The 144,179-nt window shown below is 39.2% G+C and overlaps 1 non-coding gene across 1 annotated transcript; it reads right to left on the bottom strand.

The window, feature by feature from the left end:
- Positions 1-33,299: 33,299 nt before the first annotated feature.
- TRNAS-CGA (transfer RNA serine (anticodon CGA)) lies at positions 33,300-33,381 on the bottom strand. Its single transcript has one exon. It is a non-coding gene; the product is annotated as a tRNA-Ser (tRNA).
- Between the last annotated feature and the right edge of the window lie 110,798 nt (positions 33,382-144,179).

The following is a 144,179-nucleotide window of genomic DNA, read 5'->3' as shown; positions in this document are numbered from 1 at the left end:
TTGTTTTGATGATGTTTTGTTGATTATTTTCATTTTTATCTGACTTTTCTTGATCCTATTTGGAGTTTTTCCTTTCCCTTTCCTTTGCCTTTCCCTTCTCCAGCTCATTTTACAGTTGAAGAAGCTGAAATAAACAGGATGAAGTAACTTTCCCAGAGTCACGCAGCTAGTTAACTGTCTGAAGCTAATTTGAACTCAAGAAGATGAGTCTTAACTGATTCCAACCCCTGTTCTATGCAGTATACTACCTAATTGCCTGTTTTGATGTTTCCTTATCTAATTCATGTATCCATTTGGCGTTTATCTTGTTAGATAGTAAGACATGTTAGTCTAAACCTAATTTTTATCTGACTATTTTCCAGCTTTCCCAACAATTTTTGTCAAATAATGAGTCTTTCCTCCAAGTGTTTTGAGTTTATGAGACATTGAGCTAGTAGATGTGTTTGAATAAATAAACCAGTTTAGTATTATCAGTCTCCTACTTTCACATGGGGCCATTGGATCTGCAGATCAATACTACGGCTATAATCTCCACTGTTTATGTAACAGATATCCCATTTCCACAAAGGCTCACCAATAGCGATTACAGCCACAGATGAAGATAGATCAAGGTTCTTCCACATCACTCACTTGTATGACTTTAGCTCCCCAGTAGCTACTAGACCACTAAGTCAACCATCCAGATGCACAGCTTTGGCTGCTAGCCCCCAGTCCTCAAGTCAAAGCCCTTTGGAGGCCCTTGGAGGCCCTGAAACTGGAATTCTCACTCTGAATAAAAGTACCTAAGGAGCAAGAGCTATTCCTAGAAGTCTTTGCCCCCAAGTCAACACCCCTATAGCTCCAGGTCTGCCCCATTTGCAATAGGCACAACTGAATGGATATAGAGAATCACAAAGTCAAAGAATGATTTTTACCATTTAAGAACTCCAATGGGTAAAATTACTTCAGAAATTCAAGTTGCAACAGTATTAGTCATGATAGTAGTTATATAAAAAGATAAAATAACAAACAAATTAATCAAAAAATATTAAATGAGGATTGTCATTCAGCTAAACACAAAGATAGATACGAAAGAGGTCAAGGGCCAATTAGACAAAATACAAAGTTGAGTTAAGAGCTTAGAACTGTGATTTCCCAATGAGAAAACCCTCTGCTAATGCAGCTTGGCAACTTCTCACAACCTTTAGTTCCAGAGAGTTGCCTAGACACCGATGGGTTCAGTCACATGTTCCAGTCTACACAGTCAATACATTCCTGAGACAAATCTTACTGAACTTAGGTCTTCCCACTAAAGAGAATCCTCTATCTGCCATGTCATGCTAAAAAGTTACATCCATGCAGTATTAATCCCACCAGAAATCATGACCAGCAAAATAAGGCAGAAAGGAACATTTTTTTTTAATTGAAGGTGTAGGCCAAATATATAATTAAACTTAGAAAAATGTGTGTGTGAATAGTCATATCAGAATAGCATGTTTGGAAAGTAGAGCCAGATATTTAAGCCTTGAATTAATCAGAATTCTTTCCCTCCTCAAAACTTGCATGAAAAGTACCACAAAAAGAGTACTAGAGCTAAGGTTGAACCCTACCACCATATATTAGTACATATATTGTCTTATATATTTTGGGCTTCACTTTGCTCCTCTGCAAGATGAGAAGATTGAAGTAAATGGTCCAAAAGGCATGTAGGTAGCATGGTGGATAAATCACTAGGCCTGAAGTCAGGAAGAAATGGGGTCAAATCTAGGCTGAAACACCCACTAGCTGTGTCACCCAGAGCAATCCACTTCTGTCTTCTTCAGTTTCCTCAGTTGTAAAATTAATTGCACCTATCTCCCAGATCTGAGGATCATATGAGATAATATTTTAAAGTGCTTAGGACAAGTGCCTGGCACATGATAGGTATTCAATAAGTGTGTTTCCTTTCTTCCTTCTAAGATGCCCTCCAATACTTGATTTAATTCCATGATATATTAGAATATATCTAAGTTAATTGAAAACTTTTCAATGTGAACACAAGACAATCAAAAGGAGCAAATATATAGTTTCCTTTCATGTCCTTTCTAGCACATATGATCCAATGATCCCTCTCCAAAATTATTTTAAAATTTATTTTCTATGCATTATTATGATATCTCTATAAAACATAAGTTCCTTGAGAGCTGAAATTAGTACTTCTGTCTTTGAATTTTTAGTTTCTAGTCTTAACTTATATAATTTTACAATTATATAGTTGAAGGAAAATGTGTCCAGGCACTGAGAATGATAAAATAATGTATATATAGGGAGAATTGGATTCAGAAGGTATAAATAACCCAGGAAGAAAAACAAAAATGCAGATAGTTCACATTCATTTCCCAGTGTTCTTTCTTTGAGTGTAGCTGCTTCTGTCCATCATTTATCAATTGAAACTCAGTTAGGTCTCTTTGTCAAAGAAATCCACTTCCATCAGAATATGTCCTCATACAATATCGTTGTCGAAGTGTATAATGATCTCCTGGTTCTGCTCATTTCACTTAGCATCAGTTCAGGTAAGTCTCGCCAGTCCTCTCTGTATTCATCCTGCTGATCGTTTCTTACAGAACAATAATATTCCATAACATTCATATACCACAATTTACCCAGCCATTCTCCAATTGATGGGCATCCATTCATTTTCCAGTTTCTAGCCACTACAAATAGGGCTGCTACAAACATTTTGGCACATACAGGTCCCTTTCCCTTCTTTAGTATTTCTTTGGGATATAAGCCCAATAGAAACACAAGCAGTTTATATTCTTCTAGTGTACTCTATTGTATATATATGTAAATAGATACATGCAAAGTAATTTCAAGGAGTGGAGAGCTGTAATAATTTAGAGAATTAGAAAAGGGATCACTTGAAGAAGACAACAACTGGCTTTGAAGAAAACAGTTCTTTTTTTTTGTCTGTGAATTATCATTTTTAAATTTTTAATAGTATTTTATTTTTCCAATTCCATGTAAATTTTAAATTTGTTGAGTTCGAAATTATTTTCCTCACCACCATCTCCCTAAGTTGGTGAGCAATTTGATATAGGTTATATATGTTCAGCATTGTAAAACATATTTCCATAATAGTCCTGTTGTGAGAGAGGAAATAAACAAGCGAAAAAGATGAACTGTTAAAAAAAATAAAGTGAAAATAGTATGCTTTTATCAGACTCTTGTCCGTCCTCCATTTGGATGTGGACAACATTTTACAGCATGAGTCTCCTATACTTGTCTTGGATTATTGCATTGTTGAGAACATCTAAGTCATTCACGCTTGATTATCACACAATGATGTTGTTGGTGTGTACAATGTTCTCGTGCTTCAGTTCATTTCATTTTGCATCAGTTCATGTAGTTCTTTCCAGGTTTTTATGAAACCTGACTGCTGATCATTTCTTATCACACAGAAGTTTTCTATTACATTCATACATCACAACTTGTTCAGCCATCCCCCAGTTGATAGTCATTCCCTTAATTTCCAATTTTTAGCCACTACTAAAACAACTGTTGTAAATATTTTTCTACATGTAGGTCTTTCCCTTTTTTATGATCTCTTTGGAATACAGATCAAAGGGTCTGCTTGGTCTGCTTGTCCTTTGGGAATAGTTCCAAATTGTTCTCCAGAAAGGTTGAATCAGAATGGTTAAATACAAGTTTACCAACAGTTCATTAGTTTCCCAATATTCTCACATTATCTCCAATATTTATCATATTTCTTTTCTGACATTTTAGCCAATCTGATAGGCATGAGGTTGTTTTCATTTGAATTGTTTTAGAAACATCAGAATTGTTTTAATTTGCATTTTAATCAATAGTGACTTGAGTATTTATTCATATGACTAGAGGTAGTTTTATTTCTTCACCTGTAAACTGCCTGTTCATATCCTTTGACCTTTTATCAATTGATAAATGGCTTGGATTCTCATAAATCTGGCTGAATTTCCTATATATTTGAGAAATTCAGGCTTTATCAGAGACATTTGTTGTAAAGATTGTTTCCCAGCTTTGTTTTTTTTCTACTCTTGATTGTACTAGTTTCATTTGTATAAAGCATCATAAATTTAATAAAATTATCTATTCTATTTTGTAATATCCTATATCTCTTATTTGGAATAAATTCTTCACTTTTTCATAGATCTGACATGTATACTATTCCTGATATCCTGATTTGATTATGTGATCACTCTTTATGCCTAATTAGCATGCCCGTTTTGACTTTGTTTTGGTATATGGAATAAGATATTGGTCTATACCCAGTTTCTATTGGATTGTTTTCCAGTTTTCCTTGCATTTTTGTCGATGAGTTCTTCTCCTAGAAGGTGGGGTCATATCATCTGCAAAGAGTGATACACTGTCACACAATACCTTCATCCATTGGATTTGTTCAAATGATTTCCCTTGTTCAAATGTCCTCCTAAGGACCATGATGTGAAAACAAAAGGTAAAAATCATACTTTGCAAAAACCAAAAAAGCAGGCTGATGTGAGAGATTGGAGAAACTACTGGCTTTGGAATCAGATGATATGAGTTCAAGTCCAACAATGTGACAATTCTTGTGTGACGTTAGGTCAGCCAGTCATTGAGTATTCCTAAATATGTTTAACTATCTGCAAAATGGGTTGGACTAAATGGTCTCTCGGGTTTCTTCCAGTTCTAGATCTGTGCTCCTAATCCAAAGTTAGAATCTTGGCTCATCCACTTACTATTTGTGGGACCTTTGGGAATTTATTCCATATTTCTTCTCGATTTCCTCACCTGTAAAACAAGAGAATGAATTCTCTAAATTCTCTGGAGTCAATGGTGCTATAATAATAAAGTTTCCAAGCCGTTGAGTGCTGAGAAAAAGCAATGGAATCTTTAACATCTTAATCCTGTGATCTGTGATGTACAAGAACAGTAAAAAGTATCGTTTTATAAACATTTGTAAACAGAATATGGCTTTGTATTTTTTCTCTTCTTAACCCAGACAGTTCTTTCAGTTCCTAAACATGACATACGATTTGAGGTAGACAGGGAGCCAGCGTATCTGTTCTGATTTTACAGCTGAAGCATAGAAAGATTAAACAATTTGTCCAGGACTATCTGAAAGAATTGGTCATGCTGGCAACCTAACCCTGAGCTAACCAGTAAAATGTGTTCTTTCCTCGATTCAGAGGCTGGGAAGAAGATGAGCCCAAATGTTCATATGCAAAGTTTCTCTCTAAGGACCTCGCCCCCTCTTCTATCCTGTTATTTAGAGAATTGAGTGAAGTCCAACGGGATATAGATTTGGGATGGATTCTGATGGCTTGAACGTGGGTCAAAAATCTTGTCTGTGACGTGAGAACTGGGTTTGGGGGAAGCTAAGAAGCACATGTATAGCAAGGCCCATTTATAAATTCTGCTGGATGCCTGAGGGAAATGATGCCTCTTTCTACCCCAGTCCTTCTTCTCTTCTCCTGAAACACCGACCTGGAAAGCATCAACATTGTTCACACATGAAGAATTGAGGTGGGGAGAGGGAGAAGGGGGGGGAGGATGACATGCAAAGCTCTGATGTAGAAATTGAAATTTCACACTGTGGGGAACTCAAATGTTTTCTAGGTCAACAGGCCTCTGGTTGGGTCCACCCTTCGATGAGTCAGGCGGCAAGATGCCTCTCAGAATTAAAATGAACACATTCTTGTATACCACCACTTGGGTTTTTTTTCATTTAAATTTCTGTTTGACTTTGATGAAACACCCCCTCTCTCCTTTGGAGAAGGATGGGGGGAAAGGGGAGGGGGAGGGCATTGTCCCATTCATCTGGCAAATGCATCATCTAAACACAATCTGCTTTCCAAAACCAAGGACCCCAGGGAGGGAGAGAAAACCACTTTAAAAACTTGTTGGAAGTTGCCTGCAGGCTCTTTATGTCATTCCTGGGAGAGGGGGGTTTAGAGGAGTGACAAGACGGAGTAGTTATTATTTTGATTAAAATACAAAATTATAACTCCTCGGGCTGGTGTCAAAAGGTGGCTCGTAGGTTCCCTCCCAAGCCGGAGCTTCTGTCCTCAAACACACCCAAGTGGAGTGTCTACTTCCTTCCTGACAAAGACTAGCAAGGGCTAGAGAAGCTGCACTGGACTCCTGTAGACCTTGGTCATGGCCTCCAGTAAGGGTCCCAACTGCCAACTCTCAAAGGCCTCTGAGCATATTGCATTTCCAAAAAGATGGATGGCACCATTTTTCCCATTGTGAACCCAGGAGACCAAGACCTGGAGCTCTACTTAAATGTCGATCTGTCCATCTCTGTTTAGTCATCTCACATCTATCAATCAACAAGTGTGTGGCCTTCTGTTAGGGCCTGAGGATAAAAAGCAAAATAAAAGAAATGATTCTTCTGTATTAAGAACTTACAGTATAAGGAGGAATGAAGAAGAAAGGACAAAAGAAGAGAGGGAAAGAAGAGGAAAGGAGAAAAGAGGAGAGGAAAGGGGAGGAAAGGAGAAGAGAGGAGAGGAGAAGAGAAAAGAGAAGAGGAGAAGAGAGGAGAGGAGAGGACAGGAAAGAAAAGGAGAGGAGAGGAGAGGAAGGAAAGAAGAGGAGAGGAGAGGAGAGGAGAAGACAGGAGAGAGGAGTGGGAAACTTAGGCAATGGTTACATATGAAAGGAGGAGAAGGAAGATGTTGAGGATGACTTTGAGGTTGTGAACTTGAGTGAATGGAAAGGATTCAATCTTCAACAGAAGTAGGGAAGTTTTGAATGGGGAGAGGGAGAGAGGGAAGAAGAGAGAGAGGGAGGAGAAGGGAAGGAGGGAGGGAGAGGGATGGAGGAAGGAATGAAGGAAGGAAGGAAAGAAGGAAGGAAGAAAGGGAGGGAGGAAGGAAGGAAGGAGAAGACAAAAAGAAAAAGAGAGAGATGAGAGATTGAGACAGAGAGACTAAGAAAGAGAATTTTGAGATCAGAGCCATGTCAGAGCCATGGGAGACACTCACACAGAGGACATGGATAATGATTTTTAAAGGAGGCTAAAATGGAGTTGAAAAAAATTCAGAGGAAGAATCAGGAAAGAATAATTTTATAAAAAGAATCAGAGAGGAGACTATCTAGGAGGAGAAGGATGGTTATCAGTTTTAATGACTAAAGAAAAATCTAGAAGGAAAAAGAATGATAAAAGATTATTGAATTTGGCATTAAGGAACATTGCAGAAATTAGGTGATGAGGAATTCAAGGAACTTGACACCAAAGTTTGACAATTCAATAACAAGAGAGGAAGCAGGAGCTAAGAGTATGAATAACTTTTTTTTCAAACATTTTTGCTTTAAAAATAAAGAAAAAAAAGATAAAGGGTGATAAATTGAGGGGACAGAAAGATTGAAGATTTTTTTTTCCTAAGGATTAAGGAAACTTGGAAGTATTTGTAGCGAAGAGATTAAAAACTACTAGAAAAAGAGAAATTAAAATTTCTCCCTATCTCTTTCTGTCTCTGTTTTCTCCCTGTCTCTATCCTGTGATCTCTGATTCTGTCTCCCTCTCATGCATCTAGCCCTTTATCTATCTTCATCCACAACAGCAAAATGGCAAGAAAGGCAGTGAGCGAGAAAGATGAAACAAGAGCCTGCAGGAAGGCAGAAAAGAAGATGGCCGGGAGTCCAACTGCCAACATCTGCTCTCTGCCAAATCCAGCTAATGGGGATCTGGATGGTCTCTTTTTATTACTCACATTCTTCCTCTGTTAGCAACTTTTTCCCCTTTTCATTTGAACTTCAGATGTCCCAGAGGAATGTTTAAATCATTACAGAATCCCAAAGGAGTTTGTCATTTCCCTTTTTAATTTACTCTGTGATGGGTTCTCTGTGTGTGTGTGTTTAAAGCTATTAAATTCTCTCAAAAAGGGACTCCCTCCCAGAGTTTAAAGACTGAAACTGAAGGATAAGGCAGAAGAAAAGTAAAGTACAGCATAACAAGGGTTGAGAAAGTTCCCAATAGCAAGGTGCCACAATGTAGAAGCAGTACACCATGACTTAGACTAGACCCTTGTCCACTGTGAGACTTGATTTCCTCACTTGTCAAATGATGAGGATGCACTGATTGGGCTCTAAGGTCCCTTCCATTTCCAAAGAGATGATCCTATAAATGTAGAGTCTCCAGTAATGCTGACGAAGAATAGCACAAGGAACTCATAATGGGAGACAATCATTTCTACTCTACTGATACTTCTTTGAGGGGGACTCTAGCTCAGAAAGATTGAGAATTTCCTCCAGTTTCCCTTTCTACTTCCTTCAACCAAGGGTGCTCAGTGTCACCTTCACACTGGGAGTCGACAGCATCCCCTGTCAGAGTGAGACAAAGCAACAGCTTAAGGAAAGTTGCCCTTGCCTTCTCAAAGGTCCACGTTAAATCAAAATATCTGTCTGATTTATACAGATTTGTGGTGTCTCGTTTAAGTTCCCATTAGGATGTAGATTGAAAGTGGGAATAGGAGTACATTGGTGGCAAAAATGTCAACTGAGGAAATGAATAGAACAAGTGGGAAGATATTCCAAAGCAGATTCCAGCAAGACAGGAAGGACAGAAGGTATGAAGCAGAAGTTTGGAGACACAAAGCCCAGCCCTAAAGTTTAAGGTGATCAAGGCAAGAGTCAGGAAACCCCTTCTCCTCCTACTGGCCAGAGATTCAGAAGAAGCTGTGCATGAGAAGCCAAGATGTAGTAAAGAACATACATTATAAATATGATACATGCAAAAGAGAACTAGATTGGGTTCTTGGGACTTGGATTCAAATTCTACCTGTGCTATTTATTTCCTGTGTGACCTTAGGCAAGTCTGGGTTTCATTTTTTTTTATCTGCCAAAATAGAAACTTTGATTCCATGGCTTCCCTTTCCAGCTCTAATCAATGGCTATGTGATCCCATGACTCTGTAGCTTCTAAGGTTTAGCACTAAATCTGTATCTGAGACAACATCCAATCAATGACTGAGGACTAGGTAAGAACTGAGATGAAAGATGGCCTAAGTTGCCATCACAAAAACATCCACCTGAGAAGAAAAGACGCTCAAAGTCTCTTTAAGAATGAAAGACGGACAGAAAAGACAACAATCTATGATCCTATGAACTCGCACGCTGGCAGGTATCAAGAAGGAGACAGAGAAAGCAATGAGCTCAGAGTCCAGAGAGTCTGCCAAGACTTGACAGAACAAGGTGACAAGAGATCAGAGTGGGTCCTCGAATTAATAAATATAGTCCAACACATAAGAATTGGAACTCAAGAAAAGAAACTGAGTCACAGGGAATCAAAATCTAGATAAGAAAAAATATCTAAAAGATAGGCTCCAGAGCAGTAAAAGGGAGTTGATAGAGCCAGGGTTCCTTCTATATGGCTTGCTAAGATAGGAATTGGTTAAAGAGAATAGGCAGGTCTAAGCCTGCAGATGTGAGCGGGGGAAGTGACTGCAGCTGTATGAGGAAATGAGCTGTGTTGCACTTAGATCCAGAAATTCCCACATTTAAAGAAAAATTTAGAATCTACTGTAAAAATATTTACTAATCTATAAATCATGTTTCTTTCATTTAATGGCTAGTTGGACACTCCAGAAGACATTAGAAACACTTTTCTATGGAGTTGACATTCTCTTAAAGCTGAGTATATGGACGCTCTATTCCCATTGGTGAAGGAGGAAGAAGATGGTGAGAAAGCAGAAAAGGAAGAAAAAGGTTGACATTGATGATGCTTTCATTTGGATCCCCAGATTACTTAAAACAGAAATATGTGGAATTTTAAAATCTCTGTCTCTTATGAATATCTTTTTTTCCTAAATTTTTGTCTTAGGTACTTAATTTCTGACTGAGCCAGAAGATAATGGATGTAAATGTTGGCTCCATTAGTTAGTGCATGTAGAACCTTGGCAAAGCATTTTCCTACTCTCCATTTCTTCATATGCAGACTCAAGGGGTTGAACCAGATACTTTCAGAGGTTCATGTCATCTGTCAGAACTCTGATCCCAGACACCCATGGCAGACTTCCACCTACACAGGACTTATTTATTTAACTTGGATACACTTTATTTCATGATGATGATCCACTAGATTTTCTATTACATCTACAAAATATTTTTGCATTCATTAGAATTTAGTTCCAGAGTGAAATTCATTTTACAAAGGAGGAAACTGATATCTTGGAAAAGTGAAATGACATATCTAAGGGTACACAGCTGGTAAGTGGTAGAGCCAGGATCACATTCCAGATCTCCTTGTTTTTCAGCTTCAATTGCCAAGAAGATCTGTTTAAATTGTCTGTGTGGCAAAAATACATTGGTGGTGAAGGAGGAGAAGAAAGAGAAAAAGGAGGGGAAGGAAAAAGAGGAGGAGAAGGAGGAGGAAAGGGGGAGGAGGAGCAAAAAAAGAACAAGAATGAGGAGGAGAAGATGATGATGAAGAAGATGGTGATGAAGATTAAGAAGCTGATGACGATGAAGAAAAAGATGATAATGAAAAAGAAGATGAAGGAGGAGGAGGAGGAGGAACCAAGAGAACATTGTGTACAATAGCAACAATATTGTTTTAAGATTTACTTTGAACGGATAAGTTATTCTTGTCTATTACAAATACCCAAATTAGCTACAAAAGACAGATGAAGAAAGATGCCATTTAAATCCAGACAAAGAACAGATAAAACAAACTAATGTTATGTGTATGTTTCATGGTTAGACATCTTGGGGAATAGTTGGAGGGGAGAAGGAAGGGAAAAAAGAAATTTACCTAATAATTTTGTTGGCTACTTAAAAGAAATAGCAAGTTGTGCATAGTTGGTTTCTAGCTTCATATACAGTCATATTTTTATTTTTTATTTCGTTGTGTGAAAAGCTTATTTTATTGCATAAACTAAAAATAAATAGAAGGATTTATAAGGGTGATTCGGGACTAACTCATTTTGACCAGAAAGTATAGCTGGGCTTTTCTTATTTTCGGCTTATTGATCAATGCAGATTATATAAGGAAACATTATAAACTGTGCAATATATTACGTAGTCCAAAAAAAGATATAGCTCTTACTTTATACCTAGAAAGATATCACCTGGGGCTACAAAGAATAAATCAGAAGCTCCCTGGCAGATGATAAATCTTTTTACTGCAAGTACTAAATTCAAAATATTCTTGAGTCTTTCCTCCACTTTTCCTTTTCCTCCAGTTATATCCCTTCTTCGTAATATTCATTGCATCCCAACATATAGACACCGTTCCGATACGCAGAAAAACTCGCCCACGGTAAGAACGAAAGTTGGAGAAAAAACGACAGTGTCTCTGTAAATCTGATTTCACTTTCATCTTCTCAGCCCAGGGTTAAGGCATTGATAGCTCATCTTTCTGGGATGTACCTTGGTCCTGACCTTTGTGCTGGAGCAGGGACTTGGGTTCAGAGGTTGGGGTAAGCGCTTACTAAATGTTGAATTGAAATGAATTCTGGGGAGTCCATTCTAAATCCCATTCTCCCACTCCGGGCTCTTCTTCCCTTTTACCTTCTGTTGGCTTCGGGAAGATCAAGGTCTCTTTTTGTCTGGGATCCAAGTCCCAAACTTTGCCTCAACTTGACTATCATCCTGGAAGTGTTGCTTTAAACACAACAGCAAGAACTTGCCACGCCCCGTCTCTCTAGAACCATACCTAGTACTTTTGGAAACCGGTCCATCTGATGGAATGGTAAATGGGAGGAGGAGCCCAGAGACCTTAAAACACCATGAAGTCACTTTCAACAAGTCACCTACTTGTTAGGGGCTGGTGGAGAGTAGGTGGAGGAGGGGCTCCCCTGGGGCACCGGAGACAGAGGAAAGGGCCCTAGCTGGTAGTCTCCTCTTTTGAATAATTGCTCCTGTTCACCAGTTTACTGAAGTTCAATAACTGTCAGCAGTCCCTGACATTTTAATGCTCTGAGGCAAAGCTCCAGTCACCTCACCCTACGTAAGATTTTTTATTTTTTCTTCAGTTTGTTCCTGAGCATCCCATACTTGAGAGGAGCACATGCATTCCCAATCTAGACCGCTCTGCTCTGGGTTTCTGGGGATTCTCAGGCTCTGTCCCTAAGCCTCAGCATTTCAACTGAGATACACACACCCATACACATAAGCCACATGTGTGCACACACTCATACAAACATATACATATACATAAGCCACATGTATGCACACACTCATACAAACATATACACATACCACATACACACAAATACACATAAGCCACATGTATGCACACACTCATACAAACACATACATATAAGCCACATGTATGCACACACTCTTACAAACATATACACATACCACACACACCTACACACAAGCCACATGTATGCACACACTCATACAAACATATGCACAAATCACATACACATACCTACACACAAGCCACATGCATGCACACACTCATACAAACATATACCTACATGTAAGCCACATGCATGTACACGCTCATACAAATATATACACATACCACATACACACAAATACACATAAGCCACATGTATGCACACACTCATACAAACATATACCTACACATAAGCCACATGTATGTACACGCTCATACAAACACATACACAAATCACATACACATACCTACACACAAGCCACATGTATGCACACACTCATACAAACCTATACCTACACATAAGCCACATGTATGTACACGCTCATACAAACATATACACAAATCACATACACATACCTACACACAAGCCACATGTATGCACACACTCATACAAACCTATACCTACACATAAGCCACATGTATGTACACGCTCATACAAACATATACACATACCACATACACACAAATACACATAAGCCACATGTATGTACACATTCATACAAACATATACACAAATCACATACACATACCCGCACACAAGCCACACGTATGCACACACTCATACAAACATATACCTACACATAAGCCACATGTATGTACATGCTCATAAAAACACATACACATACCACATACACATAAACCACATATATACATACATATACACACACACCACATCCACATCCACACACACACTTGAAAGTGTGGATGAAATACTGGGCTCAATTCTGAAAGACCTGAGTCCAAATCAGAGACATATTAACTATCTAGTCTTGGGCCAGCCCTTAGCCAGCTTTTCTTGAGCCCTCATTTCCTCATCTTTAAAATGAGAATAAAAATACTTGTAGAGTCTATCTCCTGCAGTTGTTGTGAGGCTCAGACATGTGAATGTACATCAAATAGCTCACAAACTATTGATGTTAGAGAGATGTCACTTATGGTTTATTTCTCATTCACAACAGACCTGTTTCTCTTTTTTATTACTATGATTTTAACCTTGATTAATAAAAACAAATACTTTGATATACAAAATAGAAGAAATAATGTGTGAAACTGGATGAAAATATGCATGAAACTGGCAGTTTCTCTTGGGTGAATGAGAAAGTAACAAAAGCACCCTATCTGTCTTTTACTTCTGAATTTCTTTTTTTAAATATGTTTTAAAAATTTTATCGGATGTTTTGTTTTTTAATTTTTTTTGTATTTTTCTTACTATGCATTTATTCACCTCCTCCCCTTATAACACACATATAGAGCTTAATAACAACTCCTTTTCCAGATGAGGAAAGAAACTCAGAATTTCGCTGATTGTCGTGTAGTTGTGAATAATAGGCGGGACTCATGTCTCCAATTCCATGACTTTTTAACAAATGAACAAGCATAGGAGGAAATCCTGAGACCCTTTGCCAAGCTCCCTCTCTTTGCTCTCTGATTCTCAAGTACTAGAGACTGGAAGAGTCTCATAGGACTTTGAAAAGAATGGAAATCAGAGCAGCCATCCCCTTTCTTTTGTCCTGACAACTGTCATTTGGACATGGAACAGCCCCATTTGCTTTTAAATGAATGTGATGTTGGCCAGCTCCTGATTGACAGGCTCAACCATCTCCAGCTGGCACTGGCTCTTTTTCTTGCCTTTGATATTTCTCATCCTTCAGATCTATGACCTCCCCAGAAAGTGGTGTGGCTCAGAGAAGTGCTCAGGGTGATGAAGCTATGCATAGTTGGACAACAACCTTTCAAATAAAATGTAACCTAAAAATGGTACTGTCTTCCTTTGGGGTAGCTGCCATCTGGGTACATTTGAATGTCATTTATTCCAGTGATTTAGGAAGCGGAGAGAGAGAGGAGAGAGAGAGAGAGAGAGAGAGAGAGAGAGAGAGAGAGAGAGAGAGAGAGAGAGAGAGACAGACAGACACAGAGACATACAGAAAGACAGAGATAGACACACAGAGAGAAAGACAGAGACAGAGACAGAAAAAGACTGAGAGAGAGAGAGAGAGACTGAGACAGAGAGACACACAGAGAGACACACAGAGACAAAGACAAACAGAGACAGAGGGACACAGAGAGACAGACACAGAGAGAGAGAGACAGAGACACAGAGACACAGAGAGACAGACAGAGATAAATCCAGAGAGACAGACACAGACACAGACACAGAGACACACAGAGAGAAAGATAGACACAGAGAGACAGACACACAGAGAGAGACAGAGACAGAAAAAGACAAACTGATACAGAGAGACAAACAAAGGAACACACACGAACACACACACACACATACACAGAGAGACAGAGAGACAGAGAGATGCAGAGACTTAGATTATTTAAGGCATTCCTAACTCAGTAGAAACAATGATGTGCCCCAAGCTCAACTTTATATACAGATGAGTCTCCCGTGTTTATCTTTTTCCTCTCTATGGGTTTCTCTTTTATATATGAGCTTTTCTTAACAGTCTGTATGAACTGCAGATGTGGGAAGAATCGAAAGGGAGCAAAAAGGATTAAGGCATCAAGTCCAGAACAGTTCAGAGGGCCGATTTCTCTTTTACCTAAGTTGCAGAGGCATAAATCAATACGACAAAATCCAGGGAGTAACTGGGGGTGGGGGTTGGAGTCCTGCACTGTAGTTCTAGCTCTTAACATATGAGGTATGTGAGCCTCAGAAGTCATATAGCCCCCCTTGTTTCACAAATGAGGAAACCGAAATCTAGAGAAGCCAAATCCCTTGGCAAATGTTACACAGTTAGGAAGAGATGGAAGTGGGAGATGAACCCAACATTCTCGCTCTGAAGCAAGTGTTCCTACCAATAACTGTGGATCTGCAAGAGTGACGGTCTTTGGGTTTGGCCAAAGAACCAAGATGGGGTCGAATCATGGATGGCATGTGCTACTGGTAACTCCACCCAGGGACTGTAATGGAGGGAGTCTATGTCCAGGGGACAGGTACTTGATTTCTATGAGTGCTAGTATGTGTCTTGGCTATTTTCACTAATGTGAACTATGTGTTTGCTAAGAGATAATGTAATAACCTACTAGATAGTGGGGTACATCAGAAGCTTCCAGATTGTTTATATGGCAACAACCAAGCAAAATGAGAAATCCCCTAAAGAATGCCCTGGTGGCCTGATGTCTTGTGAATATCTAACAAAAAGGCTACATTCAGGAGGATCTAGATTCAAATCCCACCCCTAAGATACATGACTCCCTAAGCATGAGCAAGCCATTAAAACAGCCTCTCCTGAGCCCCAATTTTCTCATCTATAAAATGAGAATGAAATATCTAGATAACCAACCCTTCAGATTTGTTGTGAAGTTCAAGCATGATGATGTACATCAGATAGCTTGCAGACTTCAAATGTGCCATAGAAACCTCACTAGTGATTTATTTTTTATTCACAATAGACTCTTGAAAATTCTTTGAATCTGAGATATAATTAGATGGCTAAGAATTTGGGAAGATACTGTCCAAGTCAGCTGCAGAATACTTAGCTGCTCAAATGCATTATAAACCGGTTGCTAATTTAATTAAAACAACTTCAACAAACACCTGTGTCCATTAGTGATGGTTTATTTGATCCCAATGGTCAATCCAATGTGTCTGTTTAGTCTCTATTGTGCTAGAAGCAGGTCATAGAAGCGTTCTGGCATGGTTGCAAAGGTGCTGGACTTGGGGGAGTCAGGAAGACCAAGTTTCAATCCAGAAGTCAAATGTCAGACCCTTCCTAGCTAGGGGACCATGAACAAGGCACCTAAACTTTTGGAGCCTTATTTCCTTCTCAAAAACTGGGGATTTTGACTAAGATCATCTCTAAGCCTCCTTCTACTTGGGACTGCAAAATCCCATTACTTGGGTCTGGACCAAAATCTGCATGCCAGTTGAACAGAGACCACTGTTTGTCATTGAGGATTCTCTTGAAGAGGACATGAATGGAATCACATTTGCAATGTCTGGTTTTACTTGCCTCAAAATTTCTGCAAATTTTCCCTTTGAGGTTTGATTTTTTTCCTATTTGGTCTCAGCCCAAAGATGAATTTCCTTTAGTTCTCTGGAAAGTTTGAATAAACTATACCCAGCTGCTATTGAGTTATATGAAAATAAAAATGAAACACTCTTTTCTTTTGAATGTAATTGCTGAAGATATCTTTGTGGATGCACTGTTCTCCATCAGCTTCACCTCTGAGTACTGAATTCCCCCAGGGTTTGGTCCTCATCAAAGTAGAGGTAACTCTTTGAGGGGGGAAAAAGGGGGGCAGTCATGATAAATGTCTTCAATTATTGAAGGGGGCTGTCATATGGAAGATGGATTCGGCTTCTCCTTCATCAGAGTGTACTGAGCTCGGCGTAATTGATAGAAGTCAAAAAGTGGTCAATGTCAGCTTCAGTTAAGGTGTGTGCCTTTGTGGGGGTGTTGAGGGAGCCCTAACAAATCAGACTCAAGCCAGGGTGGAGTGGAGTGAGCTCCCCTTTAATGGAGGTATTCCGGCAATACCAAGTTGATTTTTCATTGGGGGTATCATGAGCAGGATTCCAACTCAGTTTGAAGAGAGGATCTTTCTTTAAAGGACAAATGGCATTTCTATCGCACTGTCCCTTCAGTCTTACAAAAGTGAAAGACCTGGTCAATCTCCATGATCATTGCTACCTGCCATGGACACGATGAGAGTTCAGAGGAAAGTTCTCTTCCCAACCACAACATTACAAAGTCGTAGGAGTGCAGACCCTGAGACAGAAATAAAGTAGTTTTGTTGTTTTTGCTGCTTCTGCTGTTGTTTTTAATGGATGACTTCACTTGAATAGGCTTTTGTAAATATTTCCTAATAATTACAGCTATCCCAAATTGAAACCCCCCACTAGAGACCTTCAAGAAAAGGATGTTATAATCAGATTTTTGTAAAAAAACATGGTTGTGACTTAGACTAGCTGGCTGATGAGCTTCTGGGATCTGCGTTCCTATGCTGTCCATTCAGTCAGTAATAGGACGCTGCTAGGAAGGGGCCTGGAAGGAGTAGGAGCAGTCCTTCCAACTAGTTCCAGAGAGTTCACCGATTATGTCTAATGATTCAACCAAAATTCCCATGACCACCCCTTAACAAACATCGGGCATTTTAAATGGCAGACATCTATCAAAAGATTGTGGGAAGCTCGATGATGCAGTGGATAGAGCACCAGCCCCAAAGTCAGGAGGATCCGAGTTCAAAATCTGGACTTAGACACAACACTTACTAGCTATACGATCCTTGGAAAGTCACGTAACCCCAATTGTCTTATCAGAAAAAAAAGATTGTGGGATCCTGGATTGAGCTTTGGAAGGAACCCCAAGATCATCTAATTCACTTCTCCTATGCACATGTGAACCCTGAAACCAAGAAAATTTAAATGATTTTTCTAGGGTCATGCATCTAGTAATCCATGATTTATTCCCAGCTCCTCTGACTCTAAATTCAACACTCTTTCCTTTCCATATCCAAAGATACCAAAAACCACAAAGAAGAATGGAACAATATTCCATCTATACAGATGGAATAAATGGGTATATTGGAAGTCTTAACCAGTAAGAAATGGTTGATTATAAATGAAATGTAGAAACCAACACCTCACATAATACACCAAGATAAGCTCCAAATGAATATGTTTTAGAAACAAAGGGGGACATCATAAACAAATTACAGAAGCAAGAGAAAAATTTTCTCCCAAAACTATGGACAGGAATAGAGTCCATAAGTAAACATGAGATGGAAAAATCCATAGGCGTAAAATGGATAATTTTAAATACACAAAATTAAAAAGTTTATGAGCAAACAAAATTAATGCAGCTAAAACTAAAAATGAATGTAAATAGGAAAACATCTTTGCTTCAAGTTTCTCTGATAAAATTCTCATTTGTAAAATTTATATAAGGAACTGATTGAAAGCTACAAAAAATAAGAACCATTCCCCAACTGCTAAATTGTCAAACATATGAACAAGCAGTTTTCAGAGAATTTCATCCAAACTACCATTAGCCATGTTAAAAAGTGCTCTAAATCACCAATAATTAGAGAATTACAAATTAAAACAACCATAATATTTTACTTCCTACTCTTCAAATTGGCAAAGTTGACAAAAATGGAACATGATAAGTAAGAGCAGGGAAACAGATTAATAAATTCCTTTTTGATGGGATTGTTACCTAGCACTAGACATTCTGGAAAATAATTGGAACTGTGTTTCAAATTCTATTAACCTGTACATACTCTTTGGACCAGGAAAAGGACTTATGTGCACAGAATTATTTTTAGCAGTTATTTAGAGAATAGAATTGAAAACTGAAGGAGTTCTCCCTTCAGGGAATGACTGAACAAGTTGGAGTATGAATGTGTTAGAATATTATTGTGTTTTAAGAAATGACAATAGGAATAATTTTGGAAAAACATGGAAATATCTCTATGAATTTGTACACACTAAAGTGAGCAGAACTAGAAGAACAATTTATACAATAACAACAATATTGTAAAGACCACCAGTTTTAATCTTAGGAACACTGATTACCAGAACAATCAACCACAATTTCAGAGGATTACGGATAAAATATATTACTCACATCCTAAAATGGAAATGATGGACTCAGAATACTGATTGAGGCTAGGAAACATGACAAATGAGGAAATTTGTTTTATTTGTTTCTACATGTTTGTAAGGGAAATTTTGTTTTGTTTTTGCTTTTTCAGTGTGTGGTAGAGGAAGTCGGGAGGAAGATGGATGTTCTTCTGAAGAAAATAAAATTTAACTTAAAAATAGATCATTGGAAGGATCTTAGAGATCTTAGTCCAACACCCTGAATCCCAGAAGAAAAATATAAGGACCAAACAATTGAGGTCACATAGGTGTAAGCATTGTAGAAAGAATTCAAACTCTTTTTTAATGGCCAATTCAGTGCTCTTGCCAGAATCATTCATTATCTCTATGCCTCCTTCCCCCCTTCTCTGTAATTATAACATTTCTGTTCAGAGTGGATTACATCACCTTTTGTATCATGCTGTGTCTCATACTGCAGGAATGGCCTTGTGTAAGATATGTCTCTCCAAGCCTCAGTTTCCTATTTTGTCTAAGATTAGACTTTGTGATTGCTAAGGTCTCTGATAGCTCAAAAAATTCTTTCTATCCCATCAGTACATTTAATAATTCCCAGACAAGAAGGAAAGTACACATGACCTCTTTCATTAAATGGTCCCTACTTCCATATCCAAAGATACCAAAAGCCACAAAGAAGAATGGAACAATATTCCATCTATGCAGATGGAATAAATGGGCATATTGGAAGTCTTAACCAGTAAGAGACAATTTGGGGGCAAATGTTTTAATAAAGCATATTCAGCTGTTGTTGAATTATGCATGGATAAAGAAAGTCCAAGTTTCCGTGACTGCTGAAGCCATCTTGATGATCTGTTTGTTGTTAATGAGCGCTGCATATGGTCATACTCAAAAGCTTTATTTTTCCTAAAGCGAACATTGGAAGGCCAAACATTGCTTGTCTTGCCATTTCCGGGGCTTATGCTGGGATATTTCAAATAGGATTCATGATCAGGATATTCTGAGTCTACAGATCACTCTCCTTGTCATCCTGAGCAGCTCTTGCCTAGCCCTTCTGCAAATCCTCCATGAAGGAGCAGTCAACAGGCAAGGGATCTTCCTTTGGACATCTCGTCAATCTGTGGATCCCAGTGGAGCCCAAGGGCTGCCTCCCTCATCCCTTGATCTTCGGATATGTGTTGTCTACCCCCTTTTCTGGCCCCACAAATTTGAATGGTATCTTTTATCCCCATTGTCACAAGGATGGCCTAAGAAGAAGGATAATATAATGGACCTAGATTTAGGCTATAAATTGTTAGCTGTGGGAACCTGGGCAAGGTACTTTTTAACTCATCTCCAGTTTCCTCTTCTGTAAAATGGGGATAATAATAACATCTTTCCTCCCAGGATTGTTATTAAGACTGCACTGCAAACTTGAAAGCATTGAATGGTAGTTATAATAATAATAATTATTATTATTATCCCACATAGTTTTTCATGCTTCACGAGGAACTCAAGAGTCATCTTTCCAGCTCACAGATTTCTTTTGTCTTCTGGTATAATTTATAACAAAAATGACCAGACTTCTATGACTTTGTTCCTTGTGGTGTGCCATATGGCAAAGATCCTCCTGATGCTCTAATTCCCTGGGTTCCCTGCATGTCTATCACAAAGACCATGTGCCATTTTCTGTGTCTGACTAAGTCCTAGCCACCAAAGTACAAGGTTCAAATCTGCTTCACTGGCTACCAGGTAAAGATCTTGAACTTGAATCCAATGCCACCAGAGGATCTAGGCACTGTACATGACTCATTATCTTCACATCTCCCTTCTCCGCAACCTTCCTATGACTGTTGATGGACCCATCATCCTCCCCGGCACTCAGGCTTTGATCTTCTCAGTGCCTCATTTTCTTCCCCTCCCATAAATCCAAACTGTGTCAAAGTCCAACTCTTATACCTTTCTAACAACTCTTTCACAATCTCTTAAGACACTACTGGTCCCCTGCTGCAGGTCCTCACCACCCACTTGGGGATTATTGCAATGCCATTTCCTAAAGTGCAGATCTGACCATGTCAGCCCCTATTCAATAAATTTCTATGACCCCTATTGCTTCCAGGATTCAACTAAAATTTTTTGTTTAGCTCTTCAAGCCTTCCATAATCCAATTTCTTCTTAGCAACCCTTCCATGCAATCTACAATTCAGTGTTACTAGCCTCTTGAAGCTCCTGGTACAAAAATGGAGTATTCCATCTCCAGACCCTGGTTGTGCTCCCCTATCAGGGATGCTCTTTTTCTCCCTTTTCTTACTCACTTCCTGGCTTCCCTGGCTTGTTTCATGCCCCAACTAAAATCCCATCTACTACTGGAAGACTTTCCCAATTCTGCTTTATAATGGTGTGGCCTCCTGGGGTAGTTTGTTTGGACAGACCAATTTGTTTGCTGTCTGTCTCTTTAGACTGGAGTCTTCCAGAGCAGAGACCTGGATTTTGTTATTGTTGCTTTTTGCTCCCCCCTTTTGTATCTTCAGAGCTTTGCACACTGGCTACAATGATGCTGGCTAACTTGATTCCCTCTTTCATAGACAAAGGAGTTAGGCTGGAGATGTTACTTCTCTTCAGGGCTTTCCACCTGCCTCGTGGCCAGGAGGGGCACAGAAGGAAGGGTAGTGGGTGCCAAGCTTCTCCCACTTTTTTCCCCTTCGTTTTTAAGTCTGACAGGGTCTTCTTCAGGGAAGACAAGAATTCTACCCCACAGTCACCAATGCCAGCCCTAAGTCTCTCTTCTATTACTCACCTCAAACTTTCCTTCCCAGTAAAGAGCGATAGAAAAGGGGGAAAGGGAAAAGGCATTTATAAAGCACCTACTATGTGCCAGGCACTGGGCTAAGCCTTTACAAATATGATCTCATTTGATAACAAGATTTAGAAAAGCCAGTCCTGGTCATTTTCTCATTCATCATTCCAGAGCCTCCACCCCGCCAGCCCAACACCCCAAAGCTCTCTCCTTTCCCACCCAGCCCACCCCGACCCCCCCCACTCCAGCTTCTGTTCTTCCTAGAGTCCTTCGTCCCCACCTGGCAAAAGTGAGCTCTCACTCCTCAACCTAGAGAACACCAACTCCTGGGACCCTAGGCTGATTCTGCCGCTCCTCCCTTAGGCCTTCCCCCTCACCCTCGGGACTTGGAGATCTTGGGGGTAGTTGGGATGCCCGAAGGCTAGACTTGACGTTCAGAATGGTTTTCACTCAGGATCAGATCCTGAGATTGTTTACTTTCCCTGATTACATTTTGTTACTCTTACCCTGAAATTTAGAAATATCGTGCTTTCAACTATGGGAGTTAGAGCAATTACACATTAACTTATCAAGGAAAGGGAAGAGGACGTGATCACGTGGGTGGGTCTAAAGGATCCTCCATCCAGCCTGCGAGTATTTATTAAGCATATCTGTGCAAGGTCCAGAGCCTCTAAATGCTGGGCATACCAACACCAGCTAAATAAGCCCTTCCATTCTGTCCCAGGGAACATTATCTATTTCCGTAAAGTGTGTGTGTGCGTGTGCGTGTGTGTGTGTGTGTGAGAGAGAGAGAGAGAGAGAGACAGACAGACAGACAGACAGAGACACATACAGAGAGAGAGAGAGAGAGAGAGAGAGAGAGAGAGAGAGAGAGAAAGCACATGTCCCTGAAAAGCAAATTTCTCAATACACATCTCTAGTTAATCGAAATAAATTTTCTTCTGAGTCATTAAGGTTATATTAGAAAACGTATAGCTCCTGCATTTTAAGATCTTTACCTTTGAGTCTGGAGGTGATGGCCTGTTCCATTATCATTCTTTTGGATTCGTGATTTATCAATGCAATAATCAGAGTTCTAAAGTATTTTATTTTTTAATATGATGTTTTCTTTGTATAAATTGTTCCCCACGTTTTTTCTCATTTCACTCTGCCTCGGTTCATAAAGATCTATAATTGCCTATTCAGATCCCACCATGTGTATCAATTTCTTGATAAGAGAGCACCCCCTTAGTTCCAATGTTTAATTTAAAATGAAAAGAGCTGTTTTAAGTATTACCGCACATATAGATCTTTCCCTCTTTGTTGAATTTCTTCGTGGTACAGCCTAGTAATGATCTTGCTGGGCCAAAGAGCGTGCCCGGTTTGGTAACTTTGAACAGGCACAGTTCCAAACTGCTTTCCAGAGACCTGCTAATTGACATCCCCAGTACGGGATTGGAACATCTTCTCACAGCTCCTCCAACATATGTCCCTTTTCCTTTTGTCATCTTGGCACAAATAAGTCTCAAATTCTAAGTCTCGGTTTATTTTTTCTGTAAAATCTCAGGGCCTTTGCACAAACTTCCAATGCTTAGAAAACATGCCCTTCTCATCTCCCACACCCTTAGAATCCTTATTTTCCTTCATGGCTCATCTCAAGTACTACTGCCTGTAAGAAGCCTAGCCAATTTCCCCACTTGTTAGTGACTCCCTGTCCCTTCTCCAAAGGACCTGGTTTCATTTAATGGTTATTTTCTCCCTTACTTCTCTGGATGGTTGTTGTTATTGTTCAGTTGTATCCAACCTCTGGTGACCTCCTTTGGAGTGATTTGTCATTTCCTTCTTCAGCTCATTTTACAATTGAGGAAACTGAGTCAAATAGTAGTAAAAATGTTAGGATAACACAGTAAGTATCTGAGGTCAGATTTGAACTCGAGAAGATGAGTCTCACTGATTTCTACAAGTACTCTATCCATTGTGCCTCCATACTTTTTCCAATTTACATTATTTCATCATAGTCTTTTCAGATTTCTTTGCATTTCTCATATTTGTTGGTCTTAATTGCATTATAGCATATCTCTGGTTACAAGTGTTTTTGTTTGTCTGTTGTTTTTTTTTCCCCCAGTAGAATTTAAATTTCATGAGAGCAGAGACTATTTTAATTTTTGCCGTTGTTACACTATTGCTTAAAACAGATCCTGACATAGAGTAAGTCTTTAATAAAAACTTGCTGAATGAATGCTTAAATTACATGAGAACAATTAGACTTCTTCCTACCTCACCTTAGAGGAGATATATAACAAGGTTAGGGAAATGGCTTTACAAATCATCAGATTAAATTTAGAGGACATCCCTCAGTCTGTTACTTATTTTATTCTCATATTTAATTTGATTATCCTGAGCTGTAATTCAGAACTACATTTGGATATTTTCTCACTAATCAATAAAGTTTAGTCGAGTCAAGAAGCATCTAACAAGTGCTTACTATTTGCGGGGCATTGTGCTAAATATGGAAAAATACAAATGCAAATGCAAATGAAAAAGCCTTTAAGGAGCTTATGTTCTAATGAGAGAAAACTAGAATATAAAAGGGAGCTAAAAGAGAGTGTGGAGAGTGAAGTACCAAGGGCAGAGACATAGGAGAAAAAGTCTTCAAAGTCAATAGTGCAGTCAGGATAAAATTGAAGACATAGCTGGCCAGAGTTTCCCCCTTTAAATAGAAGTTATGGAGGAATCAACCAATCAGGAAGGAAAGACAAAAGGGAAGTGAATATTTCTGATGTGAGAAGTAGTGAGCTTCCAAAGTGAAGCCATTTTTGTCAAGTGGAAGAAAAAGTCCTATGAAAATGAAACAGCAGTGCAGCCTAGGGAGGAAGAAAATCACAGCTTTTTTCATGACTTACTTCAGAAAATGTATATTATTATCCACTTACTGCTAACCCAGAATATGGAACTTAGGGAAGCTGGTTTCTGGAATGATTGAAAGAGAGGCTATGAGTGAATATAAATACAAAACAGATTCCGGTTGGTTGAGAAGCCCAAACGATTAATGATGGTAAATCCTGAGCTGCAATTGAATGTTCACAAAAAAGATTGACTATCTTTTCATCTCTTTGGTGGTGGAAGAAGAAATGATCTCCATGTGATTGTGACCATGTGGTTACTCTGTTCCTTTTGATTTGTTCTTTCTTGATCTTAGTGAATAAGTACCTGAGAAGGGAGCAGTCTGGTGACATGAAATCTAAGAGATTCAGCAGAGCTCTCCCCTATCCTACCCATGCCCTTTAGAGTCCTAAAGCCAGTGGCAGCAACGGTTGAGTGCAGTGAGGAGTCAGGGAAGCCAGGGAATGATGTATATGGTCTATCCTAGCTGGGGACTTATCTCAGAAGGTGAGGTTGATTCCACATTCCCTGGCTGGACATGGGGGATCTTTCTATGAGTACTTTAGCACCTTGGAATTCCAAGTTTGAGTCCTCTTTACCTAGTACTGAATGTACCCCTGTATGTGGGGATGGGTGGGAGGGATGGAAGGGGAGTGAACCACTGCTCTGGGGGAAATTTTTACAACTATCCCAGTGTAAAGCTGATTCCTATTTATTAGGTGGTTAATACTGGGGAGATGTTGACGAGATAATCTATATTTCATGTAAGTCTCTCAGTGGGAGTTCATGAGCAATTAAAAAAAAAATCCTGAAGTTTCTAAAACCCTGAAGGGAGACATGGTTACATGGTTCAATCCTCTGTGAATACCCAGACTAACAGTTTAGCAGGAGTGGGGGATGATATATACATAATGTATTAGTTTCATAAATTTAGAACTAGAATCGATTATAAAATCTCAGAGGTTATATGTTCCAACCTCTGCATCTAATAGATAATGTACTGAGACCCAGAAACTGAGTGCAAATTAGTGTGTGCGCTCTCTCTCTCTCTCTTTTTCTCTCTTTCTTTCTCTCTCTCTCTCTCTTCTTCTCCTCCTCTTCTCCTCCTCCTCCTCCTCCTCCTCCTCCTCCTCCTCCTTCTCCTCCTCCTCCTCCTCTTCCTTCTTCTCCTCCTCCTTCTCTTCTTCCTTCTTTTTCTTCTTCTCTCTCTTCTCTCTCTCTTCTCTCTCTTTTTCTTCTTCTTCTTCTTCTTCTTCTTCTTCTTCTTCTTCTTCTTCTTTTCTCTCTCTCTCTCTCTCTCTCTCTCTCTCTCTCTCTCTCTCTCTCTCTGTATATATATATATATGAATAATGGCATTTCAGCTCAGTTTCTCTGACTCCAAATCCTGTAATATTTCCAGTGAGAATTGTCTTCATTTGCTCCCTCTTTGTCTTTTTATATTTATTTGTTGCTCCCCATATGATGATAATTAGTGTGTACCCCATTCTTTTTGGTCTGCTTTTTCCAATTTACATTATTTCATAGGAGTCTTTCCAGATTTCTTTGCATTCCTCATACTTGTTGGTCTTAATTGCATTATAGTATTCTATTTCATTGACATACCACAATTTATCTAACCATTCCCCTACTGTTGGGCTTTCAGATTACTTCCAGTTTTTGTTTTGTTTTGTTTTGATGCAGTTACATAGATTCTGCCTTGAAAGACTTTGAACAGATAGTCCTTTATTGGTGTTTATTTATTTTTTTAAATAACATTTTCAGGGCATATTTCCACCCATGAAAGTATTGGGTCAAACAGTATGATTATTTTTGTTGTCTTTTCTGTGTCCCACCAGATTGCTCTCCAAAAAGACTGGACAAGATACAATTCCATTGGCAATGAAAGAGGGTACTTGTTTCTCTGCAAGTCCACTAACTTTGATTTTCATTGCTTTTATTTTTTCCACTTAATAGTATTTTATTTACAATTACATGAAAAGATGATTTTTATACTCACTTTTATAATTGTTTTCTCCCTCCCTCTCCTACCTCCTCCCTTAGATGGTAAACAATCTGATATAGATTATGTCTATACAATCATATTAAACATATTTTGACATTAGTCATTTCATTGCTTTTAAACAGTTGATACATGTAAAATAGTACCTAAGACTTGCTTAAATTTGTACTTTTTTGATCATTAGGTCGACACTTTTCAAGTGACCATTAACAATTCATTTTCTTTTTGGAAAATTGTCTATTTATACACTTCTGTTGTTAAGATTTTATATCTCATACTTTCTGTATTGTTCTCTTGATTATAATTAATTCTGTTGTTCATATTTTTGCTGTGGTTAGGCGCATTTGTTATGTCCCCAATAATTAATTTCATTCATGATATTTTTAAAAATCCTCTCTCCAGTTGCAATATATGCTTGATGGCATTTTCTTCCATCTTTTCTAAAATTCTTCTTTGTTTACTACTTTGTTTTTGTTAAATCCTCTCACCTCCCCTGGAATCCACTGAAATGTATGTTGTGATTTATATGTTCAAAATCCTTTTACATCAAATTGTTGTTCAAACATAATGAATTCTTTCTTTTCTCTGTTTTTTTGCTTTCTAGATGTTCAAAACAAAATTAAGCTTTTATAGATATTTGATTGAATGTCTGGAATATTCAGTTCTTTTCTATTAATATATCTCTCTTTCTTTCTCTCTTTCTCTGTCTATATATGTCTGTGTCTGTCTCTCAGAACAAATTAATTTGATTTTTTTTAAATTAAAGCTTTTTATTTACAAAACATATGTGTGGGTAATTTTTTAACACTGACCCTTGCAAAACCTTTTGTTCCAAATATCCCCTCCTTCCCCTCACTCCCTCCCCTAGATGGCAGGTAGTCCAATACATATATTAAAATATATGTTGAAACTAATACACACACACATATTTATACAGTTATCTTACTGCACAAGAAAGATCAAGAAGGAAAAAACTGAGAAAGAAAACAAAATGCAAGTAAATAACAACAGAAGAGCAAGAATGCTGTGTTGTGGTCCACAATCAGTTCCCATAGCCCTCTCCCTGGATATAGCTGGCTCTCTTCATCACTGAACAATTGGAACTGAGAACCAGTTAATTTGGATGATAGATGCTTTGTCATAAGCTTTAACATCCTAAGATAAAAGAATACCTCTTCTGAGTATCCCTTCATAGTCTTTCCCACTTGTTCTTTCATATAAATTTAATTATGATAGTGTCTAGATCTAGAAAGTTTCCATTTAGTCTTCAATATGTATTAATATTGAATTAAATATCTATGTATACATAAACTAATTAATTTGGTGAATCATAAGCATTGCTTTAGTTCAACCCATGCATGAACATTGGATATTTCTCTAGTTGCAGGGCTCCTTTTTATTTACAACACTAAGGTTTGATAATTTTCCTTATAAAGGTCCTGGATATTCCTGGATATTCTGGATCCCAAAACTTATCAAGAGTTTTGATTGTAGAAGTTTTCTTTTTATTATTATTAAAATATTTTATTGATCTTTAGACACAGATAGGGACTGAACCTGAGATTTCATTTCCCAGTTAGATAAATTGTCTATATCAATGCAGACCAGTACTTTAGATAGTATTCGAGAGTGGACTAGAGTACTGTGAAGTTATGTGACACCCAGAGTCACACAATTGGGATTTGTCAGGGCGCTGGATTCAAAATCAGGTCTTTTATGCATATTTGTTAAAAAGCTTTCTTTTTCTTTTTTCTAGTGGGAGGAGGAAGTGGGTGAGGAATTGAGAGAGAGAGAGAGAGAGAGAGAGAGAGAGAGAGCAAGACAGAGAGAGAGAGAGAGAGAGAGAGATACCAAAAAAAAATGAAGAAAAGAGATCATTAAAGTGGTATTTGTTATGTATATGTACACATATATGTATTTATATATACATGCATATGTATATATACAAATGCATGTGTGTATATATACACACATAATGCTTAGGAAAATACAGAAAAAAGGCCAGAAAGAAAAGACATAAATAACAAAGAAGGGAGAGAAAGGGAGGCAAGAGCAAGAAGGCAAGAAAAGGAGAAGGGATGGGAAAGGGAAAGGAGGGAAGGAGAGGATGTGAATAGAATAAACTTTTATTAAGTGCCTACTACATTCCAGACTTAGTGCTAAGTACTTTACAAACATGGCATTTCAACTTTGAAAGTTACATGCTGAATTGATTATATATTTAAAAGAAAAGTGGGCCATACATGAGAGATCCTGTGGTTTTGTGTATAATCTTTTTCTTCCTGTTATATTACATATGTGCAAATACAAATATGCATACATATATGTATACCTATTGCATCAGTGTTTCTTAAGTTCACAATTTTTTTAAAAAATCAATCTTTATTTTCATGGCCCCTGAGTGCAATGCTCTAACCCTTTATGGTAGTAAGCTACACTACACCTACTACCACAGACCCAACTAAAGCTCAATCATTGAACATTTCCTATATCTGTGTCTAAACTTGTGTCATCGGGACTGTGGGATTGGAATTAGTTCTGGAAGATACAATAGAGATCATCTGTTCCTATTATGCCATTTTAGAAAGGATATGACTGACTTTCAGAAGGGAATATCATACAATGGGAAAAATCAGACCAAGATCCAGAAGAGACCCCCATTCATAGCTTGACACAAGCACTTAATAAACATTAGTGAAACTAAGAAATCCTAGTGAGGAATCCCAGTGAGTCATGGGCATGCCTCACGTAAATTTGTTTGCTGAGAATATTGGAACGTGCTCCTAGTTATCTGATAAAATCTCAGGAAGCACAAGAAGGGTCAGCCATTCTTCTGATGCCTTAATTAAATGTATTCTTTATGGCAGTTCTGTATTTGTCCCAGAAACCTGGTCAATTCCTGGAGTAAACATAATCCCCCTAAAGGAATGAATAAATAGTCTCCTTGATGGGCCTCTTGTGAAGGAGCATCCTTTCCCTGGGAGGCTACTTCATCTCAAGAGTCACTATCAAATGAGAACACTTTGCATAGTGCCTTCTTTGTTCTCATCCTATAAAAACCTCTTAGTGGAAAGGGACTTTGAGGTTTGGGAAACCTTGTACAAACTTAACTAGCAATGGCTCCCACTGGAGATTCTGAATAGATGTGACTATGAGTCTTCCCAGCCAAGGAATTCAGATGTTGGTGGTTCCTTAGAGTAGTGATGAAGTATGTTGTATGTCGTTTGTTTGTTATAGTGGCCACTATGCTTGCTACGCATACTTTTGTGCTATGAGTTTCCTCTTCTCTTATATCTTATTTAAATCAAGGTTTTGAGCAGTAATAAATTTGTACTCACCCTCTTTAGGACTTTGCCTGCTGAAATGCAAATTCAGAACCTGGATTAATCTTACAGACTCTCAGCAAATCACTTCATCCTTTAGACGTATAGTCTGTTACAAAGCAGAGTACCATCTTTTACAAAGCACTGTGAGAATCTAGGGAGAGTCCAGAGAAAGGCAATCCTAATAGTCAAGAGTTTTGAAATCATGAATCATGTGGAGGATCTGGGACTATTGCCCTAGAGAAGAGAACACTTGGGGGAAAGCATGCATAATAGCTGTCTTTGGACAACTGTTATCTGGACTGAGGATCAGGTACAGTTGGCTTGACCCATGGGATCAAAGGCTCAAAACTACAGGCAAGGGTACAAGAGGAAATTAATCAGTGATGAGAACTGTCCAAAGTACTGATGGGGAGGTTTCAGGAAGTAGATACCTCTTTACTGGATATTTTGTAGGGAGAAAACAGGGCTTACATATAAAATATATTCATTGTGTCCAAGAGGACTCTTCCAGTTCTGTCATAATATGATTCCAATAATAAATTCCAATATTCACTAATGAGTAATGATGATTTTACATATATAATTTGCCACCACTACTCCATCCACTTTTCCAATTATTCACTGATGGGTAGGTTAGGTCCCCAGAAAATCCAAACTATTTTATTATTCAGTGTTCTAAGGTTGGATTTCTAGTCTATTGTTCCTATTATCCCCAACAGTGAGTTCCTCATTAATTGTCAGTAGACATGAATTAGCTTTTAAAAAAGGGAATTTACTTAGAAGGTACAATATGAACAACTGATAAGAAACATCCAATCCTGAGCTATTCCCTCCTTTTGAACATGTAAGTTTCCTTGGGAGAATGAGTTCAAACTTAAAATCTGATAGTAATGAGACATTTCATCTCCATGTGTGGGCAAGGGGTCTCTCTCCTTCTCTTGAAGACAAAAGCTCTTTTTTTTACTTCATAAAACCCTTAGAAAGTTCACCTTCTGAGAATCCACTTGGACTCAGGCCATTTCACTGTTATAAATGCTTTTCTATTTTCTCTCTTGTTCTAGTGCAAATGGAGAAAAAGATGTCAGCTGCTACCCAGTTCTTATGCTGACTCTTTGCCATGCTCAGCTGCTGGTTGTGTGGGTCACTGGGCAGTCTTTTGTCAGACTTTGCAGTAGTCACAAGGCTGACACATGGGTAAGTACATCTCAGGTTTTTACCTGCTTTCCTCCTGATATATTGCTCCCAGCTACAATGGCCTCTGAGATTGCCAGGTTTCTAGTGAGACTATGATGGAAGCTCTGACTTTCTCCAATTCTGGCCTGCACTGTGACCAATGAAACTAAGGGATTTCAAGAGTCTACCTGACTTGTGTGAGGTCACAGGACTAGTAAATTGGGTAGGATTCAAACGAAAGTCTTCTGGCCCCAGTCTTTAACCAAAACAAAAGCCTAACCAAGGAAGAGCACACAGCTGGGAAACCCCTTTAAATTCTTCACTTCATCCTGTTCCTAAAAGCAAGGGGGTAGCTTACTATGAAATCTCTCCATCTCACATTGCCATCTTCCCAGTCATTCCATCCTTTCTTCTCTTCCCCTCCCCAAATTATCTAGTCCCTAAAGATGTGGCCTTGGGGTCAGGAAGACTTGAATTCGAGTCCCAGCTCTGGCACATCAAAGTTGTGTAACCTTGGGAAAGTCAATTCTCCCTTAGCTATATCAGGCAAATCTCCCAAACTGAAAGTGGTGGAGAAAGTGGTACTCTGTGTTTGTAAAAGGAGTTTCCTCACCTGGGAGTTCCCTCAACCAATTACATCACAGATCTAGTCTAGGGAATAAGGGCATATCTTAGGACTTGAAACTTCCCAGCTAGAGGTAAGAAATCCTTTGTTTCAAGGTCCTGTGAACAGGAAAATCAGATCTTTAGGTTACCAGCTAAAAATCGAAGGTACCATTGATTCCCGAGGCCAGGAGAGGCCCAAAGGGGGATTTGAACAGACCAACAACAGACCAACAACCCAGGGAAGATTTTCCTTCTATGGAGCCCTCCTCCCAGAAGCAGCCTCATAGCTCCAGGGGGACTGCCTAGCCTGGAGAGCCCAGGTGTGGGTCTAGGAGGCTGGGGGTGGGGATGGGAGACAGCCGGATCTGCAGGACCCTGGCTCTCTCCAGGGTTCAGCTACTACAGTGACCTTCTCCAGTCGGCATCCTGCTTATCCCCAAGCCCCTAGATGTTTCTTTGGGAGCTGGGATCCTTCGAGACTCCAGCCTTGGAGCCTTTGCTGAGCCGCAGCCATTAGGACCTCTCCCCATCCCTACACCCCGAAATTACCTTATCGAAATTTGGCAAACATAAGGGCATTTTGTTCCCTTCTTTGAGGGCTGGAGCCTCCGACAGCGCTTTCTTAGGATCCCCTATCACAAAAAGCCAGGCATTTAACCGGTGCCTACCTTAAATTCAGCTGTAGGGGGAAAGGTCTCTCCCTTCCCTTACCCCCGTTCCCTCCTTTCTTTTCTCTCCCCTCCCTTCTCCATTTCGCCCCTTTCCTCCGCTCCCCTTTCTCTCCCTCACCTCCTCTAACCTTCCTTCTCTTCCTCTTCCTTTTTTCCACTCTTCTCTCATCCCTCCTGTCTCCTCCTCTCCCCTCCCCTCTCTTCTCCTCTCGCTTTCCCCATTTGTCCCTTTCTCTCTCTCTCTCTCTCTCTCTCTCTCTCTCTCTCTCTCTCTCTCTCTCTCTCTCTTCTCTCTCTCTCTCTCTCTCTCTCTCTCTCTCCTCCCTCCCTCCCCTCGAAAAGATAACACCTGGCCTCCATTTAAAGGACCACATTGAGGCTCATCCAGATAGCTTCCCCTTCTCCTCCGCCGCAATTGCCAGAGCTCCCATTTCCATAGCCACCTCCCAGTTTGAAAGCGTTCCCTTCCCTACGGGATTAGAACCGGCCCACAGATTGCTTCCCCTTTACAGTCAGGAAAACTAAGGCCGAGAGCCACAAAGTGACTTCCAGAGCTTGAGCGCAGCGGAGTGTAAAGGTTAGGGTTAGGAAATGCGCACCCACTGTCTCACGCATCTCGGTGAATACCGGGCCAGACTAGACAGAACTTTGAGTCTTTGGGATCTTAAGCACTTCAGCCCCAAGCCTAGTTCTCATAATTCCGGTTTCCCCAATCCAAGACTCTGTATTTGCCTGGCAACCTTCTCCCGGGCACATCTCCGTCCTTCCCTTCCCACCCCAGACACCCTCACCGCGTCTGCCATTCGGGAAGGCTGGCTCACCGAAGCTTCATTTCGGCACCCACAATTCCCACGTAACCGGCCCAATTGCAGTTTCGTAGGGTGGTGAGCGGACGAATTGTTTCTGAGTTTTCCGATAATGAGCTACAAGGGTTTTCTAATTAATTACCATCTCGTTTAAGATGCTACAAAGTAAAAACTCCGTCGCTGTGAGCAGGATTCGAACCTGCGCAGGGAGCCCCCATTAGATTTCGAGTCCAACGCCTTAACCACTCGGCCATCACAGCTCCTGAACCTGCAGTCGCCGAGCAAGAGAAACGGTGGCCTTGGGATGCTTAAAAAATCGGCCACCGGGATATAGAGCTGGAGGGCGTCTGGTCTGCAGCCGATGCGGGCGACGGTCTATATCACGTAACGCCCTCCCAAGAGCCCGGGCTGCCCAGTGGAAGCGATGGTGGGATGCACTGCGATTGTCTAAAGCGGGGTCCGCAGCGGCTGCTGGAGGGAGGGAGCGAGCACGGGCCGGTGGCGAGGGAGAAGTGCCCGGGGGAACACGGGAGGTCCAAAGCTTCCATTCACACAAGAAGAAAATAATGATGCTGATGCTGATGGTGTCTCTATATTTAAAGATTTACAGCAAGAGAAATAAAACGACGGAGCATTTCTCTAGTGCTTTAAGGTTTGCAAAGCACTTTACAAATAGCTTGTTTGATCCTCGCAATGACTCTATAGGGCAGGGGCTACCCCTCCTTTTACTGATGAGGAAATGGAAACAGATAATTACGGGACTCGCTCAGGGTCCCACAGCTTCTAGCAATTGTCTGAGGCTGGACTTGAAATCCACCTTCCTGACTCCAGGTTCAGTGCTCGATCCACTGCTCCCGAGCTGTCAATTATTCTTAACTCCATTTTATTATAAAAAAAAAAAAGGATTCAAGAAGACTGAACTGAATAACTTTTGTCTTTGTACACTCAGCATTGAGAAGTGTCTGACCCGTCAGCCGCTTTAATACATGGTCATTGATTGACTTAGGGACTTGCCTGAGATCTCAGAGTCAGCCAGGATCCAAGCCTAGATCCCAAATCAGCTTGGATTGTCCAGGTTTGGAGAGAATTGGACCACGGGCTTGTCTAAGGAAGCATCGATGGCATTGGGACTAGAAGCAAACATGTATTAGTGCCCGGAGAATTGGGTTTCCATCCTGACTCGCTGAACTCGGGGACTTTTCTGGTTGATTAATGAATTTTCTCCTTCACTAAGTCAAGGAAAGCCTGGCGTTGCTTTGCCCCTAGGCCTACACAGGGATGGTCCTAGTCTCCAGTCTGTCATCAGCCACAAGGATCCAGCCTTTTGAATCCAATACTCTGAAATTCCTCAGATACTAATCTCCTATCCTTCAATCTTCCCTTCAATTTAAACCTTCTCAGTTTCCAGGTTAATATCAAGCCCCTGGACTCTCATATTTTCTCAAACTATCAACCCCAGGCTAGAATGGAGTAGACCGCTCTCAGGAACATCAAGTTGTTCAAATAATCTGGCAAAAAGTGATGGAAGTTCAAACCGAAGTGGTAGGAACTGATGGACTAAGGAAGGAATAAGGAGCTGATCCCTTGGGTACATGGGATAAGAAGGGGGTAGGCAATGCTAGATTTAGAAAAAGAGGACTTGTATACAAATCTGGACCCTTCCATATTCTAATAAACACACAAGTCCTTTTGAAATTGGGAGGCACTCCCTAATTGGATTTCATTTCAGAATGCATCAGGCAGTTATGTTGGCTTTCTGTTTCTGTGCCTCTTCCCCAATGGAAACTTAACCTTTACCAATAACATCTCAGGGTTCTGATAGGTGAGTTCTTACCTGGCCTTGCTTCCAGCCAGGTCTTCCCTTCACTTCTTAGCCCTGGACCATCCTCCCCCGCTTTCTTTCCCAGTAAATACTCTATCTCCCTATTTACGTAACACCTTTCCCCTTGGACTGGAAGAGATTCCATCTCCCAGAACCTCCTTTCCTGGTCTGGGTCGCACATATCTATAGAATCTTGAGATTTGGAGCTAGAAGTCACCTTAAAGCTTATTTTACCCAACCTCCAGTTGACAGATGAAAAAAAAAAAAAACTTGATACCCAAAGTGGTGTGATTTGTCCACTGTCAGTAAACATCAGTGGAAGAATAGGATTCCAGGTCCTCTTATTTACAAAAAGCATGCATTTTACACTCTAAGCCCAGAGTCTTCTGCTCCTGTCTCAACACCCCTTAGTTTCTAGGTGCTTAATAAAAGCATTACTTGTCTTGCTTTCAAACTTTAATCAATGCCTTGGTCTGAAGCCAACTGACAAGGCTGGGCTTTACCTGCTGCACCTCTCATCTCCCCTTCAGATCTGTTGCTACTCCTTAAATATACACTAGTGGGCTTTTTTTAAAGGCAGATTTAAGGGAGGAGTTAATGTAGCAAAGGGCAGCCAGGCTATAAACCTCAGTGAGAATGTCTTTCTCAGATTTTTTCAAATGCTCCTTAAAAGATAAGATTTTGAGAGACAATGGGGAGAGATTAAGCATCTGTGGCTCTCAGATATGAAAATCTGAAGCAAATGGCCCTTCTCCCTGTTATTGTCAAAGATCTGTCTCTGAACCCATCCTCCCTTTAGCTGAGGTTCCTTGGGGTCCTGGTGGGTACCCTTTCTCATTAAAGGAAACAACTCTTCTCTAGCCTAAAGGTCTTGGGGGTTGCAAAAGTAAGGGCTGAAGGGACTTGATTTTAGCTGGAAACTACTGGGATAGATTTTTCCCCCAGCAGGATGTTTCTATTTTGCTCTCTAAAAGCATGCAAATTTCTTGCAAGGGAAGCAAGATTTATTTCTCATTAAAATATTTGTTCAAGGACCCAATTCAAGCAGCAGTGCCAGGCTCCTCTTCCCCTCACTCTTTGCTTCACATCAGAAAGAATGAGTCACCACTCTGGGCTTGGTGAGAGTTAAGGGAGAGAAAATAAACAGATGCCTCCAAGGGTATTGTTTTAATCAATTCATGAAGATACAGGGGGGAGGGGAAAGGAGGAGGCAGATCTGGAGTCTCCCAAGAGTTAGAGAAAATAGCAAGTTCAAAAATTGTATTTTATTATTACTTCCCTCTTCCCCAGTGTAGCCAGAGACCTATTTTCTAAGGGTTACTTAAGGAAAGGGGCAAGAAAAAGTATTTTCATTTGATTGTCAGCTTCTTGAGCACAGGGCTAGTCTCCATTTCCTCACCTTGTCCAACTTCATAGAGTTATGGCCATAATGGTGGACTCCGTATTCCACCGAGGGGTGCTGGAATGGCCAAATGACTAATTTAGAAAGGATCTTCTAGGCCATCTTTTCCCATTCTCTCATTATCTGAGCACAAGGTTCAAAAGGTAACAGAACCTTAGGAAGCTAATAAGGTTGCTGACTATAAAATGAGATTAAGGGTCATTGGAGAAGTACCTCCTTAAAAAAAAAGTCTTCCAGTGTCTCTGTTACTGTGGTAACTGTATCATGATCCTTTGATACCCTCATTCTTCTCTTTACCAAGATAACCATTCTGAATTCCTTCTCCACATGGCAGAATCTGACTAGACATTGATAAATTGTGGGATAAAACTGAAGGGGATTAAATGAAGTGAATAAAAAGGTAATTTATTAAACATTCACAATGCATTGCCATGCTAGGATTAAGCCCTGGGCATGCAAAGTCACAAAGCAAGACCGTCCTTGCCCTCCAAGAGCTTACACTGTGAGGGGAAGACGACATCCATGTTGAGGGGCCACATTTTAAGAAAGATGTTGTTCAACTGAACCCCCAAAAGGAGAGAGGACAATGCAGAAAAGGAAGGACTTTTAGTTCATGCTCTATGAGGATGTACTGAATAAATCAAACTCAGAGAAGAGAAAGCTTTGGGTACTATAAAAACGGACTTGGATTTTTTAAAAGGATTGACATAGGAAAAAGAATTTAGACTTGTTCAGTTTCATCCCAGTGGGCAAGAGGGTAAAGGGGCAAATATTCCTCAGGACCTGGGCAAATTTGGAACATACACACTCTCACACACCGACACCTCCCTCCACACACAAATATATACACACACTCAAATACACACATATTCACACCCCAACTCTTTCTTTCTTGAACAGTATACTAGAACATGTAGCTTGCTGATATAGATTTGAGAACCCCAGAACACACACCCACAAAGGGACTTTAATGGGGGTTCATCGAGGATCAGTTTTGCAATTGAAAAGAAGTATGGTGAAATTGACACAGAAGAGTCCAAGGATTCAAGACATTTGGGCTTTAATTCCAGTTGCATGATCTTGGGCAGATCACATGATCTCTTTCTGCCTCCGTTTTCTGATAAGAAAAACAAAAGGATTAAGCCAAATGACTCCTAATATCCTGTCCAGATCTTACTTTCTATATATCTATGACCAATTGTTCTGTGATTACCTTGTGAACAAATGAACCAGTCAGCCTCTTGACAGTAGTAGAATCTGTTTTCCTTTCCCTGCTAATTTGAGACCCAATTTCATCCTAAGATTGTATCCATTTTTAAAAAAAGGTAATCGATGCACTATGCAGTCAGAGATCTGCTGCAAGCTTTTATTTTATATGCATGTAATCTAATAATTAGTCAGCTAACTGCTCTCCATCTGCTTCTCTTGGTCTATGTGGTTCTAACAGTAAAAACGTCACCTGAAGAGTTCAATATCTTATATCCTAGAGAAAAATAATTCCATGTTTTTTAAGTTTATTAGAAAGTTTGAACTCCATTTTCTAGGATGAACTAATTCTTAATATTTTTGGTAAATCTTAATATTGAAATCATGCTCTCACCCTGTTTCAAATATAACTAATGCTACCTAAACAAAAACAAAGCCTGAGCTCATTATGCTCTGAGAAAGCTTAATTTGGGTCCTAGTGGCACCTTGCTACTGGGGGCCTGTAGTACAACTGTAACCTTAGCCACTTTTGTTGTAAAAACATATTCTTGCTTCCTCATAACTTCCTTCAAAATACTTCCCTGGGGAAGAACATGGTCATACTTCAAGAAAAGCTCGATATTTCAGAGCACCCCCCACTCCTCCTTTCTCCCCATCTTGTTTGTTAGTGACTTGCCTTGCATTTCGATAGAAGAAGCAAAGAGCACTTTTTCCCTGTGTCTAGCACGCTGTAAATGCCATGTCTGTTTAACAAATACAGATGGTTAGTTAGAGTATTTCTTCGGCTTAAACATTTTACCAAATGTGCTCATGAAGGCGCTGCATTTTATGCCTCTAGACTGCTCCCTGTTACCTTCGGCATTTTGTCTGAAATGATCTCTGGTTCTAGAGCTCTCATGACTGGCCTCATCTTACCTAGTACCTGTTGTGCTAGATAATCTTTGCTGTTCCTTGCCCAGGATCCTTCATCTGGCATCTCCAGCTTTCCCTCTGGCTCTTCCTTAAGTTGGAAATTCTCTTCACCTCTGAGCTTCCTTGGCTCCCTTCAAGTTTCAGTTAAAGTCCCACTTTCCCCAAGAAGCTCTTCTAGGTTCCTGGCAATTGCTTGCACTTTGTGCAAGTTTATCTCCAGTTTTCCCTGCCTACGTATTGTTTGTATGTAGTTGTTAGCAACTTCTATTCCCTATTAGACTGGGAGCTTCTTGATAACAAAAGCTGTTTTTAGCTCTTAGTACATAGGAGATACTTGATAAATGCTCACTGACTAGACTTTAAATCACCCGTCTGCCATTTTGCAAATGCATTCCTGTCACCAGAGTGGGGAATCAAGCAGGAGAAGGGATGAGGTTCAGGACAAAGCAAGTACCCCTAACTGGGCAAAATGTCAAAAGTGGGAGCTCTGGCAAAAGTGGGACAAGAAGTTGCTCTTAAGGACCAGTCTGGAAAATCATAGGAATGGAACATGAGAGCTGGAAAGGATGTTAGCTCCAAATGGTTTTTTGATACATGAAGAAACTGGGACCTGGAGAAATGAGATGACAGGAATTAAGTAGAAGAGCTGGGATTTGGACTCAGTTTCTATGACTTTTTGTTCTATGAAGCCTTACACATGTGTGTGAGTGCACCAGAGAGGGGACACATGAGGATGTGAGTGTTGTGAGCTAGGAGGGGTCTCCTGGGCTTGGAGCTTGTTTTAGTCTGGCTCCAGAGGGGAAGATGCGCATGAAGCCAACTGACTTGAGACTATTACCACATCAAAAAGCCCTTTCCCAAAAAGCAAGGCATTTCATTTTCCAAAAATTGTGGTGGTCAAGGTTCAGTTGATTCAGAATGGTTTGCCATTACCTACTTCAGCTCATCTTGCACATGAGGAAACTGAGGCAAACAGAATTAGGGTCATCCAGCTAAGAAGTACCTGGGTCCAGATTTAAACTCATGAAGAGGAGTCTCCCTAACTTCAGGCCCAGCATTCTATTTACTCTGTCACCCACCTGCCTTTGAATTGGAATTTTGCTGGTTATTTTTAAAGAAATGGTTTTGTGGTAAGTTTTTCCTTTCTTTAAGAAATGTGAGGATGAAGAAGTATGGAAGGCTAGTGCTGCATTGATATGAAATCATGGTTGCACCCAATTACCAAAGCATAAACCTTGCTCAAAAGAAAATTTATTATCATGGCTATTATCATAATCATCATCATGATATTTGCCGAAGTAATTTTAGAATATGCTGATAGCATTCCACCAAGGATAATAAAAGTTGACAATAGGTATCCAGAACTGGTGAATGTAACTACAGCTGATTTATATGGAGGAACCTATGAAATGGAAAAGGACAATGAGAGAGTGCCAATCCTGGAGTCAGAACAAGTCATCTTCCTAAATTCAAATATAGCCTCAGACACTTACTGTCTGTGTGACCCTGTCACTTCACTCTGTTTGCCTTAGTTTCCTCATATGCAAAAATGATTTGGAGAGGGAAATGGAAAATCATTCCAATGTCTATCCCAAGAAAACCCCAAAAGAGGTCACAAAGAGTTGGATATGGCCAAATAGCTACAAAAAATAAATGGTAATTATGCAAGAGTGGAATCCAAAACTCTACCCACTCCTGAATGATATACATATTGAGTCAACCAATAACATATAACCAAAGAAGCACTGGACCAACAACCAAGACATGTAAGTTTATTTCTAGAATTTTTAAAAATGATTTATGATAACAATTCAGGACCAATAGTAATTCAAGATCATAATTATGGAAGAGTTATCAGGAAGGAACCTGAACTCAATACACAATGAAAATTATGCAAGGAAAAAATAGAGACTGTATAATGCATCACTTTCGGTTGAAAAAAGTTAATACCAACTGAATAACTTTGAAACATGATCTAGAAGCTAGGATTATATATCAGAGGATAATTAGTTTTCATAAGCAAAACATATCACCAATCTTTTGACTGCAAATAAAGATGATAAAATATCCTAAAAGTAAATAAATAGTCAGAATTGTTCATAATTAAATATAATATTGATGCATAAAATTTTAAGGATAGTTTTTTTTAGCCATGTAGCCATGACAATTGCTTTTATTCTGCAAGATACATGAAATGAAAGGATCTCAAAATATAGAGACCTCACCAAAGAAATAAAAACTGTGATGGAATGGGATGACATAAATGTTGGTCATATTGACCTGTTACCTGAGATGTTCCCAGAATGCTTTTGGTGATTCTACAAAAAGTGACTTTATTTCCTAATACTTTTATACAATTGCAAAAAAAAAAATCATGTTATTGACCTATGCAGTAGTATCCATCTGCATATATGTGTGTGTGTGTGTATAATATATATATATATATATACACACATATATATATTTAATATAAAAAATAAGACGATCACTTGTCATAGTTAAATCACTTTTCTTTTAACTCTGTCTCTGAAAAGGATAATTCAGAAGATGGTGAAAAGGGCTGCTAGAGGCAGGTAACATTATTATCCTCACTTTGCAGATGATTAGCCTCAGAGACATGCTCTGTGAGAATATAGCTAAGAGATCTGAGGTGGAATCTGAAAGCAGGATCTTCCTGACTCCAAGACCAGCCCCTTCCTCATAGATCACCAGCTTAAAGGCTGTTAAATGGAGTCAGAAGTGGTGCAGTGAGCAGTGATGGGTTAGGAGGCAGAAAAACCTGTGTTAAATTACATGCTCAATCTTGCTTTTCGTATTCCTTACTATGAGACTTCACTTCACTTCTCTGAGTGTCAATCTCTTCATTCACAAAATGGGGAAATAATATTTCTAGTCTCTACTTCTCGGAGCTGTTGTTGTGGGGCCCAAAGGAGAAAATATCTGTAAAGTTTGTCATATACACTGAAGTGTTCTGTGCTGGTGAAAGGGATAGAAGACTGAGCCTGGAAGACTCATCTTCCTGACTTCAAATCTGGCCTCAGATATGTACTAGCTGTATGACTCTGGGCAAGTCATTCAACCCTGTCTGTCTCAGTTTTCTCATCTATAAAATAAGCAGGAAAACCAAATGGCAAACCACTCCAGTGTCTTTACCAAGAAAACCCCAACTGGATCATGAAAAGTTGGACATGATTGCAATGATTGAACAATAGCAACATCCAACGTGCTTGACAGATGATATTAATTTAGTACAGCAGGGTCATTTTTCTTGGGACCTAGCTGATGTTCAAGTTGTAATTAGAGAGAGGTTATCGTCCTGAATTTTGGAGTGAGAGCCCCATGACAGAGGTTATAACAACAAAAAAACAACAAAAACTAGTAACTAGTATTTCTATGGAGCTTTAGATTTGGAAAATGCTTTGCATATCTCACCTTATTTGAACCCTGTGAAATATGCACTATTATAATTTCCATTTTATAGAAAAGGAAACTGAGGCTGAGAATAGTTAAGTGACTTTGTCCAAGGTCACTCAAATGGTACATGTCTGGATCAGAATTTGAATTCGGGTCTTTCAGATTCCAGGTCCAATGCTCTATGCACTTTGACTGCCACTGTTAAGAGCTCAGATTTGTCCTGGCTGTACTTGAGGAGCCTTAGGTAAGATCACTTGGAACCTCGGGTTCTTTACTCATAAAAGAAAGGCTCTCCCCATTAAATGTTCAAGGTCCCTCCTCAGTTTCTTCATCTGCAACATGAGGGGCTTAGACCATATGACAACCCTCCCCACCCCAGCTCAGATCTAAAAGCTTTTAAGGTGGTTTCCTGCCTTTCAGGCAGCATGAGGTGAGAACTGCTCAGGGCCCTCACATTCATTTTAGGCCAATTGACCCTTGCATGTGGCTGGGTGGTGCCCCTTTTACTTCCATTGTTCCACAACAAGAGGCATTCTTGATAGGAACCAGACCCCTGAGCTGCTAGAGTACTTAGGGCTCTAAATATTTGCTTGTGAGTTTGGCCTATCAGCCAAGTGAAAAACCAGGTCACTTGTTTGGTCCTTTTGGGGGGGTACCCCCCTTCACACACATCCTTTCAAGTCTTGCCAGGGATTTTACAAGTGAGGCCCAAAAGGAGGGGGAGGAGAGAGGCAGCCTGAAGAGACAATTCTTGGCTTCGGTCATGGAGATCGGAAAGCTTTTTAAAACACATTATGCTTGTCCTTGGGTCCTCTTGGCAATGGCTTTCTCGTCCAAAACCGCCTGTGCCAAAGTTTGGGACCACTTGACCTCTGTTAGTTTATGTACTCTTAGCAATGAGGGTTCAGACTGACTCAGCGGGACACTGAAAACCACCTTGGCGTGGGAGAGTGGAAATATGCACCATGAATGAACCAATTAAAGGAAGAGAAAACCTTCTAACACTCAGAAGTGCCCCCAAATAGTGAGGTAACTTTGGAAGATCAAAGCTTCCCCCTCCTTGGAGGTATTCCATCGAAGTCTTCGGGGAGCGCTTTGTCAGGTTATTGTGTTGGGGACATTGTTGAAGTCCTGGTTGGACTGCATGCTTCTGAGATCCCCTCCAATTCAGTGATTCTATGATTCAAGTATCGAGGATGTGAAATTTCCTGACGGCCTAAGAGGTCTAACGCTTGCCTCCCTGTTTTTTTTTTCTAACCACCAGGCCATTAAAATTTACAGCTGCCTCCGGGAATGGGAGAAGCAGAGTGGTCATGAATTCATTTACTTCATCCAAGCAATATTAGGCAGGAAAGGAAGGAGGGGGAGGAGAAGGAGGAGGTAGTGAGGGGAGAAAGATAAGTGGGAAGGGGGTGCCGCTGGCAGGCCCGGGTCATGGCGAGACCTAGACTATTTACACTATTTGTGTGCAATTTATGGAAGTTGTCTCTCTCCTGAAGAAAGTGAGCTTTAGAAGAGGAACCATGTTTATGGTTTTCTTTGTGTCCCCACTGCTTGTCTGAGCAATAGGAAGCCCTTGCTGACCAGCAGACAGTACCTGCCATGACACACAGGACTCACAGAAGACAAAATTGGTATCTGGCTTAAGGTTGTGATACATTTTCTTTGAGGTCTACAGCTCTCCCTCTACCTTCTTATGGAGAAGAGAGATGGGGAACAAAAATGATAGTGGGAGCTTTTACTGGGTCCTGTTCAGCTTTCAGACTCTCTGACTGCCCTAAAGCTTCCTGCAGGCAGCAGAACTGATTATTCTGATTTTGAGTTTGGTATAATAACTTGCTCACACCTCTCCAAAGCACTTCAAAGTACACAAAGTTTTGGTTGTTGTAGTTTCATCACAACTATCCTGTGAGAATACCAAGAAAAGTCCATGATCCTCACTTTCCAAATGAGGAAATTGTGACCCACACAGGTAGAGATATTTCCTTGTAGCTACACAGCTATAACCACTGCCATCGGCCTTTGGACATACTATCTTTATATCCTCAGAGAAATAACTGCCTTCCTGTCTTCCTGCCCATCTGCCCAATGGAGAATAAGGCACAGGTGATCTCAATGGAGACCACTTTCTCTTCATATCTCCATATTGTTTCCATGCTAGGTTCAGATCAGGGTGGGACTAGGAAATTCATTTCTCACTAATTCAATCTCCTGGATTTGAGCTCCCATCATCCTTTCCCTCTCTTTCCCATCTCCCCTGGAAGAGCTCCTGATTAAAGAGATTGCACCAGCTTTGGTCCTCACATCTAATCAGTACCCTCAGATTCTTCTATCCCTCTGATCAGAGGCCTGGAGGCTGGAGCAAAATTCTCTTCCCAGAGCCTCCCTTTGTAGAGATCTGAGGCCCAAGCAAAAGTCATATTTCTCACCAGCTGCTCTTCCATCATCAAGGAAACTAATCATCAGGAAAAAAAGCAAAAAAAGAGAGGAAAGAAAAAAAAAAAGAAGAGGAGCTTAAAGGAGAATAAATAAAAAAGGGTGAAGGAAAAGAAACTAAAGAACCCCCCAAATCATTGCACCACATGCTATCAAGCACAAGGAAAGACACCCACCAGCAAAAAAAATGGCAGAAAGGAATGACAGTGAAGACTTGCCTTTGCAACTTTCTTGTTTGGGGACCAGGGTAGGGATGGGGTGAAAGAGAAGGCAACTGGATTAAGGATTAGTCTCAACCACAGAAAAGTTCAGAATTGGGTCATCGAGAGCCTCAGTTTTGCCAGATTGTCACGGCCGACAGGAAGCAAATTAGCAAGTAAACAGTTTGTGTGTGTGAGCTGAGCACCATCTCCACGTCCAAATATTTCCTGGAAGGGCAGGCCAGGGAACTAATCAATGCATACATCCAGAAAGCATGACGGGGGCTAAGGTTCACAGCTTCCACTTTATACTGCAGATTCATGGCCAAGATCATCCTAGACAACTCCAGAGTGATAGAGGGACTCAGAACAGATTACCCATTATTCCCATTCTCTTCTTTTGCAAACAAAAAAATCCGCCTCCCTCTGAAAGCCCCTTCTCTCCTTGTCAATGAATTTAAGGCCATCAGAAAGCAAATTCTAATGTACCTTTCAAACCTTATCTCAAAACATCCCCCTCCATAATTTGAATATCCCTGTCAAGCAGAGCTATTTCTTCCTGAATTAGAGATTCCATCTTCTGCCTCCACACAATTGTCCAAACTGTCCATTGCCCTTGGAAATTATTCAGATCCTCTATTCCTTGGAAAACTGGCTTCCTCCAAAGTTCAGTTCAGGACTGAGGAAGTAAATCAAGAAAAGAAAATAGAGGGGCCCAGGAAAATACCTCAGGGGTGTTTCTACACTTTGTGGGCATGAATGATGATCCCCCAAAGGAGACTGACCAAGAGTAGCTGGGCCTGTAGGTGGAACCAGGTGGGTGGGAGTCCATAAGCACTCCTTCTATAGGAAAAAAGGGCTTCTCTATGGCTTTCTCAGTATCATGGAATAATGGCAATAGAAGAGACTCGATCTGCTCTTCAACTCATTCAGATCAATCAAGATTTATTGAATCTCCAAATGTGCCAGGCACTGTGTTTAGTGGGCACATTAAGGTAAAGACAAAGGTATTTCTATCCATCTGATACTGGCCCTATCTCTAAGTATTTTTTCAATTTCATGGGCACTTATCTAGCAACTAGGTTGTTTATCTCGGTGCCCCCACTCTCACCATAAGACTCATCCTGTGACCTTTCTACTTACATATTTATGTTCTGACGTGACTTTTTTAAAAAAAATTTCATTTCTTCAAGAGGTAGAGCTAAGATGGAGCATTATGGGCAGCCACCTAGCTGACCAACATTCATATGTCACCCTCTCCCTTCCAAAAAATTTAAAAATAATGCTTCAAATCAAATTTTAGAAGAGCAGAAGCAACAAAAAATAGGGGAAAGATTTTTTTCTGGCTTAAGAAAACTTCAGCAGGAAGCAGGAAAAAACTGATGCCAGAAGGGAGGTCCAGAAGAGGTCTGTCCAGAGTCTACAGAACTGGGGCCAATGGCAGTCACAATAGCAGCAGTTTCAGGAGCTCTTAGCCGAGAGATGCTGAGAGGGTGAGAATGGCCAGAGATAACTGGGAACTCTTTTCTGGCACCGGGTAGAAGATGACACTGATTGGCAATTTTCTTGCCCATATTCTGTTCTGGGGTCACAGTTCCAAGGTAGAGAGGAGTGCTGCTGGTTAGTGACAAGAGAGTAGAGGCCCTGGTCACAGCAAGCAAAGCAGAGAGTCTTTGGGTTCACTCATTGTGTTGGACTATAAACACAAAAGCTACTTGACCTTTAAATCTAAATGGCCCTGGCTTTCAATGAATGGCCAATAATAGTCCTCATCCCGACCTCTGTGGCTCATAGTTTGTTTTAATGGCTACGAATGAGCGTTATCTCTGAAAACAGCAGCACACACACATACACAACACACACAACCCTGAAGCTCAGGACAATAGAGCCCCAATTTAGCATAGAATTAAAAATAAAAAGAAAATAGACTTAAAAATGAGCAAACATCAGAAAAAAAAAAATCCTGACTACTGTGGTGACAGGGAAGATCAAAACAAACTCAGTAGAAGACAGCAAAATCAAAGCTCCCACATTCAAAACTTCAGAGAAAAATATAAAGTGACCCCAGGTAATGGAAGAGCTCAACAAGGATTTTAAAAATCAATAAGAGAGGTAGAAGAAAAATTGGGAAAAGAAATGAGAGTGATGTAAGAAAATCGTGAAAAAGTGTCAACAGCTTGTTAAATGAGGTACAAGAAATATATTGAAGAAAACAACTTTAAAAGAATAATAGACCAAATGGTAAAAGAGGCACAAAAGTCCAATGGAGAGAGGAATACTTTGAAAAATGGAATTGGCCAAATGGAAAATAGAGGTACAAAAATCTACTGAAAAAAAGAATTCTTTAAAAAGCAGAATTGGCCAAATGGGAGGAAAGCTACAAAAGCTTGCTGACAAAAATAATTCCTTAAAAATTAAAATTGATAGAACTATGCTCAAAGGACTATCAAATTGTGCATATCCTTTGATCCAGCAGTGTCTTTACTGGGTCTGTATCCTAAAGAGATCATAAAAAAAGGAAAAAAAATTACATGTGCAAAAATGTTTGTAGCAGTCCTTTTTGTAGTCTCAAGGACCTAGAAGTGGATTCCCTTCAGGTGGGTAATGTCTGAAAAAGTTATGGTACATGAATGTAATGGAATATAATTATTATATAACAAATAATCAGCAGGATGATTTCAAAAAAACCTGAAGAGACTTACATGAACTGTTGTTAAATGAAGTGAATAGAATCAAGAGAATATTGTACACAGTGGGAACGAAATTATATGATGATCAACTCTGATGGATTTGACTCTTTTCAACAACAAGGTGATTCAGGCCAGTTCCAATAAACTTGTGATGGAGAGAGCTATCTCCATCCCAGAAAAAAGGGACTGAATGTGAATCATGACATACTATTTACACCATTTTTGTTGTTGTTTGCTTGCTTGCTTCTTTCTTTCCCATTTTTTTCCTTTTTGAACTGTCTTTTTTCCCCTCATCTTATCAGCATGATAAATGTGGAAATATGTATAGAAGGATTGCATATGTTTAACATAGTTTGGATTGCTTGCTATCTAGGGAAAAGGGTAGGGAGAAAGGAGAAAGAAAAACTTGGAAGACAGGGTTTTGTAAGTGTGAATGCTGAAAACTACATTTACATATATTAAAAAATAAAACTATTATAAAAAATTAAAATTGAGCAAGTGGAAGCTAATGGCTTTGTGAGGTATCAAGAAAGAATAAAACAAAATCAAAAGAATGAAAAATAAAAGAAAATAAGAAGTATTTCATTGGGAAAAATATTTCAACTCACATGTAAAACAATGGATATGAAAAAATTAAGAATTATTGGATTATCTGAAATTCATGATCAAAGAAAAGAGCTTATCTTTCTAGAAATTATTAAAGAAAACTACATTGATATTCTAGAACCATTAGGTAAAATAAAAATTGAACAAATCCCCCAAATACCTCCAAAAAGATATTCCAAAATGAAAACTTCAAGAAATATTATAGCCTCATTACAGTATCAAGGAGAAAAATACTGTAAGCAGTCAGAAATATCATGGATCTATAATCAGGATAATATAAGATTTGGCAGTTTCTACATTAACGCTTTGGAGGGGTTGGAACATAACATTCTTGAGGACAAAAGAGCTAAGATTGCAACCAACAATCACCTACTCAGAAGTTTAATGTAATAGATTATGTAACATGTATAATCATATTATGTATAATACATAAAAATGTATATATGCTACCTATTATACATCTGTATATATATTTAAAAATAAAATAATACTCAGAATATAATATAATCATTCAAGAAGGGAAAATGAACACAACAAAATAGAGGACTTTCAAATATTCCTGATCAAAAATCCTGAATTGAATAGAAAATTTGACCTTCAAGTACAAGACTCTAGGGAAACATAAAAAGGTAAATAAGAAAGAGAAATCATAACTAATTCAATAAACAATTTATTCTTCTACATAGGGAAATGGTACTTGTGACTCCTAAAACCTTTCTCATTATTAGGGTAGTTAGAAGGCATATATTTTTTTTAATAGCTTTTTATTGATAGAACCCATACCAGGGTAATTTTTTACAGCATTATCCCTTGCACTCACTTCTGTTCCGATTTTTCCCCTTCCTCCCTCCACCCCCTCCCCCAGATGGCAAGCAGTCCTTTACATGTTGAATAGGTTACAGTATATCCTAGATACAATATATGTGTGCAGAACTGAACAGTTTTCTTGTTGCACAGGGAGAATTGAGTTCAGAAGATATAAATAACCCGGGAAGAAAAACAAAAATGCAAGCAATTTATATTCATTTCCCAGTGTTCTTTCTTTGGGTGTAGCTGCTTCTGTCCATCTTTGATCTATTGAAACTGAATTAGCTCTCTTTATCGAAGAGATCCACTTCCATCAGAATACAGTATCATTGTTGAGGTATATAATGATCTCCTGGTTCTGCTCATTTCACTCAGCATCAGTTCCTGTAAGTCTCGCCAGTCCTCTCTGTATTCATCCTGCTGGTCATTCCTTACAGAACAATAATATTCCGTAACGTTCATATACCACAATTTACTCAACCATTCTCCAATTGATGGGCATCCATTCATTTTCCAGCTTCTAGCCACTACAGACAGGGCTGCCACAAACATTTTGGCACATACAGGTCCCTTTCCCTTCTTTAGTATCTCTTTGGGAAATAAGCCCAGTAGAAACACTGCTGGATCAAAGGGGATGCACAGTTTGATAACTTTCTGAGCCTAGTTCCAAATTGCTCTCCAGAATGACTGGATGTGTTCACAATTCCACCAACAATGTATCAGTGTCCCTGTTTTCTCACATCCCCTCCAACATTCCACATTATTTTTCCCTGTCACTCTAGCCAATCTGACAGGTGTGTAGTGATATCTCAGAGTTGTCTTAATTTGCATTTCTCTGATTAATAATGATTTGGAGCATATTTTCATATGTCTATAAATAGTTTCAATTTCTTCATCTGAGAATTGTCTGTTCACATCCTTTGACCATTTATCAATTGGAGAATGGCTTGATTTCTTATAAATTAGAGTCAATTCTCTATATATTTTGGAAATGAGGCTTTTATCAGAATCTTTGATTGTAAAAATGCTTTCCCAGTTTATTGTTTCAGAAGGCATATACTTAAGAAAGTATGTGTGTGAGTTGAATATGATGGGGTGATAACTACAAAAATAAAATTAAGGGGTAAGAAAGAAGAATGCACTGGGAAAAGGGGAAAGGAAGAGGAAGAATGAGAGAAATTTTCTGACATAAAAGAGGTACAAAAGAGATTTTATAGTGGAGGATAAGATGGCAGAAGTGGAGAGGGGAGCACATGTATTTTACTTTCACTGGCAGTGACTTCTCAAGTGAATGACATCTATACTCAGTTGGGTATAGAAGTTTGTCTTACTCTATAGGAAAGTGGAGTGCAAGGGGAACTGATCAAAGGGAAGGCAGATTGAGGATGATAAACATCAAAAGCAAAAGACTTTTGAGAATGGACAGAATAAAAGGAGAAAGAAAATAAATAGGAGGAAATTAGGACAGAGAGAAATATATAGTTAGTCATCATTATTGTAAAAAATATATACTGTTTTACCAATAAATTAATTCCTCATTTCTCAAATATATAAAAGAGTCAAATTTATATTTGTCCAATTTACATTTTTTCTTTGAAGCTTTGTTTGTAACTATTCTCACATTGTTGTCATCTTCCAAGTTTGTGTCTTGGTCTTTCTCAGAATAAAAGCAGATTTTATCAAGTTCTTCTTTTGCAGCTTACTCATTTTTCCAATCTCTTTCTTGACTTTGAACTCTATGTTAAAATTTGGCTCTGTTCACCTGGGGTTGGAGAAGCACTGTCTCTAGCTTTGGACTTTTTCATGCTGCTATTTCACTGCTAATTCTGAGAGTGAATGTTTTTGGTCCTTCTAAGAGGATGTGTTCCAGGGAGAAGTGTGGTCATTGCTCTCTTACTCTGTGCTCTGGCCTTTATCCAGAAAAGATCCCTGATCCCTTGCAGCTGCAACAACTAATACTCATCTCTGCCCTGGAATTTTGCCTTCGTGACCAATTGGAAGCACTTGTTTTTGTCCTGGAACTATGACCAAAAACTGCAACAGGATTTTGAACCCATGTCAACTCCAGGTTCACTATAATCTGAGCAGTTGTTTGACCCCCTTCCCATCTCTGGGTTGAGAGCTTCCAAAGCTCAACTGCTATCTAGCCTTCATCACTGAATGGGTGCAGATTTGGGCAAAAAGGAACCTCTTGAAGACTTTAGTTAAAAAAGGCCAAAATCTCCCCTTTCAGCCAGGGTCATCTCCAGTCATCTTGATCTATATTTTTCCACTGGATTCGGCTGGCTCCGTAGGGGAAAGTGAGGTAGGTAACCTTGCACAACCCTCCCTCACTTAAGTACAATTTACTTACCTATCATGGCATCACTTCCCTGATGTCATGGTCCCCTTACAGAACAAAGAACAAACAAACTCCAGGAATAAAAAAAAGCTTAACTTCTTGTTTTGGCTTTTTAATCTCTTCACAAGCTGGCCCTGCCTGTTCTATTTTTCTTTTTTTTTTAAATTTACTTCCATATATTCTATGGTCTGGCCACATTGTCCTACTGGTTGTTCCTTGTAATCTGTACAATATTTTATCACCTATCTCTGTCCCATTGCAAAAACTACAATTCCCCAAAACCTGGAAGTCAATGGCTCCATCTCTTAGAATTCCTGGATTCCTCCACAACTCATCTCAAGGGCAGGAGGAAAGGTCTTTCCTGGGCTTCCCAACCACTACAGAACTGGTTTTCCATCTTCTTTCTATGTATCAAATATAGGCATAGTACTGCTGTCTCCTCTGCTAGAATTCGATCTGCAGGGCAGAGTCTGTCTTTGTTTTTGCAATTTTTTTGTGATGAGATCATCACTTAACATAGAGCCTGAAACATTATAAAGGTATTTATTGATATAAGGTGAATGAATGTAGGCTCCTGGAAAGCATTGTGAGCCAGTAGAAAGTTCCAGGGTAAGAAAGAGAATGTTGGTTGTCCTTCTAAGTATATTACAGAAGGAATTCTTGTTCAGGCATGAAGTTGAACCAGTAGGAACATCAGGATGTCCTTTACAACACAGATATATCATGTTATTCTATCTGAAGATATTAGAGAAACAGATAATGTTTTCATTCCTATGGCATGGTGTTCCCAAATGCTACCATCCTCTTATATTGAACTGGAAGGCAGTTGAATTATGGGCCTTCATGGCCCCAAGTCTGGAGCCGTTGCCGCTAGATAATGCTGTACCACAAAGTCATATGAGTATCAGCCGAAATACTTAGAGGACTTTAGTTTGAAGAAGGGAAGTCTCAAGTCAGGGTGGTGAGAAGTGGAGTCCAGAAGTTTGCCAGCTATCTTCAAGCATTTGAAGGATTATCTTATGGAAGAGAGACTACCCTTGTTCTCCTTGGCTCTAGAAAGCAAATCTAGGATAAATAAATACCAGCTGCAAAGAAACATATTTCAGTTTTAGAGTTAGGGTTAATTCCAAGTTCATGGGGCCATCTTGGAAGTTAGTGACCTGTCCATTTGAAGAATTTAAAACAAAAGCTTGTCACAGGGGGTATTCCCATCTGGGCTCAGGTTTGAATAGATGGCCACCTAATTCTCTTGTTTGGTATCAGACATTACCCATAAAATGATGATTTTCCAAGATTCCTTTTGGCAATTTTTTGCTACATGTGGAGAAAATCCCATAAAGCAAGGGAAGAATTGAAACAAAATCATAATGTTTCAATCTCTTCTCCCCCTACCCCAAGAAGCTGCTGCCTATCTGACTCTGTCAGGGTCAGTTTGGGCTTATAAAATACAGGCACAGATGTCTATCCAGTTCTGCTATAGTCTGAAAGGGGTATCTTCAGGGCCATCCTTCAGACCCCTGAAGAGCTGGCAGGTGGTAATCACAAACCTTTATTTTATTTCCTTTATTCCCTCACAAAGGACTGAGGAGAAAGAATGAATGAGATGATTAGAATATGGAGTGAAAGATATTTAAAGAGGACTGAAATGAATTCTTCTTCCTTCCTTTTGCATGACTAAACACAACTTGTAACTAAAATCTTTATTTTTCCCACCCCCATTTTCTTCCTTTTTTTTCTTTTTTTCTTTTTTTTTTGGTGGGGGGGGTCTCTAATAATTAAATTTTACTTGATGCGACATAGGGTCAGCAAAAGAGAAAACTCCAAACTTGGTTGTGACCTTTTAATAAAATAAACTTGAGTACTGTTCAGGGTCTGATTAGAAATGGCATTTTTTTAGTTTAAAAATATATAATGTAACCAGAAGTTGAATAGATCCACTCAAAGCTATCCTTCCTGCTTCTTATTATCTATGTGCAAATGACTCAGGGACTAGGGGGTTTGGAACTTTTGAGAGTAATCCTTTATTGGTCACTGGTCAAAGTGGTCAATAATTGAATTGTCACTCTATAAATCTTTGCCAAGGGACTATACCCATTAATCTCCTTTTCCTTGGAATCTCTATGTAACAAGTTGTTTTTCCATGACAGATATTTCAAGGGGCTTCCCTTCTCTCTACTTCCACAAAAAATAAATACATGTACTGTAACATCTGGGTTCTCTGCCTCTGCTAGCTTGGGTCCAAGGTTGCCCCTTCTGGTTTCACTTTTTAATTGAACTTAGGCAAATGAATACCAATATTTAGGTGGACACATTTAGGCTTAGTTAATACCTAGAACTTCCAGAGATTTGACATTCTGGGGTCTTTGAGGGGAAGGGTAGACTGTTGGCAAGGAAAGGAGTCCTCAACACCTAGTTCATCTTTCTAGGACAAAATGGTCACTGCTATGAGAATAAACCCAATCCAAGGCCTGGAAAGTCAAAAGACTTCTGCTGTAAGAGAAAGCGTACAAAGCCCAAGTCAAATGCAGAAATCCAACAAATTGCTTTATAGTTTGTTGAAATTTAAGTATTTCAGTTGATTTTTCTACTTGCTTAAATTTAATTCTGTCAAATGTGTTCTGAGGATTCTGCATTTAGCATTTCTTTTGGGTAGGAAACAAGTAGCTGTCCCCTACATGATTTATATTGCTTACTGAGTGTCTTTCAATTCTTCCAATTTGGAAGGGTCCAAGACATGAGCCAAAATCTAAAGTAAAATTAAATTTCCCTCACATTTTTGAGTTGATGAAGTACTGAATTTGAAGATGTGAGGCAAGGGACCTTTACCTCTTCCATTAGACACTAGGCACCCCACTTCACTCTTTACTGAGTAAGATCCCACAACAATGGATCCATTGCAGAAGGCTTCCTAAGCGGACAAGAGAGAGGGGCAAGTACCCAGGCTCCCTGAAACTAACAGCAGTTATTTTTGTCAAATTAACATTGTGCATCGATGTAAACAACTCATCTTGACCAATAAGGACCATTTATTTCCTTTTCTCACTCCTGACTCCCTTGGATCTGTGCAGGGGAGTCAGGAGTGAGAAAAGGAGTACCGAAATATACCTATGTTTGGTGTTCAGGTGCTGTGCCAGGACCAGGAAGCAGATTACCTGCAGTCCTGGTCAAAGGGGACTTCATTGTTTGCATGTTTCCAATTAGAATTCCTTTCCTAATGGAAGTTGGCATTTTCCCAGTGTCTTTGTCTGTGAGCTCTATTTATTTGAAGAGCAGCTTATTTCTAGGCACTACTCCTCTTCTCAAGAGACAGGACAAGACTGTCTTTTCCATCAGTCCAGTTAACTGGCTGATTTTTTTTCAAGTAAAAACACTGGAATTGGGTGGATTAAATTCCACTAATTAACAGGAATGACTGTAAAGAAAAGTATGCTCTCTGTACTTGGCAATATTCATGACAGCCCACAGGAAAAGGAGACCTCCCTCTAAGTTCTGCCATTCTGTCAGCATGCAAATGAACACACACACACACACACACACACACACACACACACACACAGACACCACTCATTCTCTGTCTCTTCTTTTAATAAAGTAAGAACATTTTAAACATTTATTTAACTGTTTGGGTCTGGGTTCAGAATGGACCCAAAACATAAATTTCCAGAAACTTGATTTTTTAAAAATAGTGCCCCTTTGATCATGATTCAACACTTTTGGTGAATTTAAAATCTCCTTTGTATTTTAAAAGTATCCCCTAAATTATTCTTTCTTAATATTGAAGATCCATACTATTTCTTTATTTCCACTTTCTTGTTCTAACTAATATGTCATATGTAAAAATGCCTAAAAGAATGAGAATTTTCTACACACAATGTGCCTTCATTGAAGGACTCTACTTCAATAAAATAGTGATTAAAAAGCCCAAAGAGTTCATCCCCAAATCCTAGGCCAATAGTCAAAGACTTCAGCAGTCATAAAACAGTTATTCAATCACTGACATCAACCAACTTGAACAATGTTCACAGGTCTGAAAAGAATTGACAGCAATTGTGGCTAAGCTACTACCAGGATATTTTGAAAGATTGTTCAGAAAGGGAGTGTTGGCAAGGAATTAGAAAAGGAAAAATGTCAGCCCACCATTGGAAATGGCTAAGAAAATGGAATCTGGAAACTATAAGTCAGTGACTTTGACTGTAGTTCCTCACAGTATTCTAAAGTACATTGTTAAAAGTTTTTTAAGCTTTTTTTTTAAGTTCAGGTTTTTATTATTGAATTCTTAATGATTTTATGAGGAAATAAGCACTAATGTTTGTGAAGATTGAGAAAGAAAAGCAAGAAAAACAAAGAGCCATCATGGACACATCAAGAAGACAATAAGCTATACAAATCTTATATCTTTTCTCAGCAGAGTTACTAAGTGGGCATGTTAGCAGAATACTGCAGATAGAATTTACCTAGATATTAGCATGGCATTTTTGAATATCATGTCATTCGTGAAGAAAAGAGCAAAACATCTGGGTTAATGATTGAAGTTAGTCACAAGATTTTCCTTAGCATCTAAATTTATTCTGGGCATTTTATAGAGCATTCTGGGAATTCTGCAGAGAGAGCCCTGCAAAGGGCTAAAAATGAAGCCAGACTCAAAAAGACAGTCTCTATTCTTGAGTTCAGAGTCTAAGAAAAGAGATAAGATGTAAACAATTGTGCACAAACAAGTTATAGATGGTAAATTGGTGATTATCTCAGAGGGAAGGCACTAAGATTCTTATAGAAGGTAAAGTTTTAGCTGGGACTTGAAGGAAACCAGGGAATGTGGGAATGGCAGAGGAAGGAGAGTATTCCAGCATGGGGGAGCCCAGTACAAATGTCCCAAGTTTGAAGATGGAGTGTCTTTTGTGAAGTCACTTTTATAGATCACAGAATATATGGAGGTAAAGGAGCTGTAAGAATACTAGAAAGAGGCAGGCAAAGCAAGTGGATCAGAACTGCTTGACTGACTACACTTCTCCCTTTCCCCCAAACAAATTGTTTTTCTTTTTTTTTAATCAGGTTTTATCATGTGTAACATTTTAAATCTGCATCCTATCTCTTTATCCAAGTCATTGAGAAAAATGTCAGGAGAGCCAAAGGCCAAGCACATGTTTCTAGGATACCCATTGTTTATTTCCTTCCAAATTGTCCTAGTCTTTAAAAGCAGCTCTAGGAGTTGGAGTTTCACAAAAGAAGAAAACAAATAGACATAAGACAATAAAACAATAGGTCTTTATTAGCATGAGGTTGAACTCACAAAGGAAAAAATTAATACTTAAATGAAATTCCCTAATGAAGGAGCAAGACAGCTATTATCGGGGAAGGTACAATTGGGATTATGGTTGAGTATTACTTGGACTTTTCTTTGGGACCACAATCAGATGAAAAGGTGGAGTGGGGGAGTTAGCTTTTGACCTTCTGACATAATAGTTTAGGGAGAAGGAAAATCAGGCAAGAAAATGGGGTTTGCCTTGTGTCCAGAGCAATCCCAGTATCCAAAGAGTGATCTTTCCAGGTCTCTCAAAAGAGATTCCTTGAAGAAACTTACATGAACTGATGCTGAGTGAAATGAGCAGGACCAGGAGATCATTATATACTTCAACAACAATACTACATGATGATCAATTCTGATAAACATGGCTCTCTTCAACAATGAGATCAACCAAACCAGTTCCATTTGTTCAATAATGAATAGAACCTGCTACACCCAGTGAAAGAACTCTGGGAAATGAGTGTGAACCACTACATAGCACTTCTACTCCCTCTGTTTTTATCTGCTTGCATTTTTGATTTCCTTCTCAGGTTAATTTTACCTTATTTCAAAGTCCGATTCTTCTTGTGCAGCAAAATAACTGTGTGGATATGTATACATATATGGTATTTAATATATACTTTAATATATTTAACATGTATTGGTCTACCTGCCATTTGGGGGAAGAGGTAGGGGGAAGGAGAGAAAAAGTTGGAACAGAAGGTTTTGTAAGGGTCAATGCTAAAAAATTACCCATGCATATATCTTGTAAATAAAAAGCTATAATAAAAAAGTATATAGATAGATAGATAGATAGATTCCTTGAGACTATCAAACAGGCTAATCAATACATCAAGTCATAAATTTAGAGCTAGAAGTGATATAAGATGCCATCAAGTCCAGCTTCTTCATTTAACTGATGAAGAAACAGAAGTATCAAAAAGCAAAATGATTTGACCATAGCCCTACAGCTAGACTAAGTGCAAGGGATGATTTATGTCCAGGTCTTCCTGACTCTAAGTCTAGTATCTAACAACTAGTGATAATCAGTAACCAACTTATCTTTTGATACAGTCACATTTGACTAGCTATGGTTCATTGGTCAGTAAAATCCATATTTTTATTTACTATTTAATCATAGAAAAGTTCAAATTACCTCATGAACAATCTTTTGCTAGACCTCTGAATAGGGTCTGATTGGGACCAAGAAACCATTTAGCTTATTGAACATGATTTGAAATTTCTTGATCATGTATACTTTCCATTCTGTATTTTTTGCAAGTCATCTTCCCCATTAGATTGTGCTTTCTTCAAAGGCAAAAATTGTCTTTGGCCTCTTTTTTGTATCCCCAGAACTTAACCCAATGCTCTGCACATAGTAGGTGAATAATAAATGTTTATTGATTGACTTATATTGGTAGTGTCACAATTTATCAAGTATGAACAACTATGGAAAACTGTGGAATAATAATGGCTAGCATTTATATAAGACTTTAAGGTTTGCAAAACATTTTCCATATACTATCTCCTCATAGTTCTTTGCCTTATATCCTATTAGTATTCCTATTTTACAGATAAAGAAACTGAAATTGAGAGAAGTTAAGTTGCTCATGATTATAGGGCTTTTAAGTGTCTGAGGAAAGATTCAAATGTCTTTTGTTTCTGACTCCAAATTCCACACTGCATCGGCTGGCTGCTTCTAACAAGATAATAGGATTGAAGAATCAGTCTCACCAAAGAAATCACACATGCGTTCATTCAAAAAGCATTATTAAGTGTGTCCTATGTTCCAACCACTACACTAAGCACAGTTCCAATTATAAGAGCAGCCTTTCTAAATGGCCCTGGAGCAATGGAGGAGAGGTTGGAGAAGGGAGAAAAGCCAACCATTGTCCTTTTAAAAAATCCTTTTTAATCACACTCACTGCATGCTATTAGTGCATAGCATATGGGATTATAAAACTCATAAGATATTCTTAGAAGTATATGGCATGTGTAGGAGTGCTCTGTAGAAATGAAATAATGGTTTTATCATTGATGTTTTATAGAGGAGGGAAAATATCAAGGCAGATCACTCCCCCTTGGGCTTGCTCTGCATTTAGTTTGCAGCTCCAAGTCTGGGGGTTCTAACCACTTGCTTCTCCCATCAAACATGTTTCACACATGAAGAAACTTCAGAAAGAAGCCTGTTCCAAAGTGTCCCATGATTTAATACTTCATTAGAAATGGCATTTCAATACACCGCATGCCTGTGCTCTGGTAACTAGCCAACACTCAGGCAACAAAGACAATATTTAAGGCTTTATTGATGAATAGTTTTATTTTTAGCTTAAAAGTTGGACCAAATGAAAATCCACATGGAGGAAATTAGGATCTGCCAGAAACAATCATACTGGGCTGGGGCTGGGGGAACGGGGACAGGAAACACTCATTAGTGCTAATGGGAGTCATGGGCCTGCCTCCCAATGGTGGGAATCTCCCCGGAAGCCTTGTACTGATTCAGAAAGAACTCTGGCATCGCATTGAAGTTAAATCTGTATTTAAAAAGAATTCCATAGTCTTGACATCACAGAACCGACAGAAGGAGGGAATCTTCATGGTCATCTACACCAAATTCTTTTCTTGACACATGCTCGCTTATCAGATGTGACTTGTCCAAGATCATACAAATGGTACCAGCAAGAACCAGAAACCCGTTTGACCCTAAATGTCCAGATGCCAAACTCACCATTCTTGCCAACTTTCTCTTTATCTTCCCAACTGCAGGTGACTGGACTTGAGTCTCACGAAAAACCTTTTGCTAGACCTCTGAATAGGATCTGATTGGGACCAAGGTCATTTAGCTCATTGAACATGACTTGAAATTTCTTGATCACGTATACTTTCCACTCTGTATATTGATCTATGCTTTGCTTCAGAAAGAAAATGTTCCCAAGGTGAGAAGAATTCTGCTAATCAGCAATATGACTTGGCCGAGTGGGTGACCATAGGTGGTTTTTAGAAAGCTAAGTAGGACTAGCCAAAGGAGCCTGAAAGGAAATCTCGAGGACAACAGGAAAATATATCTGAAGGAGGTGACTTTTGGCTGTGTATTACAGAAGGTAATTTGGGGAATGGCTAGAGAGGGGGCTTTGTTTAGTGCACAGGACTCTTTGGAGGAAATGGGATTAAATGTAAGGATAAGATATGGGAATGGATTGAAGACAACTTTGTGATTTTTTAATATGCTTTTACCTCTGATTTCACTGGGATAGGGACTCTCCACAAGGATACTCTATGAATGCAGATTAGCAATGCTTTTGCAATTTATGGTCTTAGTTGCTTGGAACATAGAGAATCAACATGATTTTTCAAAGGCTGAACAGTAAAAACTTGGAAGAAGTAATACTTGGATGCAAGTCTTCTTGACTTCAGGATCAGCTTTCTATCCACAATGTCACAGTGTCTTTTTATGGATTTAAGCCAAGTACTCTTAACTCTTAATGAGCATCCTCATTCACTAAACTGAGCTTTTACATTGCCTTTGTTGATATTTCAAAACTAATCTATCCTTTTTTTCTGAAACTGAACAATATTTCATAGCTTTCTAAGGCTTTCAATTACTATGTATTATAGATACCTGTGCATGCACCTCCATCCCACCTCCCTGCATCAGACCGCAAGCTCCCTAAGGACTGATGCTCAAAACACAGTTGTGATAGTAAGACATTAGAAAAAATAGGATTATTGTCAGCTTTGGGTGCTTCTCTCGTACATTGTCCAAATCATAGGTCTGATAAAGGAATATGATAGAGCATTCACATCATGCATCTCCTGCTTTCTATTTGTGTAACATTGGGCATGTGATTTGGTCTTTGTAGTCTTTGTTTGATGAAGGGATTGTGATGGATTGTGTCTGAGGTTCTTTCTAAATTTAGATCTAAGATCTATGAAGTATGCAATCTAAAAACAGCATCTCTTGCTACTTTCAGCACCTAGGACAGTGGCTTCATAGAGAAGGGGCTTAATAAAGATTTATTTGATGGAATCCAGTTGACCTCATCCGTCTTTTGATCTCTTTCAGGACTTTCGTGATATTATACACATGGAAGGATCAGTGTTTGGTCTGTTTAATTGAATTGAACGTGTACTTCCAAATGGAACAAAGCACCTTTGCTGTGGTAGGCATGGAATCTGCTGCCAGCAGAGGTTATTTTAGATAAATTCCATTGTTTCTCCTTCTAGTTATGAAGTGTAGCCAAGTCTCATCCCTCACTTGGCTTCAGGTTCTCATCTGTGAAGTGGAGACAATAATCCTTTTGCTGATTCCTTCATAGGATGGTTGTAATGAAAGAATTTTAGCAAATATTCTGTGATTTATTTATGAACATATTTCTCTCCTTTAGAATATAGGCTCCTTGAGAACAAGTCACTCTCGTGAATGGTTGGCACATGGTAGGTGATTTTAAAATTCTTGCTCATTGACTTATCCCTGGAGTTTCAAACTTCTGTTGTCATAGTAACTATATGTCAATACACCAGTAAGTCAATGGATGTGTGATCCCATACATGTCTATATTCTCTCCATCTATATAGAATGAAATTCATCCATGACTGTGCTATCATGTTCATATTTTGCCCCTGGACTTCCATAAATTTCATCACAAGAGACCTCTGCACTTTTAGTGGATGTTCTCCTGATATTACTTGATCTTAAAAGAGGAATGGACTTCATGAGTTCATTATGGTTTCTTGATATATTTATTTGCTAGCTTATTTTTATTTGTCATAGATTTCATTAATTATATTTGATTGATTCTTAATCTGATTGTTTTAATGTTCTGAGATGATCAATTGTAAACGACTTTGCTATTCTCAGTTGTACTACTATGAAAGACTTAGGATGAAAAATTCTATTCATACCCAGAGAATAAACTAATTGTGTATGAATACAGATTGAAGCATTTCAATATAGATCAAAGCTATCTCTCTCTTTCTTTTTAACTTACTTTAATTTAAAATTAAACCAACAAAGAAACATTTAATTTAACTTAATTTTTCTTGAGAGTTTTTATTTTCATTAGAGTGGGAGATCTATGTATTTTTTCACAACTTGACTTTTATGGAAATATTTTACATAACTTTGCATGTGGTTTCTTAATTATGGATGGAGATAAGGGAGAAAACCTAGAACTCAAAAATCTTGAAAACAAATATAAAAAATTGTTCTGAATGTAACTGTGAGAAATTCTTTAATTAATTGATTAATTAAGCTGATTGCTTTAATTATTGCATGGTTTTCCATTTTACCACATGTTCCAGACTTCTCCCATTCACTATGTACCTCTTCACTGACCATGGAATGATTCTCAACTTTATTTTTTGGAGACTATGATATCCCATGCCTCATGGTTACATAACACCATCAGAAAAAGACTGGGACTGAAAAGGAGAAAGCTCTCTATCAGAAAGAAATACAAAAGTAGCACAGTGTACACATTAGCCATATGGTCACATCTTGGGAAGGTTAGTAGAGAAATTAATCTATAGGCATGTGCTAGCAATTCATGAGGAATGAAGTAGAGAGCAGACACTATGTATTAAGACAGCATGTCCATTTTTATCTTGGGGATAACTGGCTCTTGCTTACTCTACTTGCTACAGCCAAATACTGCCTTAGCTTTTTATTTCCATATCTCCCCCTCTCCCCCTGCCGCCCGGAACATTTACTCCCCAAAACAATGGTTTCCATTTGTGTTTATTTCCATCTCTTATGGTTCACATCACCATTTCTCCTATCCACCAATAGAGAGAAAATTTACAATAGGTTCAGACAGAATCTCAACCTACTCTAGAGGTTACAGATTAATCACTGAAACCAAAACCAAGTCCCTGGCAAAGTTCTGCTGGTTAGCCATTGGGTTTGACATATGACCAGAAATTTCCATTTCTTTTGTCTTCCTGAAAACAGGAAGGTCTTTTCTAATAGTATAAACAGGAAATGTTATAGTATGATGGTTAAAAGCTATCGATACCATGAAGATACATCGAATTTTCTGCTACTTTTTTTTTGTTTTGTTTTGTTTTGTTTTGTTTTACTCAGGAAGCTCACAGAGATTTTGTTATTCATCCTCCATTTTTTTACAACATCCTCCAGAGTTGAAGAACAAGAGAAGATTATGAATGAAGACATTCTTGATACCTGACATCATCAAGGACAAGGAAACCTTGAGCAAATAGGAGCTTAATGCACAGTTCTTAGAGACAGGATTGGTTTGAACTCAAATCCCCTATAGAATGGGAGCGCTATATACCTGAGAATCCTATTCTGGAGTCCAAGAGAAAGTTTTATGCTACAGATGCTACAGTCAAAAGCTACCCTGTAGAATCAGATATGGTGTGTAGACCCTTCTACTTCCAGGTGCAAAAATTATCAAAGAACTATGGAAAGATGCATGACAGATGAGGCTTAAACAGTCCCCAAGAAGAGTGTGCAGCTGCGGAGATACAGACCACATAAGCTAGTCATCAGTATCAAAACCAGAACCTATATCCTGAACATTTTTGTAAGTTATTGCCCTCTATTTGATGTCTCTTCCAATTTGAGCTTCTGTTTTCTGAACTTTGCATACAATGTTTTCTGACTTGTTGATATTTCTGATTTCCGCAACTGACTTCCCTTCTGCTGCCTCTTGTTGGCATTTGTTCTACAAAGTTTATCTTCACCTTCCTTATTACTTTATCCTCCCTAAGACAGACCTCCTAAGATGTTAAGACCCCTTAGAAAACTTTTATTTTGTCTGAATCATCCCATGCAGGATGAGAATAGCTGCCACTTTCATTATTGATATTCAACGAAATAAGAACATTTGTCTCCTTTGACCAATTGATCAACGTTCAATAAAATGCGGTTTCAATTTCAGTTGTGCATTCTAATGGGCAAACATGCTTTAATATTGAATAGATAATAAAATTCTAGAGAAAGGAAACTTCAGTTATCTTCAGTTGCATCACCTTATTTTTGAGAAAAGGATGACAGGGCTAAAGAGGTAAAATACCTGACCAAGACCACCTCAAATGGCCAAGAGACCTACCTAGTCTTAGCCTATAGTCACATTTTATGTTTATAGCTACAAATCTCATAATTTCCATCATTCCTGAGAGATCAACAACTCTTCATTTCTCAGACCCCTTTGTTTCCCAAGTCTCCTGACTGTGACATGGTAATGGCTTTGACCAATAATCCAGAGGCCCAAAGGCTGATATAGCAGCAGAAAAAAAGTTTAAGAAAAACTAAAGTGCTTTATAGAAGGAATGAATACTTCATCTCTGGAGGTGTTCAGAAAAATAATGAATAGTTCAAAGTGATATGGATTTTGAATTATTTTTTTTTCACTCATGGGATTGAGGAAGTGGATTAGATAACATCAGTTTTCAGAACCCTGAATCTAAGATTCTCTAATGTTATTAATCATGTACATAAAGACTGACCTTAGTTTATTAATGCAGAACACCTGTGAAATGTGGAACAGTTAATTCTTAGGGCTGTGATGAGGATCAAATGAGATAGCATATGCAAGTACTATGCAGACCCTAGAGTACTTCATGATGCTATCTTCTTTTTAAATTTTATTTGTTTATATTTAACATTCATTAATTTTTATTCCAAAATTTCTTCCTTTTTTCCACCTTCTCCTCGTCCATTAAGGCAAGCAATATTATATCAATTATACAAGTGAAGTTATACAAATATATTTTCATATTAGAAATTAGCAGAGAAAACATACACACACACAAAGAAACATAAAGTGAAAAGCATGCTTTAATTTGCCCTTAAATCTCTCTCTAGAAGTCAATAGTATTTTTCGTCATCTGGGATCATTTTCTTCATCAGAATATCTAAGTCTTTCACAGTTGATCATTGTTGCAACAATAACTGTATACAGTGCTTTCCTGGTTCTGTTCACTTCACTTGGCATCAATTCATATAAGTCTTTCCTGTTTTTTCTCCTTGAAACCATCCTGTTTTTTCATTTCTTTTAGCACAGTAGTATTCCATCACAATTTGCTCAACCATTCCCCAATTGATGAACATTTTTTTTCAATATCCAATTCTTTGCTACCACAAAAATAAGTATTTTTGTACATATAGGTCCTTTTTCCTCTTCTTGGATCTCTTTGGGGTACAGATCTAGCAAGAGTATTGCTAATATAGCAGTAGTATTGCATACACAAAGCATATACACAGTTTATAGCCCTTTAGGCATAGTCCCAAACTGTTCTACAGAATGATTGGACCAGCTTATGATTTGACCAACAGTGCTTTAGCATCCCTATTTCAATAGATCCACTCTAGTATTTATTACTGTTGTCTTTTCTGTCATGTTAACCTATCTAGTAGGTGTAAGATGGAGCTTTACAACTGTCCAATTTGCATTTCTCTAATAAATAGTGATTTAAAACATTTTTCCACATGAATACAGATAACAATTTATTTTTTTCTGAAAACTAGTTATTTATTCTGGCCACTTATTATTTGAGGAACTGTTCTTATTTACATAAATTTGGCTCAATCCCCTACATATTTGATAAATAAGGTCTTTATCAGAGTAATTTGCTGCAATCTCCCACTAATTTCCAACTTTTTAATATAATTTTGGCTGCATTGTTGTTGTTTGTGAAACTCTTTTTTATTTCATATAATCAAAATTGTACATTTTACTTTCTAGAGCCTTTTCTATATTTTATTTGGCCACAAACTCTTTCCTTACCCATAGATATAGTAGGTAAAATTTTCCATGTTCCCCTAATTTATCCACGATATAACCCTATATTTCTAAATTGTTTACCTATTTCAACCTTATGTTGGTATTTGGTGTGAAATGTTGACCTGTGCCTAGTTTCTGCCAAATTGCTTTCCAGTTTTTTTCAGAAATTTTTGTCAAATGGTCAATTCTTTTCCCCCGAAGTTTGAATCTTTGAATTTATTAAATACTAAATACTTATGGTCATTAACTACTGTGTATTGTATACCTAATCTATTCCATTAGCCCACCACAATTTATTTGTTGTTATTCAGTCATTTTTCAGTTGTATCTGACTTGTTGTCCCTCTCATTTGGGCTTTTCTTGGAAAAATAGTTTACCATTTTATTCTCTATGTCATTTTATAGATGGGGAAACTGAACCAAACAGGGTTAAGTGACTTGCCCAGGGTTGCACATGTAGTAAATGTTTGAGGCTGGATTTTAAACTCAGGAAAATTACTCTTCCTTACTTCAGAGCTGACAGTCTATCCTCTGCACTATCAACTGCTCTCTCTCTCTCTCTCTCTCTCAGTCTGTACCAGATTATTTTTATGATTACCAGTTTGTAATATAGTGTGAGATTTTGTACTATTAGCTGCCTTCCTTCACACTTTTCCTTCGATTGCTTTCCTTGATATTCTTGATCTTTTGTTCCTCCAGATGAATTTTATTATTTTTTTAGTTGTATAAAATAGTTATATGGTAGTTTAATATAAAACAAAATTTGTTCTTCTTAATATACTGGTCTAGTCTACTCATAAGAAATTAATACTTCCCCATTGTTTAAATCTGTCTTTATTTTTTAAATTGCTTTTTGTAATTGTGTTCATATAGTATCCGTGTTTGTTTTGAAAGATCATCTCCCAAGTACTTTATAATGTCTGCAATTATTTTAATTGGATTTTCCCTTTCTATCTCTTCTGCATTTTGTTGGCAACATATAGAAATACTCATAATTAATTTGGGTTTATTTTATGTTCTGCAACTTGGCTAAAATTGCTAGTTGTTTCAATTAGGTTTTAATTGATTCTCAGAGTTTCCTTAAATCATCTTCAAAGAATAATAGTTTGTTTCTTCATTGCCTACTTCTATTTCTTCAATTTCTTTTTTGGTCTTATTGCTATAGCTAACATTTTTAATACCATATTGAATAATAATGATGATATTGGACATTCTTGCTTCAACCCTGATATTATTGGGAAGGCTTCTAGTTTAACCCCATCACAAACAATTCTTACTTTGGTTTTAGATAAATATTATTTATTATTGTGTTTTGTTAAGAACCATTTATCCCTATGCTTTCTTGATGAGTTTTTAATAGAAAAAATGTTTTATTTTGTCAATTTTTTCTGCATCTGTATTATGTGTATGTGTATGTGTGGTTGTTTTCATTGATATGATCAATGATACATACAGTTTTTCTAATATCAAATCCACTTTTTTTACTTCTTTTAAAATTTACTTTATTTTTAGATTTTTTTGTAGCTCTGAGAGGGGAAAGTTGAAGAGTTGAATAGAGTTTTACTGTCTATTTCCTCTAATAACTTTTTTTTAAAAAAGAATTTGGATGCTATGCCATCAGGTACATATATATATAAAGTATTGCTATTACTTCATTGTCTATAGTATCTTTTAGCACCATTTGGTTTCTCTGATTATTTCTTTTAATTAGGTTTAGTTTTTCTCTTGCTATGTGTAGATCATTATTGCTACTCTTGCCTTTTTTATTTCAGCAGAAGCATAACAGATTCTGCTTTAGTCCTGTGTGCATCTTTCTTTTATTCTTTCTGTGTTACTGTTTCACGTGTCTTTTGTGAAAAACATATTGTTGGATTTTGGTTTTTATTCCATTCTGCTATTCATTTCTATTTTATGGGGAAATTCATCCTCTTTATATTCAATTATGATTAGTATGTATTTCTCTCCATCCTATTTTTTGGTTTAATTTTATCTCTTATTATTCTCTCTCTCCTCAAGTTTGTGTTGCTTATAACCACCATGTCCCTTAATCGGCCCTTTCTTTTATCATCCCTCCTTTTCTTTGCTCTTACTCCTCCTACTTTCCTGTAAGGTAAAATAAAATTTTTTATACCCAACTCAGTGTCAATAGATTCTTTACTCTGAACCAATCAATTCAAATAAGAATGAGATTCAAGTACTGAATTACCATGCCACTTCCTTTGCCATTATAAGAGCTCTTCCTTTCACAATTCTTTTATGTAAGATGATTTCCCCCAATTTTTCCTTTCCTTTCATCTTTCTTTCTTTTACCTATCCATTTTTAAGATCATCCCAATATAATCTACTTACTCTCATGACTTTTGTCTATGTAAAGCCCTTCTAATTACTCTAATAATGATAGCATTCTTAGGGTTTACATGTACATTTTTTCCCACATAGACACATAAAAACTACTTCAGTTGCCTCTAAAGTCCATCACTGATGTTGCTGCCATTTGGGTTCTGGACCAGCCCTCAATCCAGTGTCAACCGTCTCTTTCCAACCATCTAAGTTATCTTGGGCTGGGGAAAAAATGTCTTACCCAGACCTTCCATTGGCTCTGTTGCTCCCGATTTCAATATCAGGAATTATCTTAAAACTGTTTGGAGGAGAATGTTGGGAGAATTCATTTGAGGTGCTTCTTAGCCCACATACTTATTCTAGTACTACTACTATTAATAATAATAATAACAACAAAGTAGTTCTTTGGTGAAAATGTAAGAACTGGAGCTAGAAGGGACTTGAGGGGTCAACTAGTCTAAACATTACATTGTATAGATGAAGTCCTAAAGTCCAGAGAAGACAAGTAATCTTCCCAATGTCACACAATAGTAAGACTCAAAGGTAAGATTTGAACCCAGATCTTCTAATTTCAAAGTTAGTGTTCTTTCAACATTCTTATTATCACCAGCTTCAAATGTCACCAACTTCTGCTGTCTTATTACCACCAGAAATTAAACAAATTCTACTCATAATAAGGGCCTACAGTAATGGTCTGAGCATGCAACTGTAGGTTTCCTGGATGCAGATCCATAGCACAAAGCAAAGAGAACATTTGGCAATCATGTGGATGTATGCCCTTCTACCCAATCTCATCCATACTGTTTTGTAATACTGGGTTTTGCTTTAGCTTTCCCCTAACAATAGCTCATATTTAGGTATTATCAGCTCTGCAGCTATTTCCTTAGTTCCAGAGTGAATTACTTCAGAATGTCTGAGCAGGAAAGATTTGAGGGAATCATTTGTTCAAATTCTTTGATCTTCCAACCTGTGTTTTTAAAACATCTCAGAGATGATCTAGTCTAATTCCCTGATTATTGCAAATGAGGAAACTGAGTCTCACAGATGCAAAGTGGTTTGCTTATGGTTCCATACCTAGCCAGTGTCAGAGGTCTTCCCAACTTTAGATCCAGTTCTCTATCCACTAGATGTCCTTGGGACAGAGATCATAGGTTAAGAGATGCAGTGCTAGAAGGAACCATAGAAACCATTGAGCCCAGTGCTTCATTTGATATTTGAGAAAACTGGACTATTTAGAAATAAGTCATTGCAAGAACTAAAGATGCTCTTCTTTCACACTCATTTCTGACATACTTTTCCTAACGTAGACAACGAAATTCAGAATAATTGGAAACTGAGTTACTCTCTGCCTTTTCTTCTTTTGACTTACACAAAACCTAGGATTTGGTTGAAGAAAAGACTCTATAGAATACAGACCTGGGAACCAGACTTCCTGAAAGCTGAAATTACCAAGAACAGCTTAATTAAGAGACAGAATGCAAATGCCTTAAAAAAAATGCCAAATTGAGTCAACTAGGCATCTTCTATGTAAAGGAAACAATTAAGAAAAAGCTACAAAACAGATTTCCTTGTATGGTTTTCCCTCCAGACTTCCAACTCTGCAATAAATGCAGGCTTAAAGATCCAGAGAGGTTGCTTCTGGCTTTATTTTCCCAGAACCACTTCCCTCATTGCCTAGTATTTCACATCTTCACATGTCTCTCAGATCCTGTGTGGGTTTATGGTGGTTGTTTTTAAAATCTATGATTAGTAGGTTCTTAGATCCCAATGGCTTTCAGACCCCCCCCCATTTCCCTTTGCCCCCTCCACAAGACATGGTTTCCATTTGCTGATATCTAAGGGGTCCCCAGTGGAGAAACCAGGTGTCCTATCTGAACAAGCACACCTGGAAAAAGCCAACACACTTTTAAAGTGAAATATAAAATCAATTCACCTACAACAGCAATTCCTTAGGTGTCAGATATCTCATCACTTCAGGAAAATAGATTCAACATATGGGTCATATCCATCAACATATGAAGAAGGTAGTACAGTGAAGAGTACTGGCTTAGGAGTCAGAAAACAGGATCTGCTCCTGCCTCTGGCACATTCAAATACTGTCACTTGAGGTAAGTCATTCAAAGCTTTTGAGACCAAGTTTTCTCATCTTTAAAAAAGGAAACATAAGGCTTCCTTGGCCTCTTATATTTAGGTTATCCAAACTGATCACTTCCTTCCACAGATGAGGAAATTAAATTCTAGAGAGGTAGAATGTATTGACTAAAGTAACATGGCATTTCATAATCATCAGTCCCTCTCCTTCTGTGGCCTCATTCAGCAATGGTCAAGGATCCTGTGCCTCATGGGGTCCAGGCTGGGAGAGGTCATGGGAATCACTTTTGGTGTGTATTCATCTCCAGTCTTCTCACATACAACTTCCTCCCTTCATTGTTTCTGGCTCTGTTCTCTGAGCCCAGAAGAATAAGTCTACTCCCCCTTTCCTGACAACCTTACAGAAATTCCAAGACATTAACCACTTGTTTTCTAATTGTCCTCTTAGGTAAACAACCAGAGTTCCTTCCACAAATCCTAAAAGAAAGTAATCCAGTGCAAAAGAAAAATTAAGTGGATCTAGATTCAAATTGTGCTTCTTTCACTTACTATCAATATTCTAGACTCTAGAATATTGATAGTAAGTGTTCCCTCATCAATAAAATTCTAGGCCCTAGAATATTGATAGTAAGTATTACAACATCAATAAAATTAGAATATTGGATTAGATGCCTTCCCTCCTTTTCTTTCTCTTCCTTTAATCCTTTCCCTTTCTTTTCCCTTCCCTCCTCTCTTTTCTCCTTCCTTTCCTTCACTTCCCTTAAACTACCTTTCTCTCTGAAATGGTTTCATTCATTCACTCTGACTTTGACTCAATTTTCTTCTAATAAGAAAAAACTAATTAGGATTAAGGCTGAGCCACATGTAACCTCTTCACAAAATTGTCACTGATCACAGAAAAGTACCTGCATGCCTCTCCACTTCCCTTAAACTGTTAGCTCAATGAGAGCAGAATGCTACTGGTGGCCCCCGCGAGATCTTGGGGTTTTCATCCTTGTACCTGTGATTTTAAGATATTGTTCACCAATGGATCTCATACATGCTTTTCTTTTTATATGTATGGAACTGAAATTAGTTTTTAAAAGAGAATGAAGCACAAATAGTCTTTATTTTCAATTTACAAGTGCTCAAGTTTGTGTATATTAAGGGCTGCCATAATGATTTAATATAACCTTTGGGTAATTCCCACCCCCATTCCTTGATTATTTCCTCTTCAAAAGTTGGAACTTGATTCCATTTTTTTTTGCCATAGTTTCCTCTCACTCTAAAGCAATCTGACGCATTAGTTAACATCAGGTCATAATAAATTTTTCTAGGAAAAAAAAATCAAGACTTGAAGGTGTCCACAAGTGAAGAAGGTTGAATTGTACCACCAAAGTATGAGGAATTTGTACCCTATCAAAGTCTTTTTAAGAGAAAGAAGGAAAAACCAAATATCCCTATATAAATGTAAGCTCCTAACATCTTGCTTATCGGTACCTAGTTATTAAGTGCCTTTGGTCAGTTTTTATCTGGCACTCGAGAAGTCAGGAAATATAATTGAGTAGCATGCTAGGGAATTGAAGAATGACAACTGAAGGCATCTGTGTATACCTGGTAGTTGATTTTTTTCATGGACTATTAGAAGCACTTTCCACCAGGAATCTTACAAGTGGAATAGAAAACTAGAAAGAGTACAAACACAAGACTCATTAAGATCTCTCTCACTGACTCACATGAACTGATGCTAAGTGAAATGAGCAGAACCAGGAGAACATTATACACTTCGACAACGATATTGTATGAGAATGTATTCTGATGGAAGTGGATTTCTTTGACGAAGAGACCTAACTGAGTTTCAATTGATAAATGATGGACAGAAGCAGCTACACCCAAAGAAAGAACACTGGGAAACGAATGTGAACTATTTGCATTTTTGTTTTTCTTCCCGGGTTATTTTTACCTTCTGAATCCAATTCTCCCTGTGCAACAAGAGAACTGTTCTGTTCTGCAAACATATATTGTATCTAGGATATACTGCAACATATCTAACATATATAGGACTGCTTGCCATCTAAGGGAGGGGGTGGAGAGAGGGAGGGGAAAAATCGGAACAGAAACAAGTGCAAGGGATAATGTTGTAAAAAAAAATTAATCCTGGCATGGATTCTGTCAATATAAAGTAATTATTAAATAAAAATTAAAAAAAAATAAAATAAAATAAAATAAAAAAATAAAAAATTACCCTGGCATGGATTCTGTCAATATAAAGTTATTATTAAATAAAATAAAATAAAATATTAAAAAGAAAAAGATCTCTCTCACTGAGACAGAAGAGAAGATGGACTTGATGATCCTTCCTTTGTTCTCAAAGAGGACTAAAATGACATCACTATGTCAGAGTCAAGTTACAATGTGTTTCCCTGTAGCTGATCAGATCAAAACAGACCCGGAATGCTCTGCCACAAATCAAACACAAATAGTTCATACAAACATTTGAAGTGACTTCTCTAACTTTGAGCATCTCAAATTTCTCTTGAGCTACTGCAGTTCTGCTTTGTGCAAAGAGCACAGTACCTTCTATGATGAGGGCACATCATGCATGGTAGTTCTGTGCCAGTGTCTCCCAAGTCACGCAATCAACTATATAGTTCTTAAGAGAGACCTTGAGAGCGTCCTTGCATTGCTTTTTATGACCACCTTGTGAGCACTTGCCCTGTGTGATTTGTTCATAAAATAAAATCTTTTTGCCAGGTACACCTTTGACCCTAGATAGAATACTTTCCCCAAAGTAATCACCTAAATCACCATCTCATTAACATTGGAGAGGTTCTTAACTTTTTTTTTTTCTTATCAGTAGAGAAGTCCTAGGGCAGCAGTAAGGCATCAAACACTTGAGAGCAAGCATCAGTGGGAACCTAGGTGAAGGGTAAAGGTCTTAGGAGTTTCGGTCCTTTAATGATATGTCCAGGGATTGCAATCCTGGTTCATCCATATCTTGGTTCCTTCGATTTAAAACAGATTTTCCAGAAAATCAAGACCAATAAAATCCCATCTTGGACACAAACTTAAAGGGGCCAGCAGTGTATGCTGTCAAAATCATTGAGCTTTGCTTCACTTCCCACAAAAGTCAAGTGAAGTCAACAAGCACTGAAGATAGGGGGAGAATGGGGCATTTAGAAACTTGGAATTCTAATTGTGGTCTGCTACCTGTATGCCCCTGAATGACCATGACCAAACTCCATAAGGTATCTTATCTTGACAACCACGGGATTTCCAGGATAGATTTATAAATTTGCATGGAGAAAAAGTTACATCTGTCTTTCACTCACCTCTAACTAAAATGAATATTTTCTTTAATTACTTAAAAACATGATTTGGAGGAGTCTCTCCATGGACTTCACCAGATTGTCTGCCCAAAGGGATCTGTGACATGGAGAAAGCATCTAGTCCTGGTCTAATAGAATGATCAATGGATTTGGAATCTGACCAAAAAGGAGTAGAATCCACATTCCTGCCTATAGAATAGAACAGTGGGAAAAGAACCTCTTTTCCTCCTTTGGCACATTGATGATGAGTGTCTCCAGGTCCTTCAAAGTTTTTCTTGACTTTATCAGGGTTACCATGGTAGGAGCACAGGCACTAATAATGGCAGTGTGATGCTTCTCTGTACATAGCAATGGCATTGTCATGAGCCTGACATTGACTCCTTTTGGTAAGCAGACAAGCTTGTTGACTTACTTTTGCTTGAGAAACACATGCCATGTTCACAGTATTCCCCATCCCTGCAGCCACTCTAGAAAAAAAAATGTGTATCCAGCTCCAAGGTTAGTAAGCTGGCCTTCATTTGCCAGCTTTGTTTCAGTCAGGGCTGCTATTTGGATGAGAGATATCTTGAGTTCTTTCACAAGAGCTGCTCGTATTTTAGGTCTACTAGATTTCCTGCTCTCCAAAAGGGTGTACATATTCCATGAAATAAAGGTAAGTGAAATTATCTTTAGTCATCATTTTTTTTTTCTTTTTGGTGTTTCAATTGCAAGATGAGATCCTTGCCAACTATAGCAAGTAAGCCAGGGTTGGATGAAGCAGATAAACTTTAGATCAGCTTTTTTTATCCCCGTATTCATCCCAAAAAATGTGATCCTTAGAAAAAGCTTGCTCCAGTAATTGTAAACTGAGTAGATGCCCATCAGTTAGAGAATGGCTGAATAAGTTATGGTGTATGGATGTTATGGAATATTGTTCTGTAAGAAACGATCAGCAGGAGGATTTCAGAGAGGCCTGGAGAGACTTGGATTAACTAAGTGCTGAGTGAAGTGAGCAGAACTAGGAGATCATTATACACAGCAACAATAAGATTATATGATGATCAATTCTGATGGTGTGGCTCTTCTCAATAATGAGATTATTCAGGCTAATTCCAGAGGAAGAAATGTAAAAAAAAAGAAGAAAAAGGAAAACAAGTTCAGAACAATGAGATTAAAGAAAGTTTCCTTGCAGTATATATATAACTATTATTCATCATTTTAAAAAAAAAAATAAGGCTGGTCTCCCACATGAAGAGGAGGAAATCAACTTGATTAAAAAGCAGTCAAAACAAGAAGTTGATGAGAGATCGTCATGTGGCACATAAATGGTTTAATTTAAATTCATAGGCCAACATAAAGTCTATCAGATATAAATAGTGAATTTATAAAGGTTCTTGTGCTCTTTAGGATGAATCGAGTGAATATTGAATGATGAGAGTGGAACAAATGTTCTGATCTTTAAAATGATGAAGGAAATTCATTTAGAAGAATACGTATTAGCTAACAATGTTGACATCTGGCCAGATTTTTCAATGGATTGCAAATATGCTAAACCAATGTCTTGAGAAATCACAAAAAACATAAGATACATTGGCCATAGGTCATAATGGTTCCTAGTTTTAATAATTAGAAAATAGTCAATGATCTCATGATTTTGATTCTCAACAACCTGCCATAATCTATCATTAAAGTGATGCTCTGTAAAAATTTAGAAATAGGAGAGGCCATAATTTAATGTTTTGAGAGACTTGATCATTTACAGGTCATATCAGTTGTATTTTCCCATATCCCCAATCCTTTTTAGGGAAGGATTACTAGTCTGAATCTCTCAGAGGAATATCATAGGTCTAGTTCACCTGTATTCAGCAAAGCATTGACCCCCAATTCATGACTTTGTGAATCTTTGTGATTCTTTGTGAATAAGATGCAGAACTGTGGTCTGAAATGCTAGGACACTTAAGTAACTCAGTGAATTGAGAGAATTCACAATTGCTGAAATGACCAGATCTTCTCCTCAAATAGTCATTAGTGAATCGATATGAACTTGGAAGAAGATCTTTCTTTTGGAAGCTACTTAGGACATTCTCTTGACCTTGTTTTGTTCAATCGTTTTCTCAAAAATGTGGAAATATGTATGGAAGTATTTAACATATGTTGGATTACTTGTTGTCTAGGAGAAGAGGGGAAGGGAAGGGATGGAGAAAAATGTGGAACACAAGATTTGCAAAGATGAATGTTGAAAAATATTTTTGCACATATTTTGAAAATAAAAGCAATTATTAAAAATAATTTTTATCAATAACTTGGATCAAGTTATCTATGACATGATTATCAAATCTATAGATTATATGAAGCTGGGAGGCACAGCCAACAGGTTGATAACCAACAGGATAAAATCATAAGCCAGATATGACAGAATTTATTACAAATAAATGTAAATAAAATCTTATGATTTAGCTAAAAACAATCAATTACACAAATAGAGATTGATGAAGCCATGATTAGACAACAGTTCTTGTTTTTAAAAAATGATTGGAAGTTTTAGTGGATTGTAAATGAATCAATAACATTAATTATCACCAAAAGAGACAATGCTACCTATATGGAATGGCCAAGTGATCATGATAAAGCTCAAATATTCTGTTCTGCTTGGGCCACATCTGGAAAATATGGTGGTCAATTCAAGGTAGTGCCCAGAGAAGAATGTCCAGTATGGCGTATGTGAGGATGATTATGGTGAAGGTTGGGAGAAAGAATAACAACATTACCCTTACTTCCCTTCACTGTTCAGGAGGAGGGGACCAAGGCCAGCACTACTGGAGAGAGAAATCTCCTATGTGATACCGTAAGTGACACAGAGGATTCATAAGCATCTTTTGTGGTTCTTTCAAGAATTTCACTTTTGTTTTCCCTTCTTTTTCATCAAAAAGGTTTCTAAATCACTCTCAAGTTGGAGAGATCTTGGAGGCCAATTCCTCATTTTATAGATGAGCAAACAGGGACACAAAGTAGTTAAGTGATGGTTACAGAGTTATCTTATCTGAGGTAGATTCAAAATCAGTTCTTCTTGAGTCCACGTGCAGCACTGTATCCACTGTATCACCTAGTTATCCTCTACAATATGATAAATTGTGTAGTTTAAAACAATCATTTGATCTCAGTGATGTTTCCCTTCCCTCCAAGGCATTGGAAAGTTCTCTGCATCTATTTTCCAGATTTTCTGGGAATAGGGACAAAGGACCCAGGAAACTCTGAGGGTCCACCCACTTGTACAGATTCTGGAATGGAGCTGATGACTCATCTGTCTGTTTATACTTATTTTCTAATTCTCTAAATTTGCAAATACATTCCACCTACATGCAAATAACTCTCATTTCTATTCAGACAAGCTGTGGATCAACCAAGCTCATTACCAGGTTTGTAATTTGTCCTTTATTCATATGACTAATGACCTCAAATCAAAGCAGGAAAATATTTCACAAGGTGTATGGGGGTGGAAGTATCAATTAAAGTTATGAAATACCAGCATCTATAGTCACCCATGAGCAAGGTACCTGAGTTTAGAAAGGCGATTTTATTTGTTTCCTAGTTAACCTTCAAGTATCACCATCAGCAGCAGCAGCATCATTATCATCACTCGAACAGTTGTTGTTGTTATCCTTAGTGTTATTGTTATTTTGGTCCAGATGTGATTTCATTATTGTAGGGAACTATCAAGTGTGGAAAGTCCCTCGCATCAATATAAATTGGCCCCTACTCCGAAATGTGTATCTTAAAAGGTTGCCTGGGGTTAATTGACCATTTCCTGGTCTGTCTCTGTCAGAGGCAAGAACTCTGTCAGAGATCTTTCTCACTTTAAAATTATTTCCCTCTCCATTCTGCAGACTGAGTTTCTCCCCAACAAAATGTCAAGCACTTCGGCATGGGCGTGAATGTTGAATTGCAGAAAGTCAAAATCAAACCTTGCTTCTGGTGCTGATGATGATCCCTTCCCATAGCCAAGATAACTAATCTGAAGGTCTAACATGGTGAAGAAAGTCACATCAGTGGAGAAACATGACAGCTTCGCCTTTGGATCCTATGTTAGAAGGAAAGCTGTCTCTAAGACTTTAGTTCTTCAAATATATATCAAATCAAAAACATCCTTTAATAATTGATTACAACTCAATTGCTATTGGGTGATGCTCAGATCCCTCCAGCTCCTCAGTGGCTGAGCTGGGACTGAAATTCAGCGTCTTTAACTCTAGATGTAGCTCTCTTTCTACTGAGTTGCCCTCCCTGTAGGCTACTTTGAGAGCTAGTATTCTTATGCCCATTTGATAGATAAGTTAAGAATCATAGAGCTGAGCTGATATGACAAATGTCTGAGGTAAGATGTGAATGCAGGTTCTCTTGATTCTCAAGACTAACCTTCAAGGCCTTATACCACATGGCCAGTTTGACATCAGCTTGTAGAAAGAACGCCACTAGTTTATACAGAAAACCAGTTTCTTCTTGCCAATGGTGTGAGTTACATTCTGGCTCCCAAGAGAGATTTTTTTTTCCCTGAAGGAATTCCCTCCATCCTTCATCCCATATTACAATATCACCCCAATAACTTTAGAGAGTTTTTTTTCATGAACCCTAGTTTCTTTCTAAGGATGTGCAGGTAGCTCTTTCCCTATTCATATCATGAAAGATCCCACTGGGTTTGTTTGCTTCTAGGCACATATCCTCAAGCTCTGAGATCAAAGAGCAATAAAATAAATGGTTAGCAATGAGGCTAGGATTCTGATTCAGGGACACTGATTCTTTGGGGGGAAAGAACCCAGGAGGCATTTTTTTCCCAGGAGGAAAAAGTACATTGCCCCTAATAAAGAAAAAAAACAAACATATTGTGAGCCATAGGCAACCCTTATTTGCACCCAATTTTCACCTCCAAAATAGAAAAATCATTATAGGCAGAATGCTCATTTACTATGAACACAAACTAAGTCCTTCAAAAATCTAATCTTTTTGTAAATTTCCATGAAACCAAATTTATCAGTAAAGGTGCCTTTTTGGCCATTTGCTTTGGCGTTGAGGAGAAAGAGCTCCAGATGATATTTCTGCAGATGTGGGAGGCGTAATGGTTGAGTCAAGAGACCCAATTTTAAACTCAGATTGCCGGCCAGTTCTGCTTCTCTCTGAGAGAGAAGGGCCCCGGCCCTTCATCCCTTTAAGCCTCCATTGCCTGATGTGTGAAAGGAGGGAGCGGGACTAGCCGGCTTCTGACCTGGCATGATGATATATTGATGGTGTTGTAACACAAGGCACCAGCCATCATGTGCTTTCTCGTGTATCTCAAATAGCATCATTTTGACATCATTTGTCTGGAGATCCAGAGTCAGTGATAATATCAATGATGAGAGAATGCTTTTAACCAAGGAGAGAATTTCAACATGCCTACCAATAGAAACAAAGATGTTTCATGAGGACAATTGGAAACAGAAAGCCTAGCAAAGAATTCAGGATTCTGGGATATTGACTTTGAAACATATAAAATAGTTAAGACAATCAGAGAGAGTCAGAGGCACAGGGGTCAAGAGATAATTTAGCCCATGGATAATTTACTTGCCGGGGCCTATGCCTTTGCTTTTCTTTTTGCAGCCTGAAGTTAACCTACCACAAGGAACAGAGGAAAGCCCTTCCAGGGGTCCTCAAACTTTTTAAATAGGGGGCCAGGTCATGGTCCCTCAGACTATAGTGAAAACAAAAACTTTGTTTTGTGGGCCTATAAATAAAGAAACTTCATAGCCCTGGGTGAGGGGGATAATCATCCTCAGCTGCCGCATCTGGCCCGCGGGCCGTAGTTTGAGGACCTCTGCTTTAAGCCATGCTGGGAACTACTTGGAAGAATGACAAGATTAACCATTAGAAATCAAGCTGGATTAGGAGGCAAAAATCCTGAATCTGCTGTTTGCTAACTAGGTGAACTTGCACAAGTCACTGTATCTCTGTGTTTCAACTTTCTCTTCTGTAAAATGAGGAGATGGGACTTAATAACTGTCCAAGGCCTCTTCCAGCTGCAGAGCTGGGCTTCTTTAGTGGGGGATGAGCCTGGACTTTCTGAAAGGGTAGCTTGTGGTTTCCATCTCCGGGTGTCAATATGGTCAGCACATTCACTTTCAGGAAACTTAGAAACAGAGTAAATATCATTAATGTTTTTCATTATTTATTTTTACATGAAAAGAAGAGAAATTCCATTAACTCATGAAAACTGGACAAACAAGGCCATTACAACACAATATTGGGGGCAGATGTTTCCCTGGCTGTCCAAGGTGGGATGCTGTTTCCAACTAACTGGAAGCCAGACACTCTGACAGCCTTTCCCAATTAGCGGAGTTTCCCCCAACGGATGGCTGACTTTTATTTTAATAGATTTTTGGCTTTTCGAGCAGGCTAGTTCAGGCTACAGAACTAGACCTCAGTATGAAAGCAAAGTCTGGGTCTCTATATAGCAGACAGGACAATGCATTAAGGCAAAAAAGGGAAATTCCAGGTCACCTTGTGACAGGAAATTGAAGAAGGCAAAAGTTATGGTAAAGGGGAAAAGAGCCCTTCTGTGAAATCTGCAAAAGCCCCATGATTCTAATAAGACGAGGGATAGGGGCTAAACCTGTGATTTCATTGATATCGGGAACTTCCAGATCAGGACATCCTTCCCTAGAGCATCAAGAGATCAAGTGACTTGCTCAGAGTCACATAACCAGTATGTGGTTCCAAAGCCAGGACGTGAATCGTACAATCTATTCATTTGGAGAACCCTCTACCAGCTGATGGTGTAGAGGGAAGAGCCCTGGGAGTCAGGTTCCAGACCTGAGTCTGCAGGGTGACTTGCCAGGTGTTTTATCTTCTCTCATTCTGCAAAGGAGATAATGGGAGTGGAAAATCTCCAAGGTCACCTTTAGCTCTAAAATTCTATGCCTGTTAACAATTATGGAACTCAAAGAAATTGGGGAGGCAGCAGCTGGGGCAATACTGAGCCTGGCTACTTGTGCTGGCCTGAGGTCTTTGGAGGAAAGGCCATGTGGATGGTGGGAAGAACTAGGTTTAAAATCAGAGGAGCTGAATTCCAATCCTACCTCTGTTTCTTACTAACCACAACACTGAGCACGTGATTTCACCTTTCTCAGCTTCCTTACTGAGGAGCCACTAGGTGTCGCTAGAGAGGACGGAGCCTGAGCCTGGAATCGGCAAGACTTCCTGAGTTCAAAGCCAGCCTCTGACACTTACTAACTGGTGAGCCTGGGCAAGTCACTTAACTCTGTAGACCTCAGTTCCCTCATCTGTTAAATGAGCTAAAGAAGGAAATGGCCAAATCCTGACATCTTTGCCAAGAAAACCTCAAATGAGATCACAGAGCTGGACACAACTGTAACAATATAACCCAACACAGCTGTTTCCTTACCTGGGAAACGAGTGGCTTGTGGACAGTGCCATCTGAATGCCTTTGTAGCTCTAAATCTGTGGTTGTTGCTTCCAAGATCCATTGTAAAGATTACTTGTTAAATGCCTATAGCTGACATATGTAAGGCACAGGGCTGGAGAGACTCAGAATGTAAAGCCATTTCTGGCCTCAAAGACTCCCAGATTTGTTTGCTGTCTCCACCTGAACTCCTAGGACTTTCACCCCTGCCCTGGACCTGAAGCTGGTCATTATTTATGGGTTATCTCCCTTAAGAGCAGAAGTTGCTTGACACAGGAGCCATCTTGCTTTATCAACTTGTCTTCTCAATACTTAAACACAATCCTGGGCACATGGGAAATCCTTAATTAATGTCTAATCATTCATTCCATTTTACCAGGGCACTGCCACACATACCTAGTTAAGCATCCTACAAAGTCATTTGAAGAAGGAGGGAGCTCGAGGCTGGGAGTTCACTGGCAAAGGCGGTCAAGAGAGATTTGAGGCAGGACAAGAGGGTTTGCTTCACAGACTGCTGAGGGCCAGCTCTTAGATCCTAAGCTAGTGATGCAGCCTCAGTTATGCTGGAGGACAAAGTGAGGAGTCTGTGGGGTTCAGCCCGCTGAGGCATGTGGGCTGAACAAAAAAGACAGAGACAGGAGGGGGCAACCAGGGGAAGTCGGAGGCCTGGTCTCCAGTTGGGAAGATCCTGTTCTTGTTTTAACTGACTCCTCACTCAACCCTGAACTGCCACTATTTGAGGATGAGTGATGGAAGGGGAACATTTCTGGAGTTTGTAGGGGCAGCGCTGCCCTTTCCACCTAATCTACAGTCGCCCAATGGTTGGTGGAAGCAAGCATCGGGCCATGACAAACTTTTACATATCTGCAAAGCTCTTCTGCTAAAAGTATATAAATTGTGGGGGAAAAAAGAACAATTCCGTCTTCTTGTGACCTGCTCCTCACGAACTCCCAAGGTAATCAAATGAATGAAATGAATAAGGAGGAATAACGAAATAAAATGAAGATGGAAGAAAGGGAAGAAAAATGAGAAAGAGGATGACTACAATGACAAGAATGGTGAGGAAGAAGAGAAAATGTTTATTTAAAGCACTTTCCAGACATGGATTCATTTAATCTGGACAACAATTCTATGAGAGAGGTACTATTATTATCCCTATTCTACAGAGAAAGAAACTGGAAATGGCAGAGATCGAGTACCTTCTGAGATGGGATTTTGAGTTTATATCTTCCTGACTCTCCATCCAGCATGCCAGCCAGAACATTTTAGCTGCTTCACACAGAGATGTATACATCATTTATATTAAAGAAATATATATGGTCATTTTTTCTGGGCATGGGAGAAGCAGCAACAGCTTAGGGCAGTGGGGACCACATGTAGGAAGGGACATATTGGACTCCTATAGAGTCCCCAAATGTCCTCGAGGTTTTCAGCATGATCCATCCTAGTACTATAGCAAAAGAGGAAAGTTGATCCAAAAAGATGGCACAATTCACTAATCTCCTGTCTCTCCCCCTTCTTCCTGTCTAGCTACTTCTCAGAATTTTTCCTAAATCTTCATTTGATTCCAACCCCATAAGAGCTGGTTTCTCCCAACCCTCTGTTCAGAGCACTCTTCCTTTTTTTTCCTTGATGACCTCATCTCCTCCTATGAGTTTATTGATCATCTCTGTGCAAAAGGCCCTCAGATTTGTGTATCTTGCCCTAATCTCTCCAAGCAATTTCAATCATGAATCTCCAGTTTTGGGGGGAATCTCTCTCGCCTTTAAATCACATCAGACTCTCAAACTCAACATGTCTAAAAAACTCATCATCTTTGCCTGAAAAAAATGAGTAGAACACTTTGTCTAAATGCTCCCCTTACTGTTGAGGTCATCACCATCCTGTAAGTATTTAAGATTCTCCACCTTGGGATCGTCCTAGTATTGTCTCTTCCCTTTTTCTCCGTAATCAAATGGCATCAACTCATGTGGATTATCCTTCTACGAAGGCTCTCATATCCAAACTCAAATAACCAAATCTCTAACTCAAGTCCTCATTATCTTCTGAACTTATATAAGCTTCTAGTTGGTATTCCAAATACTGGTTCTCTTTTTCCCAACCCTGCTCTCACAGAACTGCTCTATTTCTTTTCCTAAGGTATGGTCCTGTTTCAATAAAATTTTAACAAAGGGGTAAAATGAGGCAGATCTCTGAGTAAGATAACACCTATTAGCAAGGGCATGCTACCAGCCTAGAAATGGGTCCAGCTTGCCCCCATTTATGTCAATGACCCTGAGCAAGACAGTTTTCTTTACATAGATTTTGGGGAGCATAGAACGAAGAACAGAAATTAGATGACATTATGGGATTGTGGATAACATGATTGGTTACAGAGCTGAGGGGCAGTGAGCAACATGATTGGTTGAAAGTTTGGTAATGGGGGCTAGCAACAACCCCCCTTCATTTCTCATGAGACTAACAAGTGCTCTTTCTTTGAGTGCAAGATAGCAACCCAGACTTGGACAGCAAACCAGACATCCTTAAAGGATGGCTTGGTGGTGTAAAGATATCAGGCCCCAACTTCCCTGCTTTCTTATACATTCCCCAAGGGTAACAAAAATTCCTTGAGCGGGAAAGCTGAAATTTAAAAATTAACCTATTACTAGCTATCTGAACTAAGTTTGGAGATCAAAAATCATGATTTAAGCAATTACAGGACAAAAGCAATGATGGGGCAAAATCAATAATTTGTAAATAGGGTCAATAAGAAAACAAACCAGGAATACTTTGAATTTTCTCAGTCTTATTCAGTCACTTTCCTGCTCAAAAATCTTTAGTGACTTCCTCTGCTTTTATTATAAAACATGAACTCTTTACACTGGCATTTAATTTCCTTTATAATCCATTTCCTACTTTTTTTCTCAAATGAATCCCTTCATGAACTCTTTGTTTTAGTCCAAAATGACCAACTAACTTTGCAGCTCATACAATATTTTCTTTAAAAATGATCCTGAGATATGAATACAAGTATTATTACCCCCATTTCACAGATAAGAAATGAAGACTCAGAAAAAGCACTTTTCTTATGGAAAATACCAGGGTTCAGATTAGTTTGAAAGTACTAGGGAAAGATGCTTAAATATTTGAAGACTTGTTCAGTGCTCTCTAGGCTTCTATTTCTAAACACTGACTTTAGGTTTGCTATTCATTATGCTTATCTAATTTTTCTCTGGGATGATGGAAGCACTTGAAATTCTATCCCAACTGACCAATCTGTTATCTCCACTTAAAATGTCTGTTCCATTTCCCTCCTCCAAGTCTGGTTTCAAACAGAGAAATTCTCTCTCCTACATTTTACCTAATATATCCTCAAGCTTCCTTCAGAGCTCAGCTCAAATGCCAAATCAGAAGTGAATTCTTTCCATGGCAGTATGCAGATCTGATTTCTTCTCAGTAGAATGGAGTCTCCTTGTGGGCAGAAACTTGATGCTGGCACAAGGTCTGCCATATACTTGTTGAATGGAATGGAATTATGTAGTGTAAAATCAAATTAACTTCTTTATGCTTTCAGCTAATTTTTCTTTTCCAGGAGAAAACCTTTGGTGTCTTTCTGAGACCATCATAGTATCTGCTGATATTTCTTTGCAGAGCTTTGGCTGGGGCTTACAAAAAGTGAATTCTATGAGTATAAAAACATTCGCTGCAATGCTGTGGGTTCTCTCCATGGAAATCTTCAATAAAAATAAATAAGAGGCAAAAGAGAAAGCATGACCACTTCTGTATATAAATCAATGAAATGTTTCATTAAAGAACAATTTCCTTTGGGGGAAGGCTCATTTAAGCCCTGAGAACTGAGGACAGGAACATGTCATGAGCTCCCGCCAGCACTGTGAATATTTAATAAATAGTGAGCGATTACTGGTAATTAGGCTATGGTTTACAGACATAAAACTGTCAAGCTTTTATATGGTCCTGTTCTCCTAAGGGAGGTTGAGTGTTTTACAGAAAAGGAGAACCATGGAATATTATATGGAAAATCCCATTAGAACAAGTCATGATATAATGAGGCTTCTGGAGGGCAGCAATATTTATGCACCCATCTTAACGGCTGTCCCAGGGTAATAGGATTCCATCTCGATAAAATCAATGTGATAAATCCTGGCTACCAAAGGCTTTCTTTAGTTCTTATTCATGGCACAATCCACCTCCAAGAACTAAGGCTTCCTGCTTAGGTGGGTCATCAGGGAAAGAAAAGACAGTGGAAACCAAGATATTGAGGATTTTTTTTTGTTCTGATAATTGAGAAGTATGGGTCAATGAAACACCACCAACAACAGTAATAACTCTGGAAGGAATTCATTCTAGCCTCACATTGGCCACTTACTAGTTCAGGGATCATTTAACTTCTTTGAACCTCAGTTTCTACATCTCTGAAATGAAGATAATAATCCCTCTCTTTGAAATCTATAGAGCTATTAACATGAGAAACATATGAAGTCAAGTATACATAACTTGAATCTCTAAAGTCCTAGTTTTACAGAGCCCCCTGGTTTAACCTGTGGGACTTTTCAATAGTTTTTGTGCAGCGTTCCCACCAAGAACTCCCAGCTTTAAAATTAGAATTTGGCTTGTTGTGACCCTTGTGGGTTTCAATCAATAAGCATTTATTAAACATCTTTTGGAAGCTAGGAACTGTGCTGGGCGCTGAGAATGTCCAAATAAAAATGAAACATCATTTAGCTTTAAGGACATCATATCCACTAAGGAGACAATATGCATCGATCCATTAACCAGTGTTCATTTATTCATCACCTACTATGTGTTTGAGATAGGATAGATGCTAAAAATATGACAAAGGAAATAGTTCCTGCCCTCAAGTTGCATTCATTTTATGAGAAAATAAAATGTCCTTAAAAGAGAAGAGGGACAGGAATTGTGTCAAGTCCTGGTGACTTCATAGGTATAAGAAAGTCCCAGATGAAGAAATCCCCACCTTCTCTGAAACTTAGTCTTAAAGAGATACCTATAGACTACAACTTTAAGATGAGACTCTCTATCTCCTGGTGGCACAGTGATAGACTGCTGAAGTGAGAGACAGGAAAATCTGAGTTCAAATTCAGCCCATGGCCCTTTTTGTAGTGGTAAGAAACTGGAAACTGAGTGGATGTCCATCAGCTGGGGAATGACTGAATAAGTTATGGTATATTAATGTTATGGAAGATTATTATTCTATAAGCAAAGACCAACAGGATGATCTTAGAGAAGCTTGGAGAGACTTGGAGAGACTTGGAGAGACTGATGCCGAGGGAAGTGAGTAGAACCAAGAAATCATTGTACATGGCAACATCAATATTATAGGATGATCAATTCTGATGAACGTCTGTTCCAATGGGATGATTGATGCCAGTTCCAGTCTCCCAAACTCTTAGGTCAATTCTCCATCCACTAACTCATCTTGATATTTCCATGTTTCCATGAAAATGAAACACTACCTTGAGCATCCTTTTCTTTAGTGTGGGGTTCCTGGCATGCTGAGCTATAAAGTTTCAAGCACGGCTTAATTCCAGAAACCCTTTTAGTCGGAGCCTCTTCATTGTCTAAGTCTGGCCCAGAGGTGCAGCCAGAAAAGCTTTGGGAAGGAAGCCTTCACCTCTGGGGCCCCGTGATTGATGAAGGTTGATTAAAAGGAGAACATAAAGTGAGTGACATCCCAACACATATATGGAGAAGCAATACTATTGAATTCATAGATCTATCTGCAAGATTGGAGAAAGACCAGTGCAATAGGAGTGGAATTCTGCTACATCCAGGAAATAATGGACTAACAGTCCATATACTGGGATTGGTTAGGTCAGAGGAAGAAGAAATCCTTCTCCAAATCTGAGTAGTCAAAAGATATTTTTAAATGTTCTTTCATTAGTTGAAACATAAGCCCATAAATCTAAACTAATGCTTTCATAACCTGCCATGTTGGATGGGAGCCCCAGCTTCACTTCCTGCCCAGGCCTGGAGCCTGTCACCACTGCCACCACTGCCACCACCATCTGGGGGCCATAATATAGGACATGCATCTTGCAGAAGGAGAATTCTGATGTAATGGAGTCAGATTCCAGGAGCTCCTGCTATCAATATGGGGAGCAGGTTTCCTACAAACTGGCACACACCCAGAGGAGAGGAGCAGAGTGATGGAGCTCCAAGACAATGTCATATGAAAACCAGTTAAAAGGGCCAGGGATGCTCCTCTCATAAAAAGAATATTAAAGAGGCTCATGTTGGATGTTTGAGCAAATGAAGAATTTGGTGATTATGAACATGAAACTGAAAAGAACACGGGAATTCATATACTCTTTTGCTGAAGAATAAAGGATGGCCCAAGTTCAGATGGCTTAAAAGTCCCAGGTCCTTTGTCTGTCTCCAGAAACAGCATTCTCTATTCTAACCATTTTGCCTCCCTCAAGGGTCAAGCTTTATGGGTAATAGATGGATATCCAGCAAGAACTCAGCATCAATGTGTACATGTTCCAGGGAAGCAGATTTTAGCTGAACATAGGGCTGTATATACCTGTATATACCTAGAAGAACTGGCTGCTCTGAGAGATGATGAATTCACTGGCACTGGAGTTACTCAAGTGAAGGCTGGATGGTCATCCCTTATAATGTTGCAGAAGAAATTTACCCATTGGATACATTTTAAAAGATGCCCTTTGTGACTCAAAGAAATTAGGATCCAAATTTTACCAAATATGACTTCAGAAAAACTTGTGTGTATATAGGCTACATGGAAGATAACTAAATATAGGCATTATTTAGCTTCCAACTATTGCCTAGATCCTACATTATTTTGAATAGAATAGTCATTTCCAAATCCAGCATGATCCATCAGCTCGCTGGTCACCAACTCTTCCCCTTGACATCTCTGCCACTTCTCAACAGGCAGGTATACACAGAATTCCCATGACCTAGCTCATAATCGTTTTGTTGTAGCTATGTCTTCAAAGTTGCCGCTGCAGCTGGAGCTGGTAACTTGTAGGTGTTAACCAGATAGTCTGCTGCTTAGTTGGCTGAAGAGACACAACCACCAATCTTTCCAAAGGTAGGCAACCTCTATTCCCAAGAACCATATCCAGTTCTCAGCTTGATTTAATCTGACCATTGGGGTGAAGAAACAAAAGCTCCTTTATACCTACTGTTGTGAAAATTAATCATAACTATAAAAGCCTATAACTATAATAAGCTATAAAGCAATAATACAGAAATATAAGGCCTTAAGTATGTGCCTCTGTCAATAGATCTGCCAAGGAATACATTTGTTTCTGGGTACATCTATCTCTTTCTCTTTTTCTCTGTAAATGAGAGATAAGTAACTCATTTCCTGCGGGCCCTTTTAGCTCTGGCTCACATAGCCCAAGTCTGATCTTGGGGATTAAAACAAAAGGTCAGTTTCTGTTTTGGTTCACTACCCAGATATTTCACTGGGAATTCTCCCATTATGCTCATATTTAGTCTTCCAAAGAAATGGATAATAAGTGCTATAGTTCCTATATAAGCACTCGAGGTAACAAACATATATTAAATAACATTTAACTCCAGAGAACAGACAGAATAAAAAAGTGACTCAATAATCCATAGAGACAGAAAACATCCCAAACATTCATAGTCAGAGCAGCACTAAACAAATTTAGATGTCAGTCTTTTCTTTCCCTGGGGAATTCTCATTTTCCCAAAGGTTCTTAGACTTAGCACCATACATGGAGGGTTGGACTCCCGTTTGGTGATAACCACCAGAGACAATATAGAACTGCCCAACAGACAATCTCCTTTCCACTAGACTAGCATTGTCCCAGAAATTTACAGCATCAGCACCATACAAGTCTCTAGCCTTCTCCAATATCTACAGACATTGGTTCTGTACTAGTATCCTTCTATTGGGGCCACATGGATTTTCTTTTTCCTCTATGAGACAAACAAGACACACTCATCCTTTCCCATCTCAGTAACATAGTCCCTAGAGTCTCATAGTTGAAAGTACTCTTGAAATACCCCTCACTGCTAGCACTGCCCCTCTTTTGACCCAGGAGTTTGAATGGAATGGTTACATGGCCAAGGAAATTTTGTTCCCACCTCCACAGGAGAGTGGGGCTCAGGAACACTATCTTCAAACTCTTTTCTAGGTTTAGGTGGACAAGAAAAGCCAAGAGAGCATATCTAATTCCTGCGTGCTTTATCGTTGAATTGGCAATTACCTAGGGATAGAGGAACAATTTTTCCCAAGTTCTGCCCACTGAACTATACTGAATAAGAAAGGCATGGAGGAAAGAAGGAAAAAGGAAAAGGCCGGAGCATGCTCTATTAAATCTTTTTGATAGATATCCCTAGGGCAGGAATGTGTCCTCTGACAGGGGCCCAAGTCAACAAATTAAATTGGCATGACTGGCACCAGCTCCAGACATTGAAACCACGAGACGGCACCAAGAAGTGCCTCCAAATCAGCCAGCTCCTCTTGGGCAACCTCCCTCTTTGTCATATAAACAATGTGGTAGTGAGTGTATCCACACTCTCTGTGGATCAATAGTTTAAAAGAAAGCAAAGGCTCATCAACCTATGAGTTCATCAAGTTGAAGGTATCACAGCAATTCCTTTAATTGCTCCTTACATAATAAAAATACAAGTAATCTTCAGCCAAATATTTCCTATATCTTTTTCTCTTAAGTTTTCCAATCATATCTATTTTCTTTGTGCATGACATTTTATGAAACTGTGAGACTTTGAACTGGGAGTGATCTTAGAGAATATTTAATTCAATATTTGCCTTCGATCCAGAAGAAAGCCCAGGCACTGAGATAATATCTCTCAAAACAAAGAAGTAGACATGGGAATGACACCTGACTTCCAGCCTCTAAAGTCAACCTAAGGCTCTTTCAAATACACAACTTAAGTAACATTTTCTCTCAGGAGGTTCCAAGCTCTTTCTCTGTGTTTTAGTCTTTTCTAGTCCTACTTTTCTCCTATTTCTACCATTCTTTCTCTTTCTCCATCTCCCATTCTCTCCTCTCCTCTTCTTTCCTCTATTCTCTCTCTCTCTTTGTTTGTTTGTTTCTTTCTTTCTTTCTTCTTTCCTTTCCTGCTTCTTTTTTTCTTTTCCTGCCTTTCTTCTTTCTTTCCTTCCTGCCTCTTTTTCTTCTCTTTTCTCCTTCTTCCCTTTCTTTCTTCCTTTTTTCCTTTCTTACCTCCCTCATTTTCTCCATTCTTTCCTCCTTCATTCTTTCCTTCTTTCCTTCACTTCCTCCTTTCCTCCTCCCTGCCTTCCCTCCCTTCTTCCCTCTTTTTCCTTCCTTTCTTCCCTCTTTCCATGTTTCCTTCTATTTTTCCCTCCCTCCTTCATTTCCTCTCATTTTCTCTATTCTTTTTTCCTTCTTTCCTTCCCTCCTTTTCTTCCTTCTTTCCTCCCTTCTTCCTTACTTCTATTTATTTCCTTCATTTTAATCTTCCCCTCTCTTCATCCTTCCTTTTTTCTTCTTTCCTTCCCTCCACCTTCTTTCTCTGCTTTCCTACATCCTTTCTTTTCTTTTTTCTTCCTTCCTTCATTCTCTCCCTCCTCCCATTCACCTCCCTATTTCCTTCCTCCCTCTCATCCTTCTTTTTTCTCTTCTTTGTCTCTTTCTTTTGATGTTATTTTGCCTCCTTGTTTTTCATTCCTTTCTAACCATTCCTATTTCTTAATTAGCATCCATTACATTGATTGAACAAAATTGAGATTTTTTTTAGCCACTTCTTAAATGCTAATGAATAACACATCTCTAAAATAACAAGTAAATTGACTTGATTTTTACTTTTCTGGATAATGATTGTTTTTTCTTCAAAGCTGTGTGTCTTTGACTCTTTTTTTTTTTAAAAAAGGAGTCTTCCCCAACACACTAGATTCATTAAATGCTGTTGCTAGAAGAACTTTAGAGGTCAAGTTAAACCCTTCCCTTTGAAAATAAGAACTAAAAAAGTTCATTGATTTACTTAATATCATGGAACTAGTAAGGGGAGGGAAGGGCATCAGGTAGCATTCAAATCTAATGTTCATTCTATCACTGGTTATATCAAATGGAATTTTTAAAAAGAAACACATTAAGTAGTTTAGTCACAGAAAATTTGACCCAGGGCATCAGATCAGACTTTAAAGGTTAGTGATTTAGTGTTTTAGTGACTTAGTTGGAAGAGATCTTTTAACATCTTCATTAAAAAAAACCTAATGCTCAGACTAAACAATTTCTTCAAAATCATATCACTAATAGTTGTGTCCACCTAGGAGTCTCTCCTACTTCTTTTATAGTGTCTATTCCCTATGGTAGCTTCCCATTCCTTACCATGTCTCCTTTGGCAGTCAAGTTTCCCATTTGTTATGGGAATGTTATGAAGCATAACATTCAATTGCCTTTCAGGTTCTTTGGGAAAAGGTTTTATGTGAGAAATAACAAGAATGACATGGAGGCTTTATCCAAAGAAGAACAAGATGAAATAATGAGAGTGATTGGGAGGGCTTGGAAACTGAGAAAAAGGCCAGCAAATAAATCTGAGGAGAAAGATTTTGAAGAACTTAAGAAGCTAAAGAAGGAAAAGAAGAAGGAAGAGAAAGACTAGAGGTAAAGAAGGAAGTAGAGTTGAGCTTCGAGGAAACTGGAATAAATATGGAAGACAAGTTTGATAATGGAAAAAAAATCCTTAAGAATGACTGGAGTGAAAAACTGGAAAGAAAAGGAGTAAATACAAAAGGAGGTGCAGGACTCAAGGAAGAGAAGAGAAAGAACATTAATGAAAGAAAAGTCTTAATGAGGAGAAAGAGGAGGACTAATGGAAAACAAAGCACTTACAATCAGGCAGGACAAAATAAGAGACTGGCAGAGAGAACAGAAACAACATCAACAAAGAGCTAAGGTATTACTGCCAGACCAGCAAAATGAGGATGTGGATTCTCAGGAAATAAAGACACATCATTTGTCATAATGGGACTATGGGACTATGAGGAGTTGCTAGAGAGGAAGAAACATCAAGTGGGGACCCTCCAGGGCTAGTGCAATCTCCAGATTATGGCTGGAGCTTCTGTAGGAACTGCAGAGACTGTTTGTCAAGTTCAGGTTTGAGTCCAGGAAGACAGAGTGAATCTTGAAGCTCCACTGATTGGGAATGCTGAGACGTGACCCTGGGCAAGAAAGACCCAACACCTGATGAGCTCACAAGCAACAGGGCAGGGACATTGCTGGTTATTGGCACTTGCAGGACAGTGGAGCTCTTGGTTTGGGGTTCCTGGTCAGAAGGGAGAGATGAAGGGAAGCTTGAGGTACCATTCCTCCACACCCAAAATTTAAAAAATGAATCTGCAAAGAAGAAAGAACCCCATTATTGAAACATATTATGGGAACAAGGAAGAGCAGGATTCATTTTGCTGCATATGATATTTTTTATTGTTTCAGAGGAGGATATTAAATTTTTTTAAAAGCTTCTACATGAAAGAATAATGTAAAGTGGCTTCCTGCCCAGAAAGAAATTATAGAAGAACTCAAAAAAGAATTTAAAAATCAAATGGGAGACATTGAGGAAAAACTAAAGAAAAAAATTAAAATCATCCAAGAAAAACAAGATTATGGAAAAAAGTTAACCAATTAGAAAAGAAGGTACAGAGTCTCAAAGATTGAAAATAACTCTTTGAAAATTAAAACTGGGCAAGAGGAAGCCAGTGAATCTATGAGAAACCAAGAAATAACAAAACAGTCTATAAAGAATGAAAAAATAGAACAGAATGTGAAAAAATTCATAAGAAAAACAACAAATCTGGAGAACAGATCAAGAAGAGAAAATATAAAAATAATTAGACTTTCAGAAAGTTGTGACCAAGAGAGATCCTTGACACAATAATGCAGGAAATAATCCTAGAAAATTGTTCTGGCTATGGCTCTTTTCAACAATGAGATGATTCAGGCCAGTTCCAAACATCTTGTGATGAAGAGAGCCAGAAAGAGGACTGTGGGAACTGAGTGTGGATCACCACATAGCATTTTCACTTTTTTTGTTGTTGTTGTTTGTTTGCATTTTATTTCCTTTCTCATTTTTTTTTCTTTTTTGACATGATTTCCTTGTGTAGCATGATAATTGCATGATAATTATATAAATATGTATGCCTATATTGGATTTGATATATATTTTACCATATTTAACATATATTGGAATACTTGTTGTCTAGGGGAGGGTATGGGAGGAAAGGGGGAAAATTGGAACATGAGATTTTGCAAGAATCAATGTTGAAAAATCATCCATGCATATGTTTCGAAAATAAAAAGCTTTAATAAAAAAAATTGTTCTGGAGAGATAAAATATGAGGGGAAAGTAGAAATAGAATAAATCCACCAATCACTACCTCAAACATATAAGAATATCATTGCCAACATTTTAAACTCCCAGATCAAAGAGAAAAATTTGTAAAATAACAAAAAAAAATTAAATATGCTGGAGCATATTTATGCGATTAGTATTGTACATGACTTATCAGCAGCTACGATGGAATCTTATCTACAGATAAGCAAAAGAACTAGGCCTGCAACCAAAAATATCATATCCAGCAAATTTTTCAATGAGAAAAAAACACACATTCGACGAACTTGTAGATTTTCAAGACTTTCTATCAATCAAAACCAAACTTAACAGAAAATTTAACATATGAGAGTCGATATTAAAAAGTAGTTTTAAGGAACTCAACATGAACAAATTATTTATGTTTTTTTTTAACATGGGAAATGTATACTTTATGTTTAAGATTTACATCAATAATAAGGTAAGCTCAAAAGAAAGATTGGCAGAGTAAAGGTAAAAATAGTAATCAAGTTATACAAATAAGGTGCAGAGAAAGAATAGGCACAGAGGCATTGGTGGGGAGGAAGGTTTATAGTTCTAAAAACCTACTTACATTGGAAATAGGTTATATTAGAATAACTAATCTGCTGATCTATTGGCTTGCAACCAGGGCAGAGTAGCCAACAGTGCTGTAGATTCCTCCTGGTAGATTCTCCGGAGTGTAGAGCCTATACCACCCTGGGACTGTGTGCTGCCTGAACTGGGCATCTGTGCTCAGCCTGCTTGTGCTTGGCCCACCTCCCTCCATGCCCGATTGAAACAAACATTTGCTGGAGATCTTTGAAATTATCTTTTACTGGTAATTTGTTACACTCCCAATATTCATGGGTTCTGTTCCTCCAAAACTAGTTCAGAGATTAAACTTACTGTTAGTATGAGGATCATGGGGAGAGCTCAGAAAAAGACCTGTCTTCTCTCTGTCATTTTGGCTTGGACCCCTCGGAATTGCCATTTCTTCAAGATTTCAGAAACAGCAACAATAAAATAAAACACCAGAATTGGAGGGAAGAGATTTTAAAAAGGGGGAGAGGAGAGAGTGTATGTGGTGGAAAGGAAGAAGCCTAGTGGAAGACTAATTTTACCTCAATTTAAGGAAAAACTTAATCACAGTAAGAGTTGTCTCTAAATGCAATGGATTCCTTGGTAGGCACATGAGTAGTAACACTGCAATGTTTCTATTGGGTTTATATCCCAAAGAGATTTTAAAAGAAGGGAGGGTAGTCATATATGCAAAAATGTGTGTGACAGCCCTTTTTATAGTGGCAAGAAACTGGAAACTGAGTGGATGCCCATCAGTTGGAGAATGGCTAAATAAGTTATGATAATGTGAGTCTTATGGAACATTATTATTCTATAAGAAATGATCAGCAGGATGATTTTAGAGAGGCCTAGAGAGACCTACATGAACTGATGCTAAGTGAAATGAGCAGAACCAAGAGAACACTGTACATGAAGATTATACAATGACCAATTCTGATGACGTGGCTCTCTTCAACAATGACATGATTCAGACCATTTTTAATGATCTTGTGATAAAGAGAATCATCTACACTCAGAGAGAGGACTATGCGAACTGAATATGGTTCACAACATAGCATTTTCATCTTTCTGTTGTTGTTTGCTTGCATTTTATTTTCTTTCTCATTTTTTTCTGGTTTGATTTGTTTTTTTTTTAATGCAGTAAGATAATTGTATAAATATGTGTGCATATATTGGATTTAACATATATTTCTACCATGTTTAACATATATTTGACTATTTGCCATCTAGGAGAAGGGGTGAGGGATGGTGGGGGGGAATTGGAACACAAGGTTTTTCAAGGGTTAATGTCAAAAAAATCATCCATGCATATGTTTTGAAAATAAAAAGCCTTAATTAAAAAAAAGAAATGGCAATTCCTTTCCCATTAGCCAAAATGAAAGAAGGATAAGGCCTCTTGGACTCCACAGTTACTAAGACAAATCTAACTCTCTTTGCTCGTGCTTTTGATCCTCAGGAGAGAGATCCCAGAGGTCCCGACCATGGAATAGCCTGCCTGTCTCAGAATGGGTGCCCAGACACCCTCCACCCTAATCTTGTGTTGGCTCTTTGTTATCTATGTGGGAAGAGTCAAACATTAAATGGAAAAATGCGGAGGATCCTCAGGGATTCCAAGATGGTCCTGCAGCAAGAAGGCAATTGAGTGGGAATGAGAGGAAATGAACAGTTTAAAAAGAAACTGAACTCACTTGCCAACATACACAGATGTTCTGAAGGCAGCCGGGTGCCAGCTCAGCCAGATGGCTTCCTCTGAGGCAATTGGACCATTCTTCCTTCCCCTCTGTCTCTCCCCTCAGGTATTCAGGTGTTGTAATGGCCCAAGTTTTCCAGAGATACATCAGACATAAGTGACCAGGGCTCCGTTCTTTTCCACATACCCCCAAAATATAGTGAGCATCATTGGGCACATGGGAGAAGTATGATCAAGAGAAAGAAATCAAAATGGAAACAAGAATTGAATCAAAGGCCAAAACAATCAGAAATAAGAGTGCTGATTTCAAGTCGTAGGATCTGAGGCCACAGATTCAATTTAATATTTATTATTTGTGTAACTTTGGGTAAATCAATGTCCTTTTCTGTGCCTTTATTTTCTCATCTACCAAAAAAGAGCGTGGGCTAGATGACCTCTACGGTCCCTTACAGCTGAAGATACTGATACTGGCAACAACTATAGCTGCCATTTAGCTGGCAGGTTATGGGTCACAAGGTGCTTTATAGATATTAACTATGTGATCCTTGCAATAGCTATCATAGAGTTAAATATCTGCACTGGGTAAAATTCGTTCCATTTGGACGTATGTCCAAAGGAAGGCTGCCATTTTTGTGAAGAGTCCTGGAGTCCATGCCATATTAAGAGAAGATGCGTTAGCTAAGGGACTACCTTGTGAAAGGGTGACTGGTCCTATTGGGGACTGACCAAGCAGGGCAAGTCCTTCAAAAACTCAGTATTCTCTATTGCCAAATCACATGAATGCTGAGGGACTGCCTCCAGAAATGCATGGTAATGCATAATTTAAGGGAGCCTGCTCACATTTCAGAGCATATCTAGGGTTGCAGTTGGGTTTATTGCAGTGGAGAAAAAGACTTTAATCCTGCAAATTTGGAATTGAGTGAACATATGAAAGTTATGGTCTCTGAAGACTTTGAGGAATCTGGAAGCTTAAATGTCTGAGTGACTTTGTGACATGAAGCCCTATCCCTGCTCCTTCCTCTAATTTCCAGACTGCCCTTTTGCCATAATAGCACCTGCTTCCCAGGGGTAGAATGAGAATAAAATGATGTCATATTTTTTAAATGTCATTGCAAGTCTTGCACCATCCCTCCTTTGAGGGTCATTCTCTCCTTTTCTAACCTGATTCCGCAGCTTGTCTGTCAGTCACCCACTGAGCTCCAGACCATTCTATATCCTTTCTCAAGGAATTCAGGGTTTCCATCCTGCCCTTCATTCCAGTTTCTGCTCTTATAGTCGGGGGTTTCACTATTGATTGCAACAATCCTCAATCATCCTGGTCTTTAACTCATCATCTCAATCATCTGGGTCTTCTAACTCATCTTAACGCCCATCTTCCTCAGCTACAGGAATAGTATCAACTTTCATACCATTCAGTCTCAGCTTCCCTATCTGTAAAATGGTGCATAATAAGAGAACCAGTTTATATTATGTTCTTCCCCAGCATGTGTTACTGAGGTCAAAAGGGGGACAGAGAAGCCTGCAGAGAGGAGTCATCCTTTTAGGAGAGAATCCCGGCCTTGAGGACCGAGTCAGGAGCCACAGGCCTGATCCCTACTCTGGATCCTGATTGCTCTTCATTTTTGTTCCCTAGATGTTCATTATCATGCGCTCTGATTCAGGGCTCTCCCTTACTTCTCCAGTCATATCCAACAGACGTCCAGGGCTGATGTGGCTCTCGGGAAGGCTTGGCTCTTGTTGAAGCAGCTAAGGCCACGCTGCTTCCCACCACGAAAACAGCACTGAAGGTAGAGTTAGGCGGGTAGGATTTGAATCTTGCTTCTGCTCTTTACTATGAAATCTTAAGGCAATCACTCACTTTCTCTAGAGCTTAAGATTCTCATCTCTAAAATAAAGGCTTTGACTTTTCGCCTTTGGTCTGAGTAATCTCCAGGGCCCATTCTAGCTCCAAACCTATGCTCTCCCCACCAATCACTGGTGGAGGGGTAAGGTTCTTACCTAGAAGTGGGTAGGTTCTTAATGGAAATAACGCCAAAGACCATACATTATAATCAGCTTTACTGCTGTCCTCGAGAACCAGAAGGATCTTGTAGGGGAAAGCCCATTGTCTCTATGAGCTCTCACCAAAGAGTGGGAGTTTCCTGGTCTGAGAACGTTTTTCTTGGTCATCATGTGTCTGATTTGGAGAATTCCAGAACTTGGCCACGTTGGGGAAGCCTGAGAATTGGATCCATTCCAACCCAATTGGCCAAATAGGTTTTCTTCCCCCTTATAGGTTGGAGCCACAGAGACAAAAATGAAACAGCCTCTTTTCTCAAGGAGTGTATCTTCTACCGGAGGGCCTCCACATACATAAAAGAAGGAAAACAGTAATCCGGTACAAGGTCATATAAAGTAAGGCCAAGAAGGAGAGAAGACTCAAGCTTGGGGAGAGGAGGAAGGGCTTTGTGCAGAAGGAGGCACCGGAGCTAGCTTGGAAGAAAGCTGGAATTCTAGGAAGGTTGAGAAGAGGATGTGAAATCCAGGCCTGGGAGCCTACCTGAGTCTGTGAGTAGCCACGACTAGGGGAATCGGCCTGGATTTTAGAAAAGGGGAAGGCAGAATATAAGTAAGAATGGAAAGGTGCCTGAGGATCTTAAAAGTCAATTCAGAGGCAATTGGGAGCCATTGGAAGATTGGGAGTAAGAGAGATGTGAAATGAAATAAATAGAAGCAAGAAAACATAAGCATGACGTCTAAGGAAAGAAGAGAACAACCCAATTAAATTCTTTGTAATTATGATGATCAAGCTTGAGGAAAAGATGAAGAAATGCACGATTGTCCCTCTGTTAGAGAGGTGGGCGATTTTAGCAGGAGAACATCACATAGACCATCATACAACGTTGCCACATTGGGTAGATTCACTGAACTGCTCTTTGTTACAGACAATGGCTACATGTGTGTGTGTGAGACACACATATGTGAACATATGTATAGGCAATTGTACCTAAACATGCATATGTAACTGGAAAGGAAGGTTGTAGAAAAACAAAAGATAGTAATCACATAAATGGCAAAAACACAACATTTTACATTTACCTTCACATCAAGTCTACACTGGCTGCTTTATGACATCCCCTTCCTGTTCCTAGTTCCAGTCCCATAATCACCATCCAGGAAGGCCCTTCTCAGGTCTGGCCTGCCCCCTTCTCCTCCCTAAAAGCTCCAGTCCCTGGGCCCTTGAGGAAGCAGAAGGAAGAAGAGGGCAAAGGAACACTGGAACATACAGGGGAACTACCAATAGAATGACCGGGTGGTGCATTTGGAACACAGCTGGGTGAGCCAGAGAGTCTGGCTTCTGCATCTGGCTCTGCTCCTTGGTACTGTGGGACTTTGGCTGAGCCCCTTCCTCCCACAACCTTGATATTTACATCCTGGAACAGAAAGGTTGGACAAGATGACTTCCGAGGACTCTTCAAGCTCTGGTCTGAGGGCTCTCCATGCTTGGTGCACCATTCTGAAGTGCTCGGAGAGGCTGAGAAGAAGGCCTTGGAGAGGATGATGGATGGCTTGCATCCCTAGCTCTGCCCCAGCCCAGCTGGGTGACCTGTCAGGAAAGGGGCAGAACTAGTGGAAATGATAGAAGTTGCAGATTTTGCAGTTTGGTGTCAGAAACGAGCTCAGAATCATCACCAACACCCCCAAAATGGGGTCAGGGTCTTGGGAGGTAGAAGACCACTATCACCACAGATCTTCAACCATGGCTGGCTGGTTGATTTTTCCTTATCAGAAAAATTGCACTGAGGATTATTGTTCTCTAGAAAATCTCTGTGGGCTGACTCCAAACTGAGATTCTGTGACCCTGGATATGAATAAGTGAGACATCCCTTATCATCAGACAACCTCTCCAGATTCAGCTATAAAAAGAAGGAGTGAGTTGGACCAGCTGACCTCTGACCTTCCTTGATCACTGACTCAAACCTGCCCAGACTAGAGCATCACCTCTCTCAAAGACAGACAAACAAAAACTATTAAGGAAAAAGAAAACTCTCCGCAGTGAGTTAGGACTAGCTCTTTACATGGACCCACAATAACCACTTCCTCTTCCACCCAGGCCCCTGGTTATTTATTTCCTCAGCTGCAATACTGCAAACCCATCTCTTGATCAAAAAGATCTGCCATCATGATCCCAGGAACAAATGGACTGTGAAAGCTTTCTGGACAAAGCTGCATTTCACCACAACAAAAGAACGAGACGGGGAAAAAACAAAACCCAAACCTGGCCCATGATTTCCCACAACAAAAGGAACACAAGCAATTAGCCTCACAGCAAAGTGCTCCCAGATGAAATTCTGGAAAATGAAAAAAATAAATAAAACTAATGAGCTATTGGAGCTGGGATGGTCCTTTTTTGAAGAAAAAAAAACTAATTGGGATGTTTGCTTCTTGAGTTGTCCCTTTTTAAGACATACATCTTTACCTGCATCATTCTTGGGTCCTTTCCCATTCTTCTTTAACCTGACACATCGTAACGTGGTCCTGTGGGGTCCATGGCAATAGATTTTTGTCAGTGGTGGATGGGAGAGCAGAAGAGGAGGAGAGGTGGAAGCTTTTGGAAATTAGATCAGTGAGTTAGTCATTGCAGATCACATTAGCAGATCACAAACTAGGCCCATGAAAGTACAGGGGGACTCGGGGTCCCCAGGGCCACGTGTGAAGCGTCATCCTCTTGTTCCAGCTTGCTGCCGGGTGCTTAAGGAGTCCATCACCTGGGTCGGAGAGGGGCTGGGGGGAAGAGAGAAGAATGCTGGGTGCAGGGGTAGGGGAAGGAGTCAAGGCCGGGCAAGCTGTGGTCTGGAATTTGAAAGGTCTGCCTTGGTCAACAACTAGTGAATCTCATTAAAATACAATTCGGAGACTCTGTGTTCCTCACTTTAACTTTTCCCCACCCAGCCATCCACCCACCCTAATTGGAGGTTCATGGTGTTGTTATGCTGCATTTGTTTGGACCACATCCTGTTCACTTTCAGCGTTTCTAATGGGGAACAATATCTGCCAGGACCTTCGGTAGCATGGAAAGATGAAAAGCATTAGCGGAAACGGCATAAACAAGGAGAGAGGAAGTGCCCAATCTGGAGAAAGCATCCCAAGGCCCTTCGTGAGCTTCTCCTCTGAGACGGGCTGTCACCATATTCACTCTCGGTCTCAAGGGGAATCCCAACCCCCCGTGGCCATTTCCAGCAAGCAGTCAAGAGGCCAGCCCTTTCCATCATCACCAATTATGGCTACAGAGGGATCCTGAGGTTCAAAGGCCCAGAATTCCCTGCATCACACAAATGATCACATATTGAGAGCTGGAAAAGACCCGGCTGATGATCGAGTCCTTCATTTCCCAGATGAGGAAAAGGAGACCCAGGGTAAGTGGGCCAGTGTGTTGGGCTAATTAATAGCAGAGGAAGGACTGGTACCCAAGCCTATTAACTTCAGGTCTGATGCTCTGTTCCTGACCTATTTGGATACTTCCCAGGTTCCTGTAATCAGTGTGAAGGACTCTATTAGTATTCACAACTGATTTCTAACTTTGGAGCTGTCTTCTCACAGTTCCAAAATGTTCTTTTGCTAAGAGCAGAGTGCCTACCGGGAGTCCTGAGCTAACTTCAGTCACTTACTAGATTACACTTACCATCTGTCTACCTCAGTCTCCTCATCCTAAAATGAGGATAATCATTGCCCCCACCTCCCAAGATTGTTATGATAAGCAAATGAGCTGTTTATAAAATTCTTACAACAGCACCTTGCACATAGTAGACACCATAAAAATGTCTACTATTATTTCATCATTATTATTACTTATAATTTATAAATAATTTATTATTATTATTATTATTAATGAAGGTAATTAAATGTTGACCTGACTTTAAAATTAGCCCAAAGCACAGAAGACAAATCTCTTCCTTTTGTGGTCAAGGCCAGTGGCTAAGTTCCTGGAATGGAGCTGGACTTTACAAGATGCTAGGTCCATCACATGGGGCTTTAAAGATGAGCTCAGAGATTCAGGAGGTGGTCAGTGGGTAGAGACCCAGGAACAACCATTTAGATTGGGAGGGGGTGTGTCTCACACACACATACATCTACAAAGTCTCAATGCCCAAGGCCAAAAGCAATGAGAGAAATGAGGGAACTGGAAGTCTAGAAGAAGTAAAGCAGGTCAGGGTGTCAGGCAAAGAACCCCCATAGTGCCATTCTTCTTCTGGGTCTTGGAGCAGCTTTGCCCCTTCTGCCTTTTATAGACATTGGCTTGCTGGGATTCCAGAGCCGGATGTGTCCAAGGTCACACACTGGGACAGATTAAGAGCAGATGGGGCCCTGGGGCAGCAGCGCTGCAAGGGGCCCCTTCAATGATGACTCATTATTTACAAGGCCATTAGTGATTTCTAGGGGGGCTCTGGGCCTCTCGAACCTGGGAGCCCCCAGTCCAGCCGGACTTCTGCTTTTACATGGTCACACTATAAGCACTGGAGGCAAGGCCTGAGCCCACTTGCCCTGTCCTTCATCCAGCATTCACTTCTATAAAACAGTGACTAATCAGACAGCTTGGAGGAAGGACCAGTTGGGTCCCTTTGATCTGTTATTCCTCTCTTTCTTCACTTTTATTCTCCCTTTATAATCTGGCCCCCTTTTATGCCAGAAATATTTTTGCCATCTTCAATTTTCCCCTGTTAGCTTAGGCAACCACCATATTATCAAACAAAACTCCACTGGGCTTCTAGCATGTGCTACTCTGTTCAGGTATAAAAGAAGAAATTGGCCCAGATGATCAGTAAAATCCCTTCTCCCTCTAAAGTCTAAGACTCACATCCATAGAACCAGTCAACCACAAAGGGCTTTTCTTAAGAACCTTCATGCCCTCCATACAGGAGCCAAGATTCCCTTCTGGCTCCAAATCCACGTCCTGGACCCGACCTTGATTTTCATGGAAGTGGAAGGAGGCCAGCCGATCAGTCCACGCCATTGCCCAGTGTCAGCCACTCAGTTAGTAAGTGTTACGTGTCCGGGGCTGGATTTGAACTCCCCTGCCCCTGACTTCAATGCCCCTGGCCATGCTCCATCTAGTTGTTCCCTGTCCACCCCATAGATTAAACTCCTACTATACACTAGACTCTGAGAAAGAACGATCCCAGGAAAGCATTCTCGGCCGGTAGAATCTTACTGGTCAATGAAGGAGGTCCTGTGGAAGCCCCAAACGTTCAGGAGACAACCTCATTGGAGCTGTGACCCAGACTGGGGGAGACTCTGGCATTTTCTTTTATCCAAGAACTTGAAGCCTGTCCACAGTGTTGCAAGCTATGATTCACAGCCTTCCAGTAAGAGAATATCCAGGGCTTTTTAAAAGGGGGAGGCACAAGGCGCTTTGTCTGAGATTGTCAGTGCTTATCAACAAACAAAGAAAAGATCTGAGAACATTATGGGGCCATAATTATTCCTTTATGGAATTATTTCTTTATGGACTTTTAGAACTGAGAGGGAGAGTTTATAAATGCAGACCAGAAAGTGGACTAGAGCAGTCAGGAACCCACAGAGTAATTCCTCACTAAAGAGACGCCAATAAATCACTAAGTCCCTCCACAAATTTGGAGAAGAGGAAAGAGGGATGTGTCCTGTTTAAAAGGAAGGTCAAGGAAGGCTCAGTTTATGTCACATTAAAAAAAAAAGTCAGTTTACTGAAACCTTAGTCAAGTTGTCCTGACCATTGAGACGAGACAGCCATCGCTTGAGGTGCTTCTCATGGGGGCCACAGGGAAGGAAGGCTCTTGAAATGATACTTGGGAGGCATTTAAAGCAAAGGAAGCTGCGGGTGAGTGTGGGAAGAGGGGAGCCAGGCCAAGTTACTCTGAAGAGTCAATCCTTCCATTCTATGGTTCAGTCCCATGGTGTGCAGCCATGAGACCTTGAGAGAAAATGGTTCTTGTATAAAAGTGTTTCCAAATTTCCACCTCAGAGCTGAGGAGATATTACATAAACTTATTAATTCAAAATATTATTTACTTAAGATGCTAAATTAAAAGTTAATTATGGTGCGTGACCATGAACAAGTCACCACCTTTCTGAGCTTCAATTTTCTCATCTGTAAAGTGAATCGATATATAGAAAGCACTTTGTAAACTTCAAAGGGCAATAGAAATGACAGCTATCACAAATTGTCACCATCACCATCCTTCCTCCACTTATCCTCCTAGAATTGAGGTGGTACCCATGTCTACACATAGAAAAATATAAGTTCCTCGGGAAGAAGTTATTTTGTCTATAACCCCAAGTAAATAATTTCTTCTTTCTTTCTTCCCTCTCCCTCCTTCCTTCCTTCCCCTCCTTCTCTCCTTTTTCCTTTCTTTCTTCCTTCCCTCTTTACTTGTTTTCTTCCTTTCTTTCTTCCTTTTCATTCTTCCTTTCTTTCCTTCTTCCCTCTCTCCTTTCTTTTTCATCCTCTCTTCTTTCTTTTCTTTCTTTTCAGCCTTCCTTTTTTCTTTCTTCTTTCCTTCTTCTCTCCTTCCTGCCATCTCTCCTCCCTCCTTCTTTTCCTCTCTCTCCTTCCTTCCCTCTCTCCCTCCTTTTTACCCTCCCACCTCCTTCTTTCCCTCCTTTCTTCTTTCCCTGCTTCCTTTCTTACCTCTCACTCTCCTCCTTTCTATCCTTCCTTCCTTCCTTCCCTCTCTTTACATTTATAGCAAACATTACTACAAACATTTTTAATCACTTACCAGGTGCCAAAACACTGGGGACACAGAAAGGAAAACAAACAACATTTCCAGCCCTCAAGGAGCTCACATTCTGATGCAGGATATATGTAAACATTAGGAACATGCAAACCATATGCAGAGTAGGAGGACGGGGAGGGAACCATAGAAGAGGGACAAACCCTAACAGCTGAATGAGGAGTGAGGGAGAGGGGACCTCCTGTAGAAAGTGGCGTTTAGGCTGAGCCTGGCACAGATTTAGTGCAGTAGCAGGACTCTTGGCTCAAGGGAATTCTTGAATTGATTCCTACCTTGCCAGAGGCATAATCTGGACCCCTGAACAGTTTTGCAGAAATAGAGACTAGAGAATTTTGCAGAGAATAGAGACATAGAGAATTAATTGTCAAAAGTGGGATTTGAACTCAGGTCTCTCCTGATTCTCCTGCTTCTAACACCGCACTGCATGGGGCTTCTTGGGAAATAGAACAGAAACCACCCCAAAGGTGGAGCTCGGTACTCCCCAAAGTTGGACATTTATCACATCCCAGCTTCATTCGATCAGCTGTCCCCATTGAATGCATGCCCTCTGTGTTCAGGATTAGGGTGAAGCAGTCCTGGCAGTTTGGTGCTTAAGTGCTCCCCAAAACCTCAGATTTTTATTCCCATCCTTTGTCTTTTACGTGGGAGCTTACTTCTATGGCATCAGGGAGGTCCTTGCAAAGGAGAGTGGAGAACTAATGAGATCGCCTGTGTTTGCTTAACTCCCCATATTAGAGCAGAATATTACAAGTCCAATGAGGAAGGTCCTCCATGGGAAGCTATTGTAGGATGGCTGTGCAGACCCTGCGATAACCCTGGAGGGAGAACTTCAGAGTCCTCTCACCTGCAGAGTTTCTCTGACTAGAGACTTTTTCTATTTGAAACACAACGTCCCTCCCTCCCAGCAACACCTTTGGAAGGTCATCCATGAAAGTCACCTTGGTCTGATGCTCTGGAAGCAGATTTGGGGCAGGGATGAGGAAAGTCTTAGAGAACGCTTTGTCTCTGAGATGATGGAATAAATGGCAGCCTGGCTGAAGGCTTCCTTCTTTGTCATTGGCTTCCAAATGCTGTGCCCGCTGGAACCCAGACATCCCCCGTACAGCAACAAACCCCACCTCCCTGCATCTTTCTCTCATCCCATCTAGACTCCCAGGACTGCATAACTTGCTGCCCAAGTCTATGCTCAGGTGGAAGCCCAAACTTTGCCCCATCCCAGGCCTCACAGTGCTAAGGAAGAATAATCCACTAGATGAAGAGTTAGTACCTGGACTTGAGGTTCCAGGGCATCCAAAACAAATCTCTCATTGCTCTCTAGTTAAGCCAAATACAACTAATCAAAATACCAGGGAGCCTCGGGTTCTGATCTCATGAGATACAGAGGGGAGGAAAGCAAACTCATCACAAGATGGCGTCTTGTGTGAGCCTTGTTCTCACCGCCAGGATGGACCCCCTTTTCACCAAACTGAAGTCACAACTGGGTAAACCCTGTCAGCTCTCCCCAGGATCCCCCACTAAGCCCAGAATCTCCCACCCAACTGTGCCAAATGGCCCCTGGACATGAGTTTGCTGCAGAAGGCAGGGAAAGGATGTGAATAAGTCTGTTCTGACCTCAGGCAGCCCAGCTCCCTCTTAGGGTGAGCTCTCAAGCTCTAAGTGGGGAACGCCAGTTATAATTAGCCCTGATAGGAGCCAGAAACACCCTGGGCTGGTGCAAACAGGTTTTTGAGGACCAGCTGCCCACCCTGAGTAAGTTCCTAAGAGTTTTGACTATTCTACATAAATTCCCAATCAAAATGAGAAAGATAGAGGCTTAATTTAAACAATTTCAAACACACAGGACCTAATAAATATGGAGGTTATCTGAGTTTCCTTCAAAGGAAAGAGTCTAATAACTTGGTGTTGTCAGTTTTCATCAGATTTTGTCTTTAATTTCTCCCAGCAAGATTAGGGGGTGAAAGAGACAGAGACAGAGAGAGACAGAAACAGAGACACATAGAGAGAGACAGAAAGAGAAAGCGTATTAAAAAGTAAGAAGCAGAGGATCCATTTTTCACTCATTTCAAGGATGGAAATAATTCATTAAAAAAAAAAAAACCACCCATGGAGTGGGGAGAATTCTCTCTTTGTTGCTGTTAAATGTCCCTCCACTTCCTGTTCCTCCATTGAAATCATCAGCCTGCTAATGATAGTATTGACAACAAAAGGGAGCAACCCAAAATCACTTTCAGTAAGCTTCCAGATGAGCTTACAACCCAACACTGTTAGGAATTTTTTTTTAAAGCCATGAAATAAAAAAGAATACCAAGAGCTTATGTAGTATTTTAAGAATCCCACTATGCATGTCCCCACCAAGGATGAAAAGCTTACTTCTGCTGTGGGAACTGATGGCCAAGAGCCTTAAACTCTCTCAGTGGGTCATTAGTTATTGTTTTCTCGATCCTTGATATCATACGTTCTCGTCTGAATGTCAGCAGCACCAAGTGACCCACATGGGACAACTCTACTCACTGGCTCCTTTCCCATAAAACCACTGGCCAAACCCCTTCTTGGGTCTCCCCTTCTTTCCTGAAGAATGCTGATGGGCAGCTTCCACTCCCACCATTCAGGGACCAGGAGGGGAGCTCTTTATAGACTCCCAGGTTTGACTTGGTGTTTTTATTTCATCTACATGTAAAGTATTTACTCCATATTCCTGAAAAATGCTAAGAATAAAGCTTGGGGGGAAAAATTAAAAAAATAAAAGAATAAAACTTGGCCTCTGATTTTTTAGGGATTTACCATGAAATAGTAGAGAAAAGACAAGTAAATCCCTGATGTATAGTAAAGGCTGATCATCGAGGGTTTAAGGTAAGTGCATGCACATGTCTGTGTGAATGTGTGTATGTGTGTTTGGTGTGTAAATCAGCCTCAACCCTCGCCCATCCCCTTTCTGTTGCAGCAAGTGGGGAGCTCGCTTTACCATTAGTGATCTAGAAATCTAGATCTGAATTTTAAGTCTTTTGAGGCTGTTTTTTTTCTTATAACATTGTTATTATTGTATAGCTTGTTATACAAGGATTTGGCAAGGATCTGGAAATTGAGTGGATGCTTATCAGTTGGGGAATGACTAAATAAGTCATAGTATATGAACGTTATTCTGTAAGAAATGATGAATAGGCTGACTTCAGAAAAATCTGGAGAGACTTACATGGACTGATGCTGAGTGAAGTGAGCAGAATCAGGAAAACATTGTATACAGCAACAGCAAGATTATATGTGATCAGCTGTGATGGACTTGTCTTTTCAACAATGAGATTATTCAAGACAGTTCAAGACTTATGATAGAAAGTACCATCTGCCTCCAGAGAAAGAACTACAGAGATTGAATATGGGTTGAACCATAGTATTTTCACCTTTTTTGTTTATTTGCTTTTTTTCCTCATGTTTTTCCCCTTTTTGGTCTGATTTTTCTTGTACAATATGGCAAGTGTGGAAATACGTTTAAAGGGATTACATATGTTTAACCTTAAAAAAGGACTAATATAACTGTTATACAGCAGGGGGGAAGTGTATATTTTTGCAATGTAGGCCAGAACTCAAAATAAAAGCCTGAGAGAAAGAGTTTTTGATTTTTCTAATTGGGGGTTCAGATTTCTTGTCCTTCAGCTCCACCAGAATAGAGACTGAAGCTTCTCTTTTTGTTGCCTCTCCTCTCAGAAGCCCACATCAAGCTTCTCTTGACCAATGCTCAAAGCATCTATTTCTCCATCCATATGAAGACAACCACTCATCTATGACTTAGCTGAGAACTCCTAGAGTTGTTTGTTGAACACAGAAGGAAAGTGACTAACTCATAGTCACTCAGCTTTAAATTATCAAATTTAAATTTACAGATTTAATTTGGATTCAGGTCCTCCTAACTTTAATACCAGCCACTTTTGTTGATTCTCTGCTGCTTTGTAGAGAACAATGTGTTTATTGAGTTTAAGCATGCTGAATGGAGTGGAGTGAAAGGAATTAAAGGACAGATTCCTATATCAAATTAGAGGTCGGGCTAGAAGGTCCCTTCCAGTTGCAAAATTCTAAGCTCCTGCGTGTACAAGATTGGGGGTGATTGTGTCTAAGACCAGCTTCAGTTTGTTTAAGACTGAAAAACAAAGAGCAGGGGCCATTCTGCCCAGGTAGAAGGAGTTTCTTCACCAGTTCCTGATCGACTCCAGGGAATTTACAGATCTATATACAGGTCAGTGGTGACAATGACACAAGTGAGGAAATCAATGTTAATTGTGCTAATGTTGGCTTCTCTTTCCTTTTTATTCCTCCCACCCAGCTCTAGCCTTTGTAGGACATTGTTGACATCTGCCTTTGGCCACTTCAAGGGAATAGGTGTGCTAGGAAGCAGGTTTAGGGAATGCAGTTTGATCAGTTTCCACTCCTGTCCCAGCCCACAGCCATCTCCCTGGGGGCTAAATTCCCATAATCCCTTATCCCACTCAGGAAGGGGCCTTATTGTTTTGGTTGCTTCCTGTCTGGCACAGCCTGTCCCACCTTGAGCCAACCTAAGACTTCTCTTGTTTATATGTACAGCTGGTAGGCATATGCCTAGCCCTGTTGCTATTTCCTTCTGCTCATCTTCTTGTCTTGTTTTCACCCCCTCTGAGTTGTTTTTCTCATAGACCCACTGGAAGAAGCATTTTTTACATTAATATGGATTCCTTTTTTTTTTCTTTTTCTCTTGGCAAAAACATGGTCCAATTGAAGCCAGATCTCTCATTCTCTGAATCCTGGGTTTTAACATATGAGGGTCCTCTCTGTGCCCCCATACACACTGTTTAAAAGCACTCAGGTACCCCGAGCTCAGGAGCAGTTCACAGAAAAGGCTGAACCTTGCTGTCAGCAAAATGATATAACTGCTCAGTTCAACCTCCAGTCTCTAGCCTGTGACTTTCCATTACAGACTTTGGGCTGCTGGCAAGAATAGCCCACATTCATAGCATACTTGAGGGCTGTCTACTCCCTTTTCTTACAGCACGCCCTGTGAAAGAAGCAGCACAAATTTTATTTGGTTTCATTTTAGAGATGAGGAAACTGAGGCTGAGATATCTAGTGTCAATGCTGGATATACTCCAAAGCCAATGCTCTGGACACCAGGGCAGGCTATTAACCAGAAAGCTAGACTACATCAAGTAGCTCTTCAACCCCAAAGGCACCTAAAGAAACCCAGACAAAGAATGCTCATGGATACCACTGGCAAAGACTGGATGGGAAAAAGGTTATTGAATAGGAAGGAAAAGGAGAGGAGGAAGTGAGAAGTTCCGGATGAGGAAAAGGGGGAAGGCAGGTATAATAGCTAACATCAGCTAGCCAAAGGAAGATGATTAAGGGGCTACAGATCACCAACCAATGGATCAATAAGCATTGATTAAGGCAGACACTGTGCTAGATATTAGAGATACAGAAGCAAGAGTGAGCGTTCCTTCTCTCAAGCTTGAGTTCGGGGGACAAAAAGGAAACCTATGAGGATTTTAATAACCACGAGTTTTAAAATAGCCAAATTAGCAAGCGTTTATTAAGCCCCTACTATGTAACAGGCATTGTATTGGGTGACATACTGGGTTCTGGGAATAAGAAGTCAAAAAACAAAACCAAAATTTGTTTTAAAGTAGTATTCCATTGGGGTGATTAAAAACACACTGCACACATATTTGAATAAGTAAATGCAAAATATATACATGACATAATATTAGGGATTGGAGGGTTAGTGGATAAGAGAGATGTGAAAAGATCTCACATAGCAGGTCACATATGACCTATATTAGTAGCAACCTCAGGCACGGTGAGAAAAAAACAGAGCTGTAGGTTTTTTTGGTTGGGTAGATGGTGGAGGGAGAGAGATCTTTTAAGTCGCACTTCTGAATTTGAGGAATCCCCTGCTAGAAATGAAGGTGAAAAAAGACCTTCTGAAACCAACTAGGCCAGGGCCTTGGCAGAAGTCTAAATGGGGTTTGGTGTCCAGTACGGGAGATGATATGGCCACTGTGCCTGGTCAGACCACATTTCTGGTGAGTTCAGGTCCTTTTGCTTAGTTTGATTTCATTAGAGTAATTTTTAACATTGTCCCCGGGGACAGGGACAGTTCCATTCAAGATTGGGGATTCCACTATGAACTTCACTAGAAGTTAAGATTGACTTGTTAACTATTACTCTGTCATGATTAAAACTATCTAATCATGCTGTTATCTAGTCTGATACTCCAGGAGCATAGAACAATGGGGTTTAAGACTAGAAAAGTTAAGATTTAGAAAAGTTAGAGATAGAAGTGAGGTTGAAAGTGTCAAATCTAAAATTCTCTTTTTGCTGAGGAAGAATCTGAGCCCCTCCTAATTCCTAATATTTCTTGTGAGCAGACATTCGTTACACCAGCATCATCAAAGTCAAACAGAAATAGAGGCCTCTAACTCCCATGTAAGGATTCCATGTAGGATTCTTGCAGACTAAAGAATCATATTTTAAAACTGCAATGTTATCTATTTTTGTTTATTTTTATTTCCTTGGTTAAATACTTTCCCATTACATTTGAATTTGATTTGGGCCATACTCAAGAGTGTTCAAAGACCAAAGAGCAGAAATAACCTTGACCTCAAGGTCCTTCCATGCCACTGGGCTATATGGAAGAGTCACCTGGATTGACCTGGCCAAGTTGGACTCGAGCAGACGGACCTCAGAGCAATGGGAAAAAGTTGTAAAAACGAAGATCTAGGCTTTATGTCAAGAAAATCATTCCAACAAGCAAAAGAAAGCTTGTGGCCAAGGGCTCAGGCAACTATTTAGGGCGTGCCAGTAGTTTTCTTATCACATCACCCTGTTGTTTTCTAGCATTTTGGGGGAAAATGTTTGAATTTATGTTTAAGGTCCTTTTTAAAGGAAAAAAAATACACATTTTCATTCTTTCCTAGTCAATTCCCATCCTAGGTTATACACTGTGCTGACAAAGTTCTATATACTTCATGGATTAAGTTGATATAAAGTTAGCATAATTATTAGTACCTAGGCCCAGGTAAATGATGTGCCAAGGACGAATTATAGTTCTATCTCAAGAATGAAACTCAGCCAATGAAATTGGAATCTTCCTGGTGACCATTGGGAGCCGGCCAATCTTCTCCCTGTCACATGTAGCCTCCTTTACGGGTTTCTGCCATTCTGTTTAAGTGGGCTTAAGTACTGAACACATGTTTTCTGTCCCTAAGACCATGAATTTGATATTTCCAGGCTTCGCATTTCTGACTGCTCACTGCCTGCTTTGTCAGATTTGGACAGGAGCTCTGCTCACCTCTTTAAATTCCTTTTAAATTCATTTTCTCTTTTCTTCTAAATTGAGCCTGCTTTCAGCTGGCTTTGAAAGTCACTCACTTACTATCTCCTCCTAGATTTCAATCTTCTCCTAGGTTGTCTTGAACAGATCTTTCTCTGATGGATTCTTTCTTTTGTTATTCAACTTCTTACCTAATCTCTTTCGGGGAGCCAAGAATCACTGGTGTTCTCCAAGGTATTTTATTTATTTTAGAGTCGGAAAGAGAGAAGGAGATAGAGAGGGAGAGAGGGAAGGAGGAAAGAAAGGAAAGAGGAAGGGAAATGGATAAAGCAAAAGGGGAAAGGGAAGGAGGGAGGGAGGAAAAAAGGAGGGAGAAAAGGAGGGAGAGAAAGGGAGAGTGTGTGTTTTTTATTGAATCAAATTCCTTTCTCTCATTTTCTTCCAGTTCTCAGCTATGCTGTGACCAGGCTTTTATGAATAGTTAGACTGTTCATATCAGCCCTGTCTTTTTCATTGTTTTCTCCTTCTTTCCATTTTCTTGTTGCTCTAGTATCTTTTTTCTATTATGAATATAGCTTTCATGTGCCTAGTTGTTTAAATATTGTCTCTCCTGTGAGAATATGAATAAGTTGATAGCAGGAATTGTGGGGTTTTTTCATCTTTTTTTCTATTTCCAGAATTTAGGTCAATGTTGGTACATTCTAAGTATTCAATTAATGCTTGTTAGCTATCTGTCTTTTACCTCTACAATCTCTTACCACTGTATGCTTTCAGGTATGCCTTTAACTACATATTAATTCATAGCATCTTGGGATCCCAGAATTGCAAAATACACCAAAGGCCATGTAGTTCAGACCATTAGCTGCTTAAGAATTCCCTTTACTATTTTCTCAAGAAGTAATCAATCATCCAGTTTTTTTATGAAGATCTCTCTTAAGGGGAAAACTACTCCCTTCCAAGCCAGCTCACTCCAATTTAGGACCATTGTCTTCATCTGAAAGATTTCCTTGCATCAAACCAAAGTCTGCTTCTAGACAACTCTAATCCATTTCTCCTAACTTTACTCTCTGAGGCAAAGTGGAACAAGGTTTATCTATGTTCCAGAGGAAAGCTCTTTTAACACAAGATAACTGTCTCTTAAGAGTTCTCGTTCTGTTTTGGCTCTCTTTTGTTCAGAGCCTTTTGGGCTCTGGACCTGTACTAGCAGATCTTTTTCATCCTTTGCCATAGTTTTTTTTGTATTTCCTCCTATACTACTTTTCATTGCAACCCCTATTTTCCAGCTGGATGGCATAGTAAGTGTTCAAAAGGATCTTGGCAAGCTAGAACAACAAAATAAGCCTTAAAAGATTAAATATAAAAGGTATCAATGTAAAGTGTTACATTTAGGTCCAAAAATCAACTTCCTAAGTATAACTTGTGAGAAACATGACAGGGATGTTAGTGCCCTAGAAACGCAATATGAATCCAAGGTGTGATTGTGGCAACCAAAAGTAGAAAACACCCTCAGACTAAAGAGCTTTTGTTCTCCAGGGATTGTATGACAAGCAAACAGATCAGGTTTATATTTGTTTTTGGTTTTTTGAAGAGAAAAGGAATACTAATAAATGAGGGATCTCAGAAAAGACTTCCTACCAGCAATTAGCACATAAGCTAAAGGTCAAAGGAAGCTAGGGAATCTAAGAGGCAGAGGGGTGGAAGGAATGTGTCTAAATATGGTTATGGTCAGGACAAGAGTGTGGAGGCAGGAGATCAAATGCCACAGTTAAGATACATCCTCCAGTTGGGTTGGAATATAAACTGTATGAAGAAGAACAATTTGAAATGATTCAGGAAAGGAAGGATCTGGGTCCCACTTAGGAAACTTTCTAAACTCTCTGTATTTATAGTTTCCTCACCAAGAATGAGCCTAGACCGATCAGATAGTCTTTTTTTTTTTAATTCACATACATATGTATATGATCCTACATTATCATGTGTCATATACAAGATGATAAATAGATTGATTTCATTCAGATAAAAAGTTTAATACTTTGCTTGAATTCCCAGAATCCCAGAATTTTCAAGGGAGAGACCCCTAGAGGTCTTCTGTATAAAAAGGTATCTATTTGGAAATAGTGCTTAGCTCAGAGGCATGGAGATCTATATTCAAATCCTGCCTCAGTCATTTCCTTGTTTTGTGACTCAGTTTTGATTTGGGCCATACTCAAGAGTGTTCAACAACCAAAAAGCAGAAATAATCCTTGACCTCACTTCTATGTGCCTCCAGCCACTTCCAGGAGGTTTATTGCTAAAGTCAGAGCCAAGCAGAAAGCTGGATGGAAAAAAGTTCCATATTGGGGGATTCCTATTCTTACCAGGTCACATATCTTTCTCATATCCATATATCAAATTCCATTATGATAACCTCAGAGATGCAAGAAAATCACCCTGTAAACTTTCATGTGGTGCAACAGACTGAGCCATCGCTGTTCTCGTAAACCTTCACATGGTGCAACAGACTGAGCCATCACTGTTCTCATCCCTTTCTCTAGGCAGCCAAATGATTCCCCAAGCCAAGCCAATGACCCACTTATCTGAAACAACCTTCCATGAAAACAAAAGAAGCTGCCTCATCTCCTAGAAGCTGTTTGGGGATTTGGCCCAGATTTCTTTCCAGAGCCCATCTCTACTTGTAAGCAGAATGCTGGACCCTGGGAACACTGCCCAGAAGAAAAGAGGAGGGGTTCTAAATGAGCTTTCAGAGAAGCCCATCCTCTTGGTCTCGTGACCCATCATTTGGTGGCGTTGGGTGCTGTTCCCCCTCAGAAAATGAAGGGATTTTTCATGTGACACCTGGATGGGTCAGTCATTCTAGATCTGAGTTTCCTTCTCTGTAAATTAAAAGGAACAGACTAGATGAGTTTTTCAGTTTCTTGTAGCTCTAAATCTATCAAGATATAATCCAAAATTGGATAGAGCACACACAGAGCCTTGAATCAGGAACACCTACGTTGAATTTCAGCCTCAGACCCTTATTGTGTGACCCTGAGCAAATCACTTAACCCAATTTGCCTCAGTTTCCTCATCTGTAAAATGAACTGGAGAAGGAAAACAAACCACTCCAGTATCTCTGCAAGAAAACCCCCAAAGGAAAATCGAACATGACTGAAATAATGAACAGAAGCAGCAAAACAACCCAAAATATTATGTAGGAAAAAACAATTCAAATAATGCTGAGTAGGTAGTTTCTGAAGCTGTAGAAATAGTTAAATAAATCCTCAGAATATTGAGGATACAACAACAACAACAATAATAATCCTGGGGCAGTCACATGATATGGTGGAAAGAGAGCTGAACAGAGGCAGCAAAACCTAATGCTGCCCTTTGCTTATCCTGGCATGGGACCCTGAACAAAGACATCACACCTCCCAGTGCCCCCAGGCAACTCTCCAAGTATAGGAAAGGTGTCAACCTGAACTTTCACAGGTGAATTTCCTCACCTGGGAGCATTCCCTATTGGTGAAATCATAGATGTAGATATATTTATATATTCAATACATAGACGCATGTAGGTCTATATATGCAAATACATATAGGAAACACGCATTTAGCTGATATATGTGGTATGTATCATCATATATGTTTTCATATAAAATCATTATAATTTCTATATAATTTCCTTACATGATACCTGTCCTTTTTAGAGGCACCATACCTAATTTTCAGCTGCTCCCAGCTTGCACTTAGAAAAATCCCAAATCCTTCTGTTGTTGCTGAAAAAGTCAGGGTCAGCAACAGAACCATCTGGCAGACAAAGATGCTAAGTATGCCATATTTCATTGTTTTTCGCTCACTACAATTTGGTTTTCTGCCTATAATACACTATCTGATGAAGGAGCCAGAAAGAAGAGAAAGCCAAACTTTTGGACTTCTTTGTGTCTTTAAAATGAAATGTCCAATAGCTACAAAGTTCCCATTCTTTAATCTCAAGAAAATTTCTCCTTTAATTTAGATAAATGGGATTATAGAATCCCAGAATTTGCAAGTGGAAGAGACTTCAAAAAGTCATCAGCATGAAGGGAATCTTTATTTTAACATACCTGGCAAAAAGTCTTGCAGCCATTTTTTGAAATTACTATTGTCAAAATGATGGAGTAATCAGTAAATCATTGTAACTCCTCCATATTCACCTCCAAACAACCATGAAATAGTACCCTGAAACAAATCCTAGAGCAGCAGAACAGCAAAAAGATAAGATAAAAATTTTTTTTAGCCTAAGATGTGAAAGACTGGCAAGGAAGATCTGTCTTACTCTAATAAAGAGGAGATGTAGTCCAGGACAAAAAGTGTCCCAGCAAGCCAGAAGCAAATCCCACCTCAGCAAAGCCATGGGAGATCCTGTGCCCCAATGCGATAGAATAAGCAAATGGCAACACCAGAATCCCCAAATGTGTCAGCATAGCCAGGGCAGCAGTCAGACTCCGACTTAAAAACTGCCATATGCTTCAGCTCTGGGCAAATAGGCAGCCTCCGGCAGCTAGACCACCAAGTGCTTCAGTGCAGCTCCAGGGAAATGTGGAAAAAATACCCATCAGGCCCCAGCTCTAATACTCTGGTTTAGCATCATGTAAGCTGCCAGACTCTTAAAGCTTCCAGAAATGACAGTCATATCCCCACCTCCTTAACAAAACATCAGACATTAGGGTCTCCCATGGGCCCTGGGGCAGGATCAGTACAGCACCAAGTAAACAGTTATGGGCTGCAGGCCCTGGCATAAGGAATTCGAGACAATGCTCCTTCTACCTTACGAGTAGAACTTAAATTTAAAAGAAAGAATAAAGGTCAAAAAAGATGAGAAAAGCAACAACAAAAATCATAGAAAGTTATTATGGTGATGAAAAGATCAAGACATTAACTCAGAACAGGACAACAATGTCAAAACACCCATAGGCAAATCCCAAAGACAAATAGGAAGTGGTCTCAAGTCTAAAAAGAACTCATGGAAGTGCTAAAAAAAAACTTGAAAATCATATGAGAGAAGTAGAAGAAAAAATAAATGAGAGTGATACAAGAGAATCGTGAAAAAGAGTCAGCAACTTAGAAAATGGCTAAAAAAGTAAAACTGACCAAATGGAAAAGGAGATATAAAAATTGTTTAAGGAAACAATTCCTTAAAAGGTGCAATTGGCCAAATGAAAAAGGAAAGACAAAAACTAACTGAGGAAAAAACTTCTTAAAAATTAGAATAGGGCAAGTGGAAGCTAATGATTATGAAACATCAAGAATCAATCAAACAAATTCAAAAGAATTTTTTTTAAATAGAAGAAAATATAAAATATCTCATTGAAAAAAATAACTGGAAAATAAATCCAGGAGAGACAACGTCAGAATCACTGGAATACTTGAAAATCCTAATCAAAAGGAGGTCCTCGACAACTTCTTTCAAGAATTTATTAAGATAAACTGCCTTATATTTTAACATATTTAACATGTATTGAACTACCTGCCGTCTAGGAAATAGAGTGGGGGGAAAGGAAAAATTGGAACAAAAATTGGAAAAATTTGCAAGGGTTAATGTTGAAAAATTGCCTATGCATATGTTTTGTAAATTGAAATCTATAATAATAATTTTAAAATTTAAATTAAAATTAAAAAAAAAAGAAAAAAGAAAAGCTGCCTTGATATCCTGAAATCAGAGGGAAAAAGAGGTAGTTAAAGAATCCACCAGGGGCAGGGTCAAAATAGTTGAGTAAAGGTGGGAACTCTCTCAACCTCTCCCTCAAACCACTCCAAATTCCTTTAAATAATGACTTTAAGCAAGTATCAAAAGACCCAAAAAGATGAAATAGAACATGCAACTGATGGCAATGTAGAAGAAGGTCAGCAGGAATAGTCCATGATACCAGAGTGGGATTCCAGTATGAAGTACCCATGCAGGATAAGTGAATGCATCCCCAGCTCTGGCTTTAGCTCAACTTCTAAATCAAAAACAGTACTGGTGACTTTCAGACTTTTCAATCCAGAGAATTGGAAGGTCAACAGAAAAGGTCTGTGGAACCAGGGTGGGAGCCCAGCATGCAAGTCCAGCACAGGTGCCAGCACAGTCCCAGCATCAGCAAAGTAGGACTCTGTTGAACACTAGATATTATAGCTACAGTGGAGCAGGGGCATTCCTAACAATTCCATTGCAGAAAAGAGGGATTGTGTTCAGGTCCCCAGAAGGAGCTCTGAAAACAGCTGCACAAAATCACTGGACATTGGGACAGTGCACCCTCTACCTTGGAAATAGAGACCTACTTTAACAAAGAACTAAAAGCCAAGTAATAGGCTTAGGAAAATGAGCAGACAAAAAAAAAAGTTTCTGCTCATTGAAAGTTACTATGGTGAGAAGAAAGATCAAACATACACTCAGATGATAACAAAGTCAAAGCTCTACATCCAAAGCCTCCAAGAAAAATAAGAATTGGGCTCAGGCCATGAAAAAAGCTCAGAAAGGATCTCCAAAATCAAGAGAATAGAGGAAAAAATAAGAAAAGAATTGAGAGGTGTGAAAAAGAAACACAAAAGTCTAACGAGGAAAAGAACTCACTGAGGAAAATAATTCCTTAAAAAATAGAATTGAGAAAATGGAAGCCAATGACTTTATGAGAAATCAAGATATAATAAAGTATATATGACAAAAAGAAAAAAAATGAAGTATCTCATTGGAAAAATAACTGACCTGGAAAATAGATCCAGGAGAGATCATTTTAAAATTATGGGTCTCCCTGAAAGTCACAATCAAAAAATGAGTCTGGACATCATCTTTCAAGAAATTATCAAGGAAAACTGTCCTGATATTCTAGAACCAGAAGGTAAAATAGAAATTGAAAGAATCTATCTATCACCTCCTGAAAGAGATTCCAAAATGAAAACTCCCAGAAACATTATGGCCAAATTCCAAAACTCCCAGGACAGAGAAAATATTGCAAGCATCCAGAAAGAAACAATTCAAGTATAATGGAAGCAGAGTCAGGATTTAGCAAACTTCTATATTAAAGGACAGATGGGCTTGGAAAATGATACTCTGGAGAGCAATGGATCTAAGATGACCACCAAGAATCATCTACCCAACAAAACTGAGTATAATCCTTCAGAGGAAAAAGTGGTCATTCAATGAAATAGAGCATTTTCAAGCATTTATGATGAAAAGATCAGAGCTGAATGGAAAATTTGATTTTCAAATGCAGAACTCTGGAGAAGCTTAAAGAGGTAATCAGGAAAGTGCTATCATAAGGGACTTAATAAGGTTTATCTGTTTTATTCCCACATGGAAGGATGACACTTGTAACTCATTAGAACTTTCTCATTACTATGGCATTTAGAACAAGTTTATACAGAGGGGACAGATGTGAGTTGAATATGAAGAGATAATATCTTTTTTAATGATGAAATTAAAGGGTAAGAGAGGAATGTACTGGAAGGAGAGGGAAAAGGAGAAACAGAATGGTGCAAATTATCTGTCATTTTAAAAAGAGGCAAAAATACCGTTTTTATAGTGGAAGGAGGAAAAGGGAAGAGGTGAGTGAATGAATATTACTCTCATCACAATTGGCTCAAAGAGGAAATAACATACATACTCAATAGGGATATAGAAAGCTATCTTACTTTGTAGGAAAATAGAAGGTGATATGGGAAGAGGAGAGGGTGATAAAAGAAAAGTTATATTAGGGAGGGAGTGACACTTTTGAGGAGGGACAGGATGAAAGGAAAGAGAATAAATGAGGGAAAATACAGTTAGCAATAGTAATTGTAAAAAGAATTTTGAAGGAAGTTTCTCTGATAAGACCTCATTTCTCAAAATAGATGGAACTGAGTCAAATTTATAAAAAAACAAGAGTCATACCGCAATTGAGCAAAAGATATTTGTTCCCAAAGAGCTATAAATCTTGCATATCCTTTTATATAATGACATCACTACTAGGTATAACTACCAAAAATGACTTTTAAAAAAGAAAGGAAAATGACCCATATATGCAAAATATTCATAGCAGCTCTTTTCGGAGGGCAAAAATAAATTGGAGATTGGGAGGATGCCCCTCAATTAGGGAATGGCTCAATAAACTGTGGTATGTGTTTGTGATGGAATATAATTGTTCTGTGGGATGTTCTCAGAAAAAAAAGCCTGGAAAGTCTTCCACGAACTCAAGTGAAATGTACTGTATACAAAATAATAGCAATGTTGTGGGATGAGCAGCTGTAAATAACTTTGCTTTTCTCAGTAGTACAATTACCTACAACTACTCTTCTGAAGGACTTACGATGAAAAATCCCATCGATACCCGGAGAAGGAAATAATTGTGTCTGAATACAGATTGAAGCATTCCCTCTTTCTCTCTGTGTCTCTCTTTCTTTTTTAACTCTATTTTTCTTGAGGGTTTTTATTTTCATTAGGGTGGGAAATCTATATTTTCTTTCACAACTTGACTTTTATGGAAATGTTTTGCATAACTTCACATGTGGTTTCATAATTGTGGGTGGGGATAAGGGAGAGAACCTAAAATTCAAAAATTTTAAAAACAAATGTAAAAAATTGTTTTAAATGTAACTGGGGGAAAATAGAAATGTTTTACATAACTAACTTCACATGTGGTTTCATAATTGTGAGGGGGATAAGGGAGAAAACCTAGACTTTAAAAAAATTCCTACTAGATTATGTTTAATATTAATTTAATTTAATTTGTTTTTTATTAAAGCTTTTTTTTTAATTTTCAAAACATATGCAAGGATAATTTTTCAACACTGACCCTTACCAAACATTTGGAACACATGTAAGGATCAATGTTGAGTTCAAAAATTTTAAAAACAAATGTAAAAAAAAATAAATGTAACTGAGGGAAAATATTAAATAAATAAATTAGAGAGAGAGAGAGAGAGAGAGAGAGAGAGAGAGAGAGAGAGAGAATATGAGAATCCACCAGTCATCTCAGGAAACAGATCTCAAAATAAAAACTCCAAAAAAAATTCTGGCCAAATTTCAAAATTACAGGTCAAGGAAAAAATTACATACATATATATATATATATATATATATATATATATATATATATATATATATATATATCACCAGAAAGAAACAATTCCAACATTGAGGAGCCACAATAGGCATTACACAGGATTTACCAGCTTCAACATTAAAGGATCATCAGTGAAGGAGCATGCTATTCTGGAAAGCAAAGGAGTTAGGACTATAACAAGAATTACCTACCTGTGAAATTAGAAATAATACTTCAAGGGAAAAGGTGATCATTGAATGGAATAGAAAGATGTCCAGCTTTCATATGGAGAAGCTCAGGATTGAAGCAAAAAAAAAAATGATCTTCAATATTAAGATCCAAGAGAAGCCAAAAATAAAGAAAACAGGGAGAAATATAAGAGGTTCAATGGATCTGAACTGTATACAGCCCTACATGGGAAAATGATATTTGTAACTCTTTAAAATTGCACCACTAACAGTATATCTAGAAGGAATAAACATAAACAGAGGGTATGGGTATAAGGTGAATTTGAAGGAATAAATAAAAAACAACAATTAAGGGATGAAAAAGAGTACACTGAGTGCAGAAGGAAGGTAGAGATAATTACCCCTTGGTAATTATTTCACATGAAGAGGGACAAGAATCCTATTACAGTGAAGGGGAAATGGAAGGATGGCACTAGTCATCACTTGAACCTTAGTCTCATCAAAGAGAGAATAATATACACAATCAGCTTAATATAGAAATTTATCTTTCCTAATAGGAAAGTACTTGGAAAAGAGATTAAGTAAAGACCAGGGAAGGGTGAGGAGAATTGACAGAAGAAAAGCCAGACCAAGGGAGGTGGTAGACAGAAGTAAAACACTATTGAGGAGGGAAAGGATGAAAGGAGAGAGAGAGCACAAACATAAGAAAAAATAGGATGTAGGGAAATTAACAGTTAGTAATCATATCTGTGAATGTGAATTGAATGAACTTTCCCATAAAACAGAAGTAGATATCAGAGTAGATCAAAAACCAGATTGGTTTGTGAGAAAAACGTTTGAAATGGAGACACACACAGAGTAAAGGTAAGAGGCTGGAGCAGAATCTATAAAGCAAAGAAAACAATCCTGATCTCAGAAAAACAAAAGCAATCATAGACAATTAAAAGACATAAAAAAGAAACTACAGTTTGTGAAAAGGTATCATAGACAATGAAGTAATATCAATTTAGGGTTAGGGTCCTGACTCTATGGCCCTTCCAGCTCCTAAGCCTGATATCCTGCTAGGTTGAGAGACAAAGAGGACTTGCAGCCAAGGCCATAAGGTATGTCTTTGGAATAGGGGAAGGCCAAATTGATAAATAGTCAAAATATATGAACAGGTAGTTTTCAGATAAAAAAAATATCTAAAGACATGTGAGAAAATGCTCTAAATCACTTTTGATTAGAGAAATGCAAATTAAAAGCATTCTGAGATGTCATTTCAAACTCATTTCAAACCTATCAAATTAGCTAATATGATCAAAAAAGGGGAAATGATAACTGTTGAAGAGGAAATTGTAACACTAATGAATTGTTGGTGGAATTGTGAACTGATCCAACCATTCTAGACAGCAATTTGTAACTATGTCCAAAGGGCAACCAAATCATGCATAACCTTTGATCAGCAGTACCATTAGTAGGTCTGTATCCCAAAGAGATCATTGCTATATGTGCAAAAATACTTATAGCAGCCCTTTTTGTGGTGGGAAAATATTGGAGATTGAGGGAATGACTGAATAATATGTTGTATATGAATGTAATAGAATACGTTATGATAAGAAATGATCAACAGGCAAATTAAAAAAAACTGCAGACTTATACAAACTGATGCAGGATGAAATGAATATTATCAGGAAAACACTGCACACCACATCAGCAGCATTTTGTAATGATCCACTCCTTCAATTCAGCTCTTCTCAGCACCACAATGATCCAAAGTACAAAGGAAACCACTCACAAGGTTTTCTCACAAAGGAAAACACTATCCACATCTGGATAAAAAATTGATGGACCCTGGATACAGAATGAAACATACTTTTTCCACTTTATTCTTTTTTGTGTGTTTTTTTTCTTTTTGATTTGTTTCTTCTTTCCTAACTGTGATTAGTATGGAAATGTTTGACATGCACATGAATAACATTAAATTACCCATCATTTTAGGAAGAAGGGAGAAAATTTTGGAATTTAAAATCTTGTGAACATGAATTCTAAAAATCATCTTGACATAATTGGGAAAAAAGCTAAAATACTATCAAGGAAAAAGAAAAAAGAAATTCTATTGTCTTCCTTGAAAATAATCACTTAAAAAATAAACTCTTTACTGATAACAAAAAGTACAAAGGAAGGAGTACCACCTTCAAAAGCCACATGTTCTACTCTAGTTTAGTTTGTTTCAATCAGCCAATTTCCAACAGTGCTGAATGTGTGACATTTATCATTTGTCTTTTTTTGTCATACATGGAAAAGTGACTAAGTATGGACAACCCAAAAAGTAACTAAAGTCGGTCTACCCTTGGATCCAATGATCTCACTGATAGGTCTATTACCTCCAAATGGCAAAAAATAGAAACACCAGCTCTATGACTGAGACAATTTCTCATGTTGACTGAGGAAGAAAGGAGGACACATTTCCAAGCTCTGCTGCCTCCTCACTGCCCTTTGTCTTGGATCAGGTACCACCTTCTCCCCAAAGTTACCAGATTAGCAAAGTAGACTTCACTGACATTATTACCTGGCATTATTTCATTTGAGACTCATAAAAGCCCTTTGTGATCAGGATTGTGGGAAATGAATTAACTTGCTTAAAGTGCTATGGCTAGTAATGCAGGTGGTGAGATTCGGACCCAGCTCTCTCCTGACACCTGGTCTGGGTATCTTTCCATAACTAAAGTACAATGAATGCATCTCTTGGGGAAATTGGATTCTGTCGTGCTCAATCCCAGAACATAAGGTAGGAGGGAATAATACTAAAAATCTCAATCAGAAGGATCCATAGAGGCCATCTGGCCAAATCTCTTAATTTTACAGATAAAATAACTGAGGCCCAGAGGGATGAAGTGAATTTAGATCATATCATAATAGGAACAGAGCTAAATTTTAAGCCCATGTCCTTGTACTCCACCGTCCAGCTTTCTATTGTACCATAACTGACTGACATATTAGAGCATATTAAAGTTTACAGAACATTCAATATTGTCTCCTTTGAGTCCCATGAGGTACATGCCATTACAGTTATTTTCCTACTTTTAGAGATTAAGACGCTGAGTCAGAGATCTGGGGAAATTTACTTAAAACCATATAACTAGTAAATGGCAACAGTAGAATTTGAATGCAGAACTGAAAACCTAAGGTCCTGAATAACTTAAGATTTGTTAAGAAAAGTGCACATTTCTCTCCTTTCCATTTGGTACAAAATAATGTATTTTTTTTTGTTTGATGATTTCTCGACCTTCTCTGCCAATCGCAGCCACTCAATCTCCAAGTGCATCTCGCTGGAGGCTGAAGCTAATCACACACATTGGCTTACATGGCTCAGAGCCAGGGCACATGAAGCACAAGGAGCTTAGTCATGCCCTGAGGATCCCTGGGAAAAAGTGGACAGTCCATGAAAAGTTCCAGGGATCCCAAAAAGTTCTTGAGCTTGTTTGACAGAGGGAATCATCCATGAACCAGAATGTGATCAGTCACCAATGCTGGAAATTAGGGAAAAGCTTTTGTGCATTGTTTGAACCCAGCCCTGAATGGCTGAGAAGCTGGACCGTCTCCACTTGCCACTTAGGGACCCTAAACCAAGGACCTGAGTGATGCTGACCAGAAACCCAGTCAAATCCTAAGACTAGAGCAAGGACCTTTCTCACAATTCTACATCTCAAGCAACCCAATGTCTCTCTGTCTTTCTCTCTGTCTCTGTGTTTCTTTGTCCCCGTCCCTGCCTGTGTGTGTCTGTGTGTCTGTGTGTGTGTCTCTCTGTCTCTCTGTCTCTGTCTCTCTCTCTCTCTCTCTCTCTGGCAAATCATTTAACTTCTGCTTGCTTCAGTTTCCTCATTTGTAAAATGGGAATAATAATAATAATAATAGCTCCTTCCTCCTAGGGGTGTTATGGGGAACAAATAAGATAATATTTATAAAGCACTTAGCATAGTGCCTGGTACATAGAAGGTACTTAATAAACCTTCCTTTCTTTCCCCTATTACTGACAACATTGAGACATCTCTCCTGAATCCCATCTTCTCCTTTATATCAAAAATCTCTTTAACATCACTCCTCACTCTTTTCTCCTGTTTTAGTTTCAGAGGATGAGTTGACTTTTCTCCTTATACGATCAAGATTTCAAGTTAAAAAAGACCTTGCGGGCAATCTTTCCTGCCCCCTTCATTTTACATATAAAGAAGGTGGGACCAGAGGATAAGGGAAGCCAGAAGTCACAGAAGCAATCTAAATGGCCAAGCTGAGATTCAAACCTCAGGCTCTCCTATTCCATCCAGAGGTGTCATGCTGTATCCTACGCAAAGCCAGCCTCATCATCTGCGCTTCTGACAGCATCCCTTCTTGTCTTTCCAGGAGCCCATTGGCCCCTTCTTTAAAGCATCCACGCTTCCTTTCTGTTCCATTTGCTTTTATTATTCCCCGGTTCCTTACAGGATGTCTACAAACATGCCCAGGTCTCCTGACCTTCACTAGACTCTGCCACCCCAGCCAGCTAATGTTCTAAAGCTTTGTCACAGCTAAACGCTTAGGAAAGGTCTGTCTACACTCCCTCTGAGTCCCAGCATCTCACTCCCTCTGAGACCTCTCACATCTGGCTCTAGCACTGGACCAGAACTTCTCCCTGCAAGGTTACTAATTATCTCTTAATTGTGAACTTCACTAGCCTCTCATTAGACTGTGTTTCTTTGACCGCTAAAGTTTAAGCTGTTTACATCTCCCTCCTTCTGCTTATTCTCTCCTCCCTCACCCTCTCTCCTGGTTCTCTTCCTAAGTGCCCCCAAACCCTGGAGATATAAACCCTGAGGACACAGGGTGAGGAATGGGCAACTTCTAAGCCCCCTCTTCTCAGACCACCCATAGCTTGCCTAAGCCCTGTCTCATTCTGTCGGTCTGTCATCCATCTTTCTCTGTCTCTCTGTGTATATCTCCATCTAGTTGTGTCTATGTCTTTGTTTCTGTGTCTGCCTCTATCTGTCTATCTCTGTGTCTGTTTCTGTCCGTCTGTCTTTGGGTCTATCTCTTGTCTCTCATCTGTCTCTGTGTCTGTTTCTGTATCTCAGTGTCTATATCTCTACCTCTGTCTTTGTGTCTCTCTTGTCTCCATCTGTCTTTGTATCTCTGTCTCTGGTCTCTCTGTTTGTCTCTGTGTCTCTGTATGTCTTTGTGTCTGTCTCTGTCTGTCTGTCTCTTGTCTCTCTGTCTGTCTCTCTCCTTCAATAACAATGATTTTTTTTCAGATCCGACCTCACCTCTGACTCTGTTGTCTCTTCCACCCCAGAGGTCGTGATAAATCATAATTTTGCTCTTAGTCCCAATAGTAGAAATCTTTTTTTTTTCCACATGATAGCCTTTGGTATACTTGAAGGCTGCTCTCACCCCTGAGTTTTCTCTTCTTTAGGATAAACTCCCACTTTCTTCACTGGATAATCCAACAATGTGACCTCAGGGTCTTCACTACCCACATCTCCATCCCCTGAGAATTTTAGATTTTGTCAGGGGGACAAGTCTCTTGGTGACACTTGTAGAGTGGAGCTAAACCCTGCAGTGGGGTATGACTATGAAGGAGGGTGGTGGGATCTTCACCTGTCCTATTTGGAGTTGGATCAAATTGTGTTTTTTGATTATTTGACTTGGAATAAGCTTGTGGTCCACTAAAGTTCCCTGATCCTTCTCCAATGAATTGTTGGGTAGCTAGACCTCCCCCACCGGACATTTGGGCTTTGTGTATCCCAACATTCCATGATGTTAGAGGAGTACCATGGGTGGTACCAAAAGAGCTCCAGGGCCAACAGCTCTAGGAGGAAACAAAGGACAATGGGGAATGGGTCCTTCAGCCAGCGGGCACAGGCACTAGGATTCAGGAATGATCTTCCAGTATGTCTTAACAAAAGCAGCTTGGCTGCTGCCCACAGACAGAGGAAAAGGAGATGAACTCTTCCTGGCTGTGGAGTCAGAGGCATGGGTTCAAATTTTGTTCCATTGTTTGGGTGCCATTGGGGAAGTCAGTTACCATTCTTAGGCCTCAGTTTCCCCATTTGTTGACTGAGGGAGGTGGATCAGGTGGCCTGGGCTGCCCATTTCTCAGGGAAGGGGACTCGCTTCCCTTTTGGCTTAGGCCCTGGCAGTTGCTCTTCTTGGCCTCCTATTTCTGAAGGCTCATTAGCATTCATTTTCCTCCCCTCTACTTTTAACAACCTTCAAAATTAGCTCTTTCTGCCTCTTCCCAGAAGGGGGTAGGGAGAGTTTTAAGGCTCCTGGTATTGCATTAATCAAAGGGTTTGCTGTTTGACCCTTAAAAGTAAAACCTGCTTTGGAGCTTACACCTTTGTCTAGGCTGCCCGCTCTCCCCAGGTGGGAAAGGGACAGGACTGGACCAGATTACCTCTCGGTTCCTCCCAGCCTGACTTAGGAGATGATGGGTTATAGGGGGCTCACGTCTCCCTCCTTTTGGATTGAGCTGCAGTTTTAGGCCTTCCCCACATTCACTGCCTGAACCTCGGGAGTGTCCACCATGAACAGCTCCAGTTCAAATGCTCCTTTGAGCACCAAAGGTCCCTCTGGCACATTTCTATTGCCAGTGAAGCATGAAATGTCTCCTCGGAGATCTCATAGATCTTCTGGTGGAATAAAATCTTTTTGACTTCCTCCAAGTGGCCCGTTCTGGAACAGGAAAGAATTCCTTAAACCACGAGGCCATTCTAAGAAACCCCCCAAATGACATCCCTTCACTGAAGGGACCGACCTTGATTCCTTCCTCTCCTTCTTGGGTCTTTCTCCATATTTAATGCTCTGGACAAATCCACTGAGGCTTTGAGAAACTGTGAACTCTTTGCTTCTGTGTTCTGGGTGGACATTGGGCAGAAAGCATAGGGCGGTGTCCTGTCCCCAGATCTGTGACCTGCGAGCTGCTCTGGAGAGCAGTCCAGCCTCCTGGGACTTCTGGATCCTTGCTCTACTGTTTCATGAAAAGCTAGGGAGCTCAGAGCTGCAGATGCAAGTTTCCAATTACCACAGCCCTGGGCCCAGGATCACTCTGAATCCCTCTGCTCTTGGAAACTTCAGTCTAATCAGACTGATTCATCTCCAAACATGATTTATCTTGTAATCATCATTAATTCAACGAAGGGGAAAAAAGCAAACTCATTTCTGGACTTCTCATGACTCATGTGTCCATGACTCGGGTTGGGGGACTGACTTTGCTTTTGGCTCAGGTCCTGGCAGTCGCTCCTCTTGGCCTTCTATTTCTGAAGGCTCATTAGCATTCATTTTCCTCCCCTCCACTTTTAATAGCCTTCAACGTTAGCTCTTTCTGCCTCTTCCCAGAAGGGGGTGGGGAGAGGTTTGAAGCTCCTGGTGTTGCATTAATTAAAGGGTTTGCTGTTTGACCCTTAAATGTGAAACACGTTTTGGAGCTGAAGCCTTCCTTTAAACAAATCGGGTTTCCTGGAAGGCCGTGGAATGCAGAATCAGAGTTGCGTAGGATGCAGGGTCAGTCAGCAAAGGAGCCAGGACTGGGCACCACTGAGTCTCCACTGGCCTGGACCGGTCCTGTGTGGGGGACTTCACCCTACAAGCCTAGTGCCTGACTCACAGGAACTGCTGATCAAGGCTTCTGGTGGGTCAACTGCCCAGCAAGTTCAATATCGAGGCGATCTCACTGTGTCCTCACCCATGCTCCCAGACTTCCCAGCTTCCACACCTTCAACTATCTCCTGCCTTCCTGACCCTAGGCAAAGGCATTGAACTTCACTGAGCTTAAGATTCCTTAGGTCCAATCCCAGGTACAGGATTGAACAAGACTTCTGGGCTCACTTCAGTGGTCATTCCGTGTAGCAAATGCAGCAAGGAACATATTAGCATCACAATTTTACAAATGGGGAAACTGCGCCTTCTAAAATGAAGTGGCTTTATAGGGGTTGGGATCATCCAGCCAGGAATAGAAAGAGCCAGAGCTCCAACCAAAATCCAATTATCTTCACTGTATATCACATATACAGCCTGTCTAGACCACTCTCTATTAGCAGGAAATAAATTGTGGACAACCCATGGATTACTTCAGTTTGGCTATGGGATGTAGGAAATGAGGAAGGGTCAGAATCAGCAGAGTTTATCAACATTTCTTAAGCACTTCTTGCTGTTCAGTCATATATAACTTTTTGTGACCCCATTTGGAGTTTTCTTTGCAAGGATTGCTTGTTGTCATTCACTCTCAAGAGGACCAATATGTTATCACTGTGTTTGAGTCAAATTAATGTATCCAACAGAGACTGATCAACCAAAAAGAGCTTGGAACGTTCTGCCACAGGTTGGACACAAATTGTCCCTCTGAACACTTGGCAAAGATACTGAAATCTTTTGCCATTTCCTTCTCCAACTCATTTTACAGATTAGGGAACTGAGGCAAACAGTGCTAAGTGACTTGCATAGAGTCGTGCAGTTAGTAAGTGTCTGAAACCAGATTTTGAACTCAAGAAGAGTCTTCCTGACTTCAGGCCCAGCACTCTAACCACTGTGCCATCTAGCTGACTTCTCCCCATTAATTATTTGCTATTTGTTTTATACTTAGCTTATTTTTACCTATTTGTTTGTTTCTTTTCTCCCCATTAGATTGTGAGATCCTTGCAGACAAGTCCAGTTCTTTTGTTGCTTTTTTTATATCCCTAGCACTTAGTATAGTCCCTGACACACAGTCAGTAATTGGTTGTACTTAGATGCTTTTCCCATCCTCTCATTCTATGGCCCCATTGACTCTTTCCAAAACTTTGTAGCAGAATCTAAATTCGCTTCGTTCCACGTCACTACCATTAAGAATGCAGTGTCATGGAAATATCCTAGAGTCTGTTCTGTTTTATAGCTGTTGTTGTCTTCATTCTAGGTACATCTGTAAATCCAATCTAAAATTATCTCACGCAACTGTATTTCATCCAAGCTCTCTTTGGGTTTCCTTTCCCTTCAGTTGTTTTTCCAAGTTTAAAGAGATAATTCTATTTCAAAATATATCCTCCCATTATCATCCTCATTAATATTTGCAAATAAATTCTTAAACTAAATCACTGCAACTCTAGGTTTCCATATCCATTTGTTTGGGCAAAGAAAAGATTGTTTTATTTTCTCTCTCTTTGTAAGAAGATTTGGGATTCTCTTAGTCTTTTCCTTGGGCCACCTGTTCTGCATTAATCTAATATTTTTTAAAAAGTAGAGAGAAGCAATGTTGGTATCTCTCAGACCATTCGCCAGCTATTTGAAAAAAGTCAATAGGTTGGACTATTACATCATAAGTAGACCCAATGTTGACAGTCATAAACTTGAGAACAGGAAGATGCTTTAGAGACATTATATTCAAATCCCATTTTATAGGTGAAAAAACTGAGGCCTGATGATGTTCAGTGGCTTGCCCAAAGTTGTAAAACTCATAAGGAAAAAGATGAGGATTTAAATTTATGTCTTTTTATTCTAAACATAATGTTTCTTCTACCATGTAGTGCTGTCTTTTCATTTTTTCCACCATTATCTCTTTTTATAATTTGCTTCTGACTTTGACCGTTGCTGGAAATGATCATTGTCTCTGGAACCAATCATATGCTGTCTCTTGAAATATAGTCTTTTTAACAACATTCTCCCCTCTATTTGCTTTGTCTATTTTCTAAAGAATGACAGTGTCCATAAGGCAAAACCAAAGTTAAAAGACCTCAGTTTCCCCTTCTGTAAAATGAAGGGATAGGACCAGTCCCTACTGGCTCCAATTCTGGGATCCTGTGAAGAGTAAACAAAAGTGGGATACTTAGGGATAGACAAAGCAAAGATAAACAAAGCCATTCACCCTTGGGAGTGAATAGCCAGGTCTCAGTCTTCCAGGTCACTTCCATCCCTTTCTCAGGTTTCTAAGTACGCCCCTGGAGTGTTAGACTGTTGCACACTCTCTCAGCTTGAGTCCTCAGTAGGTATGTTCTCTTACACATCACTGGTCACCAGTGAATAGTACCCCACTTTTACTTAAACAAATAACATCAGTAAGTTTTTACAAAGGGACATTTACTCTGCAGGAATAGCAAGAACTAAGGTAAAAAATTCTTTCCTTCCTCCATCATCTCAGGAGTATACTCTCCCTTTATCATTTTAGACTGTGGGGGCACGGACCCCCCAAGTTTATGTCCAAATGTGGCACCGTTCCTAGATGAACCTTTGTTGCTGGTACTGCTGGCCTGGGTCCTAAAGTTCACTCCTTGCTTTTGAGATTTTTAAGTTAGATTCTGTAAAAACTCTCATGGGCACAACCCCCGAACCTCCTGCTGCCGCTCTCTCCTACAAGGTTGTAAGCCACAACCGCCTTCCTCTAAAAAAGGTACCAAGATAAAAGCCAAGACAAAGAACATTCATATGCTTTATATTAGTCTTAGATGAAGAAGGCCCAAGAATTTCCCATTTACAGTCTCACCAGAATGCTGCCCAAATGGAAGAGATCAAACCAAGAGAGGGGCTGAGACTGATAAAAAGTTTATGAATGCAGTTCCAGTTGCTTCACAGTTACAATTAAGAAAAGAGCTTCTATTCATTACCGGGTTAACAGATCTAAGCCAGTTATATAATGTCTACACCTGCTCCAAAGTCCACATGGGCATCGTATCAGCCAAACATTCTGTACATGCTCCTCTAAACTGGATTCATCAACAAAGCCCCTGTTGCACTTGCCATGTCCCATCCCATCTTCTTGCTGCCTCAGGGCAAGAGGATAGTTTTGCAAAGATAAATACAATTTATATAAACGCAATCCAAAGGAACTTTATTTAACTACAGCATGTGAAAAAAAGGTTCCAGGATCATTCGTGTAGAATGAATAGAAGCAAGTAACACGGAGCTCTCAATTTGTGCATAAGCTTGTTGTTAAGATGCGCCAACGGGAAGATATGAGACCAGGGAAGATGTTTCTTTAATCTGTTCTTAAACGATCTGGATCTTATTATTATCTGGCTGTTATGGCCAGATCGAGTCTCCACATTTTAGGAGGGATGTGGAAGTTGGCCTGGGTCCAAAGAAAGAGTAACAAAAATGATTAAAGGGATAGGAAAGAGGTCTTCTGAGGAAAGGTAAAAAGAGTTCAAATTGTTTGACCTGGGGGAAAAAAACTAGGGGATTACTTAATACCTGTTGTCCAGTTCACTCAGGGAGATTGGTGCCTGTCTTCTGAACAGGGAAATTGACTCACTGAATCACTGCAGGATAGGTCGGCTTTGAAATCCTTGTTTGCATTTCTAGGCAGCCATGATATTTAGAAATGCAGATGGCCTTGTTGGAGAAGGTTGCATTGCAAAGCCAATGGGAAGGGTTAGTCCACCTAACTCCGGGAACCAAACAGAGTAAATAAGGGCAAGAACAAAAGGAAATTAGGAGGAGATAGAGAAACATCAAGCATAAGGACAGGCACCAGCAGAGCATAAACCCAAGTACAGAAACACAAACGTTGGCTTAACCACTGTTCAACAGCAAGCTTTGACTAAATATCTGCTTTATTCAAAGGCTTTGCTAAGCACTGAGGACACAAAGAGACAGAAAAATAGCTCCTGCCCTCACTGAGCCTACACTCTATTGGGGGTGAGGGGACTGGGATAGAAAAGGTTGCTGATTGGAAAATGGGTTCTTAGTCTCAAGAGGTAATATATGATGGGCAAAGTGCTGGAATCAGAAAGATCTGAGTTAACTTCCTGCCTCAGACACTTCCCAAGTAGAAGTCTCTGGGCTTAAATTCTCTCTGACTCAAGTTTCTTAAGGTTTTAGTGAGAATTAAAGGAGATAAAGGTTTATATAACTTGTAGTATTTTGCAAATATTAAAATACTCTAAAATGTTACTTATTGTAATACAATAGGCCTTTATATTCTATGTTCAAATAATTGTATTCTATCCCTGTAGTAATCAAGAACCACCCTTTTAGTCAAGTCTATAAATATTTATTAAGCCTACTAAGCTGCAGGTACAATGGTAAGTCAGCACAACAGCTCTATTAACCTTCACTTTGGTAGTTATTCTAATAACTTTTCTCTCCCACACTTGTCCTCTGAGCCTCCCAAATACTGAGCTAGCTTTGGCAATTTGTGTGTCAATCTCATTAAAAATGTGTACATCCCTGGAAAGTATACTGCCAAGATAAGTGGATTATTCACTGCATTAAGACAGAATACCAGCACCATGGCAGAAAACTGAATCACTTCCATTTGAATTGTCTTAGGAAGAATCTGAAAATTACCTAGAAGGATAAGATACTAGACACTGAGGCACTTTGTTGAACAAAACTGTCAAATACTCCAACTCTACTTCAGAGAACACAACTTCATTATGCTGATCATATTGTTCAAATGCCAAATGTATGCTTGCCAAAAAGACTATTTCATGGCGAACTCGCACAGGGCAAGTGCTCACAGGGTGATCATAAAAAGCAATACAAGGACACTCTGAAGATCTCTCACGAATTTTAGAATTGATTGTCTGACATGGGAGACATTGTCTCAGGACCACCTAACACAAAGTACCTTTATCAGAGAAGGTAATGAAAAAGCAGAATCGAATTAGCCTAGAAGAACCTTGAGATGTGCTAAGTTAAAGAAGCCCCCCAAATGTTCAAAGGGACTATTTGCATCGGACCTCTGGCAGAGCATTCGGAGTTCATATTAGTCAGATCAGCCGCTGTGGACACACTGTAACTTGCCTCTAACATGGTGATATCACTAGGGATCTCTTCCAGAACCAAGGACAGCAACCTAACTATGCTAAGTGCTGAAGATACAAAGGTAAAAGAACCTGCCCTCAAGGCGCTCACTCTCTAACTGGGGAGAGAATATCCAAAAAAACTATGTGCAATTAAGATATAAACAGGACAAATAGGAAATGAGCAAGAATGCAGAGGGATTGAAGAAAATTTCCTGCAGAATGTGGACTGTGACTGTTTACTATCTGTTAGTTGCAGAGATTGCATTTAAGTAAACTTCCTATTGGCCATATCCCCAAATGTGTGTCTGAGGCACTTTTGTTTTTTGCAATATTAAGCTATAATTAAACAAAGAAGGCAAGGTGGTAGTCTTTATTATTAGAAAAGGATGGGTCTGGTCATGCTCCAACTCTATCAAAGAGGAAAAGGACTTCAGATCTTCTACCTCCAGAGCGAGGGCTTGTTCCATTTTACAAACAGAAGCTAGAAAACCAGAAACAGGGCACAAGTCAGGAGAGGCTTGGGTTTCCTGAGGACATAATGTTAGGTTTTAGAGCTCCTAGGGAGTTTTTGTCTCTTATGCTATCAGAGATTTGTAATGGTATTAAGTTTGAGAATTTTTATAGGTTCTAATTGATATTTTCTATTTCTTACATTACCATGTTACCGCATGTATCTCTCCTTTCCCACTCTTCCTCCCCAATATGACAAACAGTATATTTTTAGAGAGTGAAAAACGTCAGCACAACTGTTCAGCGCATTGAAAAAATCCCAAAGCACAAGCAATGTGTGACAGCTGCAGCTCTCCCTGCTCCATAAAGGGTAGCTTGAAGGTGTCCCATCTTAGCTTTTCATTCAAGTTCCCCTCAATCTTTGAAATGTTGTTACATCTATTTTTTTTGCATGTATGTGTGTGGCTTTTTGTTGTTTTTTCCCAATTTCATTGTTGTACTTATTGTGCACATGTTTCCTTAGATCTGCTCACTTTTTTTCTGTGTGTCCCTAGAAGTCCAGGCTGGGGCATTCATGCATGGCTTCTGCAAGGTTCTAGTGTTTCTAAAGGCTGTAAGAAATTGCACGGCAATCTGTGTATTCATAAGAAATGCAAGTCAAAGGACCAACAGGAATATATTTCAACCTATGCTAGAAGTCTGTTACTGAAGTTGAAAAGGTAGAAAAATATGACTGGAATCTGTTAAGATTCACCACCACCACACTAGGTCAGAATGTATTTAAATATAAGGTTACTTTAAAGCAATGATGATCATAGGGAAGGGTGGCAGTAAATGGGGAAAAAGTTGGCTCAGGATCAAAAAATAAAATAAAGCAAAGATTAGTAGAAGCCTCATGGTGATGGATCATGAATAATAAATACCATGAATAAGAGAAATAAAATGTTCTGGACATGACAACCACTATACACTGCCACACACACACACACACAGACATTATGACTATGGCTTATTGGAGAGATAATGGAGGTAAGGACTAGTTGGTCATGTTGAAATAATTTCTGAATCCATTGACATGCTACCACAATGATCAAAGACCAAATGTGAATAGAAATAAAAGATATGGTATGCAATCAGAAGAGCTCAAACACTAAATCTTTAAACAAGTTGTCGATATAGGAAAATGAGAAATGAATACAAATGATGTATTTCCATCATCATGTCCTCCAGATGTGTAATTGCTATAAATCAATCATCACCATGAGAATAAAGGATCCAGAAACCACAGTGACCACAGTCAGTCAGTGAGACATGAAAGCCTAGAATATCTCATTTGTAAAATCCTCCTAGGAGTTGATCATCCTATGGGGGAGGAGGGAGCACAACCAGGTAAGGTGGGAGAGGGTGGCAGTAGCTTGACTGCAATGGCTGAGTTTACTTTCTCTTTTCCTCCATTTATTCTGCATGGCCCTGATCTCTGGAAGGATATAGTAGCAGGAACTACTATAATCTCTCTGGTGTCAGCTCAAGATGTTCATAGTCAGCTCCAGTGACAGAACAGAGCAAATTAAGGGATGGTGGACAAGATGTGTTTTAGAGATCTATATCTGATCTCCAGCAATGAAGCTTAAACATAGGGGTCCTTTCCTTGCTCTCTGGTGCAGAGCAGACTTTCAGGGAAATCTTTAGGGATAAAGACAAACAAATTTAGTATCACTGTCAAGAAAACCCCAAATGGAATCACTAAGAGTCAGACATGGCTAAAACAACAGAACAAAAACAAAGTAAAAACTTGATTTAAACAGGCACAAAAAACAAGGATTTTCAATACCTGAGAGACCTCTTCCTCCTCTGAATGCTCAAAAGTCCGTCTTTGGTTCCTCCTTCCTTCTGCTTAGTATTCCAGTAACCGTCATAGATGCCTGGTCACCTGCTACCGGGTCCTGATTGTAAGATCCCTGAGAGCAGGATGCAGTTTTCCTTCTTTTTTATCTTCCCTCAGAGCCCAGAGGAATGGCTCGGCCTGATTTATCCAGATGATGTCACTGATAGGGGCACTCTTCGTGTGACTTTTCTCTTCACTGAGGGAGACAAACATTTAACTTATCATTTAGGAATGCTGAGAAGTACCCATAGTCATATACCTAAAGTCCCAATTTTGCTTGCTCTGAGGCCACTATATCCCACTGCTTTTTCACCCATTTATTTTGTCAACATTTAATCTCTTTAAAATATCTGCTTATATATCCACATGCTGTCTCTCCCAATAAACATTTTTTAAGGACAGGAACTATTTCATTTTTAAAAAAGTTTTATTCATTTTAAACTTAAATACAAAAAATACAAAAACTTAATATTTTCAGATATACAGTACAACATAAAGAGAGGATTTAATATAAAACCATGAATGTCCATTTTATATCACTTAACTTTTTTTGAAAAATCATGTAATATATTTAACCTATCAGATAACTTGCTGTCTTGGGGAAGGAAAAGGGAAGGGAAGAAGAGAGAAAATTTTGAAATACAAAATCTTACAAAAATGAATATTGAAAAATATCTTTACATGTATTTGGAAAAAAAAATATTATTGAGGAAAAAAACTTTAAAACTATGTAACAAATATGTAAAAACATATTTTTATGTAACAAATATGTAATAAAAGCAAAAATATCATTTTCCAAGCTACCTGTGCTTTCTTCTAAGTTTTCTTTTGTTCTTTGTTGTGCACTTTTTTCTCCATCCCTCCACATCCTGCCATAGAGATGGCTACCATCAGACACAAATATGATTGTGTGTGTAATGTAAAACAAGACTAGACATACTTCTATTTACCAGTTCTTTTTCTCAGTGGGGGATAGTTTCTTCTTTCATAGATCTTCTGTAGTTGATTTAAGTATTTTTAATACTCAGAATGACTTAATTATTGTAAGAGCTTAGTTTTAGAGCAATATTATACTTATTGTGTACTATATTAACTTGGTTCTACTCTTTTCACTCTTCATTATTTCATGTCTTTCCTTTTTTTCTAAGATCATAAAAGTCCTCATTTCTTATAGCACTATAGTATTCCATCACAATCATATATCACAACTCATTCAATCATGTTCTAATTGATGGACATCTCCTTAATTTCCAGTCCTTTGTCAATATAAAAAGAATTGCTATAAATATTTTAAAACTTATAAAAAAGGGGAGTTTTCCTTTCTTTTCCTCTAATCATCTTGGAAAACAGAATTAATAGTGATATTGCTGGGCTAAAGAGTCCATACAGTTTTATAACTTTTTGATCATAATTCCATATTGCTCTCCAAAATGGTTGCATCAGTTCATGATTCTATCAACAGTGAATGTGTCTCAATTTTTTCACATCCTCTACATTTTTTCACTTTTTCCTATCATTTTAGCCAATCTGATAGGTATAAGATGACATTTCAGAATGGTCTTAATTTGTATTTCTCTAATCAATGATGATGTAAAGCATTTTGATTTCTTCATCAAAAAACTACCAATTCACAAGCTTTGACCATTTATTAATTAGGGAATGAGTTGTATTCTTATTTAACAAATTTCTTTATATATTTAAGAAATGAGACCTTTATCTGAGAAGCTGTTCAATTAAAAAAATCTCTCCCAATTTTGTTTTCCTTCTAATATTATTTAGAATTGTTTTATACAAAACTTTTTCATTTAACTTAATATTGTTTATTCATATTTTTTCTAACTTTTTGATGCTCTCTTTTTATACCTAGGTCTTGTATCATTTTGACCTTATTTTGGTAAAAGGTAAATTGTCTATGCTCAGTTTCAACCAAAGTGCTTTCCCAATAATTTTTACCAAATATTGAATGCTTATTCCAAAAGCTTAAATTTTTGTGTTTGTCAAAAACAAGGTTACTATAATCATTTGCTACTGTGTGTTGTATGTCTACTCTGTTCCACTTATCTACTTTTTTACAGTATAAGATAGGTTAGATAATTATTGCTTAAAAGTATAGCTTAAGATCTGGTAGTGCTAAGACTTCTATCTTGCTTTTTTTCATTAATTGTTTTTATATTCTTGACCTTTTTTTCTTCCAAATAAAGTGTGTTCTTCTCTTTTTTTAGCTGATTAAAAAAATTAGTAATTTATTTGGGATAGCATTGAATAGATTTGATTAAAATGTCATTTTTTATTGTATTGGATCAGCCTATTCATGAACGAATAATATTTTTCCAAATTATTTAAATTTGATTTCATTTGTCTAAGAAGTGCTAAAGTACTTCTTAGACAAATGAAATCAAGGGTTTTGATAGGTATACACATAGGTATTTCATGCCGCCTTTGGTTATTTTAAATAGGGTATCCATCGCTTGCTATTTCTTCTTGCAGGGTTTTGTTGGTGACATACAGAAATATTGATGACTTGTATGGGTTTATTTTATATCCTGGTACTTTGCTAAAATAGTTGTTTCCACTAACTTTTTAGTTAAATCTTTAAGATTATAAAAGAATATCATCACATTGTCTGCAAAAGAGAGAGTTTTAGTACCTCATTACTCATTCTGATTCCTTTAATTTATTTTTCTTCTCTTATAGCTCTTGGTACCACTTCCAATACAATATTTAATAATACTAGTGATAATGGATTTCCTTGTTTCACTTCTTATCAGAAAGGTTTCTATCTTGCCTCTTTTACAAATAATACTTGATGATTGTTTTTAAATAGATACTTTTTATCATTTAAAGGAAAAAATCGGTCATAACTATGCTTCCTACTGTTTTTAAAAGAATAATTGTTGAATCTTATCAAAAGATTTTTCGCAACTATTATATAATCATATGATTTTTATTGTTTTTGTACTTAATAGGATCAATTATCTTTATATGTCACCCCTACTTTACCATCTAAGCTCTGCCCCTTGCCATTAATAATTCTTTAGGGAATTGTTGAACTCTCTCCTTTGTGTCTCACAACCACCTTATGAAGGCAAGAAAGGCATTATCATTCCCTCAAACAGGGAAGTTGAGATTCAGTCACTTGCTTAAGTTGATACAACTAGTAAAGGGCACAGGGAAAATGAGAATGAGGATCCAAGCACCTTGACTTCCAAGACTGTACTCCTCTCGCTCCACTGGCATTATTGAACTAATGCTCATACCACGACTCATATTCCAACCTTCTAGATTCTGTTTGGAGCCTTTGCTGCTGGGTTTGTCTTGGGTGGTTCCTAAGTCCAGCACCCTGTTTCAGGATATATTATGAAAAGTCCCAAGGTTCAAGGTCCTGTCACAAATATATGTTCTGAATCCCTGATTTCAACAACTTAATGAAGCTATTTCATTTAAAACTCCAGGTACTTTGTTAAGTTCTAAGAACACCACAGTTAAAAAAAAACAATCTTGTCCCTGGCCTCAAAGGCTTTCAGTCTTAAAGAGAAATAATACATGGGAACAAAAACACATACACAAAAATTGAAAACAGGGAGAATATAAAAAGGCTAAAGACTGGGTCCTCTAAAAATTATAAGAAGGGAGTGGTCCTTCAGATCCAAAATAGATAAATGGGGGAGAAGGCAATTGAGGGAGGCTTCATTTGTTCCTCATGGCAATCCTGGGAGATAGGTGATGTTATTATCAGCAGATAATACCAGATGAGAAAACTCAGGTAAAGCTACTTGACTAGTCACATACCTACAAAATGTCTAAGACTGGATTTAAACTCAGTTCTTCTTGATTTCAGGGCTGAGATTCTATCCACTGAAACATCAAGTTTCTGTTAATTTGGGAGTCACCAAACTCAAATCCAAGTTCAGACTCTACCAATCACTGACCTAGTGATTTCCCTTTCCCTGGGCCTTGGTTTTCTTCTGTAAAATGAAGGCCTTGTACTAGATACTCTCTGAAGTCTCTTCTGCTGTCGATCTAGGATCCTAAATATTGCAAACATACTGTCAAGGTGAGTTGGTGCCTAGGGGGGAGAGCCTCCATTGCCTCCTCGAGGGTTTGGATCCCACCCCAGAGAAAGCGGGGTTTTAAAAGGAGTCCAGCCCTTTCCAAGAGAGAAAAGGTGCTGGCTGAAGGCTCCAGCAGGAAGGCCTCTGTCCGTGGCTGTAGTCCTCCAGGGTTTACAGATTTACTGGCCTGGGGGTGGGGGAGTGGGGACCCACATTTATGCCTGCTCGGGTTGAGAGGTAATGTGTAAAGCAGAGGAGAGAGCTGAGTTCCATGCTGTTAGGTGTTAATGATTTCCTCCACTGTAGCTGGGAAAACCCAGAGCCCCCCAGCCTGGGCTTTGGCAGATAAATGGATTGGTTTGGTGTTAAGTCTTCTGTTATTTAACACATGATTAATGATCTGGAAGACTCAGTGAGCAATCCATTAATGCAATCTGCAGACCTCAGCACACATACCTGCCTGTGTACTGGGGGAAGGGGAGAGGGGGCGGGCAGCTGGGGCTGCAAACCCAACCAGGAGCAACAGGAGACCCCAGGAAGAAACTATTGTGGAGAGGAATGAAATGGGCAAACACACACATACAACACAAACACACAACACGTACACACTCGCAAATAATATACATGTGATCACAAACACACAACTCACATAGCACAGACAGGCTCAGGACATACCCAGGACAGCACACAGATGGGACAGACCTAGAGAAACCCTAAACAAACGCCCACAGAAAAGCTGTCTAGCACTTGGTGCTTTCCTCAAAGATCTCAAAAGCTTAAGGTTCCCATCTTGGGATCTCCCTAAGGGTTAAGTAGAGGATAATAATAATAAAAATGGCATTGTAGGGTGTTCTAAAATTGGCAGAGCCATTTCTCTACCTCCCAATAATGATATGAGGATGATGACATTCATAAGGAAGTGAATAGAGAGCCAGGCCCAGAGTCAGGAGTGCTGGCCATAGCTGGGCACTCTCAGCCCATGAGTCACAGAGTAGGTGCTGAGCTGCTATGATAAAGTTCACCCCACAGTCTGGGAGAAGAGCTAAACATACACATAGCTAAATATAATATATACATATATTTCATATATATATATATATATATATAATACAGGCTTCTATATTATAATGTTCCAAAAAGAAGATAAGTGAAATTTCCAAAAGAGGGAGAATACTTTGAGCTGGAGTAGCCAGGGATGGCTTCCCAAAGGAATTGCCCAAAGGCATTAGAGCTGGTCTTGGTAAGATGGGTGTGATATTGATGGTCAGAAACCAATGAATTAAACCAGTCAACCACTTTAATTTGTAGAACAGATATTCCCCTTCATTGATAGAGGGAGAAACCAACATCAATAAAATCACAGCTTAATCCAAGCTCCCAATTCCATCCCTCCCTCTCTCCAATTTGATAATAAGACAAAGGCCAACCTGCTGTCCCATGAACAAGACACCCCCCTCATCTCTCCTGACTCGGGACCTTTCTTCTGGCCTTTCCTCTGGCTATCACTCGGGGTCAGCCTGCTCTTAACCCTCATCACTGCCTCCTGGATTCCCAGGCATCCTTCAAGTCCCCGCTAAGATCTCATCCTCCACAGGAAGTCCTCCCCTACCCCCCTTCTTTCCAGAATCTGTCTTCTACTAATTACTACCTATGTATCCTGTCAAGAGCTTGTTTGCTCAGAGTTGTTTTCATGTTGTTTTCTCATTAAACAATAAGCCCTTTAAGAGCACTGTTAAAGGACTGTCTTTTGTCTCCTAGCATATAAGTGGTGCTTAATAAATGCTTATTGACTGACAAAAATTATAATAGATGATATTATTAGTCAATAAACATTTATTAATTGCCTACTATGTGCTTGTCACTCTGCTTAACACTGAGGATATAAAGAAAGGTAAAATACAAACTACATACGGAATAGAGAATAATCTAAAAGGAAGAGGCACTCTCTGAGATGGGAGGGACAGGCAAGGAAGATGACTGGGAAAAGTCTTCAGCACTTTTCTACCCTTTCTAGGGTAGGAATTGTGGTAGTTTGGTCCATGTATATGGAGAGCAGTCTATAGACTTTAACATGCTATATACACATTTTTTCCCCTTCAGTTCTGACTTAGTATAGTACCTGGCACACTGTAAGCACTTAATAAATTCTTATTGGCTGAGTGACATTTATGTAATGTCTTAAAGTCACCAGTAATGAGAGAATTTGCTGAACTTGGAGGCCTCCAGCTCCACCATTGACGACAGATTTTTCTGTGGATGGCTACTGTGCTAGTGGACTCACAGTTCAGGGTAGGACAGAAAAGGACATGTGGGTGAGTCCAGGAGATCTTCCCTTGCAGGAAAGAACTGAGCATACTCTTAACTGCTTTCTTGAGCTCCTGAGGAGTGGGATTATTGAAGGAGATCCAGGCTTAGAGTTGATCGACTAGAAACTTTGGCAAGAGAGGGATGCCCTTATATCTCTCCATACTTGGGAACTGGCCTCCCCTGAGAAGGAAAAATGAGGCAAGTAATTTAAGAGGGAATAGCCCACCAAACAACATTCAGATTATCAACAGACAGCTCCCACCATATCACTCTTCTACTCACTGGTCCCCAGTGGCTCCCTATTGCCTCCTGGAGCAAATACAAATTTTTCCATTTGGCATTTGAAGCTCTTCTTGACATGCTCTTCCTCCCTTTGCACTATTCTTGCTCCTTATTCCCTACTCCCTACCACAGACTCTTCCATCTAATGACATTGGTTTTCCAATCTGTCCACAAAGAAGACTTTCCACTTCTCAGCTTTGGGAATTGCCCATATCTGGAACGCTATCCCTCCTCAACTTCACCTACAGACTTAAGTCCTTTTTAACCTTTTATCTTTCTTATGAAGCCTTCCCCAACCTCTCTTAATACTAGTGCCCTCCTCCTCTCAGAATTATTTTCTATTTTCCTATATATAACTTGCTTTGTTCATGGTTCATAGTTGTCTGTTGTCTCCCCCATTTGATTGTGAATTCTTTGAGGATAGGGCCAGTCTTTTGCCCCCTTTTGTATCCCTAACATTTAGCATATTATCTGACCCAGAATGGCTGCTTAATAAATATTTATTGACTGACTATTAGATAGAGAACCATTGAAGGAGAATTCTCCCTGGTTGCCTTTAATCCAATAAAAAAGGCACTTGATTTGTCTAAGGCAGACAATGGAGTGATAGTCTGAAAGTACACCTGGATCTGAATTACAATCATAGGGAAAGGGGACAATCCATGAAGAGAGGAGATGATTAAAGCATGGGCAGCTCTGTCCAGTTGGACTAGAGAACAAAAGGCCCTACCTCTGCCAAAAAAAAAAAATTCTTAGATTTTTACTAAATGAGAGAAACATCTTTGCTAAATCCATTGGATTCCATGGACAAACAGAGACAAGGACAATCATGACAGCTCTACTAAATTTCCTGAGGATTTGGAATGACTTTCCTAATGGATGGACCTTTATGATCCATCCATTTATTTATGATTTTTATAATCTGTCTCATACAAGTTTGCAAATGAGGAAAAACAAGCTCACTTAAGACTTGATGGCAAATACCCCCTGCTCATGGGTCTAGCCAATGATTGCTCTCCCCTCTGCAATCTCTCCTATTTTCTTCTTTTTGGGTCTGCTTTTCTCAAGGAACTGGGCCTGCAAATATTTGGACGGTTGGCCATTGGAAGTGGGATTAGGCTTGTTCTGGTTTGGGAGTGGGGTTGGGGCTGAGAGTTACAAGGATTCCAATTTAGGTTGATGTCAGGAACAGCTTTCTAACCCTTGCCCTGAAGCAGATTCTTTTGCCCCAAGAGGATTTGGGTTCCTTCTCATTGGAGAGCTTCAAGAGAGGTACTTGTTGGATATATTATAAAGGGGCTTCCTTTGGGGGGGCAAGGATGGAGTAGTTGATGACAGAGGGGCTTGCTTTCCAGTGGTGGGATGTGGTGATCTTAGGTATGGCATGGCATGGTATGGACCTGAAATACAGCTTTTCCCCATGTGCCCTAAAATCCATAACTACTTATGTTTGTATGTAACCAATGCTTCTTTGCAAAGATTAAAAGTCTTCATGAATAATCCTCCCTCCCAGTTTTATTCTTCCCAAAGGTTGAGAGCCAGAAGACAGCAACTAGTATCTTCCTTAAACTCATTAACAAGCATTTCATGATGGTGCTATCAATGGGTATTTCAGAAGTAAAGAAGAAATGCTCTGCTACTAACCTGGCATTTCCACTTGTGTGCCAGAGATGAAGAGTCCACATCATTTTGAGGCTCCTTCCTTCCAGTCAGGGCTGTCCTAAAGGGGGATGGGCTATCTTGGCAGAGGATGGAGCTTCCTTCTCATATGAACTTTGCCTGAAGGCTGAAGGACCACTGTAGGGGAATGTGGGAGAGGGACTTCTGAGGTCAAACCCTAGCCTTAAAATCGTCAGAAGTGCCAGAACTGATCTGATCCCGATACTTGTGCATCCCAGTATCAGTTACCAGTTATTTGGGTCATCACACCATGAAATAATCAATCCCAAATAATTTCTTGTCCAGGAACTGATTTGGCCACTGTCCAGAGCCTCGGGCTGAGGAATGATGGCTACTGGTTGGGGCTAGAGATGAGGCTGAAGGAATTCTTGGCTAGAAATGGGTTGGACTGAATGACTTCTGAGTTTCCAAGTCTGAGATCTAGTGATTCGAGAATCATCCAAGAAAGATGACATGATGAAAAGAGTAGAGACTTTTGAATGAGAAGTCCTGGGTTCTACTCCTGGCTCTGCAGGAAAATTGATCCCCCTCTTTGATTCTCAGTTAACTACAATATTAATAATAGTTAATACTTATGTAGCAAAGGAGACAAAGCATGAGTGGTTGGAGAGGTGGGAAGAGAACCAGAAGAGAGATGGGTATCCTGAAAACTTAGAGGGAAGAGGGCAGGAAGAAGCGGAGAGTAACCATCGGCGTCCAAGGCTACAAAATCTTTTTGACTTCAAGGTCCGTTCTCTATCCACCATACCAGACTGCCAGACTAAATTATGTTTTGTTCATTATTGAATCATT

Source organism: Antechinus flavipes, chromosome 4, assembly GCF_016432865.1.
Source record: "Antechinus flavipes isolate AdamAnt ecotype Samford, QLD, Australia chromosome 4, AdamAnt_v2, whole genome shotgun sequence".
Classification (NCBI taxonomy): domain Eukaryota; kingdom Metazoa; phylum Chordata; class Mammalia; order Dasyuromorphia; family Dasyuridae; genus Antechinus; species Antechinus flavipes.
The sequence above is the reverse complement of the archived record's forward strand: the minus strand, read 5'-3'. Positions and strand labels throughout refer to the sequence as shown.